Genomic DNA, 107,517 nt, shown 5'->3' on the forward strand with positions numbered 1-107,517 from the left:
AATAGCCAAGAGTAAAAGCAATCCAAAGTCCATTGATGGATTCATGGATAGACAAAATGTAGTATATACATACAATGGAATATTACTCAGCCTTAAAAAGAAGGAAATTCTGACACATGCTACAACATGGATAAACCTTGAGAACCTTATGCTACGTCAAATAAACCAACTACAAAATGACAAATACTGTGTGATTCCACTGATATGAGGCCCCTAGAGTAGTTAGATTCATAGAGACAGAAAATAGAATGGTGGTTGTCAGGAGCTGGGGGAGGAGAAAATGGGAAGTTGTTGTTTAATGGGCATAGAGTTTCAGTTTTGCAAGATGAAGACAGCCCTGAAGATTGACTGCCCAACAATGTGAATGTAACTAACATTACTGCATTGTACACTTAAAAATTGTTAAGATGGTAAATTTTATATTATGGATTTTACCACAACTTTTAAAAATTATTTTAAAACTGGCTGTCAATAAAGGAAAAGAATATTAGGTGAGATTGGTCTAGATTAAAGAGACTAGGGAGATATTACAACTAAAAGCAATGCATGATCTACAATTGGTTCCTGACTTTAAAAAATATTTTGTGTATATATATATTTTTTTATATATGTGTGTATATATATATGAGTCCAATTGTCCAACCAAGTACCAAATGTCATTCTTCATTTCTTGCAGGCACTCACATTCTCCACAGAGGCCTACTGGGTTCTCTCTCATCACATGGCTCCCTAGATGAAAGGAAAGGTCTCACACTGTGACAACCTTCCCCCAACCCACTATCAAAGATTCTGACAACTCTCCCTTTCCCTAGTACCTTCTTTATACAAACTGGGGGTTGGGGGAAGGTAAGGGGGTGATATTGTGATTGGTTATCAGAAAGCTAGCTTGGCCACTAACTCTTGGCAGTCAGGTGGAAGCTACTTTTAGAATTACTGCTGTTTTCAGCATAGCTCAAATTCCTGGGTAAAAGAAAAACTCAACCAGACGGGGCAGTTCATGCCTGCAATTCCAACATCATGGAAGGCCAAGTTGAGAGGATTGCTTGAGCTCAGGAGTTTGAGACTAACCTGGGCAACATAGTGATATCCCCTCTGTACAAAAACTTTTTAAAAATTAGCCAGGTATGGTGGCATGTGCCTGTAGTCCCAGCTACTCAGGAGGCTGAGGTGGGAGGATGGCTTGGGCCTGGGAAGTTGAGGCTGCAGTGAGCTGCGACTGTGCCATTGCACTCTGATCTGGGCTACAGAGTAAGACGCTGTCTCAGAAAAAGAGGGGAAATCCCTTGCGTATCACCCTTTTACTTATACGGCAGTTATTATACTCTTTTGTTTTGCTTTTTCAGGCTGGTCAACTATGTGTTCATTTGCTCTCTTCTGTATATGGGTGTAGGGGCATGGCTCTGCCATGTTGACCTGTCAACATTATATGTATTCACATAGGCCACACAGGCAAGACCTAACCATAATTAATCAAAGTCTTGGCAGGACATTCTATGATCCTTGGGGAACAGGCTTATGAGGAACTACCACAAGGCCATTTTCAACTCACCTCTTTATCTTCTTGGGAGGCTGTCATGAGGCAGTTCTTATCACTTCCCAGGTTCTGATAAGGTATGAGGTGTTCTGCCTCATCTTTCTTAGGGCAGAACTGCAAACCATAAACTTCTTAGTTGCAGATGGACTCAGCTCCTCAGCAACAGGGTGTCTCATTACTCAGGTTGCCATGCCCTTTAGTATTGGTGCTGTCCTGTGGGAGAGATGGAAATTCTGCTCATTTCCTTTTGTGTCTATGTAAGGAACAAACTGTCTGAATCAAACAAGGACTGCTATTTCTTTACTAATCAAAGCTGCCACGATTTGCCTGAGAATGGGTTCTTATTTTTCCTTGAAGTTCTGTTTCAAAATAGTTTCTTTTTCAAACCTTGTCAACTTGTTTTGGCAACTAGGGATTTGGTTCATACCTGGGAGAGATGACAGTAGTGAGAAGCTGCTGAGAGGAACTGTGGGGATCTGGAAACCTGGTAAAGAGCAGATTTACTCATGGAGTAGGTCTCAAAAGACTCTCACCAAGGCTAGCCTCCAGAGTTTCTGTCCCAACCTTAAACCTCTTCAGCTTCTGACCCAGCCTAGTTTTCTCAGGAATCCATGCCTTTTTAGACCCCTCCTTGAAAAAGGGCTCTCCTGCATCTCCAAGGAAATGATAAGGTTGGTGGGGACATACAAAGAGGACTAAAGAGGGACCATCGACATCAAACCTGACCCCAAAACACAGAGAGGAAGAAGCATGCAAATATATCACTGAGATAATGCAGAAAGTAGTTTGAATTTGGAGTTCCTTGACAGATAAGTGTGATGAGTTGGTATTCTCTGGGCAGTGTGGTCAGCCTAGGCGTGAATGGTTCAGGAATGATGCTGAGTTTGAAGTTTCCTTCTACCCACCACAACCAGGACACACAAACCTGGGAAGCCTCCATTTGAGGATGCACACCACTGAGAGAAACCCATGTCTTTCCTTCCCTAAAGAACTGTTCCCCAGTTGTGTCTAGGCTCACTCTCCCTCCTCCCACTCAGTGGCTACCTGCCACAAGTCTTGGCCCAGCCTCAGTGCTTCCCAGATGACCAAACTGGGGTCATTTTAGCTCAAATCAACTTTCACAGCCAGTACATGAATCAGACCCATGAAATCCTCACAAACTGCCAAATGCCAGCCTTGGGTCTTTATTGTTACCTGGTTCATTGTTACCTGGTTCCTACATAATAACCCACAACCATTACCCCTCTCTGGATCTAGGTCTAACCACTCTGGTATCTTATAGCTCTTTTGTATTAATACTTTCTCTGATTACCTGAAATGATATACCACATAGAAAACTGTACTAAGAATTATTAAAGAATGTGCAAAGACTTAACAAGAGGTCCAAAGAAAACTACGCACATGAAGAAAAGTCAATCATTAACTTCAGGAAAAGTAGAAAGAAGAAAAGGAGACAATCATGGTATACTACCATGTTCTGCTGGGAATTATGTTTGCAAACACATAACAATGTTAACATGAATAGTCATCTAACAAAGAATTGTTAGGGCCAGGCACAGTGGCTCACGCCTGTAATCCCAACACTTTAGGAGGCCAAGGTAGGAGGATGGCTTGAGCTCAAGAGCTCGAGATCATCCCATGCAACACAGTGAGACCTCATCTCGACTAAAAATAAAAAAGTAGCCGGGCTTGTGGTATGTGCCTGTGGTCCCAGATACTCGAGAGGTTGAGGCAGGAGGATCGCTTGAGCCCAGGAAGTTGAAGTTGCAGTGAGCCATGATCACACCACTGCATTCCAGCCTGGGTGACCGGGCAAGATCTTGTCGCAAAAAAAGAAAAAGAAAGAAAGAAAAGAAAAAGTAAATCATTTCAATCATATACAAACTATCCTAATTAATAAGAAGGAACACTTCCTAAATGATCTTCTAATGCTAAAATAACCTTGATAGTGAATCCTATTTTTAAAAAATATACACAAAAAGGAAAAGCCCAGTCTAATGTCCATTAATGTAAATAAATGCAAAAAAAACCCCATACTAATTATTAGCAAATGAAATCCAGTAGTACATAAAAAAGAATAGTACAGGCCGGGCGCGGTGGCTCAAGCCTGTAATCCCAGCACTTTGGGAGGCTGAGACGGGCGGATCACGAGGTCAGGAGATCGAGACCATCCTGGCTAACCCGGTGAAACCTCGTCTCCACTAAAAAAATACAAAAAACTAGCTGGGCGAGATGGCGGGCGCCTGTAGTCCCAGCTACTGGGGAGGCTGAGGCAGGAGAATGGCGTAAACCCGGGAGGCGGAGCTTGCAGTGAGCTGAGATCCGGCCACTGCACTCCAGCCTGGGCCACAGAGCCAGACTCCATCTCAAAAAAAAAAAAAAAAAAAAAGAATAGTACAGCATAAGTAGTATTTCCCCAAGATATGAGATTGACTTAACATTATAAAAGTATTTTCTATATATGCAACATTAATGAAGTAAAGGGAAAATCATGATTACCTATGTACATGCAGAAAACTTATTTAATAAAATTCAACATCCTTTCATGATTTTAAAATAATCTTCATTAATCTTAAGATTTTTCGTAGATCTTAGTTGTATCCCTAGGCATACAAGAGAACATTTTTAACTTGGTAAGGGTATCCAGGAAAAAAAAAAGAAAGCTAAAGCAAACATCATACTTAATGGTGGTAAAATGATGAAAGTTTTCCCTGTGAAATCCAGAACAAGACAGGGATGTCTGCTATCATCACTTTTAATCATCACTGTCATCATTGTTCCAAAGGGCCTAACCAGTGTATACAACAAGAGAAAAATATAAAGGTCTGAGGTGTTCACATGGCATTCTCCATGGTTAGAAAAAGAAGGGGAAAAGGTATAAGGAGGTTATTCCATAGGATTTTGGGGAACAGGTGGTATTTGGTTACATAAGTTCTTTAGTGGTGATTTGTGAGATATTGGTGCACTCATCACCCGAGCAGTATACACTGAACTCAATTTGTAGTCTTTTATCCCTCACCCACTTCCCACCCTACACCCCTGAGTCCCCAAAGTCCATTGTATCATTCTTATGCCTTTGCATTCTCATAGCTTAGCTCCCACTTATGAGTGAGAACATACACCTTCTTATATAAAACTTTCTTTAGAGTTAAAACTCTTTCTTTACAGTTAATAGGATTATAAAACTCTCTTTATTTAGAGTTAATATGATTATAAATGTTATAATGTCCAGAAAATTTACAGAAAAACTAGTAGGTAATAAGAATAGCAAATTTTCTGAACACAGAAGTAAATATTCATGAAAGATCATTTATAAGAAAAGCAAACCTGAAGCTTCATTATAAAAACAAATATTAATTACATCTCATGGGTCAGAAGTAAAATTTTTAAAAATAAAATATATTTTAAAATTTAAAAATATTAAATTGGCAGTGAGAGAGCAATTCACAAATTGTTTCATAATGACAAACATGATCATAAAGGCCCATAACTTTCTGACAATCAGGCTGAAAGTTGCTTGCTCTGGGCCAGGGGTGGTGGCTCATGCCTGTAATCCTAGCACTTTGGGAGGCCTAGGTGGGTGGATCATTTGAGGTCAGGAGTTCCAGACCAGCCTGGCCAACAGTGGTGAAACCCATTTCTACTAAAAATATAAAAATCAGCCAGGCATGGTGGCCCACACCTGTAATCCCAGTTACTAGGGAGGCTGAGGCAGGAGAATCGCTTGAAACCTCCAGGCAGAGGTTTCAGTGAACCAAGATCGCACCACTGTACTCCAGCCTGGGAAACAGAGCAAGACTTTGTCTCAAAAAAGAAAAAAAAAAAGTCGATTATTCTGCAGAACTTGGAGGTGATCCCAATGGTATCTCTGAGAAGCCACCCTGTCAGTCTGAAAAGGATGAATACAATTAAGAAACATGTTCACCAGCCTGGACAACATGGTGAAACCTTGTCTCTACTGCTACAAAAATTAGCTGGGAGTGGTGGTGCGCACCTGTAATCCCAAGAAACTGAGGCATGAGAATCGCTTCAACCTGGGAGACAGAGGTTGCAACAAGCCGAGATCGTGCCACTGCATTCCAGCCTGGGTAACAGAGTAACACTCTGTCTTTAAAAAAAAAAGAAGGAAAGAAAGAAAGAAAGAAATATATTCAGAGAAATCCTATGAAGAAATAGAAAGTAAAACATCTAGTATTTCATCATTAGTAGGTAATCATAGAGAAGAATAAAAAGAAGAATGAGGAAGGATATGAGAATTGTTACTAAAGGAAATCTATGTTGTATTTTACTTACTGTTCATTTTGGGGTTTTTTTATTTTTATTTTTTTGTAGAGACAAGGTCTCACTATGTTGCCAAAGATGGTCTCAAACTTCTGGCCTCAAGTGATCCTCCTACCTCGGCCTCCCAAAGTGCTGGGATTATAGGTATGAGCCACTACACCTGGCCTCCTGTTCATTTGGATTTTCACTTCTCTGTTTTATTCTTTGTGCCTTCATCTTACTTTAATATTCTCTAAAATTCTATTTTGAGTTAATACTATGTTTTTGAGTGCATCTCTTTGTATAACATGTTAGTGGTTGCTCTGTACATAAGTTATCAAAGTCTGTTCATTTTTTTCGGTCTAATTTCTCTCTGTTGTTTAGGTTGGATAATTTTTATTATTCTCTTCTAGTTCACTTATTTTTTCTGTCCCCTCCATTATGCTGCTGAACCCATCCACTGAGGTTTTTATTTCAGTTATTATATTTTTCCATTCTAAAATTTCCATTTAGTTCTTCTTTTATCATCTATTTCTTTGCTTATGCTTTCCACTTTTCATGCATTCCAAAAATGCTTATAATTGCTTGTTGAAGCATTTTTACAGTAACTAACTTAAAATCTCTGTCAGAGAATTCTAATATCTCTGTCATCACCATGTTGGCATCTGTTGATTGTCATTTTTTCATTCTGTTTGAGATCTTCTGGTATGAGGAGTAACTTTTCATTAAAACCTGGATATGTTCATATTATATTCTGCTACTCTGGATCCTATTTAAACCTTCTGTTCTAGTTGGATTTCTCTGATACCATTCAGGCAGAAGTGGGAACAAAGAAAGAAGGAATTACTGCCAGGTGCAGGCAGAAGTCCAGGTTCCCTGCAGAGCCTCCATTGCCACCTGAAGAAGGGAGCTCATTGTTACTGCCGGGTAAGCAGGGAAGTTCTGGCTCCCCTGACACCACAGTGAGGATGGCCACATTACCACTGGGTAGAGGTCTAAGTCCAGTCTTCTCATATAATCTCCCCTGCTGGGAAGGGAAGTATTAACAAAAGATCATGAGATTTGAGGAAGAAGAAAAAAGAGTTTTATTTCCTATAAAAGGTTACAGTCTGCAGGTTGGGAAATGAAACATCCAGCCAAAATGAAAAGCAACTCCTTCAGAGACAAAGGGGAGAAGCTGGGATTTATGCCCAACAAGATGAGCTATATGTACATATTCAGTAGCTTACAGGAGAATCTATGAATATTTGAGAGAACCCTAATGCATGCAAAGAGAATAAACATATATGTTACATATGTTCCATGTTCATTTTGGGATGGAGATTTAATATTAAAGTGAAGTGGAACTTGGCTCTTTATATATAACAAGGTGAAACAGAACACAACGGCATCTTGTGCACAGCCTGTGTGGACTAGGTGCAATCAGTCTGTGGTCGGAGGTCAGTATCACGATGGAATGTTTAGTAAGGCTGGTCAGTAGTCATGGTGAAACCACGATAAAAGGGGAGGTCAGCCACAACATCAAGAGGTCTCTTGAGGTTGAGGGAGAAATCTTCCAGTTTTTCAGGAATTTGTTTCTGTTTAATTGTAGGAAAGAAAGTTTTGAGGCATTTAACAGGGTAGGGGAGTGTTGAAGTGTGACTGACTTCTTGCCTTGCCAAAGCCATAGAATCCAGTTTTCAAAGTTTTCTGGGGTCTCTTTTGCAACAAGAAGTCCATTCCGTTTCACCTGGGGGCTTAGGAACTTTATTTTTATTTCACACTTTCCAACTTTAGGCTGAAATCTGCCATAGGCAGCATTGATGGCTAAATGTTTTGCCTTGTTTCATGTCGTTCCCAGGATGGTGTGGATACCTGCCCCAGGTCTATCTAGTCTCTCAGTGGGACTCATATGGCTAGGAGACTTACAACCAGTTGAATATTTTAGGCCAGGCAAAGAAGGAGGCAGACAGCTATTAAGACCCTTTGAACCTTTGAGACTAGAAAAACAATAATAACAGAAAAGTTGGGAAGGTCAGTTTATGTTTATGTTGTCTGTCATTTCTATGCATTGTGCTACCATAACTTTGGTTTTAGCTACAGACTTGAAGTAGCTGGTTATGAATCTTATGAGTACTTTGATTATCAAAAATAGGAACAAGATAGTGATATGATAATGACAAGGATTTGTAAGATGGATTGGAAGTAATTTCTAATCCTGCAATGAGTCAACTGAAAATGTCATTAAGGGGATCTGTGGTTTGTACCTCCTGTAACCAGGCAGCCTGTTGGGTGATCTTACCTACACGGGTTGTTATATCTCCTGTAGTATTGATATAAGTGCAACAACTGGTGTGAGCTATCATGCAAATTCCCTCTTGTTTAGCAATGAGAAAACCTAGTGCAATTTGATTGTCTAAAACCACTTGAGAGAGAGAATTTAAGGACTTTTGTTGTGTCACAATACTTATTGCAGTATTTTCAGCAATTTGTCCTATGATGGCGGTCATATTTTTTTTATCATATCTCTGTTAGCATATACTCCATAGCTGAGAAAAATTATACCCCAAAGACTATGCTACCACATATCTTGATATCCTCTTGGTAACTCTCTTTTAGCTTATTGGAAAGCAAGATTTTCTTTATGATTGAGATGAATGGAAAAGAGGGCTACATAACAACCTAGAAGGCAAAGCCCTTCAACTTGTCAGCTGTTTATGCATCTGTGTGCCTGTTCTTGAACTGGGGGATCTGACTCGATTCTATATAGGAAAGCGTATCCTCAAGGGGCACAAGTTATACCTCCAAGGGTATGCCCATTTGTATGTTCATTTATGAACAAGATATTTATTATGTGAGTGAACCACGAACCGGTTTTGTTGCAAGCCTTCTAGAAGCCTGCAGAGGCATTATACCTAACAAACAGGAGCTGCTGTCAGTGTTTGATATTTTTTTCTTTGGGCATTCAGCGGTTATGTACAGTAGCAAGGGTGAGAGTCCCAGAATCTAGGGAGAAAGCTACATAGACATAAAAATCTTAATCTTTTTAAAACTCAGTTTTCTGAGTTGGTGCAGTGGCTCACGCCTGCAATTCCAGCACTTTGGGAGACCAAGATGGGAGAATTGCTTGAGCCCAAGAGTTTGAGACCAGCCTGGGCAATATACTGAGACCTCATCTCTACAAAAACCTTTAAAAAAATTAGCCTAACATGGTGGCACATGCATGTAGTCCCAGGTGCTTAATTGTAGGAAAGAAAGTCTTGAGGCAGTTAATGAGGTAGGGGAGTTTTGAGGTGTGACCGACCTCTTACCTTGCCAAAGCCACAGAATCTAGCTTTTAAAGTTTTCTGGGGTCTCTTTTGCAACAAGGAGTCCATTTCATCTTGCCTGGGGACCTATGGGCTTTATTTTTATTTCACAGGGGGAAAAGGGGAACCTCATTACTGGTCAGCATGGATAAAAATCTTGTCCCCTATTTGGCCTTCTTTAACACCACCTTGGTGGGGTCGTGAGGCAACTTCTTATAGCTGCTCAGTGGTGGAAGTCTAGGCTCCTACTCAGCCTTTGCTGAAGTGGGTGGGGCCATAGTTGTTGGAGTGTGTGTGTGTGTGTGTGTGTATGTGTTTGTGTGTGTGTGTGTGTTTGGTGTTTGACTGGGGTAGAACAGTTACTGTCTAAGAATTTTATGTCCTGCTAAGCTGTCCCTTTCCTGATCCTGGTCCTATGAATAGAGAAAGCAGACTTTTGCTGGGGTTTTTAAAATCTGCATCCATTGGCATTTCCAGATTGCCCGCTTCTTCAGTTCCAAGTCTGGGATACAAAAGGAAAAAAAAAAAAAATCTTACAACTGTGTTGTACCTTGAGTCTTGAGATCCCTAGCTGGTCTGCCTTTGGTCTGCCTTTCATAGTATTACATTTGTTTTATATATAATGCTTTGGGGTTTTAGTTGTACTTTAGCAGGATGAATAGGGAATATTACATTTACTCCATCTTCCTGGAAGCAGAAGTGTGTGTAATATTTTGAATAAATACCATAAACTACTCCATGCATTAATAAAATATGCAATTTCTCATTCACCAATGTAAATGGCTTGATTCACCATTATAGAACCATACATAAGTACAACAAGGAAGTTTTATTTAGGGAAACTCAAGCAAAAATAAAAAGGCAATTTGTCAAATGTAAAAAGATATTTGCCTGCAAATGTAAGAAGTATAGGCCAAGTGCAGTGGCTCACGCCTGTAATCCCTGCATTTTGGGAGGCCGAGAGAGATGGATCATCTGAGGTCAGGGCTTGAGACCAGCCTGGCTAACATGATGAAACCCCATCTCTACTAAAAATACAAAAAATTAGCTAAGCATGGTGGCACGCACCTATAATCCCAGCTACAGTGGCATGCACCTGTAATCCCAGCTACTCAGGAGGCTGAGGCAGAAGAATCACTTGAACCCAGGAGGCAGAGGTTGCAGTGAGCCGAGATCCTGCCACTGCACTCCAGCCTGAGCAACAACAGCAAAACTCTGTCTCAAAAAAAAGAAGTACAGTAAACACTTTCTATGTTCCAAACCTCTTGCTAAGCACTGTAGTAGCTCTCGTAACCTATACTATTTTGAGGAGCCCAAATTGCTTTCCAAAGTATTTCTACTTTCAAAAGTATTAAGTCTTTTGACTTAATTTCCATACAGCAATGCAAATAAGCAACTGCTACACACAACAAAATAGACGAATCTAGAAACATGATGAGGGTCTATGACCATACCACCTTGAACGTGCCCGGTCTCGTCTGATCTCGGAAGCTAAGTAGGGTCGGGCCTGGTTAGTACCTGATGGGAACACAAGGAGGAATGAGAAAATCAGTCACTTATTATTCCATTAATATAAAGTTGAAAAAACAAAACAATCATAATGTTAGAAGTCACCTTAAGGCTTTCCTCTGAGGCAAGTGTGAGAGAAGTGACTACAGGAGGCTCTAGAAGGGCTTTATGGAAAAGTCCTATTTATAGACGTGTGGTGATTTCATGGTTTTGTTTACTTTGCATTAATTCATAGAGCTGTAAATTTATGATTTGGGTACTTTTTTGAAAATACACTGTTTTATCTAAAGATGTATTTTTTTAAAAAGATGCACACTATTCAGCATTCAAGGTTAAATAAGAAAATACCTTATGTGAATTTATTCTATACACTTAAAATGAATATTTTGTCTTTTTTCATGAAAACACAATGAGGTACCAAATTACAGCCATAAAATTGGCAAAAATTTTTAAAGTTGTACAATGCCAAATATTGGGGACATGATACACTGCTGGTAGATGTGTAAGTTGGTACAAATACTTTGGAAAACCACTGCACAAAACTAGTAAAACTGGAGACATGAATCCACTAAATACTTAGCAGTTTGACTCCTAGGTATGTCCCCTGAAGAAATACATGCTGAAGTGCCACAGTATATATATATAAGGCGTGAATATCTGTTTTTTCTGGGTTTCAGTTAGTATGAACAATGAACCAAAACTAGAAACACTACAAATATCCATCAATATTAAAATGAATAAATAAATCATCCTATATTCATTAAATGGAATAGTAAGCCACAACAAAAACAAAATGGATAAATCTTACAAATGTATTATTGAACAAAAGAAGCAAAACAAAACAAACACTTCAATATAACTATATTTATGAAACTAATCAAAATAGGAAAACTAAATTATAGCACCCAGGCATTCATATATAAGTGATAAAGATATAAAGAAGAGTGAGAAAATTATTATTATAAAAATCAGGTAAATGGAGGGGGTGTGCACAGTGGCTCACGCCTGTAATTCCGGCACTTTGGGAAGCTGAGGTGGGTGGATTACTTGAGGTCAGGAGTTCAAGACGAGCCTGGCCAAAATAGTGAAACCCCGTCTCTACTAAAAACACAAAAATTAGGCCGGGCGCGGTGGCTCAAGCCTGTAATCCCAGCACTTTGGGAGGCCGAGACGGGTGGATCACGAGGTCAGGAGATCGAAACCATCCTTGCTAACCCGGTGAAACCCCGTCGCTACTAAAAAATACAAAAAAACTAGCCGGGCGAGGTGGCGGGCGCCTGTAGTCCCAGCTGCTCAGGAGGCTGAGGCAGGAGAATGGCGTGAACCCGGGAGGCGGAGCTTGCAGTGAGCTGAGATCCGGCCACTGCACTCCAGCCTGGGTGACAGAGCGAGACTCCGACTCAAAAAAAAAAAAAACAAAAAAAAAAAACCACAAAAATTAGCTGGGCGTGGTGGCACATGCCTGTAATCCCAGCTACTCGGGAGGCTGAGAGAGAAGAATCACTTGAACCTGGGAGGCAGAGCTGGCAGTGAGCTGAGATACCCCCACTGCACTCCTGCCTGGGTGAAAGAGCAAGACTGTGTCTCAAAAATAATAATAGTAATAGAAATATTAATAAATAAATAAAAATCAGGTAAATAGAGCTGGGCACAATGGTGCATGTCTACGGTCTCAGCACTTGAGAGGTTGAGGCAGAAGGATCACCTGAGCCCAGGAATTCAAGGCTGTTGCCGCTATGATTATACCTGTGAATGGCTACTGTACTGCAGCCTGGGCAATATAGCAAGACCCTCTTCTCTAAATAAAATAAAAATAAATAAAATAAAAAATCAGGTGAATGGTTAATTCCCAAAGAAAGTGATGGGGTTGTAAAAATCAAAAGAGAGAGAGGGTTTCTGGGATGTTGGCAATGTTTTCTTAACCTTAGTAGTGATTATATGGATTCATTTTATAAGTATTTATTTAAATCTATGTATATACCTCATAAATTTTCTGCATGTATGTTATATCTCAGTTTAAAAATGTTTAATTAGTGAACAGTAGAAAATTGATATAATCATCATAAGCATACATGCATCCACAATACAATCTTGAACTACATCAAACAAATAGGAAAAAATACATAAATCAACAATTGTAGTTGGAAATGTTTTAGCATACATCTCTAAGATCACATAGACCTGAAAAATTGCATGGATATGAATGAGCTAAAAAAATTTTTTTAATTTAAAAAATATAGCCGGGTGTGGTGGCTCACGCCTGTAAACCCAGCACTTTGGGAGGCCGAAGCGGGAGAATCACGAGGTCAGAAGATCGACACCATCCTGGCTAACACAGTGAAACCTAGTCTCTACTAAAACTACAAAAATTTAGCAGAACGTGGTGACACTAGGCTGAAGTCCCAGCTACTTGGGAGGCTCAGGCAGGAGAATCGCTTGAACCCAGGAGGTGGAGGGTGCAGTAAGCCAAGATTGTGCCACCGCACTCCAGCTTGGGCGACTGAGCCAGACTCCGTCTCAAAAAAAAAAAAAAAAAAAAGAACTTTGTACTAAGTGAAATAAACAAGCCACAAAAAGGCAGCTACTGTATGATTCCACTTCTATGAGATACCTAGAGTAGTCAAATTTATAGAGATGGAAAGCAGAATGGCGGTTGCCAGGGATTAGGGATAGAGGGAGGTGAAGAGTTATTAGTTAATGGGTATACAGTTTCAGTTTTGAAAGATGAAGAGTTCTGGAGATGGACAGTGGTGATGACTGCATAACAGTGTGAATGTACCTACCACCACTGAACTGAACACTTTAAAAAGGTTCATATGCCAAATTTTATATTCTGTATATTTTACCACAATTAAAGTTTTGTATAGAAAACAAAAACAAATGTTCTGGCTTCCAGATTCCTATAGATTCATGCCAGTTACCTAGTTTTGAACCTCTCCACACATCCTATAAACAAAACTAAGGAGAACAAATAAAACCATCTATGACTACAGTATAATTTATAGGCAGAGAAAATTATAAGCTCCATTTTATACAAAAGCAAGTATATGCATCCAAAACCAGCAGATCCAGTTACAGAGCCATGCTCTAGAAGAGAAGCCAAGATGGCACAGAAAGTCTAAACCACCACCAGAAAAAGAGAGTCCCATCTTGAGTGGAGAAATACTGACAATATGTCTGAGGTCTGGTAGATGAAAGAACTGAGACGTATTTTTAAAGGGGGTGAAATTGTTTGAGACTGGAAATGGCAATGTTGCAAAGGCAAGAGGAAAGGGAGGAGGAAAGAGGCGACTTGAAGGGGAGGTACCCCTTCAGGGCTTCATGGTGAAGAAAAAGGAAGCAAGCAGTGCATAAGAGTCCCAGGCTGTGCACAGTCGCTGATTCCTGTAAACCCAACACTATGGGATGCCGAGATGGGCGGATCTCTTGAGTTCAGGAACTCAAGACCAGCCTGGGCAACATGGCAAGACCCCCATCTCTACAAAAACAAAATAAAATACAAAATTTAGCCAGGCGAGGTAGTGCGCACCTGTGGTCCCAGCTACTCAGGAGGAGGCTGAGGCAGGAGGATCGCTTGAGCCCAGGAGACAGAGGTTGCAGTGTGCCGAGATGGCACCACTGCACTCCAGCCTGGGAGACAGAGTCAGACCATGTCTCAAAAAGAAAAAGAAAAAGGAAATTAAGAGTTCCACAGAAATGAAAGAGAATCAGATATCACAAGACATCAGCCGGTGCTCCACTCTAAAAAAAGGGCTATTTCGGGGGGAAAATGCATTTTGTTCTACCAACAAAAGAGGGCACTCTTTAACTAAGAAAGCTGGTAAGGCACCCAACCTCCTGCCTCATTTGCAGTTGCTGAAACTGGAAAATAAAATATTACAAAATGCACAGAAAATTGCAGACGTATTATATAGAAAAAGTTTAAGTGAAAATCTATATTTTCTAAAAAACAAAAAACATGAAACCGGAAACCTGAAACACAATATTCCAGCCAAAATTAAATAACCTTAAACAATCATTTGGTAACATGAAAAAAACGCGATGAATCAGAGAAATAACTCAGAACAGAAGTGGACAAAGAAAAAAATAACTAAGAAAACAGTTTGTAAAAAAAAAAAAAAAAAAAAAAAAGGAGAAATAGTAGAATAAAAAAAAAAATTATAAGATGTCCAAAGAGGAAGAGCTTTTACTTAAAATATAATAACTAGTATTGAGGAAAGGTATTAACACAGCCAAAAAATAAATAAATAAAATCAAGAAAGCAATTCAGCCGAGTGCGGTGGCTCACGTCTGTAATCCCAGCACTTTGGGAGGCCAAGGCGGGTGGATCACAAGGTCAGGAGTTCAAGACCAGCCTGGCCATTATTATGAAACCTCATCTCTACTAAAAATACAAAAATTAGCCAGGCGTGGTGGCATGCTCCTGTAGTCCCAGCTACTTGGGAGGCTGAGGCAGGAGAATCGCCTGAACAAAGGAGGCTGAAATTGCAGTGAGCTGAGATCGCACCACTGCACTCCATCCTGGGCAACAGAACGAGACTCCACCAGAAAAAAAAAAGAAAAAAAAAAAAAGAAAGAAAGCCATTCAAAGAATCAGACAGAAAGTGGTGTGGAGGCAAAGATCCAACATACATTGCAGTCCCTGAAGAAGAATAAAATAATGGAACCGATGTAATCTTCAAAACTATAATAAAGGAAAACTTGGGTCTACATATCGAAAGGAAACCTAGGAAAATTTATATGAACGATCAAGTCTGAGGTATATCTTAGCGCATCCGTTCGATTTGAAAGAAAAACTCCTCTGGGCCTCAGGCAAAAAGGACAAGAAGATACAAATATACAGGTAACTGTTAGAACAAACACGTGAACATTACTGAACACTGAAAAAACTTTAAAAGTTAAGAGTTAGATTGATTTTGGATTTTAAGCACTTCCTTGCTTTCTAGCACTACGAGGTGCTCCGCGTCCATTTCTATATTTCCTGCCCACTACTAAAATCAGCCATTTCTCCAAGAAACCCTGGATCCTTTTATTATGGAAAGGGAGCTGAACTTCAGCAGTAAAAGGGCTGGAGAGTGCCCGCGGGTCTCGAACAACCCAGAGAGGTGGTTTGATGATCTGCGAAGTAACCGCTGAGCTAAAGCCAGCCCGGAGGTTGCTTCCAGATTATATTTTCTTGACTGGTGAGAAAGACCTACGTCACAAAGAGTGAGTCAAAACAACGGTGCTTTAGCATGACTCAGCGACCCAGACTGTCCAACCTGCCACCACCTCCAGACAATTGCAGAGTGTCCATCTGGGGACATACAAGAGTGACAAGTACTCAGCCTTCCTCTGACCCCTGGAGAGCTCTTCCGTGGTTGTGTTCCTGGCTTATTCTCTCCTTCTCAGCAGTCACCTGGTCCACAACTCTCGACAAGCCCCCACCTCCTTTGCCTCCAGTCTCTGAGCTCCCAAAACACCACACAGGGTCACTTTGTGATCAAATCAACTTTTACAACTAGTGGTTGGGCCAGGGGAGTGGAGTCTTTACAAGGTGTAAATTGTATTTCAGACCTTATCTTAGAACTTCGCTGCTAAACTAGATAAACTTTACAACTCCTGTCCAGGTGAAACTTCCTGTTACGTTTTTTAATTTTTTTTTGTTAGAGACAGACTCTCCCTCTGTCACCCAGGCTGCAGTGCAATGGGCCCATGTAGGCTCAACCCATTTGCCCCTCTTAACCTCATGAGTAGCTAGGACTACAGGCACAGGCCACTATGCCCAACTTTTTTTTTTCTTTTTTTTTTTTCTTTTTTGAGATGGAGTACCTACTCTGTCACCCAAGCTGGATTGCAGTGGCACCACCTCAGCTCACTGCAGCCTCCCTCCCGGGTTCAAGTGATTCTCGTGCCTCTCCCTCCCAAGTAGCTGAGACTACAGGCATGCGCCACCACACCCGGCCAATTTCTGTATTTTTTTAATAGAGACGAGGTTTCACCATGTTGGCCAGGCTGGTCTTGAACTCCTGGCCTCAAGTGATCTGCTCCCCTCGGCCTTCCAAATGGCTGGGATAACAGGCTTCAGCTACTGTGCCCGGCCTTTTTTGTTGTTGTTGTCAGAGACAGAGTCTTGCTATGTTGCCAAGGTTGACCTGGAACTGGCCTCAAGAGATCCTTCTACCGTGGCCACCCAAAGTGCTAGGACTACCCGTGTGAGCCTCCATGCCTGGCCTAAAAATTATTTCCATTTTTAATACCACAGGAACATCCATTCCTTTTATGTACACTGTAAACAGCTAACCTTTCTTCCCCAAATTTCTACTTTTTTCCAATTAACCACTGTTTATATTTCAATGTGTATCCTTCCAGTCCTTTTCCTCAATCTGTATATTTAACTCTACACAGAACAAAATGTTTTTCTTGGTTTGCTGGGAATCCGGTTGTTGGATATCGTTTACTTAACAGCATGTCTTGGAGATCCTTCCGGTCACTGCATATAAACCTAATTCCCTTGTATTGTAACACCTGTATTATATTCAAGTATAAATGTACTAGTTTTAAGTTTCATTATCATAAAGCTGCAGTAATACACATCTTGGTACATATATGTGCGCATACACAAGTATGTTGTTAGAATATATGCTGGATTAAAGAATCTGCACACATATTTGGAGAAAGTTATGGGAGAAATACAAGAGGCTTTGAGGGGTGCCTGAAGCCACAGGATCATCTTTAGTAATAAGGATCATCTTTTGTTCCCCAGGTACTCTGAAGGGCGATTCCACCAGAATGTAAATTCCATGACATCTGGGACTTTGATGCACTGCCCCAGAAGATAATACCAGTACCTACAGCATGTTCACCTAAGCACTGGTCACGTGGATTTTCCTCAACTAGAATGCAAACATTTCCATTGGTTTTAGAAAGACCTAAAAGAAGCTTCTCTTTGAGATTTCTGAGTTATCTGGGATTACTGTGGGCTCTTGAATTTCCATTCCATTTCCTTTCCCAAGACGCCAACTTGAGTACCTCCAAACACCCCATAACTTAGGTCCCTTTGAGACTCAAACCACTTATCAGTCCCAAGGGAGTTTAAAGATTCTGAAATTCAGAATTACCTTTTTGAAGTGACCAGAGGTAAGATCCCACTGTACCAAAAAGGGAAATACATCCTTTGAAGCTAAATTGAACTAGATGGTTTCCTGAAGAATGAGGCTGGGAGTCTCACTCTGTCGCCCAGGCTGGAGTGCAATGGCATGATCTTGGCTCACTGCAACTTCTGCCTCCCGGGTTCAAGCGATTCTCCTGCCTCAGCCTCCCAAGTAGCTGGGATTACAGGCATGTGCCACCACCCCAGCTAATTTTGTATTTTTAGTAGAGACAGGGTTTCTCCATGTTGGTCAGGCTGGTCTTGAACTCCCGACCTCAGGTGATCTGCCCGCTTCAGCCTCCCAAAGTGCTGGGATTACAGGTGTGAGCCACAGCACCCAGTCAGCAACATTTTCTTTAGTGGTGATTATATGGATTATATAGTAGTGAATATATGGATTCATTTTATAAGCATTTATTTAAATCCACATATATATCTTATAAACTTTCTGCATGTATGTTATGCCTCACAGTTTTAAAATGTTTCATTAGAAAACAGTAGAAAATTGATATAATCATCATAAGCATACATGCATCCACATTACAATCACCAACTATATCAAATAAATAGGAAAAAATACATAAATCAACAAAATTTTTTTGTATTTTTAGTAGAGATGGGGTTTCACCGTGTTAGCCAGGATGATCTCGATCTCCTGACCTCGTGATCTGCTCTCCTCGGCCTCAAAAAGTGCTGGGATTACAGGCGTGAGCCACTGTGTCCGGCCTGTTTTTGGTTTTCAAGCACTTCCTTACTATCTAGCACTATAAGATGCACCGTGTATCTTGTAGTTGGAACTGTTTTAACATGTAGTTAAATCAACAATTGTAGTTGGAAATGTTTTAACATGCATCTCTAAGAACTGTAGATCACATAGACCTGAAAATAGTATGGATATGAATAAGCTAGAAAACAAATTTTAAAATATGTAGATCCAAAATAATCAGGCATCCTTTTTGAATATACATGTAACACTTACAACAATAGACCATGCCATAAAGGAATAGGCCGTAAATAGGAATAGGCCATAAAGGAAGCGTCAATAAATTCCAAAGATCCAATCCCATTCAGACAATGTCCTCCTACTACGGTGCATCCTGGAATTAACATTTGTAAAAGTGATAGCTAAAATAAAATCCCACTTTGTTTGGAAACTAAATCACGTATTACTAGATCAGACTCTGCTTAAAAAATACTTAGAAGTGAATGAAACACTACATGACAGAATGTGTGTACTACAATTAAGCAATATGTAGAGGCAAACTTACAGTTTTAAATACACTAATGATTAAGAAAGATTAAAATCAAATAAGCTGCCACAGGAGATACAACCTCACACCCTTCAGGATAGCTACTATCAATCACACACACACACACACACACACACACACACACAGAGAATAAATGTTAGTGAAGATGTGGAGAAATTGAAGCCCTTCTGAACTATTGGTGGGAATGTAAAATGATATAGCTGCTATGGAAGACCGTATGGCAGTTACTTAAATAGCTAAAAATAGAACTACCATAAAATCCAGCAATTCCCCTTCTGGTATATATCCAAAAGAATTGAAAGCAGATACTAGACCAGGCGCGGTGGACCATGCCTGTAATCCCAGCACTTTGGGAGGCTGAGGTGGGCAGATCATGAGGTCGAAGTTCAATACCAGCCTGGCTGACATGGTGAAACCCCATCTCTACTAAAAATACAAAAATTATCTGGGTTTGGTGGCACGTGCCTGTAATCCCAGTTACTCAGGAGGCTGAGGCAGGAGAATCGCCTGAACCCGGAAGGTGGAGGGTGCAATGAGCCAAGATCACGCCAATGTACTCCAGCCTGGACAAGAGAGCAAGATGCCATCTCAAAAAGAAAGCAGAAATTCAAACAGATGTTTGTACACTTATGTTCTTAGCAGCATTGTTCATAATAGCCAAAAAGTCAAAAGAACCCAAATGTCCATTGATGGACTATGGCTAAACAAAATATTGCATTTTCATAATATTCCATTGTAGTATTCACATACAATAGAATATTATTTATCCTTTCTAAAAAGGAATAAAATTGTGGTACATGATACAATATGGATGAACCTTAATAACATTGTGCTGGCCGGGCGTGGTGGCTCATGCCTGTAATTCCAACAATTTGGGAGGCCGAGGTGAGAGGATCACCTGAGGTCAGGAGTTTGAGACCAGCCTGATCAGCATGGTGAACCCCATCTCTACTAAACATACAAAAATTAGCCAGATGTGGTGGTGGATGCCTGTAATCCCAGCTACTTGGGAGGCTGAGGCAGGAGAATTGCTTGAACCTGGGAGGCGGAGGTTGCAGTGAGCCGAGATCATGCCACTGCACTCCAGCCTGGGCAAGAGAGTGAGACTCCCTCTCAGAAAAAAAAAAAAAAAAAAAAGACTGTGCTAAGTGAAATAAACAAGTCACAAAAAGACAAATACTGCATGATTCCACTTCTATGAGATATGTAGTCAAATTTATAGACTGAGGGCAGAATGGCAGTTGCCAGGGATTAGGGATGGAGAGAGATGGAGAGTTATTAGTTAGTGGGTATAGAGTTTCAATTTTGAAATATGAAGAGTTCTGGAGATGGGCAGTGGTGACAGGTGCATAACAGTGTGAATGTACGTACCACCACTGAACTGAACACTTCCAAATGGTTCATATGGCCTGGGGACAGTGGCTCACACCTGTAATCCCAGCTCTTAGGGAGGCAGAGGTGGGAGGATAGCTTGAGCCCAGGAGTTCGAGATCTGCCTGGGCAATATAGACCCCATTCTCCACAAAAAGGAAAAAAAAAAGACCAAAAAAAAAAAAGGTGTAAAATGGTTAATACGCCAAATTTTATGTACTATGTATTTTACCACAATTAAATTTTTTTATGGAAAACAAAAACAAATGTTCTGGCTTCCAGATTCCTATAGAATAAAGCCAGTTACCTAAAGTTGAATCTCTTCACACATCCTATAAACAAACAAAACTAAGGAGAACAAATAAAACCATCTATGGCTACAACATAATTTACAGGCAGAGAAAATTATAAACCCCATTTTATATAAAAGCAGATATATACATCCAAAACCAGCAGATCCAGTTACAGAGCCATGCTCTAGAAGAGAAGCCAAGATGGCACAGAAAGTCTAAATCACCACCAGAAAAAGAGAGTCCCGTCTTGAGTGGAGAAATACTGACAATATATCTGAGATCTGGTAGATGAAAGAACTGAGATATATTTTAAAAGGTGGTGAAATTGTTGGAGACTGGAAATGGCAATGTTGCAAAGGCAGGAGGAAAGAGGCGACTTGAAGGGGAGGTACCCCTTCAGGGCTTCATGGTGAAGAGAAAGGAAGCAAGCAGTGAATAAGAGTACCAGGCTGGCCGCGGTGGCTCACTCCTGTAAACCCAACATTATGGGAGGCCGAGGTGGGCGGATCCTGAGCTCAGGAATTTGAGACCAGCCTGGGCAACATGGCGAGACCCCATCTCTACTAAAATAAAATAAAATAATAAAATAAAATACAAAGCTGGGTGAGGTAGTGCACACCTGTGGTCCCAGCTACTCTGGAGGAGTCTGAGGCAGGAGGTATTGCTTGAGCCCAGGAGGCAGAGATTGCAAAGAAAAAAAAAATTAAGAGTCTCACAGATATGAAAGAAAATCACAAAATCACAAGATATCAGCCTGTGCTCCACTTTCCAAAAAAGGGCTATTTGGGGAAGAAATGCATTTCGTTCTACCAACAAAAGAGGGCACCACAGTCAGGCGCAGCGGCTCATGTCTGTAATCCCAGTACTTTGGGAGGCCGAGGTGGGTAGATCACCTGAGGTCAAGAGTTCGAAACCAGCCAGGCCAACATGGTGAAACCCTGCCTCTACTAAAAATAGAAAATTAGCCAGGCATGGTGGTGCATGCCTGTAGTCCCAGCTACTTGGGAGGCTTAGGCAGGAGAATCGCTTGAACCGGAGATGCGGAGGTTGCATTGAACCGAGATCACACCATTGCACTCCAACCTGGGCAACAAGAGCGAAACTGTCTCAAAAACAAACAAACAAACAAACAAACAAAAACAGGGCACTCTTAAACTAAGAAAGCTGGTAAGGCACCCAAACTACTACTTCATTTGTAATTGCTGAAAATAAAACATTTCAAAATGCACAGAAAATTGCAGACACAGTATATAGCAAAATGTTAAGTGAAAATCAATACTTTTTAAAACACTAACCATGAAACTGGAAAACTGAAACACAGTACTTCAATCTAAATTAGATAACCTTAAGCAATCATTTGGTAACATGAAAAAAATGCCATGAATCAGAAAAATAACTCAGAACAGAAATGCACAAGGAACGAAATAACTAAGAAAAGTTTGTAAAAAAAAAGCAGGAGATATGGAAGAAAAAAAAATCTCTGAAAAGAACACTGAATCATAAGATGTCCAAAGAAGAAAAGCTTTTACTTAAAATATAATAACTGGTATTGAGGAAATGTATTAAAACAGCCAATAAAATAAAAATAAAATCAAGAAAGCAATTCAAAGATCAGAGAGAAAGTGATATAGAGGCAAAGATCCAACATACATTGCAGTCCCTGAAGAAGAATAAAATAATGGAACCGATGTAATCTTCAAAACTATAATAAAAGAAAACTTGGGTCTACATATCGAAAGGAAACCTGTGAAAATTTATATGGAATGATCAAGTTTGAGGTATATCTTAGAACATCCATTAGATTTGGAAGAAAAATTCCTGTGGGCCTCAGTAGAAAAAGGCGAGAAGATACAAACATACGGGTAACTGTTAGAACAAACACATGAACATATTGAACACGGAAAAAACTTTAAAAGTTGAGTTGGTTGGTTTTGGTTTTTAAGCACTTCCTTACTTTCTAGCACTACGAGATCTAGCACTGCTCCACGTCCATTTCTATATTTCCTGCCCAGTACTAAATCAGCCATTTCTCCAAGGAACTCTGGTTTCTTTTTCCATGGAAAGGGACCTGAACTTCAGCAGTGAAAAGGAGTGCAGAGCGCCTACGGATATCGAACCACCCAGAGAGGTAAAAGGACTGCAGAGCGCCCGAGGATCTCGAACCACCCAGAGAGGTAAAAAGGACTGGAGAGCGCCCGCGGGTCTCGAACAACCCAGGATCTCGAACCACCCAGAGAGGTAAAAAGGACTGGAGAGCGCCCGCGGGTCTCGAACAACCCAGAGAGGTTGGTGTAATCCTAGTAGATGTCGCCGAAGTAACCGCTGAGCTAAAGCCAGCCCGGAGGTTGTTTCCGGATTATATTTTCTTGACTGGTGAGAAAGACCTACGTCACAAAGAGTGAGTCAAAACAAGGGTGCTTTAGCGTGACTCAGCGTCCAGGACTGTCCAACACGCCCCCCACCTCCAGACAATTGAGGAGTTGTCCGTCTGGGGACACACAGCAGTGACAAGGACGCAGCCTTTCCTTAAGCCCTGGAGAGCTCTTCCGCAGTTGTGTCCTTGGCTTATTGCCTCCTTCTCAGCAGTCACCTGGTCCACAACTCTCAAAATGCCCCCACGTCCTTCGCTTCCAGCCTTTGCGCTCCCAAAACAACCACGCAGTATCACTTTGTGATCAAATCAACTTTTACAACTAGTGCTTGGGCCAGGGCGGTGGAGTCTTCACAAGGTGTAAATTGTATTTCAGACCTTATCTTAGAACTTCGCTGCTAAACTAGTTAAACCTTACAACCCCTGCCCAGGTGAAACTTCCTGTTACGCTTTTTTTTAAAAGACACATAATCATCCTCTGTCACCCAGGCTGCAGTGCACTGGCTCCATCTAGGCTCAACCCCTACGCCCCTCTTAGCCTCGCGAGTAGTTAGGACTACAGGCACAGTTCACTATGCCCAACTAATTTTTTTTTTTTTTTTGAGGCGGAGTCTCAATCTGTTTCCCAGGCTGGAGTGCAGTGGCACGATCTCGGCTCACTGCAACCTCCGCCTCCCGGGTTCCAGCGATTTCCGGCTAATTTTTGTGTTTTTAATAGAGACGGTTTCACCATGTTGGCCAGGCTGGTTTCAAACTCCTGACCTCAAGTGACTCGCCCGCCTCGTCCTCCCAAAGTGCTAGGATTACAGGCGTGAGCCACGGCGTCCTGCTTTTTTTTTTTTTTTTTTTTTTTTTTTTTTTTTTTTTTTTTCCTTCTTCTTTTGAGACGGAGTCTTGCTCTGTCGCCAGGCTGGAGAGCAGCGGCACGATCTCCGATTACTGCAACCTCCACCTCCCCGGATTCAAGCGATTCTCCTGCCTCAGCCTCCCGAGTAGCTGGGACTATAGGCGCGCACCACCACGCCCAGCTAATTTTTGTATGTTTAGTAGAAACGGGATTTCACCATGTTGGCCAGGATACTCTCGGTCTCTTGACCTCATGATCCACCCGTCTCGGTCTCCCAAAGTGCTGGGATAACAGACGTGAGCCACTGCACCTGGCCAATTTTTTTTTTCCTTTTTCTGTTTTGAGATGGAGTCTCCACTCTGTTGCTCAGGCTGGATTGCAGTGGCACTACCTCGGCTCGCTGCAGCCTCCACCTCCCGGGTTCAGGCGATTCTCGTGTCTCAGCCTCCCAAGTAGCAGGGACTACAGGCATGCACACCACACCCTGCTAATTTTTGTACTTTTTAATAGAGATGAGATTTCACCAAGTTGGCCAGACTGGTCTTGAACTCCTGACCTCAAGTGATCCGCTCCCCTCGGCCTCCCAAGGGGCTGGGATTACAGGTGTGAACCACCGTGCCTGCCTTTTTTATTTTCTGTAGAGCCAGGATCTTGCTATGCTGCTCAAGTTGACCTGGAACTGGCCTCAAGAGATCCTTCTACCCCCAGCCACCCAAAGAGCTAGGATTACCCGTGTGAGCCTCCATGCCTGGCCTAAAAATTATTTCCATTTTTAATACCACAGGAACATCTATTCCTTTTATGTACACTGTAAACAGCTAACCTTTCTTCCCCAAATTTCTACTTTTCTCCAATTAACCACTGTTTATATTTCAATGTGTATCCTTCCAGTCCTTTTCCTCAATCTGTATATTTAACTGTACACAAAACAGTTTTTCTTGGCTTGCTGGGAATCCAGTTGTTGGATATTTGTTTACTTAACAGCATGTCTTGGAGATCCTTCCGGTCACTGCATATAAACCTAATTCCCTTGTATTGTAAACAGCTGCATTATATTCAAGTATAAATGTACTAGTTTTAAGTTTCATTATCATAAAGCTGCAGTAATACACATCTTGGTACATATATGTGCGCATACACAAGTATGTTGTTAGCATATATGCTGGATTAAAGAATCTGCACACATATTTGGAGAAAGTTATGGGGGAAATACCAGAAGCCTTGAGGGTGCCTGAAGCCACAGGATCATCTTTAATAATAAGGATCATCTTTTGTTCCCCAGGTACTCTGAAGGGCGATTCCACCAGAATGTAAATTCCATGACATCTGGGACTTTGATGCACTGCCCCAGAAGATAATACCAGTACCTACAGCATGTTCACCTAAGCACTGGTCACGTGGATTTTCCTCAACTAGAATGCAAACATTTCCATTGGTTTTAGAAAGACATGAAAGAGGCCGGGCATGGTAGCTCATACCTGTAATCCCAGCACTTTGGGAGGCCGAGGCGGGCAGATCACGAGGTCAGGAGATCAAGACCATCCTGGCTAACATGGTGAAAACCCGTCTCTACTAAAAATACAAAAAAATTAGCCGGGGATACTGGCAGGCACCTGTAATCCCAGCTATTCAGGATGCTGACTCAGGAGAATCACCTGAACCCGGAAGGTGGAGGTTACAGCGAGCTGAGATCATGCCACTGCACTCTAGCCTGAGTGACAGTGACACTCAAAAAAAAAACAAAAAAAACACAAAAACGGAACCATGGAAGGAACTCACTGAAACCTCCAGCCTGCCTTGAAAGGGGTAACAAAAGACCTAGTCAACAAGACTGTCACTCTGAAGTGCACATAATCCTGCCAAGAAAAGCACCCATCAATCTGCCTCCATTGCCCAATACTTACTGTATCTAAAACTTTGAGCCAGGCCTTGAGCCCACCGGTGAAGATACATTCATGGTGTTCCCAGTGGCAAGACTCAGCATCACATGTTTACAGTAAGGGAATTTTGTACAAAAGTCCAAAGGGAGGTGTATGGTGCCTTGTGGTTCAGATACTACAGAAAGGTGAAGAGCTTGATGGGGCAGAGAATGAATACCAGCTATATGGTGGCAGCCTTGTTAACCCAACGGATCCATTTTTTCAGGGTATAGAACCAGCAAGAGTTACAGGTTTCATCTGCTTGAAGTTAATGTGTTAAAGTTAATAATTCTCCCTGTATGTATGACTATTTTTTTTCCTCTGCATCCCCTGGACTTGGTACAGTACTTGATCCAGTGGATATCAAAGTTTTGTGAGTTTCTGTACTGAGTTTACCAGTCTGTGCCATCTAATTCTCAAATTAGACCAAGGTAGGGAAAACAGCTAGCTGCTTCTCAGTGGATTTCAATGTGGGTAGGGAGGGATTTTGCCTTTCTCAGGGGCACAGACATTTTTAGTTGTCACAATTGTGGAAGAGGGTAAAGGTAAAGGCAGGCATCTAGCAGGTAAAGGCCAGGGATGAAGTTAATCCTAAATCAAAATCAAAATCATAAACACCCTACACTGCACAGCATTGGTTTCTACAACAAATGATAATCTGGCCCAAAATATCAACAGTGCCAAGATTAAGTAATCCTGTGTCTAGCAGACAGTAAGAAACACACTAAGGGCAGCGTGCAATGGCTCATGCCTATAATCCCAGCACTTTGGGAGGCTGAGGCAGGTGGATCACCTGAGGTCAGGAGTTCTAGACCAGCCTGGCCAACATGGTGAAACCCCATCTCAACTAAAAACACAAAATTAGCCGCTTGAAGCCAAGAGGCGGAGGTTGCAGTGAGCCAAGACTGTGCCACTGCACTCCACACTGGGCAATAGAGCAAGACTCTCTCAAAAAAAAAAAAAAAAAAAAAAAGAAAAAGAAAAACACTAAGTTCAATCCTGAGCTCTACTGTTCCAAAAACAAAAGATCAAAGGAGTCTGAAATGATAGGAATAGTTTTGGTTCAGGCTCCTCTGGACACAGATCCCTTACCAGAGGAAAACATAACTCATGCTAAAAAAAAAAAAAAAAACCTAGGCAAAAATAAGATTTAAAATGGAAGAATAAAACACTCTATGGAAATCCTCAGCATGAGAAGGAAAAACAAATATTCACAGGCAAAATTATGGAATGTTCCCACCAAATGTAAAACAGGCCCAGTCAATGCCATTTATTATATATGTTGAACAGCTTCTAAGACCCAAGGGCTCCCATAATAAGGTTTTGGGGATTTTTTGTTTTGTTTTGTTTTTCATTTTCTTCTTTGCATCAAACAGGTTCTTACAAAAGCCTGCTCACAAGGAAGACAAAAACAGAAATCCTCAGGAAAATGAAACAAGAGAACCTGAAACAATCTACACCTGAATGTTAAAAAACTCATCAGACACAAACCACACCAAACACTCATCCCATTTAATTTCCTGTTACATGCTCTGAGGAAGCCAAGAACATCAGGCCCCAGGGCAGCAATGCTCTAGGATTCCAGCTCAGGCCCCCTCTATGTGACAGATTCATGCACACACATCCACACACCATAGAACCAGGCAGAAATACACATGCATGCACAGGTAGCTAGAGAACCATAGGGCAGGATGGGAAAAAGGGCTGGTCAAGGATATGCAATCAACTGGAAACTGGGACCTAGAGAATGCTTCTGTTGCAGGCTGAACATGAGTTAAAATTAAAACAAAGGCATAACACAGGATAAAGGTGGGATGCTCAGACAAGAGGCTGGATAGATGGAGAGATAAAGATGCAGGGGGAGTTTTGGGAAAGCAGCCTCAGAAGGGGAGGTTTTTCTTTATTGGAAACTCAGGTGGGCAGGGGTCCTATGACTCCAGCAATATACTGAGGCTGAAGCAATATGCCACAGCATTACCTCTGCAATCTGTGCCCTCTCCCAAAGTAGAGGGAAACCATGAGCCCCACCTTCTTTCCCTCCCCATTGACACTCTTAAGAACTTTCCCATCACCCAAAAAGAAATGACCTCCGACTACACACACACACACACACAAAGTTAGGTCCAGCATAGGCCCAAGTTAGGCCAAGCATAGAAAGCCTCAGTAACTCTTCTTGGTGGAACCAAAGCCAGAGAAGCCCATCACAGCTGCCATCTCATCATCCTCCTCAAATGTCAAGTCCTCCTCAGCCCTCCTTTTCTTTTCCTTCTGTTTCTCCTTCTTGTATGCTTTGGCCTTTTCTTCCTGGAGGGAAAAATCACTCAGAATCAGTTTAGACTCCTCAGCCAAATGTTACTGAAAAAGACATGAGTTTCAAGACTCCTTTCTATCTTTAGGAGAAAGTACTTAAGACAAGTAAAATCTCAAGGACAGAGTAAAAGCCAGAGTAAAAATTATAAAGGATAACAAAAAGAAGTTTTAGCCTCTAGAGAGAAGTTCTCAAGCCTGCACTCTAGTTCTTTTTTTTTTTTTTTTTTGAGAGAGTCTTGTTCTGTCGCCTAGGCTGGAGTGCAGTGGCACAATCTCGGCTCATCACAACCTCCACCTCCTGGGTTCAAGCAATCCTCCCACCTCAGCCTCCCAAGTAGCTGGGACTATAGGCGTGTGCCATTGCACCCAGCTAATTTTTGTATTTGTAGAGACAGGGTCCCACCATGTTGCTGGGGCTGGTCTTGAACTCCTGGTCTCAAGTGATCCATCCACCTTGGCCTCCCAAAGTGTTGGGATTACACGCGTGAGCCACGGCGTCTGGCCCCATGTCATTTCTAGTTCCTGACAGGGTTATGACAGCAAAACCATATAATAGCAACTAACATTCTGGGGCATGCAGTACATGCCAGAAATTGCTCTGAGTACTTCATACATATTATACTAAGATCTCTAATATGGGGATACTGAGGCACAAAGAGGTTATATAACTTGCCCAAGATTCACAGGCAGTAAGTGGAAGAAACAGAATTCTGACCCAGTCAGCCTGATTTCATGGGCCTCTTTAGGACTAGGTACATTTAGTTAATTCCTCTTGTAGTTAAAAAAAAAAAGTATGGAGGAGGCTATGCATGTTGTGGGGGACAGTGGGTATGTGGGAAATCTTTATACCTCCTTCTCGATTTTGTTGCAAACCCAAACTGCTCTAAAAAAAGTTAAATCTTTTAAAAAAATTAAATCAAAGAATACAGATGAGACAGTCCTCAACTTACGATGCTCTGACAAGATTTTTCAGTTTTACAATGGTGCAAAACTGACATGCACTTGAAACTGTACTTCAAGTATCCATATAACCATTGTTTTTCACATTCAGTACAGTATGCAATCAATTAATGAGATGAATACTTTATTATAGAATAGGTTTTGTGTTAGATAATTTGGGTCAATTGTAGGCTAATGTGTTCTGAGCACATTAAGGTAGGCTAGACTAAACTATGGTAGGTTAGGTGTATTATGCATTTTTGACTTAAGATATTTTTAACTTGATGATGAGTTTATCGGTAGGTAACTCTGTCAGAAGTTGAGAAATATCTGTATCGCCAAAATAAACAAATAATAAGGCCCACAGAGTCCAGGAGAAAAAAGTCGTTTCAGAGCCATTTCCTTCAGATCATGAGAATCCTAAACAAAGGCAACAAATGTTTCTGCTAATATACAGAACTCAGGAGATACAACTCTGGGGCTGGGAGTAGGAGTGGGATGAGGACAGGGTCTCCCATGATTCATAACATAAAACTCAAATCTGGGGCAGAGGGGAAGACTAGGAGAGGCTTACCTCTTCTCTGAGCTCCTTCATCCTTTCCTCAAAATCATAATCCTTCTGCTTCTCTTCCATCTTCTTCTTGTTGACCTCAAAACGTTTCTTCACCTGATCCAGGGTGGAACGTTCCACACGCATAGACATGCCCAGGTTTCTCTGATCTGGATGGGGTCAACAGTGAAGAAGGCAAGCTCATTAAAATATCCTCAGCCCCTCAAAAAGTATTTTCCTGACTTCTCTGACATCTTCTCATATGACCTCTCATAAAACACATAGCACAAATAGTTACGGCTAAAAGAAACTCCCTTGGTCAGCTGGGCCCAGGAGCAGCACATGGTTTGGGTGCTGTTAAAAGTCTAATGGCCTCCAGAATGAGGCCTCTTACGCATTGCCTCCAGAAATATTAATGAAGTAAAAGATGGCCTGTGCTGAAACAACTGGAGAGTTCTAATAGGGGCATCAAAAAAGAGCCCAATAGAAACTACCTTTCTTACTCCAGCCATCTTTTGATCAGTAAAAAGAAGAGGAAGAAAAAAAAAAAACCTACCCTTCCATTCCACCCCACCTCCAAAACCCAATTCCAGCCCTAGTCACAAGCTACCTCCAAGCCTTACGTTTCTTTCCATTAATGTGATCCAGAAAGTTGATGGAGTCCTTCACCACACAGTCACAGACATTGCAGTAATATCTAACAGGAAGAAACAGCACCTGAGTCAAATATGGTTTTAAGGATCTTATCATTTTCAACCAAGAAACACAAATTTTTAGGTAAACTTCTTTTTAGAAGTGTTAAGCCTTCATTTCTATAAAGCCTTGGCTCTCGAGAGAGTATAGCAGTCATCCTCAAAGACAGCCTCAGGATGAGCCCCACCCTCTTGGTATTCCTACTTTGTGTAGTCTCTTCCCAATTTGTACTAGAGTTGGTCTGTGTGGCCAACAGAATATGTCAAAAGTAGTATCTTCCAAAATTAGGTTATTTTAAAAACCATGCCTTCTGTCTTTGTTTGGGTTACTTGCTCCGGGGAAGCCAGTTGCTCTATTGTGAGCAGTCTTATAGAAAGGTCTATGGGGCAAAGAACTTAGGCTTCCAAACAACAGGCATGTGAGAGAGCTTCGAAGCAGATCCTCCAGCCCCACTTAAGATTCAAATGAATGCAGACCTACCTTGCCAACTCCTTGATTGCAGCTTCATGAAGAGACCCTGAGCCAGAACCACCTAGGTAAGCCACTCCCACATTCCTTACCCAAAGAAACTGTGAGTGGTGTAGTTTATGCTGCTAAGCTTTGGGTTAATTTGTTAATTTACATAACAATAGATAACTAATACAGACAGGAATGGACAACAGTGGGTTTACTAAGCAGCTCAGAGAAGTGTCACTCATTGCTATCTGTGTTGCTCTCCTGCTAGAAAACCTAACTGGAGAGAGAAGCAGTGGGGGGCAAAAGGGTGACAAGCTGTTGTGGGACCCTTCTTCCTACAGGTTACAGTCTTGGAAGAAGGTGTACAATCAGGCATCCATAACAACTACAGCCTTTGCAGCTAGTCTGGAACCTCATACCCTGCTTCTTCACCATTAACAACTCCTAGGCTCTACCTAATTTCTCCCCTAGAAATCTCCTCAGTAGCACCTTCCTTCATTTCTTCCTCTGACAGATCAAATAATCCCTTTTAAAATATTAATAGTAAATCAGAATTGATAACAAGTATAAAGCAATAAAAAAATATATTTTTTTTTTTTGAGAGAGTTTCGCTCTGTGGCTCAGGCGCGATCTCGGCTCACTGTAAGCTCCGCCTCCCGGGTTCACACCATTCTCCTGCCTCAGCCTCCAGAGTAGCTGGGACTACAGGCGCCCGCCACCAAACCAAACTAATTTTTTGTATTTTTAGTAGAGACGGGGTTTCACTTGTTAGCCAGGATGGTCTCAATCTCCTGACCTCGTGATCCGCCCGCCTCAACCTCTCAAAGTGCTGGGATTACAGGCGTGGTGAGCCACCGCACTCAGCCAGCAAAAAAAAAAAATTAAAATATGTATTAAGTAGTAGTTGCAGTGCTATTACTAGTAGTTGCAGGGCTAGTATGATTTTTGTCTGTTTGCTTTGTTTTTTTAATTGAGACAGGGTCTCACTGTGTTGCCCAGGCTGGTCTTGAATTCCTAGGCTTAAGCAATCCTCCTGCTTTGGACTCCCAAAGTGCTGGAATTACAAGCATGAGCCACCGTGCCCAGCCAATGCTAATAATATGAAGAAGCCCACTGAGTGACCACTCCTAGAGACACTATCATGTCAAATTGAGACCTTGGGAGACACAGAAAAACAAATATAAAGATGGAATTACAGGCAAGAAGAACATAATCCTGGGGCCAAGGACCTTCCTCAATAGTTCCTAAAACCAAAATCGGTGGCTTAATAGATGCATTCTTGGCTGCAGAGAAAAATGATAAGCAACTTACCCTCCCATCTCAGATTGAGGGGTTGTCTTGGTAATGACAATTGTCTTCCCAAGCTTGGATTCCAAGTCCACCTTGTAGTCCCTATGCCTTAAAAGCTCTCGCTTGACAGGCTGCACTGGTTTTCCTGAAACATAATGGGGAAGGAAGTCCCTTCAATATCATAGCTCCTCAACCAGAAAGGAAAAAAAATGCATGAAACCCAAAATTCAGGTCTACTCTCATTTCAAAATGATTCCTGAAAGAAAGGACGCAACAGACACTTAAAGTAGCAGCTGGGGATAATCTCAACACAGGAAAAAATCATAAGCAATCCCCAATTCTCTACAGCTTTTCTCCACTTCAAAGCCAGCCAATCCAAAAGCAGTATGTTTTATATTCATTGATTAACTGAATTGTGGGGGAGAATTTCTGAAGTGTTACTAGAAGCAACTTTTTTTTTTTTTTTTTTTTTGAGGCGGAGTTTCGCTCTGTCGCCCAGGCTGGAGTGCAGTGGCCGGATCTCAGCTCACTGCAAGCTCCGCCTCCCGGGTTCACGCCATTCTCCTGCCTCGAGACTCCCGAGTAGCTGGGACTACAGGCGCCCGCCACCTCGCCCGGCTAGATTTTTGTATTTTTTAGTAGAGACGGGGTTTCACCGGGTTAGCCAGGATGGTCTTGATCTCCTGACCTCGTGATCCGCCCGTCTCGGCCTCCCAAAGTGCTGGGATTACAGGCTTGAGCCACCGCGCCCGGCCAGAAGCAACTTTTTCAAAACAGAAGCAAGGATATTCAAGAATGCTTTCAGGCAGATACCCTAGGCATAACAGAAAGGAACCTTCTGAGAGCTGGGCAAATTTATAAAAGGTGACCAACATTTAGGAAATGCCTGTTACATGTCAAGCACTATTTATTTTACATGTTACATAAAAACTGAAAGAGTTAGTGAATGCAAGGTGGCCTGGAGGTAAAGGGAAAGAAGAATGTACACGTTTGAAACAGATGACAAAACAAGACATTTCTTTATGCAATCTCTTAACCAGGAGAGAAGCACCAAGTCCCTGACGTCCAAGGCACAGAGAAAGAGCACTGCTAAGCACTAGCTGAAACAATCACAGATCCTGGAAAGTACCCCGGCTTTTCCCAGACTATATGGGAGGGTCTTGATTGGGCCAGGAATGTTCTCTCCCTTAAGAAATTTCAAGGGAAAGAGGGGAGTCACTGATAGCGGTAATGCACAGTAGCAAAATACTCCACACTTCTCTGTCACTACAAAGGATTCCGTTATCTTCTCTGTACTTCAGGAAAGCATTAAACGAGCCAAGCAAAGGGTGGGCAAGGAAGCGGAGTAAAATAGAGCTGAAGAGCATCTCAAAACTACTTACTTCAGCCCACCTCCTCGCTCTCATTTTGTAAATGTAGAAACCTAGGCCGAGAGAAGCAACACTCTGCCAGAGCTTAACCGCGTGGGAAGGCAGCGCACTTCAACTCCCACCCGCTCTCCATCATCGCATCGCCTCTGTGATACCCTTAGCCCTTGATGTAGTTAGCACCCACCATCTTTCTTTTCTCTCTCTTCCGTGAGCCTCTTCTCGGCGAGTTTCTCATATTCATCTTTGTCCCACTTTCGGCGAAAGTCCAAGTTTTTTGTCTGTGGAGGGGAAAAAGCGTCAAGATCCGTCGCCGTGTCCGGACCCCTAAAGAAGCAGGGAACCGCGCCCTCGCGGTCCAGGCAGCTACAGGACCTTTTGAAAGCGAAGCCTCTTTGGACTGCATGAGAAGGCTGGGGTAGCCTCAGGACCCCCAACCCGAGAAACCTCCATGATTCCACTGACCCTTTGCCAAGGCCTATACTGGGGAGTTCTTGAACCTGGACCCTGGGATCTCGAGGAGATATCGACAAGCCGGTCGGGTGCAGGAGTTTGTCTCTATTCAGGTCTGAAAAACCATTCCCCACCCCGCAAAACCTCCTCTTCAGACACAACACCTACCCCGCTGCCCGACGCCATCTTCACAGCGAAGTGAATGGCGAGCTGAAAAATGCCGTAAAAGGCGGCTTGGAGCCGTAAGGCAAGATGGCCCTCCAATAAGCTTGGAGTCTTGTGTTCCAAACGAGCTAAGGACTGGAGGGCTTCTAAAACAGGCTTGTTGGCCCCGCCTCTGCTCCAAGGAGACAGCGCAGGCGCAAGAGGAGTATGAAGCAACACGGAAGTAAGGGCGCCTGCAAGTGTTTTTTGCCTTGGGTTTCCAAACAAGCATTGAAGGGTCAAGATTTAGTTCAACTATTTTACAAACAAGGAAACTGAGGTTCGAAAAACTGTGGTCTCTGATCTAGTCTAGCAACTTTGCGTCCACTGCCAAGAATTCGTAAACCTTTTTTAAGGCCGAAGCGCCATTAGGGGGTCTAGATGCCTCTCATTCACCTGCATGCACTAGCGATATGACCCTAAACTACACTGAAGCGTTTGCAACAGAGGTACCCTTCCCGACGCACATATAAAAAGCATGTTTTGCACTTGTGCTCTTTTCCTTGAAGCAATGCTATCACACTTTACTTCACTCATTTTTCCATCACCTGGGGAACTTTATAGTAGAACATAATTTAATCAGCATTAATTGGATTTGGAAAGGCCAGTCATCAACCCTCTAGAGTGAAGCACTGTGGCATACCGGCTCACTATATGTTGATTTTTAGCAATAAAACTACCTCTTGGCCAGGCGCGGTGGCTCATGCCTGTAATCCCAGCACTTTGGGAGGCTGAGGTGTGGATTATGAGGTCAGGAGTTCAAGACCAGCCTGCCAATATGGTGAAACCCTGTCTCTGCTAAAAATACAAAAATTAGCTGGCTACTCGGGAGGCTGAGGAAGGAGAATCTCTTGAACTTGGGTGGCGCAGGTTGCAGTGAGCCGAGATCACGCCACTGCACTCTAGCCTGGGTGACAGAGCAAGACTCCATCTAAAAAAAAAAAAAAAAACTACCTCTTGAGCAGACGGGGAAAGAGGGAGAAACTGGCTGCTCATCACTGAATACAGAAGCATCATCCCAGGGAGGTTACTCCTACCTCACAGAATTCTCCAGTATACACTCAAGCATTTTCTACAGTCTATGCAAACCAAGCCCTTGATAACAATAACAAATTACCCAAACTACTACACTTAATATTTTATTTAACATGTTATCCAACCACTTCTAGAACAGCCTCCACGGCATGGCATGGAATAGTTAGAGCAGTGATTCTGGCACAGGAAATGGTCTCCAAAATCTCAAAATATCAGATCTCCACCTTGTCAAGTCATCTATTAAGTTCAATGTTCAAGATTATTAAGCATACAGCCCCACTCTTCTATTGTTAGCAATGCATGGGCTAGAGAGATGTCAAATCAACATGGGTACTGCCATGCCCTTAGGATAGCATCTGTCCTCAAACAAAGCTGAAAGCAGCCATTGCCCCTCTTTGCTGTCTTCCAAAAACTCCCCAGACAGGCCAATGGCTGGTTGTGGACAAATTCACCAGAATCTGGTTCCGTAGCTACAGTAGAAGGCTAAGTATCTGGCTTCTGATCTCAATGGTTCAGAATCCTCAGCCTGAGGTGACTCTCCCAGAGCCTTGCTCACAGCAACAATCTCAGTACCTCTTGACAATATTTGGTGGCACTTCAAATTTGCCTCTGCAGCTACAGCATGTCTCTTTCACATACCAGCCATCTGCACCCATGCAGAATAGCTGCTCACACTACCCAAGGAGTCCTCAGGGTCTTCTACAGTTCTGTACCCAGGAAGGATGGAGGAGGCAGAAGGTACTTGTCACCCATCCTGGCCAGTTGCTGTGAAGTCCATCACTCAATTCCAGAGGAACTCAGTTCTAGAGGAAACCTTTTCTACAAAGAGCAGCAGATGGGAATCAGGCAAGGATCAAGACTCAGACAGTCGCTTCTGAATTTCAGCCACAAGATCTTCCCGTTTAATGGCCACCTGAAACATAAGAGAATCCTCATGTGATAAACTAGAAAGTGATACTAGCTCCTTAGCCACTGTTTTTCCAGATTTGTTTTACTCTGCATTTGCTCCCGTTACTTACACAACCAGAAGGGAGTAGTGTGGGTTGACCTGAAGAATGTATACCCTCAAGACGAAAGGGATTCAAACACCTGATTTATGTCTATTATGTTGATTAGTTTCAAAATACACATTTGGATTTCATTTGTCTTTCTTCTGGCCACACAGCCAATACTCACAGGCTGCAGTGGTCATCTGGAGTGGGTGTTTGTTCATCTCTACCACTATTAACCATGAAGATAATTTCTCAGCCAGAAGATGCATATTTCTTACAAAATCTGGGAAAGGCAGAAACAATTCGTCCCTTCTATTTCTGCTGCTGCCACTCACCTCCTCTCTGCTGGCCACCGAACGGATCTTGATGATCCCTTCTTTCAGTTCTTGCTCACCAGTAATGACCACCAGTGGAATGCCTGTGCTCTCACAATAGTGCAGCTGGGTTAATAGTTTGGGGTTGTTCTTGTATAGCATCTCTGCCTGAAAAGGATCAAGACAGAGTAAGGGACTTAGAAGCGAACACAGCAACAAACCTCAGGAACATGGATATCCAAGGAAGTCAGAGATAAATGGCTAGTCCTCCCACGCTAAAAAGCCACTCTAGTAGCTAGTAGACTAAAAAGGTCTTGAGTTCCACCCTAGACATAAGGAAGATATAGCCCTGGGTCCTAAATTCCACACATACCCAGATGGCTCAGATATCAGCTCCACCATACCTTGATTCCAGCATCCCAAAGCTCTGTAATAAGTTTCAACCGTTCTTGGAGAAAGTTCTTCTGTGGTGTGGCCACAAACACTTGAGTCTCTGTAGTCCGCACCTTCTCACCTTTGGTCTAATAAGAGTGAAGAAAGTGAAACCAATAAAAACCTCCTTTCCACCAGCAATTCCAAAATTCAAGACAAAAAGAACAATCAGAAAACCACTCCAACCACACCTCCAGAAACAGGAGGGATTTTAGGCCTCCAGCCCCATCTCACACCTACTTAGGACCTACCTTCATCCTCTGCTCCACAATGTAGAAGATGCGTTCAACCCCAATGCTGAGTCCCACACATGGCACCTTGTGGCCCTTGGGGTCAAACATGCCCACCAGCCCGTCATAGCGCCCACCAGCAGCCACACTGCCCACATTCAGGGGCTCCTCCCCAGCCTGAGTTGGGGTCTGCAGCAGCACTGCTTCATAGATCACTCCTGTATAGTAGTCTAGGCCCCGAGCCAGGCTGAGGTCAAATGAGATCTGTGGGGACAAGGCTACAGTCAGTCCCAAACTAGACTCAGGACCCAGAGAGTCCTAGAGCTCAGCAGGAGGTCCATCTGCAATTCAGCTTACCTTCTCAGCAATTCCAAATAAAGTCAGGTATTCAAATAGCAGCTTCAGGTCTCCCAGGCCCTCCAGGGCCTGCTTGTTCTGGGATAGTCTGGGATCCTGAAACATTTGCTCTACCAGGGATACCCCACCTGGAGAGAAATAAAGCATCTGCTGTTCATTCAGATGTTTCATTTAAAATTATCCCTGATGTGCTCTAGCTAGTCTTCCTCATTTTCTTAAAAAAAAAAAAAAAAAAAAAGATGATCCCAGTCTCACATGACAAGACCCTCCTCCTTTAGCTCTAGCTTTGCCATTTGAAGACATAAAGTCCTTACAATAAGTAAAAGAGAAATTAAATTCAGGACAGGCCCTGGAGCTTAGCATATCTACAGAAAAGGGTTGTTTCAGAGGTAGAATTTGAGCACATGTCACCTTCAGCCTGGTTCTATCACAGCTCTGAAAACCCTGGTTCTTACCATGACATTGGACATAATCCCCAATTCGATCAGCCACCTCAGGAGCCAGGCCTTTCTTCGCCACCATCTCATGTCTCACATCTTTCCAAGCCATCTGCATAAACACCCAAACATTAGCCCAGCCCCAAGATCTTTCTTTCTCAAACTGGAAAAGAACAACTCACTTCCATTCAGTATATACATCACAAGTAGCTAACTGTATTCTCCGCAAAGTCAGAGACAGCTTAAGAAATCCAGTCACGGCCGGGCGTGGTGGCTCAAGCCTGTAATCCTAGCACTTTGGGAGGCCAAGACGGGAGAATCAGGAGGTCAGGAGATTGAGACCATCCTGGCTAACACGGTGAAACCCCGTCTCTACTAAAAAAATACAAAAAAACTAGCCGGGCGAGGTGGCAGGCGCCTGTAGTCCCAGCTACTCGGCTGAAGCAGGAGAAAGGCGTAAACTCAGGAGGTGGAACTTGCAGTGAGCCGAGATCCGGCCACTGCACTCCAGCCTGGGCGACAGAGCGAGACTCCGTCTCAAAAAAAAAAAAAAAAGAAATCCAGTCACAATCCCACTGTATAGCACGACTCAGATCTTCCTTCTTATGCCTCCTTACCTTCCTCCCCAAAATAGCCCACTTCCAGCCACAATATCCTTATTTTTCACTAGTGGTATGGATTTGAGGGCAGGGCAGAAACTAGATAGGGTCTACAGAAGCATGTCTTCTTTGTTACCTTGTCTAGTTTATCTATGGAGGAGCAGATGGCACGGAACTTGCTTTCAGGAACACCACAGGCAGCAAACATCCCATCCACAATCCGCCGGTCATTTACCTGAGAACTCAATGTCAGTGACCCAAGTGCTTGTCAATGCCCTTCCACGCAAAACAATGACAGTACCTACTTTCCTGACATATAAAAAGGATGGAAATTTCACAGGAAGAGTACAGACATACAGGAAATACAACAGCTTTACTAGGAAAGTCCTAGAGTTGCAGGCTTAAGGGTTGGAGTCACCCAAGTTTGGGACTTGCATAAACAGTATTAGGCCAAATCCAGACTTCTCCCACAGTTCTCAGCCCTGGCCTCACCTTAATGAGAAAGTCTCCCAACTGCAATCCACTTAGGATTTCACACATGATCTTCAAACACTCTGCATCAGGGATCATAGGGTCAAACTGACCAGCAATATCAAAATCCTATAGCAAAGAGAAAGATGGGAAAAAACTTCCATTATCCAGCCAATTTCAAGGTTGTGGCCCCTAGAACTATCAAACTGTGCTGCTCCCATCAGGTCACTTACACACTGGCAGAACTCCCTGTAGCGGCCTTGGACTATGCTTGGGCTCTCTCGCCGCCACACCTTTCCAACATGATAACGTTTCATCTTCTTCACCTTATTCATGGCCAAATAACGAGCAAAGGGAACCTCACATAAATGGGTTAAGGAAGAGGGATACTGCATCCAAAGCTTAGGCCCAGTATACAGACATTAGGGAGGACTGGGCCTTTATCAACTGGATCTCATCCACTAGGGTGAGAACAAGGACCTTCCCTTTTTTCCACTATCCCCAAGGTCTAGCAGTGCTTGGAATTCAATATATATTGAAATCCCAAATGAAGGAATCTCACCTAGCATAAATGTAAGTTCAGCAGAAAGCAAGGGAAGTAAAGACAGAAGTGACCTAAGAACTAACTTCAGGTCTGGGCCATTTCTGCCCATTCAGATCAATTCCGAACCATCTAAAATAGTCAAGCTTCAGAACTTGGATTTGCCTAACAACTTCTAAGCTACTGTTTCTGAAAGTGCAGGGAAAGGACTACATGCATCTTAATTACCCTCGATGCTGGTTTAAAATGCAGATTGTAGGCCAGATGCGGTGGCTCACACCTGTAACCCCAGCACTTTAGGAGGCCAAGGTGGATCACTTGAAATGAGGAGTTTACAACCAGCCTGGGCAACAAAGACACCCATCTCCACAAAATCTTTTTTTTTTTTTGAGACAGAGTTTTGCTTTTGTTACTCAGGCTGGAGTGCAATGGCACAATCTCAGTTCACTGCAACCTCTGCCTCCTGGGTTCAAGTGATTCTCCTGCCTCAGCCTCCCTAGTAGCTGGGATTACAGGCGCCCACCACCACGCCTGGCTAACTTTTTAGGTCAAAAGAGATCTGTGGGGACAAGGCTATAGTCAGTCTCAAACTAGACTCAGAACCTGAGAGCCCAGAGCTCAGCAGGACCTCAGTAGAGATGGGGTTTCACTATGTTGGCCAGGCTGGTCTTGAACTCCTGACCTCTGGTGATCCGCCTGCCTCGGCCTCCCCAACTGCTGGGATTACAGGTGTTCGCCACCATGCCTGGTCAAAAAAACAATTTTTAAATACAAATTATTGAGCCCCATTCCAGCTACAGAATTAGCTAAAAATCTCTGAGACTGGAGCCAAATGTCTGTGCTTCTGCAAGCTCCCCCAAAGGATTATGATACACATTAGAGTTAAATGATAGGGCTCCAGGCTAGGCTCCTGTAGCAGAACTGCCTTCTGGGAGAAACTAGAAGTATAGGCTGCTGCCAATGGACCTCTAAGATCCCAAAGTCACTCTCTCTACTTTCGTCAGAGAAAGCCCTCTGGATTTGGAAAGAGACAGGTGAGTCTCCAGTATTCAAAAGGATACAGTAAGGTCATAGCGGAGGGACAACAGCTCTCCACCTTGATCCTTCAGATCATACATGAGCCCAGAGTCCTCTCCATACTTCTCAGTCAGTGTTTCCTATAGGGGTCAAACAGAATGAGCCACAGTTCAAAGGATGACTCCAAAACACAGATGAGAAGCCCTTTGGGACACTTAAGGCCAGTGAAGAAGTGAATGAGGTTGCATGTACTCTTTCTTCTCCCCTTACCTTCAGCTCAAATGCTGGGGTATCCATCCCCTTTGCTCCATGACGTTTAAAGCAGCTGATAACCAAATCAAGAATTTTCTCCCTCACAACCATATGCTGAGGACTAAGATCCCTGGTACCCTGGAAACCGAAAGCAGCCACAGTGAAAACAAAAACAAAAAATAAGTCCATTTCAGACAAGGAGTTAAAGGACACTTATTATGTAATCTCAGGTCTGGAGCTGAAATCTACTGAGTTCAAATGACTGTGAGCCCCACCTAGTATCTCAAGAATAGTACATATTTTTAAAATGTAAAGGACATTAAAAGGGGTCAGAGAGACATGCAAGGCAGAGGTCAGTCCTCCAAGGCACTCTAATGGGATACGGTAGGCAAAAAGTATTACCTTTGGGGTCTTGACAATAAAATTTGGTTTCTCTCGATGTGCTTTCAGTTGGGATGTTAACACTGCCTCTGCAACCTGACAGAAGAATGAATGTGAAAAGTGGCTCCTCTGGACACTGGCCAGACCTGTGGCATTTCTGACCCCATTGACCATCAACCTGCAAAGACTCTTCACCCTGAGCAACAGGAAGACAAAGCACCATTTCATCTCTCCCAATCTCAGTCCCACCCCAAAGAACCCATGTTGTATCTACAACTACACGTGTAATATATATGAGGTCCGGTCTTCACCACACAAGATTCCTCATTGTATATGGATTTTTTTTTTTTTCTTTTTTGAGACACAGTCTCAGTCTGTTGCCCAGGCTGGAATGCAGTGGCACGATCTCGGCTCACTGCAACCTCCACATCCCAGTTCAAGCAATTCTCCTGCCTTAGCCTCCCAAGTAGCTGGGACTACAGGCGTGCCACCGCCACGCCCAGCTAATTTCTGTATTTTTAGTAGAGATGGGGTTTCACCATGTTGGCCAGGCTGATCTTGAACTCCTGACCTCGTGATCCACCCACCTTGGCCTCCCAAAGTGCTGGGATTACAGACATGAGCCACTGCGCTCAGCCGGACTTTTAATATTCTCAAATACTTTAAGAATCTGAGAATAATGAAGGCACTGAACAACCCACTACTACTACCGCCAACCATTCAGGGGTAGGGATTGTGATGATCTTCTCCAGGTCACGGTTCCTACTGAAACAGCAAAAATAATTTTTTTTTTCCAGATGGAGTCTTGCTCTGTCGCTCAGGCTGGAGTGCAGTGGCATGATCTCAACTCCTGCAACCTCTGCCTCCCGCGTTCAAGCGATTCTGTCTCAGCCTCCCGAGTACCTCGGATTACAGGTATATGCCACCATGCCCGGAGAATTTTTGTATTTTTAGTAGAGATGGGGTTTCGCCCCTGGCCATGCTGATCTTGAACTCCTGACCTCGTGATCCACCCACCTCGGCCTCCCGAAGTGATGGGATTACATGCATGAGCCACTGCACCCGGCCAAAAAAATAAGAATTTTTAATAAGGTAGCACTAGTTATCAGGTTTAGAAATAGGAAAACTAACTTGAAGACAGGGGAACCAGCTCAAGGACACAGAACAAGCCTGTGGAATGAAAAGATACGGATTTCTTGAATGAACTAAAAAACTCAGACTGGTAAGATGCTGTGATTGAATATTAATAAAAGACCTGAGCCGTATTGTTCACGATAGCGCAAAGCATCTGCTAAGAGGGCATCAGAATCTTTCCGAAGTAAGGCAAAACTCAATCAGTGGCATTACCAGCAAGCTGCATGCCCTTCCAAAAATAGAGGATGTGGTGGTTCCATACTATGGCGATTATCTGTCCCAAGAGAAGTCCAAGTTCAAGTCCACAATCCCTTATCTGCAATTCCAAAATCCCAAACTCTCTGACATCTGAAAATGTTTTTCTGAGATTCATTTTGAGGTAAATTCTAAGGCAAACTCAGTCTACTTCTGATCTTTAGTCATCTCATTTATTAGGAATATTCATACATTTTGCTTAAAAATATTACTGTTTGAGTCCAAAAGTTTCAGGAAAAAGTGTGGATATGAATTAAAATACTCCCTTACTACATATCCATGTATAACTCATTCATTTAATCTTGCAGCCTCCGTTTCCTCAACTGCAGAATGGAAATAAAAACTCCAACCTTTCAAGATTGCTCCAAGGATTAAATGACCAGGCATCCAAATCGCTTAGTTCAGTGTCAGTACATAGTGGGCACTCGATAAAAACCGATTGTAACACTACTGGAATACACGCTGCGAGTCTATGCTTTCAGATCTGGAGGCCCTACTGGGACAGACCAGAGATAATTACGTCTCGCTCACCTGGCTTTGGCAACGGACCGCCCCGGTGCAAGAAGCGCAGGGCGGTCGCAGGAGCTGGCTGAGCAGCGCAGCCCAGGCCCTCCTGGGAAGAAGTCCGAGCAGAGGCATCGCGCGGCAGGACGCCAGCTTTCCGGGACAGGAACAAAAGGCCTGGGAAGGAGGCGGGTCGGACTCCAGGAAGGGTGGAGGGCACGCGAAGGCTGAACCCGGGTACCAGGCAAAACTCGGGCGTTTGCGCACCTCACCAGTCACGGAGGCTGAAGTGGGATCCTCCCAAGCTCCCTTAGTAGCCAGCTTCGGCACTTCCGGCAGGAGCCGGAAATAATTTTTGTGCTCGGCGGAGGCTCTCTAGGCGTGCGACCCGGCGACTCGATAGCCGGAAGTCATCCTTGCTGACGCTGGGGCCGCCGTCGCTGGTCTAGGCAGCAGTGGGTTCAAGTGGACAGCCGGGATGGCAGAGCGTGCGGCGCTGGAGGAGCTGGTGAAACTTCAGGGAGAGCGCGTGCGAGGCCTCAAGCAGCAGAACGCCAGCGCCGAGCTGGTAAGACTTAGGCAGCAGGGGAGGGCCAAGGCAAAGCCTGGGAGGACGTAAAGCCAGGGTGTTCGGGACATAGGATAGGGATTTGAGGGAAACGACCAGGCTTGTAGGGAGGAGAGTGGGCTGCGTGGGGAGGTATCCGGGGTGGGTCCCGAGAGAAACAAAGCTAGGCCTGAGCAGAGAGATCCTGATGAGGGAGGAATATTGAATGAATGGCGGGGGAGGCAGGAGACTGACAGATGGTTAGCTCAGCGCCTTCTTTCCCTCCACAGATCGAGGAGGAGGTGGGAAAACTCCTGAAACTGAAGGCACAGCTGGGTCCTGATGAAAGCAAACAGAAGTTTGTGCTCAAAACCCCCAAGGTAATATCATTCCTGTAGGGAGCGACTGTGAAAGTCTCTAACTCTACTCACGGGGCGCTTATGTCTGCCTCCTTAAACCAGGTCATTGAGGAGGATCTGAAATACTGCAGAGGAGAGGACAGTCGCTCTGGGCGCTGGGCTGGACTGGACTCTACCTGAGTCATTCTGGGATGGCAAAGTGATGGCAGAAGCTAGGCCAGCTGGGTGATCGGGGAGTCAGCCTGCTGCTGCTACTCCTTCGTTCATTCAGTAAATGTGTATTTAGCGCTGTGTCTCTAGCACTATACAAAGCACTGAATATATACCATGGTGGACAATATAGCCTCCCCTCATGGAGCTTACATTCTACTGAAGGAGAGAGACTTAGAACAAATAATCCCACACAGATTTTTTTTTTTTTTTTTTTTTTTTTAAACGGAGTATCCTGTATTGCACAGGCTGGAGTGCAGTGGCACATATTGGCTCACTGCAGCCGCTGTCTCCTGGGTTCAAGTGATTCTCCTGCTTCAGCCTCCTGAGTAGCTGCGACTACAGGTGCCCACCACCATGTCCAGCTAATTTTTATATTTTTAGTAGAGACAGGATTTCCCCATATTGGCCAGGATGGTCTTGAACTCCTGACCTCAAGTGATCCGCCCGTCTCAGTCTCCCAAAGTGCTGGGATTACAGACGTGTGCCACCGCACCTGGCCACCACACATGGTTATGTAATTACATATTGTGAAAAATGATATAAAGACATTAAGGTTGCTCTGAGAAAAATAAGGGAGAACTGGGGAGTCTGAGAAAGGCTAACTGAGGAAGTGATATACTAACTGATCTAGTGAATGAGTAGGAGATAGCCAGAGGACAAGGGTGACAAAGATAAGTCCAGGTAGAGTATGGAAACCCTAAAGTGGGAAAGAACTTTGGTAGTTTTGAGGAACTAGAGGATGATCTACATGGCTAGAACTAAGTAAAGGAGAGTAGAGTGGAATGAGGTTGGAGATTCTGAGCTCATCCTCCAGTTCAGTTCCACTTTCTGTAAGTTCTATAAACAGAACTGTTTACCCTTTCATCTAGGTTCTCTTGGCACTTCATACATATTTCTGTTATTGCACCAACTTTAAGTAGTTATTTTTGTGGTTTATATACCCTGAGACAGACTAGGTGCCTAAATAGATATAGTCAGCCCTCCATATCCCAAGGTCCCACATTCACAGATTCAACCACCTGTGGAGATCAAAACCATTCAGGGGAAAAGAAACAATTAAGAAAAAAAATCTGGCTGAATGTGGTGGCTTACACCTGTAATCCCAGCACTTTGAGAGGCCGCAAGGGGAGGATCATTTGAGCCCAGGAGTTTGAGACCAGCCTGAGCAACATAGTGAGTCCCTATCTCTACAAAAAAAAAAAAAAAAAAACAAAAACAAAAAAAAAACAAAAAAAAAACCTTTTAAAATCTAACAATAAAAATTTCAAATAAAAAATATAGTATAACAACTATTGACACAGCCTTTACATTATCTAAGGTATTATAAATACTCTAGAGACTATTTAAAGTGTATAGGAGGATGTGCATATATTTTTATATCAAGGGCTTGAGCATCCATGGATTTTTGGTATCCACACGGGGCCTAGAACAAATCTCCTGCGGATACTGAGGGATGACTCTATTTAATAAATGTATTTGAAATTGAATTCCAAAGGAGAGGGGAGATGTCTGTTTTCCTTGTGTTAAGGTTAATTCTTTGGGCTCCTAAATTCATTGAGCTGTTTCTTTCTACATATAACTCATATTCGGAGGTTAAAGAGACAGTGTAAAATCCCAAAGTGGTGATGATCAGTGATTATTCAAACTATTAGATGAAAAGCTTACTGTGGAATTTATGATGGATCAGTCTGTCCTCACCAGTGATGAGTTTTAACATCACTAAAGTAGGACAACTAGACATGTTCCTGCTGATGTGATGCAACAAGAAGTACACAGCACCACCTGTGAAGTACTCTTGCCAAGTAAATTGAATTTGAATCTAATCAGATCTTTGGACTAACTATCAGTTTACAGGAAATACCAGAGATGGAGGAACATGTTAAATGACACATCAAGCATATAGTTTACCAAATCTAGAATGTGAAAAATTTTTTTAGGACAAATGAACCAATTTTCCTAGTTAATAAATGACCTTTTTAAAATATAAAAAAAAAGTGGGGGAGGGAAGGAAACTATTGTAGATTAAATAGACATACCAGCTGATTACAACGCATAGACTTCATTTTGAAGTTGATTCCAATAAATCAACCATAAAAAGATATTATCGAGGCAACAGGGAAAAACTGACCATGGCTTAGCATTAGATAATATTAAGGAGTTGCTGTTAGTTTTGTTAGTTATAATAAAGATAGAGTCTTTGGGGTTTTTTAAATGTCCTTATGTGTTAGAGATCCATATTGAAGTATTTATGGATGAAATGATATGATGTCTGGGATTTATTTCAAAATATTTAAGAAAAACATGTAAGGGCTTAAATAAGAATAGCAGATGTTAATGGTTGTTGGAGCTGGGTAATGGATAAATGGTGACCTGTAATACTATTCTCTATATTGTGTCTTTGAAAATTTCCATATTATAGCATTAAAATAAGATTATGCTAGAGAGTTAATATCCATTTTAGTATTAACAATAGAAAACTCAGTATTGTGAAGCAAGACTCTTTCAAGGGATCTTCATGGTCAAAACTATTTCTATAGTAATTCATTTGTTTTGTTTGAGATGGAGTCTTGCTGTGTTGCCCAGGCTGGAGTGCAGTGGCGTGATCTTAGCTCACTGCAACCTCCGCCTCCTGGGTTCAAGTGATTGTCCTGCCTCAGCCTTCCGAGTAGCTGGGACTACAGGCATGTGCCACTGCACCCAGCTAATTTTTTGTATTTTTAGTAGAGATGGGGTTTCACCGTGTTGGCCGTGCTGGTCTTGAACTCCTGGCCTCAAGTGATCTGCCCACCTTGGCCTCCTAAAGTGCTGGGATTACAGGCGTGAGCCACTGTGCCTAGCCCTTCTATAATAATTCTAAGATGTTATCTGCCTTTTTTATTGTGTTAACATTTGCACCAAAGGCATAAAAGCACTGATGAGTAGAACTGCTGGTGCCTTAGCATAAATTAAGACAGCGACACTAAACTGTACTAATAGCCAGTATGTTCTTCACTGCCATGCACTCACAGTAAGTAAATAAATAAATAAAATTTAGTTTTACTTAACAGTGTCATTGATAAAATGGTAAAACTTTGTTCGTTTGTTTGTTTGGGGGTTTTTTGTAGACACAGTCTCACTCTGTTGCCCAGGCTGGAGTTCAGTGTCACGATCTTGGCTCACTGCAGCCTCCACTTCCCGGGTTCAAGCAATTCTTGTGCCTCAGCCTCCTGAGTATCTGGGATTACAGGCGGGTACCACCATACCCAGCTAATTTCTTGTATTTTACAAAAAACACAAGAAACCTACAGCATGTTTCACCATGTTGCCCAGGCTGGTTTTGAACTCTTGAACTCAGGCAATCTGCCCACCTTGGCCTCCCAAAGTGCTAGGCGTGAGCCACCATGCCTGGCCAAAAAACTTACTAATTTTATTGAATCTTGACCCTTGAGGACCCTATTTTTAAATATTTGCTATGACAAAATGGGAAGCACATATAAAGCACTTCTGCACCCCAAGGTAGGGAAAATGCTTATGCCATTGTTCAAGTTGCAAGCTGATCTAGCTACTTTTTTCATAGAACATCTTGTTTTATTTGAATTAACAACTGAAAGATAAATTATGGTTTTTCAAACTTAAATATTTGGCAGACATTTTTACAACAATGAACAAAGTGAGCCTTGTCACCTCAAGGAAGACATCTGACAGTGCCTGTAGGCAGTGATAAAATTCAAGTATTCAGGTGAAAGAATTTTTTTTTTTTTTTTTGAGAGGGAGTCTCGCGCTGTGGCCCAGGCTGGAGTGCAGTGGCCGGATCGCAGCTCACTGCAAGCTCCGCCTCCCGGGTTCACGCCATTCTCCTGCCTCAGCCTCCCTATAGCTGGGACTACAGGCGCCCGCCACCTCACCCGGCTATTTTTTTGTATTTTTTAGTAGAGACGGGGTTTCACTGTGTTAGCCAGGATGGTCTTGATCTCCTGACCTCGTGATCCGCCCGTCTCGGCCTCCCAAAGTGCTGGGATTACAGGCTTGAGCCACCGCGCCCGGCCGAAAGTTAGAATTTTAGAAAACTTGGGCTGGTGGTGACTCATGCCTATAATCCCAGTGCTCTGGGAGGCCAAGGTGGGCGGATCACCTGAGGTTGGGAGTTTGAGACCAGCCTGACCAACACAGAGAAACACCATCTCTACTAAAAATTAGCTGGGCGTGGTGGCACGTGCCTGTAATGCCAGCTACTAGGGAGGCTGAGGCACAAGAATCGCTTGAACCTGAGAAGTGGAGGTTGCCATGAGCCGAGATTGCGCCATTGCACTCCAGCCTAGGCAACAAGAAACTCCATCTCAAAAAAAAAGAATTTTAGAAAACTTGTATCTTCCATCATAAGCTTGACAGCTTCCCAATAATTAAAGAGTTTTCTGCTGGGTGTGGTGGCTTACGCCTGTAATCCCAGCACTTTGGGAGACCAAGGTGGGCAGATCACTGAGGTCGGGAGTTTCAGACCAGCCTAGCTAACATGGTGAAACCCCGTCTCTACTAAAAATACAGAAATTAGCCAGGTATGGTAGCGCATGTCTGTAATCCCAGCTCCCTGGGAGGCTGAGGCAGGAGAATTGTTTGAACCTGGGAGGTGGAGGTTGCAGTGAGCCGAGAACATGCCACTGTACTCCAGTCTGGGTGACAGAGCGAGACTCCGTGTCAAAAACAAACAAAAAACCAGGCTGGGCAAGGTGGCTTACGCCTATAATCCCAGCACTTTGGGAAGCTGAGGCAAGCAGATCATGAGGTCACGAGATCGAGACCATCCTGGCTAACATGGTGAAACCCCATCTGTACTAAATATACAAAAAATTAACCGGGCGTGGTGGCACACACCTGTATGTAGTCCCAGCTACTCAGGAGGCTGAGGCTGAGGCTGAGGCAGGAGAATCATTTGAACCTGGGAGGCAGAGGTTGCAGTGAGCCAAGATCGCGCCACTGCACTCTAGCCTGGGTGATAGAGTGAGACTCCATCTCAAACAAACAAAAAAAAAAGACTTTCTTGATGAGATCTGAGGTAATGTAAATAAATAAGGCTTCCTGATATTGTATAATGAAATGTATCAACATTTGAAAGACCTGTTATAAAGTTTCACAGGGTTCGCCAGGATGGTCTTGATCTCCTGACCTTGTGATCTGCCCACCTCGGCCTCCCAAAGTGCTGGGATTACAGGCGTGAGCCACCATGCCCGACTGGTTGGGGTTTTTTTTGTTTTTTGTTTTTTTGTTTTGAGATGGAGTCTTGCTCTATCGCTCAGTCTGGAGTGCAGTGGCGCAATCTCAGCTCACTGCAACCTCCGCCTCCCAGGTTCGAGTAATTCTCCCTGCCTTCAGCCTCCCGAGTAGCTGGGATTACAGGCACCCACCACCTCTATTTGTTTTTTTTGAGACAGAGTCTCACTCTGTTGCCCAGGCTGGAGTGCAATGGCACGATCTCGGCTCACTGCAACCACCTCCACCTCCCAGGTTCGAGGATTCTCGTGCATCAGCCTCCCAAGTAGCTGGGACTACAAGGGGCGAGGCGTCACACCCGGCTAATTTCTGTATTGTTTAGTAGAGATGGGGTTTCACCATGTTGGCCAGGCTGGTCTCGAACCCCTGACGTCAGGCAATCCATCCGCCTCAGCCTCTCAAAGTGCTGGAATTACAGGCATGAGCCACTGTGCCCGGCCTCAGGTTGGTGTTTGTTATTAGGCCAGGAAATGTTCTGTTATCCCAGAAAGAGTTTTAGGAAAATGACTTAAAGAAAAGAGTTCTAAGAATTTTAGAAAATAGACCCCAAGCTTAAAAGGGAATGGAGTTTGTAAGGCAGATAGCAAATGGTGTGGGAATTAATAGGGAATTATTTGTACTTGTTTTAAAACTCAGTGGCCTGTAGGAAAATCTGTTTAGAGCAGGATTTGCTTTTTCATTATTGAAGTCATCCTTTTATATTTCCAAAATGTATTGTTCTTGGTTTTCAAACCTCATTTCTGGTTCTCTGGCTGATTTCAACTCCAAGGGCACAAGAGACTATAGTCCCCGGCAGATGGCAGTTCGTGAGAAGGTGTTTGACGTAATCATCCGTTGCTTCAAGCGCCATGGTGCAGAAGTCATTGATACACCTGTATTTGAACTAAAGGTGAGGAAAGGGCAAGAAGAAACTACAATTGTAGATGAGTGGGCATTTGAATAACAAAGAAGATGACAACAAGAGAGTGAGGGTCCAAAGGGCCCACTCCTGTTGTGGACACAGACCAGTCTTCTCCAATAACAAGCGGGACAAGAATGGCTTGGAGGGAGAGGCCCTGTCTTTTATTATGTTGGTTGTGGCCAGCAGCTTCCAAAAGAGAGCCATTCTTTGGAGTGGTAGTTGTTCTGGGTCCTGTCTACATTGTATTGCAGGGCGTTTGTACTTGGGATATTTTCTAGATTCATCCAAACCATACATACATAAATATGCAACCGCTCTCCTATTGATGGACTCTGAGGTTGTTACTAGTTCTTTGCTATTAAAAACCAGATTGCAACTGGGCACACCTGTAGTTCCAGCTTTTCAGGAGGCTGAAGCAGAAAGATCACTGGATCCCAGGAGTTCAAGGCTATAGTGTGCTATGGTGGTGCCTGTGAATAGCCACCATACTCCAGTCTGGGCAATGTAGCAAGACCCTGTCTCTAAAACCAACCAACCAACCAAGATTGCATTACTACCTGCTTCAAACCCAGTGATTCCCACTGCACTTATAGTACAACCCAAACTCTTTACTCAGGTTTACAGAGCCCTAGGTGATCTGGCCACTGCCTCTCCTACCTCATCTCATGCTAATGCTATTTTTCCTCTTGCCCACTATGCTACTCTGGTCTTCTTCCAACTCTTGGAACATACTCAGTGTGTTTGTACCTCTGGACCTTTGTTCTTGCTCTTCCCTTTTCCTGAACTCCCTTTCCTTAGCTCTTTGCATGATTTATTTCAGATTATACTAGAGACTGCAGATTTTAATTCCTTTTTTCAAAAAACATAAATACAAATAGAGACAGAGGTCTTGCTATGTTGCCCGGGCTGCTTGCAAACCCCTGGCCTCAAGTGGTCCTCCTTCCTCAGCCTCCCAAAGTGCTGACATTACAGGCATGAGCTACCATGTCCAGCCAGCCAGATTTTAATTTCAGAGCTCAGCTAAAATGCCACTCCTCAAGTAATCTTCTCCAACCACCTTCTTTAGAGTAGCTGTTCTCCCTCTATCACAATGAGCTGGTTTATTGCCTTTAGTCTATAAACCTGTCTGAAATTATCTGTTGTTTCCTTCATCAATGTAGTACCTGTCTCTTTTTATTGATATATAATTGTACATATTTATGAGACTGTTTTTACCTATTGTATTAGTTTGCTAGGGCTACCATAACAAAGTACCATAGACTGGGTAGCCTAAACAAGAGAAATGTATTTTCTCACAGTTCCAGAGGTTGGACGTTGACATAACATGCTGGCAGGCCTAGTTCTTTCAGAGGCCCATAAAGGAAGGATCTGTTCCAGGCCTCTCTTCATGGCTTGTAGATGGCCATCGTCTCCCTTTTGTCTTTTTTTTTTTTTTTTTAATTGAGACAGAGTCTCGCTCTGTTGCCTGGGCTGGAGTGCAGTGGCACGACCTTATCTCACTGCAACCTCCACCTCCCAGGTTCAAGCGATTCTCCTGCCTCAGTCTCCTAAGTAGCTGGGATTACACGCGTGCGCCACCACGCCTGGCTAATTTTTCTATTTTTAGTAGAGACGGGGTTTCACCATGTTGGCCAGGCTGGTCTTGAACTCCTGGCCTCAAGTGATTCGCCCACCCCAGCCTCCCAAAGTGTTGGAATTACAGGCATAAGCCACCGCGCCCAGCCTCCCTTTGTCTTTACATCGTCTTTCCTCTGTCCCTGTCTAAATTTTATCTTCTTACAACAACATATTAGATTAGAGCCCAACTTGGAGACCTCGTGTTAGCTTAATCATCTCTTTAAAGATCCTATCACCAAATGTAGTCATGTTCAGAGGTTACTGGGATTTAGGACTTAAACAAATGAATTGGGGAGGGTCGGGCAGGGGGATACAGTTCAGCCCATAACACTAATGTGTGACTGTTTCTGATACTACGTACTGGGAAGTTTCAGGCTTTTTAATCTTTGCCAACCTGGTGAGCAAAATATGCTATTACCAATTATAGACATCACAGGGCAAGGACTGCTGTAATGCCCTTAAGACATTCCTCAGTTTTTACTTTTGACATTATTCGAATCTCAGGCATCATAAAAACATTTATGTTTGTTGGTCTGATAACCCATTCCTAGTAGTTTATCATCAAGAAAAACACTTTTTTTAAAAAAAAGAGCTATATACCTAAATATTAGATATTGAAATGTTATGGGGCAATTTTTTTTTTTTTTTTTTGAGACGGAGTTTCATTCTTGTCACCCAGGCTGGAGTGCAATGGTGCAATCTCTGCTCACTGCATCCTCTGCCTCCCAGGTTCAAGCGATTCTCCTGCCTAAGCCTCTGAATAGCTGGGATTACAGATGCCCATCACCTCCCCCAGCTAATTGTTGTGTTTTTAGTAGAGACAGGGTTTCACCATGTTGGCCAGGCTGGTCACAAACTCCTGACCTCAGGTGATCCATCCGCCTCAGCCTCCCAAAGTGCTGGGATTACAGATGTGAGCCACCATGCCTGGCCTAAAAAATTTTTTTCTAAAATTAGAATAACCTAAACATCTAACAGTATAACATTAGGGAAGAAGTAAGTACAGAGCTTCTTCTCACTGGAATTTATGCATCTTTTAAAAATACTTCAGGCCGGGCGCTGTGGTTCACGCCTGTAATCCCAGCACTTTGGGATGCCGAGGTGGGCAGATCACAAGGTCAAGAGATCGAGACCATCCTGGACAACATAGTGAAACCTTGTCTCTACTAAAAATACAAAACTTAGCTGGGCATAGTGGCACCTGCCCGTAGTCTCAGCCACTCAGGAGGCTGAGGCAGGAGAATCGCTTGAACCCGGGATGCAGAGGTTGCAGTGAGCCGAGATCACGCCACTGCACTCCAGCCTGGCAACAGAGCGAGACACCATCTCAAAAAAAAAAAAAAAAAAATTCATGCTGAGAAGTTGAGTCTGAAGAAAAAAAGATTTTTAAGAGAAAAATATGTAAAAAAAATACTTCAGCTCTGTTACAAAATCAAAATACAAAAAACACAAAATTGATGTTTCCTTTCAATGTTAACTGCATCAGACACCTAAGAATTGGGATAAAGAGCAGAGGGAAATGTAGACAAGTTGGAATCAGTCATGTTTGTTTTTAAAATTTCCTTTTAAATTGTTATATTTATTACTATGACCACATTTATTTATGTTTTCTCTAGGAAACACTGACGGGAAAGTATGGGGAAGATTCCAAGCTTATCTATGACCTGAAGGACCAGGGCGGGGAGCTCCTGTCCCTTCGCTATGACCTCACTGTATCTTTCTAAACTTGGGCACTTGAGACTTTGGATGGATTGGCACTCACTTGGCTCAGGTTTAAGAATGGTAGGGTAGTTAGGATCAAATATGAGGCCTTTGGCGATTAGGGGAATTATTTCTGTAAACCAGGAGTGGGACTTTGGCTAAACAGAGCATACACACCCTTAGAAATCTTCTGAATCCTGAGTGAGACCTCAGCTTGATGTCAGGGCCCAGTTCCAACTTTACAGTCATACCCTGGCTCCAGAATACCTCTCCCCTGCCCTGTCCAGTGGACAAAATTCGCTTTAATGGACCAGCAACACATTTCCCTTGTCTCCAAGCTACACAGAGAATCATCTGCTTAGAAATCCCATATGGGGACCTTTTTCTGGTCTGTGGCCAACCTGCCCAGCCCCTTGCCATGCTCAGAAAAGTCCAGTCAACACTACAAAAGAGAAAGGTGCCTTAATCTTTTTTGAGCCTTCAGCTGCCTCATGCGGTAGCACAGCTGGTGCTTTCTGATGTTCGTAAGTGCTATTAATCTTATGGGTGGCAGTTTTACCCTCATAGGGAGGGGTTAGACCCCAGCTTCTGTTGGTGGTGATAATCAACTTGCAGACAGTGATAGGAGGGGCTTTCTCCTTAACTCTTTGTCATCAGGTTCCTTTTGCTCGGTATTTGGCAATGAATAAACTGACCAACATTAAACGCTACCACATAGCAAAGGTATATCGGCGGGATAACCCAGCCATGACCCGCGGCCGATACCGGGAATTCTACCAGTGTGTGAGTGTCGGGAAACCGTGGGGCAGGATGGGTGGGTTGGGGCTTTCTCAAGCCAGCAGAATCTATTGAGTACTCAACAGTGTCCTGAGCAAATTGGATGACCCAGATAATGCTCTTAGGTTTCTATGGTGGTTTTTTTGTTTGTTTTTTTGTTTTTTTGAGGAGTCTCGCTCTTTTGCCCAAGCTGGAGTGCAGTGGTGCAGTCTCGGCTCACTGCAACCTATGCCTCCTGGGTTCAAATGATTCTGCCTCAGCCTCCTGAGTAGCTGGGATTACAGCCACCTGCCTCCACGCCCAGTTAATTTTTCGTATTTTGAGTAGAGACAGGGTTTCACCATGTTGGCCAGGCTGGTCTCAAACTCCTGATCTCGTGATCCGCCTGCCTCGGCCTCCCAAAGTGTAGGAATTACAGGCGTTAGCCACCGCGCCTAGCCTCTTCTATGGTGTTTTCATGCAGATTTCACAATGTCCCTGTGGTGGAGGAGGAGAATAAAGTCTCTCCATTTTACATATGAGTCAACTTGATACCTGCAGATGAAGAGATCATAGGGGTAAGAAAGGCAAAGTCAGGACTAGAACTCTTGGTCCAGTGCTCTTTATTTTAAACCACAGTGATAGGATCACAGCAGAGAATAAGGAAATTAGCTTTGATACATCAAATCATCCAGACTGATGCCAGGGCTTCTGGATGAATAGGGAAAATGGCTAAGCACTAAAGCCATATAATCACCCCACCCAGTAGGAGGAGTTAAGATGATGAAGTAGAAAATGAAGGAATAGCCCAGTAGATAGAAAGGAAACCAAAACTGGTGAGAAGCCCAAGGATGCTGGGGTTTACCTCTGGGCTGATGATAAGAAAATGAAAGAGAAAGTCTATGCTTGAGTGCAACCAGGCCTTCCTAGAGGACAGAGCTCCCAGAGTCCCCCCTTCAGAAAGGTGAATCCCTGAAGACCTCTGGCTAACCCTCTCCCTGCAGGATTTTGACATTGCTGGGAACTTTGATCCCATGATCCCTGATGCAGAGTGCCTGAAGATCATGTGCGAGATCCTGAGTTCACTTCAGATAGGCGACTTCCTGGTCAAGGTCAGTGCTGACAAGGCTGGGAGGGCAAAGTTGGGCCTGGCCTCTCACAAGATCCTTGTGCAGAGGGACCAGTAGCCCAAGTGACCATGACTATTGCAGGTCATGTAAGAAAAGAGATTCCCTCCGCACTATGCATTGATTCCTTGCAGGTAAATGATCGACGTATTCTAGATGGGATGTTTGCCATCTGTGGTGTTTCTGACAGCAAGTTCCGTACCATCTGCTCCTCAGTAGACAAGCTGGACAAGGTAACAACCCAAGTACTTGACTTCTTTTCCCAGATCCCACCCTGCCTTGGGAAATGGAAAACAAGATTGAGAGAGAGAGGTGCATGCCTCTATACCCACCAGAGGAAGGTTAGCCCCAGGATGTAGGCTCATGGGCAGCTACTGCTCCAAGACTGTTCCCTGAGGACAGTACATACCTGCTCTGTGGTGCAGAAGCTGCCCAGAGGTCCCTGACTGGTGTCTGTCTGCCTAGGTGTCCTGGGAAGAGGTGAAGAATGAGATGGTGGGAGAGAAGGGCCTTGCACCCGAGGTGGCTGACCGCATTGGGGACTATGTCCAGCAGCATGGTGAGGAACAGAACCAAGCCTCCCCAGCAGCCATCCAACTGCCCTCAGTCCTAAAGTTGAAACTCTTCTGTGTATGTATGTAGGAGAGTGAGTGTGTGTATGTATATGTACACACACATGTATGGGCAACTAGAGTCCAGGCAAGAAGATCAACCCCCCTTACCTTTTTTGTTTGCTTGTCAGCCTCACTCACAAATCTGTCTCCCCAGGTGGGGTATCCCTAGTGGAACAGCTGATCCAGGATCCTAAACTATCCCAAAACAAGCAGGCCTTGGAGGGCCTGGGAGACCTGAAACTGCTCTTTGAGTATCTGACTCTATTTGGCATTGATGACAAAGTGAGTCAAGTTGGGGATGGGATCCCTTCTGAGCTCTGGGGCTTCAGATCCTTAATCTTAATCTGGCACTGACCATGTTCTTATCTCCACAGATCTCCTTTGACCTTAGCCTTGCTCGAGGGCTGGATTACTACACTGGGGTGATCTATGAGGCAGTGCTGCTACAGACCCCAGCCCAGGCAGGGGAAGAGCCCCTGGGTGTGGGCAGTGTGGCTGCTGGAGGGCGCTATGATGGGCTAGTGGGCATGTTCGACCCCAAAGGGCGCAAGGTGCCATGTGTGGGGCTCAGCATTGGGGTGGAGCGGATTTTCTCCATCGTGGAACAGAGACTAGAGGTAGGTCCTACGGGGTGGGTAGAAGATAGTCAGAGCAGGTGGTGGCACCTAAGCTATCTGATCTCCAAGGGAGTGAGTGGTGCTGCTTTGGGTAGGGAACATCTCACAGAAATGGAGAAAAGATTATTGCTCTTTTTCACAGATTTCTACCCCATTATAGGTCAGTTTTATGGATCTTTAATCCATCTTTCTCCACTAAATCCTCTGCTCTGGGTCTCTGCTTCCTTCAGGGCTGTCACAAACGTGGGCTGCTGTATCCAAGACTTAGATCTTCCTCATGATACAGAATACTTAACATTTTAGTGCCTTGTGCCAGGCATTGTGCTTGGTGCTTTTCATGCATTATCAAAATATAATTCTTACCACAGCCCTGTGAGAGTAGCTAATTTTATTAATTGCATTTTCTAAATGAGAAAACTGAAGCATTATAGATCAAATAATTTGCTTAAGGCCATGAAACTTGTAAGTGGTAGAGTCAGAATTTGAATCCACGCAGTCTGACTCCAAAGTCTTGCCACTAACCACATTGCAATATTGTCTCTAAATGGGAAGCATGTGTCTGAGGCCCTGGGATCCCTCACATGGCTACCGTGACTCTCTAGCACCTAGAGTAACACCAAGGAAGCCTCTCGTGGCCTCAAGCCTTCCTTTGTTGCTGCTGGTCTTAAGTGGCTGGTTGCATTTCATCCTCTGGGAAATGCTCTGGCAACCTCCCCACGGTCTATGCCTTTTCTCTAGGGTGGAAACCACCCGTTTCCCAGTTGAGATCATTCTTCCAGTAGGCATCTTACATTGTAAGAACTATGAAAATAGTTTTCCTGAAAAAGACAAGGGAAGCAGCAGCAGCATTCTCCTTTCCCCATACCCATATACACGCCTGTGCCCTGTAACTGAAGTGCGAGAGGCACAGTGTCATAAATGGGTAGATAGTAAGTGGGGACTAAAACTGCCAAGGGTGATCATAGTAGTACTTCTGTGTGAATGCTTTGATGGACCCTTAAGGTACTACATGGACCAGTCTGGGCAACATGGTGAGACCCTGTCTCCACAGATTAAAAAAAAAAAAAAAAGGCCGGGCGCGGTGGCTCAAGCCTGTAATCCCAGCACTTTGGGAGGCCGAGACGGGCGGATCATGAGGTCAGGAGATTGAGACCATCCTGGCTAACACGGTGAAACCCCGTCTCTACTAAAAAATACAAAAAACTAGCCGGGCGAGGTGGTGGGCGCCTGTAGTCCCAGCTACTTGGGAGGCTGAGGCAGGAGAATGGCGTGAACCCGGGAGGCGGAGCTTGCAGTGAGCCGGGATCGCGCCACTGCACTCCAGCCTGGGCGACAGAGCGAGACTCGGTCTCAAAAAAAAAAAAAAAAAAAGCTGCAGTGATCACGCCACTGCCCTTCAGCCTGGGTGACAGAGACCCTGTCTCAAAAAAAAAAAAAAAAAAAAAAAAAGTACTATATGGAGATAAGCTTGAAGTTACTGTAAAAAAGCTACCTTTACTCTTACCCTAAGTTAGTTATTCTGACACATCCTATGTACAAGTTAGTTCAGTCCTCATATCTACTAAAAGCTACCTTATGCCCAAGGTGCTAGATGAGAAGACAGGGCCCCTGCCCTGGTAGAGCTGAGTTGGGCCTGGTCTCAAAATCCTGACTAGAGCCTGCTTTGTTTGCTCCTTGAAGGTGTTAGCCCAGCTCTCTGACTCTTATCTGCCCCTTCCCCAGGCTTTGGAGGAGAAAGTACGGACCACGGAGACACAGGTACTTGTGGCATCTGCACAGAAGAAGCTGCTAGAAGAAAGACTAAAGCTTGTCTCAGAACTGTGGGATGCTGGGATCAAGGTATGGGAGGCAAGCCCCAGGGTGGCAGCAAACTTGGGTGTGCTGGGCACAAACTGAATAAAAGCTCACCCGTAATGGATCCTGCCATTACTTCTCAAAAGTGGAGCTAAGAACAAGGTGCCAGCTTGGACACCCTCTGTCCCTGAGGACAGCAGAAGCCAGCCTTCCTCTTCTGCTCTTGTCCCCTGCAGGCTGAGCTGCTGTACAAGAAGAACCCAAAGCTGTTGAACCAGTTGCAGTACTGTGAGGAGGCAGGCATCCCACTGGTGGCTATCGTCGGCGAGCAGGAACTCAAGGATGGGGTCATCAAGCTCCGTTCAGTGACTAGCAGAGAAGAGGTAAGGGAAGTGGGCAGGAAGGCTAAGGGACATAGAATGTATGCCATTTTGGCAGGCCCATGCCCATTCAAGACCTGAGAAAAAGCCTGGCATTGATATTAGTACAACCATAAAAGACTTGAGAGCTTAACTTGTTACTGTAGTCTTAGTAGGGTGAGATCTCCATCCCTGCATATACCCTATGTTTTGTTGGCTCCCCCAAGAGGCACACTCTAGCCTGAGGTGTTTAATTAGGTTCCTGCTCCCAGCTGAGACTGATGCCTAGCAGGCTAGAGGAAACTAGGCACTCGGGCAGCAGTGGAATAGAAGATGCTTATACCGCCTCCTTCTCCCATCCTGGCCAGGTGAATGTCCGAAGAGAAGACCTTGTGGAGGAAATCAAAAGGAGAACAGGCCAGCCCCTCTGCATCTGCTGAACTGAGCAATCTATCAGAGGAAAGGAAGTGGGACTGGTACTATTTGAGGTTAAGACAAACTGCATATGTACTTCAACTGCTTTGCACTTTTCCGTTTCAGCAGGAAGACCTGAAGACTGGTCAGAACAGAGACTTTAATTTTTATTATGGTTATTTTATTGATTATTACTGGCAAAAATGGCCAGATACTACACCTTTTTCATACAAGGCCCTGGGGGCTTAGTCCAGTCTGTGCTCCTGGGCTACAATGGACCCAGCCTGAGATGGTCTCATCTACAGGGCCTCACACCAGTTGGAGCAGATGCCTCCCTACCAATTGCCAAAGGTCCAATAAAATGCCTCAACCACAGAGCCTGCGTGTCACTGATGCCTAGCCCCACCTTCCCCGGCAGACCAATGTAGGGATGGAAAAGGGAGAAAGACAGTAAACTTGTGACCCTGAGGTTCTTGTCTCCAGCGTCCACTCTGCGGCTTGGGAGCTCCTCCTCCTCGGGAGGCAGTCCCCATAGGTACTCACCCACTAATTTGCAGCTTTCACCTGAGGGTCTGAGCGAAGCCCGGGCGGCGCACGTGCAGTGGATACCTCCACCCCCTTGGGAGGCGGGGTCGCGCTCAGAGCCAATGAGAGCTTGCGGGGTGGAGGGGTAGGGAAGCTTCCAGAGGCTGGTGGGGAGGAAGTTATAAAGAGGGTAGGAGGGGGCCAGCGGGAGGGCCATGCAGTCCAAGCGGGATTGTGAGGTAAGCGGCTGGCGACTTGGGGGCCGGCGCCGGAGCGGGGGTCGGCTTTAGGGACCCCAGTACCCACAGAAGAGGTGGGGGGCGGACTTGGCGATCCGCCATTCCAACCTTCCTTTCCCTCTCAGCTGTGGTGTGAGAGGGTGAATCCAGAGAACAAGGCGGCGCTGGAGGCGTGGGTCAGGGAGACAGGCATCCGCCTGGTGCAGGTGAACGGGCAGAGGAAGTATGGCGGGCCACCTCCAGGTACGGTAGTCCCAGCCCCTCTGCCTGTCCGGCTACACCAACCCCCTTTGGGGGAGGGGCTGCCCCAGCCTTCACTGTCAGGAACTGCAAACTACCCGGATTTATATCCCCCAGCAAAGGAGGAACTGTGGCTCCACGTCCACCCGCCCCGTCGAGGGAGGGGGCCAATCTCAAGGTGTACCTACTCTGTGCCAGCCCCTTCGTTAGCGCAGTCACCTAATTATGCCAACCACCCAGGGTACGGGTGTAAGCCCATTTCACAAACCTTGGTTCCCATCGCTTCCCACCCCCGCGCGCTGGGTCCGTGGGCTCAGAATTCGAAAGCGTCGCCTGACGGTGGCCTTGCATACCCCCTTCCCACAGGCTGGGTGGGCAGCCCGCCGCCAGCTGGGTCAGAGGTATTCATCGGGCGGCTGCCTCAGGACGTGTACGAGCACCAGCTTATCCCGCTGTTCCAGCGCGTGGGCCGCCTCTACGAGTTCCGCCTGATGATGACCTTCAGCGGCCTGAACCGCGGCTTCGCCTATGCCCGCTATAGCTCGCGGCGCGGCGCGCAGGCCGCCATCGCCACGCTGCACAACCATCCGCTGCGGCCGTCCTGCCCGCTGCTCGTGTGCCGCAGCACCGAGAAGTGTGAGCTGAGCGTTGACGGCCTGCCGCTGAATCTGACCCGCAGCGCGCTGCTGCTCGCGCTGCAGCCGCTGAGTCCCGGCCTGCAGGAGGCGCGGCTGCTGCCCAGCCCCGGACCGGCGCCTGGGCAGATCGCTCTGCTCAAATTCAGCTCTCACCGGGCCGCTGCCATGGCCAAAAAGGCCCTGGTGGAAGGTAGGCTGTGGCCGGGGGCTGGTTGGGGCCAAACGCGTTCTGCCAGGCACTTTACACTGAGCATAGCTGTTAAAGTTACAAGATCTGAGTCAAACATGCCAGAATTTGCAACCCTTTACTATTTGATCTCAGAGTTTTAAAACTTCCAATGGTGCTGCCACCACCACTTACCTAAATTGGTAAGAGTTCCCGAGCATTATCTCCTGACTTAATCCTCAACATTCCCCCACACCCACACCGCATAATAAGCACAGGACCCTCAAGCTGTGAGGAAACTGTTAGAGAAATTGATTTGCTCAAGGGAACCCAACTGAGCCTTTTACTATAGTATTTGTTTCCTCAGACGGTTGTGAGAATTAAGTAACATAATGGGTGTATGGTATTTAGCATACTAACTGACTTACAGCAACTTTTGGCAGTAAAGATTAGCCATTATGATGGTTATGAGGCAGACAAAGCCTGCATTAACCAGTACTACTCCAAGGAAACTTGTAAGGTAGCAGTTGTGTTATACTCCCTTTGCAAATAATGGAGCCTGAAGGCTTGTCTTTTCTTACCTGTGGTCACACTACCAGGAAATGCGAAGGCTACACATTACAGGACTGTGTAGCTCCAAAGGGCTCACAACCTGGAGGCTTGGGCCCAGGGTTTGGACCTGCCCTTATCTTTACCTTTTTCCTGCAGGGCAGTCACACCTCTGTGGAGAGCAGGTGGCTGTGGAGTGGCTCAAGCCAGACCTGAAGCAGCGACTCCGCCAGCAGCTTGTGGGTCCCTCCTTGCGGCCCCCACAACCAGAGGGCAGCCAGTTGGCCTTGGCAAGGGACAAGTTAGGGTCCCTAGGGGCTCGGGCTACCCTGCAGTTGCTGTGCCAACGAATGAAGCTGGGCAGCCCTGTGTTCCTCACTAAGTGTTTGGGCATAGGACCTGCTGGCTGGCACCGCTTCTGGTATCAGGTGGTGATTCCTGGGCATCCGGTGCCTTTTAGTGGCCTCATCTGGGTTGTGCTGACCCTAGATGGCCAGGATGGGCATGAGGTGGCCAAGGATGCTGTGTCTGTTCGGCTGCTGCAGGCACTCAGTGAGTCTGGGGCCAGTCTCCTGTGGTCTGCTGGGGCTGAGGCAGGTACCATGGTTAAACAGTGACTCCATTCTCTCTCCACAGGCAGCCTGAATGGGCAGGCAGAGCCTGTGTCAGGCCCCAGCCCAGCAGGCCTGGGTGGCCACTATCTGACTCCCAAAGGTGGGGAGGGGCATGGGCCCAGGCCATCAGCCTCCCTGCTGGGACAGGGACCTACGGCACCTGGGGCAGCTTAAGTTTGGCTTAAGTTGTGGTGAGGGGCCTTGCTCTCCCCCTCCCAGCCCAGGGTCCAAGCTGACCCTGTGGTCTTCCATGGCCATTCCTTGTCCCACACCCACCCGATCATACCTTCCCCCCTCTGCCACAGCTTAGCATGAATCTTCTTCATTGTCCTGATTTGTCTTCTTTGTTGGTTTTTATTTGCGGGGAGGGGCAGCTGAGTCAAAGGGGTCAGAAATTCGCCCTTTGGCTCCACCACATGGCATTCTGGTTTTGGTTTCTGTGTAGTTTTGGGTCTTTCTATGCTGGTTGTATTTATATTAAACCCCTGGTTAGTATATACTTGTGTCTGTGCTATCTTGCCCTAGCTTAGAGTTTGTTTTATACTGATAAGAGTGAATAGCTGCTACGGGGCAAGTACTTCCTCATATCAGCGCTTTGAATGCATCTTCTTGTGCTGCACTGTAGGGTATTATAAATATATATCCAGTCCAGGCGTGTTGGCTTTTGCCTGTAGTCCCAGCACTTTGGGAGGCTGAGATGGGTGGATCACCTGAGGTCAGGAGTTCGAGACCAGCCTGGCCAGCATGGAGAAACCCTGTCTCTACTAAAAATACAAAAATTAGTCTGGCGTGGTGACGGACACCTGTAATCCCAGCTACTTGGGAGGCTGAGGCAGGAGAATCACTTGAAACCCAGGAGGCGGAGGTTGCAGTGAGCCGAGATCATGCCATTGCACTCGAGCCTGGGTAACAGGAGCGAAACCCTGTCTCAAAAAAAAAAAAAAAAAATTCATATCCAGCCAGGCACGGTGGCTCATGCCTGTAATCCCAGAATTTTGGGAGGCCAAGGCAGGAAGATCACTTGAGTCCAGGAGTTCAAGACCAGCTTGGTCAACATAGTGAAACTCCTAGTCTCTACCAAAAAAAAAATCACAAAAATTAGTCGAGCATGGTGGCACATGCCAAGTCTCAGCTACCAGGCAGGCTGAGGTGGATCACTTGAGCTGGGGAGGTCAAGGATGCAGTGAGCCATGATCAACCCACTGCACTCCAGCCTGGGTGACAGAGTGAGATCCTATCTCAAAAAAATTTTTTGGCCAGGTGTGGTAGCTCATGCCTGTAATCCCAGCACTTTGGGAAGCAGAGGCAGGTGGATCATTTGAGTCCAGGAGTTGTAGACCAGCCTGGACAACACAGACCCCTGTTTCTACCAAAAAAATTTAAAAATTAGCCTGGTGTGGTAGTGCACACCTGTAGTCCCAGCTATTCCAGAGGCTGAGGTGGAAGGACACCCCGAGCCTGGGCACATTGAGGCTGCAGTGAGCCATGATCAAGCCAGTGCACTCCAGCCTGGATGACAGCAAAACCCTGTCTTTTAAAAAAATAATATCTTCTCTGGGGATGCAGCTCAATAAGCAAGACTCTTGCCTGGTGAGGACCTGTCTTGAGATTCAATTCATTCCCTCAGTCACTGTCATCCCCAGTCTCCTCCTCTTCTTCCTGAGCCATGGAGTCTTCTCCCTCTTCCCTCAGTCCTGCGAAGAAGTCATCAGTGCTCCAAGTCTTGCTGCTCAGAGCCCGCAGTGGTCCTCCCTTTTTTTTGCGCCGACGGTAGTCATCCACCACCACAGCTCGCAGCTGGGCCATGTCCCAAAACTTGAGGCGCTGGTCATGGCCGCTACTGGCCAGGAAGCGGCCACAGTGGGAAAGGGCCAGCTTCTCCACAGGCTCCCCAGGGTGCTGGCCCACACTGCCCACCACTCGGTTCGGTAGGATGTTCACAGCCCTGGGCAGGGAAACAACAGTGTTGAGTACTGGCTAACTGGGTCTGCCCTTCCTGTGACCTAAGGGCTGTCCAGGCTTCCCTCACCTGATGACTCCATCGGTGGAGCCAGTACACAGCAGACTCTCAGTGACTGGAACCATGCAGTCGATAGATTCAGCTCTCACGGCAAAGCGGTCACTTGTGGCCCCAAAGCCATTCCAGTTGAAGAGGTAGATGGTACCTTCACTGGAGCCACAGGCCACCTTCTTCCCACACTGCAGGGAAATAGGGAAAACGATGTGGAAGCTGCCTTAGACTAAGCCCCCAGCATACACCCCTCCATCCCACCATACCCAGCTATACTTTCATAAGGGTGACAGAGGTCAGATCCCCAGACTGAGGCTCTGAGAGCAGCTCAAACCGACGCCTCTTAACATTGAAGATGCCAAGGCAGCCATCCCCACTGTAGAGAGTAGAGCAATAGGCTTAGACACAAGGTCCATGTGAGGAAGACATTACACAGGGAGAGGAGGGGAGGCAAGGCAGATTTGAGGTTGTACCTGGCTGTCAGCAGCAGCTTCTTGGCTGGATCGAGAGCCATGTCTGCGATGTACTCTTCATGTTGCCTCATATCCATTAAGGGGCCTTCCTTCCGCTGGTCCCAGAGACGGATACCACCCGTGTCATCCCCAGTGGCCAGAACATTCTCATCCACCAGCAGAAGACTGTTGATGGGGGCACTAGAGACACAGATGTAGAACTTCTTGGAGCATCTCTGTCCCAGTGGGGACCTCCTGGTCCTTACCCTTCACCTCCATGCACATACACAGAATTGGCTGCTCTCCTTACCCATGAGCCTTGGAAACACGTCTTTCTAGTCGGCCCTGCTCCACATCTAGAACATGGATGGCTTTGTCCTTGGAGACAGTAACAAGCTCTGGGGAAAAGGTGCCCAGGTCATGGTGCTGCTCACTGCTCCCTTCCACTACATTGCTGGTTGTCTTCCCCAGTACTCACTCTGCCCATCTTCAGAGAAGGCCACAGCTCGGCAGGCCTTGAGATGGTGACCCGATGACCATAGCTCCTTGGTTTCTCCCTCTTGGCAAGAGTAGGAAAAGCTGGGGAGAGGGGAAGGAGAGTAAATGACTCCAGAACCATCCTGGGTTGCACTGAGTGCAGAGACCAACTAGACAGAGCAGCCTTCCCACCTACCTAGGAGTTCCTGCTTCTACACCTCCAAGCCCAAAGTTTACCATCTCATTTTTCCACTTTCAGTGAGTTTGAAATGTTAGGTCTTGCTTTTTTCAATATATATTAATTCAAGGTATATTTGCTCAACATTTCTTTGTGATCCCACCCAACCCCCTTTATCATCTTTGAAAGCCCCAGCCTGGACAACGATTGGGTCTGGACCACTGTGAAGGAAATATTTCTTACATCAATGACAAAAAACCAGCCCCAGAAGTTAGAAATGTAAAAATCAGTACGGTAGAGCAGGCTCTTGCACTTCAGGTCTGCAGGAGCTACAGAAAGCCACAATTACAGTACATTGAGAGTACGTGCTAAAAAAGAGGCAGGATCAAAATGGAGGTGGGGAAGAGGTACCAGCCTGTAAACAACTTTGAGGTGAGTACTGTTTACGGAATACCCCCAGTGCCTGCCTCAGAGCAGATCCTCAAAAAGGGCAGAATGAATACATGCTTAATTGCCAGTAAGTTCCAGGTGGGCAGAACTGAGCCTGCTCATTTTCTCTGTCCCAGTGCCGAACATGAAAAAGTAGCTTAATAAACATTCACAGATTGAATGAATACTTGGGAAGGGAGAAGAGAGCCCTGGAAAGCTAAGGTGGTGACATGTGGGTTGGATCATACAAGAGTAGAGTTTACCTGGCCAAGAGCAAGGGCCAGATACTGGAGGCAGCAGAGATAAGGAATGAGGAGGGTTCCTTGTAGCAGGAGAGTAGCATGACTGAATCTGGAAAGATGGGCTGGGGTGGGCATGAGACCACGTGAGCCAAGTAGAAGTTTGAATTTAATCCTCCGAAAGGGAACCTCTTCACAATAGTCATGGCTGAGGGTGGGGAAGGGAAGAACCAAGAATTTTCCTCCAGAACCTTTTTTAAGACAAGGGAAGCAACAAAGTTGTGTGGAATGTGAAGAAAGGTAGATGTATAGGGCAACTCCCAAGTGCCTGGCACCATAAATATGGATAGTAGTAGAAGGGAACTGTAAAATTGCACTGTACTGCAAATTTGTCCCCTCTGCAAGGGTAGGTATAATTCCCCTTCAAAGATGAAAATACAGAAGTTAACACGCTCAAGGCCATTACAGCTAACGGGGGGGGGGGGGGGGGGGGGGGTTGAGGTTTAAGTTCATTAAGTAAATCTGATAAGCACAGCATCTTCAAGTTTTCCACTGCCTCTAACTTGTATCTTTTGTTCAAAGTCAAACACGTATTGAGCACCTACCCTAAACTAGAGGCTGGAGATAAAATAGAGAACAAAACTGACGACAGATTACACTCCAGAACAGTGTTTCTTCACATTCTAGTCATATAACAGACTGGTAAGCTACAATCAGCATTTTGTGTACATGCACACAATAATAGAATAAAATCAGAAATTGTATAAGCATATATAATGTAAAAGGTATTTCTCTGAGAGGCAAGGTCAAAGACATTTGAAAAACATTAGTGAAGGAGACAGCATTCAAATAATTACACAAACGGATGTATGGTTACCAATCATTCATTACTAAGGGAAAGGTACCATGTCACCTGGTGTCATGGCAGCATCTAATAAGTAACCAATTTTAGTCTGGGGATAGAGGAAGAGGGAAGAGATCCTGGGAACTCAAAGATAGTAGGTAAAAGTGAGGAGAAAGGAGTTTTCCGGACAGAATAGCATGTGCAAAGGGGCTGACGTTTCGAGATTTTTTTATTTTTATTTTTCTGAGACGGAGTTCTGCTCTTGTTGCCCGCTGGAGTGCAATGGCACCATCTCGGCTCACTGCCTCCCAGGTTCAAGCTGGGAGATTCTCCTGCCTCAGCCTCCCGAGAAACTGGGATTACATGCGCCCGCCACCACACCCAGCTAATTTTTCTATTTTTAGTAGAGACGAGATTTCACCATGTTGGCCAGGCTGTTCTCCAACTCCTGACCTCAGGTGATACCCCACCTGGTCTCCCAAAGTGCTGGGATTACAGGTGTGAGCCACCACGCCTGCCCCAAGATATATTTTTAAAAGGTATGGATGAATGAGCACAGATGGTCAGGGCGTTGAAAGCGAGATTGAGAAGTTTGTACTAAATCCTAAAAGCAGACCATTGAAGGGTTTTAATCAAGGGAGTGTCTGCTCAGATTTATGTTGTTTTCTTTTTGGTTTTTTTGTTTTTTTGTTTTTAAATGGAGTCTCTGGCACCAGCCTGGACTGCAGTGGCGCCATCTCAGCTCACTGCAACCTCTGCCTCCTGCGTTCAAGTGATTTTCCTGCCTCAGCCTCCCAAGTAGCTGGGACTACAGGTGTGTGCCACCACACCCAGCTGATTTTTGTATGTTTAGTAGAGACGGGGTTTCACCATGTTGGCCAGGCTGGCCTCGATCTCTTGACCTCATGGTCAGCCCGCCTCAGCCTCCCAAAGTGCTGGGATTACAGGCTTGAGCCACCGCACCTGGCCTATGTTGTTTTCTTTTTGAGTCTCACTCTGTCCTCCAAGCTGGAGTGCAGTGGCGCGATCTTGGCTCACTGCAACCTTCACTGCCCGAGTTCTCCTGCCTCAGCCTCCCGCGTAGCTGGGATTACAGGCCCGCGCCATCACACCCGGCTAATTTTTGTATTTTTAGTAGAGACAGGGTTTCACCATGTTGGACAGGCTGGTCTCGAGCTCCAGCCTCTCAGGTGACCCGCCCACCTCGGCCTCCTAAAGTGCTGGGATTACAGGAGTGAGCCAAGATTTGTGGTTTGAAAAATCAATTAAAGGAGTCTGCTGAGCCTATTTCGGGCACAATATAATAATAATCCGGTAGGAGGCCGGGCGCAGTGGTTTGCGCCTGTAATCCCAGCACTCTCGGTGGCCGAGGCAGGTGGATCACGAGGTCAGAAGTTCAAGACCAGTCTGGCCAAGATGGTTAAACCCCGTCTCTACTACAAATACAAAAAAATTAGCCGGGCATGGTGGCGGGCGCCTGTAATCCCAGCTACTCAGGAGGCTGAGGCAGAGAACTGCTTCAATCCGGAAGGGAGAGGTTGCAGTGAGCCCAGATCGCGCCACTGCACTTCAGCCTGGGCGACAGGGCGAGACTCCGTCTCGAAAATGAATAGGTAAGTAAATAAATAATAATCCGCTGGGAAATAACAAGGCCTTAAAGGGCTTTTTGTCCTACTACGGTCTCTGGGCTCTGTCACGACATTCCAGTTCTTTCAACAGATTGGTGTGATATAAGAGCTGAATGTTACTGAATGAATCGCACCCAATCAATCACGCAAAATTTGTCTCCCTCCCTTTCTCTCCTCTCTCCTGTTCCCAGCTCCATCCCCGGGGAGCTTCCAGACCCAGCGCCCCCGGCCCTGCCTCGCACTCACACGAACACGTCCCCGTCCACGTCCCCTGCAGCCAGTAGGTCACGGGCCGGATGGAACGCCAGCCCACTGGCCGGAGCTTCCAGCACGATGTCTTCCGGAGTGTCCCGGATCCGGGTAGGGGCTTCTGTGGAGTCTGGGTCGTCCTCGTCGCTCCCATCCTCAGCGGGCCTCTCCTCACAAGTTCGGTCCATGCTGACGACTGCGAGCCAAGCCGCCGCAGGGCAGTCAGCCTCGGAACCACCCTCACCACCGGAGGAGCAGCCTGGGACTCTGCTTCCGCCTCAGGGGGCGGGGCCGGAAGTGTCGCCGGGACGTTCTCCCTCTTACAGGAGAGGTCGGTTGGCCGCTGCTGGTGTGGGTGGAGCGCAGCGAAGGAACCGCGCTTGAGAGATCTGCTACTTCCTTGTCCGGCTGTGGCCCAGTTTGGCCTAGGTAAACTGTGTGACCGTCAATTCCCTCCCTAGTCACGACACGTAAAGTTGAGAACTGCGTGTAAGTTTTTACTCTCCTACTTCAGACAGGCTTAATGCCCTTGGGATAGGAGAGAGGGACGCTAGTCCTTCGTGGCTTGGTGAAACTCAAGATCAAGTCAAGCGACAGCCAGGGCTGTCAGAAAGCCGCAAAATCCCAAGCTGCGCGATGACATACAGGAGTCTCGGACAGCAGGCAGCTCAAGCAGCTGCTATCCACGCCCCTAACATCTTTGTGGCCAGTTTGCTGTGCCAGTTCCTACAATTTGTCTACAGAAACTCAATGAGCTGGACAACCAGTGCCCAGTTCCCAAGAATTAATTTTTTTCTTTTTTCTTTTGCTTTGAGACAGGGTCTTGCTCTGTCGCGCAGGCTGGAGTGCAGTGGCACGATCACCTCTGGGCTCAAGCGATCCTCCGGAGTAGCTGAAACTACAGGCATGCAGTACCACGCCTTTTTTTTTTTTTTTTTTTTTTTTTTGAGACAGAGTCTCGCCCTGGCTGGAGTGCAAATGACTCGATCTCCGCTCAGTGCAACCTCCTTCTCCCAGGTTCAAGCGATTTTCCTGCCTCAGCCTACCGAGTAGATGGGACTACAGGTGAATGCCACCACGCCCAGCTAATTTTTTGTATCTTTAGTAGAGATAGGGTTTCACCATGTTGGCCAGGGTGGTCTCAAACTCCTAACCTTGTGATCCGCCTGCCTCGGCCTCCCAAAGTGCTGGGACTACAGGTGTGAGCCACCGCGCCTGGCCAATTTTTGTATGTTTTATAGAAACTTAACTCTCACTGTGTTGCCCAGCCTGGTCTTGAAGTCTTGACCTGTCTTCCCACCTCAGCCTCCCAAAGTGCTAGGATTATAGGCGTGAGCCACTGCGCCCAGCCTCTTCTTTTTTTAAATCAAGGTTTTGCTCTGTCACCCAGGCTGGGAATGCAGTGGTGTGATCATAGCTCACCACAGCCTTGAACTCTTCGGTTCGATCCTCCTGCATAGCTATAGGCTCACGAACTCCTGGCCTCAAGCGGCTCTCCTGCTTTGGCCTCCCAAAGCACTGAGACTGTGGACATGAGTCATCGAGCCTGGCGTCAGAAACTGAATTTTAAACCAACAGTCAACCCCCAGGTCTTGCTTTTAGTGACTCTCCAGATGTCGTCTTCTGTGCCATGTCTCTGTGACCATTTTTAATAATTGGGACTGCTGCCTACATCCATGGAACCATGGTGTCATTTGTCTGAAATTAGCCATTCTAGGTGCTAGTGCAGCAAGGCCCAATTTCAGCCTCTTATGTGCAATGCACAATGCTGGCTTCCTCACAAATACCTGTCCTATCAAGGTAAATACAGTCAAAGACAAGGCAATGGCTAAGGTGACTTTCTAGCTTTCTTGGATGTGGTGAGGCCACAAATCTTGGGCTCAGGGTAGACAGTGGCAGCCTGGCATCCAGCCAGGAAGCAGTAGTGACACCTAATGATGGGCACCAGACCAAAGTGCTGGTAAGGAGCAGAAAGGAAGAACAGGGAAGGGAATGGTGTGATTCAAAGGCCAACAGACCTATTCTGGGCCTTGGCAAATGTTTCAGGGTGATGAAGGGCACCAAACCCTTCTGGCCTAGGATAGGAATTCCTGTACCTGCAGGGCCACACTATATCAGCTCTAAACCCGAAGCACTTCCCTAAGGTTACACCTTTAGCCAAGGAGGCAGTGATTTGTACTCAACATTAATAAAGCTCATAGGAAGACATAAACTCAGAAAAGGTTTTGGTTCTCACCCATAAGTGATTTTCATTAGATGCCTTCATCCAGAGCCCAGTTCTTCACAGCCTGGGGATCAGATTAGCAGCCCATTAGGCTGACTGCAGGATCCAGGAAATCTTTGTCCAGGGACTAGGCCTGAAGATGGGCCTGAATGAGTCTTACATTTGAAACCAATCATCCTTACATTCCTCTATCCACCTCTTGCCCATCAGTGAGGATCATTCCTTTCTCTACTGGGCACACTGGCTAGAAAGCATCCTTCATGTCTAGCAATCTAGAACCACAGCTCAGGAAAGGACTGATGGCTTTCTGCATGTGATTCTATGTAACCAGTGGAATTAGTGTTCTTGGTGCTTCAAGGGCACTGGAGGGGGCATGCTCAACAGAGAAGCTAGCAAGTTAACCAATTTTAATGGAACCATGTAATTACACAATAAAATTTTATATTCATCCATCAAAAAACATCTTGCAACCTTTGAAAATTGTAGAAAGAAAACAGTGGGAAGCATATCCTTGTGGAGGGTCTCCGGTTGTAACTGGTGATTAGTATTTTGGTCTTTTGACTTCAACCCTGCAATGGAAGGAGAAATGGGTCAGCATAAGATCAATGCACTAAGCAATTCCCACCAGTCCCCCAGAGGAAGAATAATGCCGCTCACCCATCAGCTTCCATCTTCTTCCTCTTCTCAATGATCTGCAAAAGGAACAGGATAGTCTATCACCAAGCTGCCCATCTAAGCTCACCTGAGGCCCAAGGCTGACCTCTCATTTCCATGGCTCTCCAGCCCCTTGCCTGTTCCTGAATCTGTAGGCTAATGTCTTCTCCCAGCTGAAACCCTCCCACCCAAGGGGCCATCCTACTTACTGCACTAATCTTCTTCCACTGGCGATCAAGCTCTGCTTTGTCATTGGTTTCCTTGAAGCGCCTGGTTTTCCGCCCTTCAGACATTTTGATACCATACTGGAATGCAGCCCTGAAAAAAAGCACAGTTGGCAAAGAATGCATCAGAGACTGCATAGCAGTGGCGAGGTTTTCCCAGGGTCCTGTGGGCAAAGAACTTAATTGGGAATATCTCAGCCAGACCATACCCTCTAACCTTATGTGCACTATTCCACCAAATCCCCACACCCCTCCTCACACCTTGCCCATATTCAGTACCGACTCACTTGGGCAAAGCCTCTTTGTTGTTCATATACTCGCTGTATTCTTCCTGGGTATCAAAGTCCCAACGGCCTAAGGGCCCCTTCTTGTTACCCTGTTGCAGGACAGAATGGGGGGATGGGGAAGGAAAAGATGTCAGTGGAAATGGAATTTCAGCCCTTGATTGAAGCCAGACTCTCCCATAATCCCAGGTTCCACAATTCATAAATCATACCCTGATCTGTAATAATAAATGCCTATTACATACTATGTGACAGGCATTATTCTGTACACTAAATGCATTATCTCATTTAATTCTCATTAAAAAATCTATGAAGAGGGAACTACACTTCTCTCCATTTCCTGATGAGGAAATTGAGGCATAAACAGTAAAAGAACTTAGCAAACTCACAAAACTAATAAATGGTAGAGGCAGGATTAAACAAGGCTCCAAGATTAAACTATGCTATTTCAATACAAAGAACTCAGGGGAAGAATAGAGATTTCTTCGCTATTAGTGGCATTAGTGGTTTTTTCTTTTTAATTTTGCTTAAGACTTAGAGGAAAACTTCAATCCTGGCTAGAATAAAATTTAGTTATTTTCCAAATACTGCAATTTTTTCTGCCCTTTCTACTTATGCACTGATGCTTGCTTACTGCCTACCATGGGAATCAAAGCGTGGCACTTTGCTATAGGAAATAAAAAATAGATTTTTGACCCTATGTCATTTGATCTTGTGCAAAGACTCTGAAATAGTTAAGCTGCTCATGACCCTCAATGCTGCTGTTTCTACTGCTGCCACTAGAGGAGGGTGGAGCCCAGTAAATGAGACAGATTTTTTAGGAGTGGGGAAGGAGATATATGTAAAAAAATATAGTAATAACTACCCAAAGGCACCCACCATCCTTCTAACTACATACCTGGTCCATTTTGCTATAATCCACCTCCTCATCACTATCCACAGCCATGTCATCCATCCTAAGGAGAAGCAAGAGTTAAACAGTTAAACACCCTGACCCTATGCTTCATCTGGAAACCTACCTAAGAGGCTATCTGCATAGGAATGACCACCCCCTTGACCTCCCACTCAAAGCCTAATAGTTCATCCAAGTAAGAAGTAGCCTTGGGCCAGGTGCAGTGGCTCACTCCTGTAATCCCCACACTTTCGGAGGCTGAGGCGGGCAGATTACTTGAGGTCAGGAGTTCAAGACCAGCCTGGCCAACATGGTGAAACTGCATCTCTACTAAAAATACAAAAACTAGCCAGGTGTGGTGATGCATGCCTATAATCCCAGCTACTTGGGAGGATGCAGCAGGAGAATTGCTTGAACCCGGGAGGTGGTGGTTGCAGTGAGCCGAGATTACGCCATTGCATTCCAGCCTGGGCAACAGAGTGAGACTCTGTCTCAAAAAAAAAAAAAAAAAAAAAAACGGTAGCCCTGGAACTTAGCAAATCAAATTTCCATTTCACCCCCAACTTGTTCCCCAATCATCCAGCCTCCTTCCTTAACCAGGTTTCACATACGTGGCTGGGTAGCACTCTGCGTAACTGTTGGACATGCCAAAGAAATCTCCCAGCTGCTTTTTGTCTTCTGGTTTCTTCAGCGTTATGCTATGTTAAAGAAAACACTAGACAGGATTCCACCTATTGCTGTAAAGCTTCAGCCAGGAGGGACCAAGGGCTAGAAGCCCCAACATGAAAATTCTGAGAGGGCTGTGAGCTGTTATGGGTGCTCTGGGAAGGAACAAGGGATGGTTTCATTCTGTCAAAATTCAGCATAAAAGGGAAGGAGTGGGGCGGGGTAGGAGGGAGCAGGCAGGCAGAGGGGGTTGGAGTAAACAGATCAGTTCTCTGGAACCCAGGAACACATTAAAATAAAGGATATGATTCTGTGCCTTCCCAGCCAGTAGACCCAGCAAACTTTTCATTGATGGACTTGATCAACTCCTTGGCAGACCCAGGTCCTAGGAGAAAAGAGAACTCTGCCTAGACCTTGAACTGAGGCTCTCACAACCTCCTCCCCACAACACACTTAAGAAACATTTTTTTTTTTTTTTTTTTTTTGAGACAGAGTCTTGCTCTGTCGCCCAGGCTGGAGTGCAGTAGTAGATCTTCACTGACTGCAAGCTCCGCCTCCCGGGTTTACGCCATTTTCCTGCCTCAACCTTCCGTGTAGCTGGGACTACAGGCGCCCGCCACCACGCCCGGCTAATTTTTGTATTTTTAGTAGAGACGGGGTTTCACCGTGTTAGCCAAGATGGTCTTGATCTCCTGACCTCGTGATCCGCCCGTCTCGGCCCCCCAGCGCTGGGATTACAGGCGTGAGCCACCGCGCCCGGCCTAAGAAACATTTTTTAAGGCATAGAACCCATTTGTCTGACAAAGTCTTAAACAAACTCCAATAAATAATGAGTTACTCTGGTTGAGATTAGGGTAGGGTATCCAGAACATTCCATACTTGACCTCTACCTCACCTCCTCAGAACCCCAGGGCCACAGGAATTATATCTAAGACCAAATATGCCCTGCCATGGCCCAGGAAGGTGGAGGGAACTCCACCTATTCCATAAAGCAAGACACGGTTCTTACGAGAACCCAGAACCAGGAAGTCCCCAAATCCTACCGTTGCCAGCTCTGAGCCCTAGGTCAGACTCTCAGCCCAGGGGAAAGCAGGACTGCTAGAGCAACTGTGAGATGCTGTGGATACAACTCACCTTTGTCAACATCCATGGGCTGAAAAGAACACAAAATGTAAGGTTAGTGTTACCATGAGAGATTCGTACTCATCCCTCCCTCAAGTTTGAATCAATTCCTTACCCAACCTTGCTCACATTTCCAGAGAGGGGCAACTCCATCATCTGGTACTAAGGGCCCACATCTCACCTCATCATCTACTTTTGGCTTCTCAAAGTAGCTGTGTCTCTTCTTTTCCTCTTCTCTCTCTCGGTCCCGCTCTCGCTCTCGTTCTCGATCTCGTTCTCGCTCTCGCTCTCGCTCTCGGTCACGGTCTCTGTCTCTCTCCCGATCACGCTCCCGTTCCCGATATCTCTCCCGCTCCTTGTCCCGAGGTGTCTTGGTTGTGGAGGGTACGTAATCCCCAATGTCTTCAAAAATACTGGGAAAATGGAGATCACTAGCTGGCCAAATTCACACACACACCTTCGCTTCCCCTGACCATTTCTCCAGATTCTTATGTCAATGCCTCCCTAAAATGCCAGATGCAAGAAATGCAGAGACCCCCTCCCTCCGATCAGATGCCAGGGGCTAGGATACATACTTCATGTCAGCCTCAGGAGGTTTCTTCTCTTCTAGCTTCCCTGAAATTTAAAGAGGGGAGTCAGGAACATACTCCTCAGTTAATTTCCACTGAACTTCACCATCCTCTCCAGCTCTTAATGCCCTTTTAAACATATTCTGTTTAAAATGTGGGTCAAGGCTGAGTGCGCTGGCTCACGCCTGTAATCCCAGCACTTCGGGAGGCTGAGGCGAATCTTGAACTTAGGGTCAGAAGTTCAAGACCAGCCTGGCTAATATGGTGAAACCCCATCTCTAATAAAAGTACAAAAAAATTAGCCAGGTGTGATGGCAGGCACCTGTAATCCCAGCTACTCAAGAGGTTGAGGCAAGAGAATTGCTTAAACCCAGGAGGCAGAGGTTGCAGCGAGTCAAGATGGCATCACTGCACTCCAGCCTGGGCAACAGAACGAGACTCATCTCAAAATAAATAAATAAATATAATAAAAATAAGGCCAGGAGCAGTGGCTCATGCCTGTAATCCCAGGACTCTGGGAGGCCGATGTGGGCAGATCACAAGGTCAGGAGTTCGAGGCCAGCTGGGCCAATATGGTGAAACCAAATCTCTACTAAAAATAAAAAAATTAGCCAGGCATGGTGATGCGTGCTTATAGTCCCAGCTACTTGGGAGGCTGAGGCAGAAGAATCACTTGAACCCAGGAGGCAGAGGTTGCAGTGAGCCAAGATTGCACCACTGTACTCCAGCCTGGGTGACAGAGCGAGACTCTGTCTCAAAAATAAATAAATAAAATAAAATAAAATGTGGGTCAAGTGTTAGAGCCTTTTTAGAATTTGTCTAGGTTTTCTGGTTTTCACCAAAATATATCTTTAAAAAAATAAATAAATAAATGGGACATAAGCTACCCACTCTCCATCCCTCATGCTTCAGACCTGACCATTGCTTCTTAGGTAGATTAAGGAGACAGAATCTGGCTGTAACTGTCTCCTTGCCAATGCTCCAGTACTCCCATTTTTCTCTGCTTCCCAGGAGCCTCTCAATATTCTGGAGACAGAAAGCTCCAGGAGACCTTGGTTTTACCACCAAATGCCCTCTGTAGGTAAGGTTTCTCTCTCTAACCCTCCAGGTACCTTTATCCTTCTTCTTAAGCTTCTTGTTACGGGTTCCCTGCCTCAGGTATGAAAGGATCTGGGTAAGCTTGCTAATGACAATGTCATTTGTGGTCAGTGTGGTCTGGGCCTGAAAATAGCAAGAAACAAGAATGTTAAACCACTGAGCAGGAATCTCTTCATTTATTCATTCATTCACTTAACAAACTAAAGACTGAATTACAATACAGTAGGTGAAGGGACGGAAAGGAGGTGCTGTGAAAGGATATTTCAGAGAGAAAAAACAGCCCTGCACAAAAGTCCTGCATCAAAAGTGAATCAAGAACATTCAAGAAAGGAGTCTAGAACATTCTAGAAAGGCCAGATGTTGCAGAGGCTCACAGGTACGGTAAAGATTTTGCTCTTTATCCTAAGAATGAGATACCACTAAAAGCTGCTAAACTGTAGTGAGACAAAAATTTACATTTTATTTATTTATTTGGAGACAGTCTTACTCTGTCACCCAGGCTAGAATGCAGTGGCACAATCTTGGCTCACTGCAACCTCTACCTTCTGGGTTCAAGCAATTCTCATGCCTCAGCCTACCGAGTAACTGGGATGACAGGCACATGCCGCCAGGCCTGGCTAATTTGTAGTAGAGATGGGGTTTTACAATGTTGGCCCGGCTGGTCTTGAACTCCTAACCTCAAGTGATCCTCACACCTCAGCCTCCCAAAGTGCTGGGATTACAGGCGTGAGCCACTGCACCCAGCCAAACTGTATATTTTAGAAGGGTAGGGGAGGTAGTGGTAGTTAATAGGTAACAAAAAAGAAAGAATGAATAAGGCCTACTATATGATAGCACAACAGGGTGACTATATAGGCAGGAATAATTACACATTATAAAACAACTGAAAGAGTATAAATGGACTGTTTGTAACATAAAAGATCAAATGTTTAAGGGGATGGATACCCCATTTTCCATGATGTGATTATGATGCATTATATGCCTGTATCAAAACATCTCATGTACCTCATAAATATACCTACAATATACCCACAAAAATGTTTTTAAAAAATTATTTTTAAAGGATGAATTATATGGCATGTGAAGAACACCTCAATAAAAAGATAAAATAAGAAATCAGAGTGGAAGTGCGGAAACCAATTAGAGTGGAAGTGAAGTGCGGAAACCAATTAGAAGCCTTCTTAATAGTTCCAGAGGCCTGGCACAGTGGCTCATGCCTGTAATCCCAGCACTTTGGGAGGCCAAGACGGATGGATCACTTAAGGTGAGGAACCGCCTACTCAACATGGTAAAACCCAGTCTCTACTAAAAATAAAATTAGCCAGGTGTGGTGATGAATGCCTGCAGTCTCAGCTACTTGGAAGGCTGCAGCAGGAGAATTGCTTGAACCTGGGAAGCAGAGGTTGCAGTGAGCCGAGATAGCACCACTGCACTCCATCCTGGGTGACAGAGTGAGAATTGGTCTCAAAAAAAATAGTAATAGTTCTAGCAAATGATTATAGCTTAGACTGGAATGTTATTGGTGAAGAAGTAGAAAAGTGAATGGATTCAGCTGAGATTTAAGAGGTAAAAGTGAACAGGACTTGGTGACACGGTGGATGAGGGACACGGGGCAGAGGCCAGGCTGATTCCCAGGCTTGAGGCTCACACGATAGGCTCTTAGGATTCCATTCACTCACCTCCATGGTGGGGCAATCAGCCTTGCTGCGGATAAGAGTGGTGGGGATATCTGTGTCAGCATATTCATCATCCAGGTCTACCACATAGGCCATGCGGCCTGGCAGGAACAACTCATTCCGCTCATATGCTTTGCTCTTAAAAAGCATTCGGTAAACATTGCGGCCTACAATAAGAAGAGCAGCAAGTAGCCAAGATCTACAAGAACAGCTGTCACTTATGTGCTTACTCTGTGCTAGCCACCATGCCAAGTGCTATGCAAGCTTTGTTTCACTTAATCTTTACAACAGCCCTGTGAAGTGGACATCATTATCCTTTTTACCGATAAGAATACTATGGCTGAGATTTAAGTAATTTACCTAAAGTCATGTATCTACTAAGTAATGGAGCAAAGAATGGAACCAGGCAGTGTAACTCCAACGCCTGGGCTCTTGTCCACTCTTCTACATTGTCTCTTCAAGGACACTATGCACCTATATTGTATTAAGTCTTGAGAAAGAAGGATGAAGTTTAAGGTAATATTGATGATGATGGAAAAAACAGCTATACTACCTGCTCAATATGATAGGCATGTTATAGATTTCATTTTTCTTCATCCCTACAATAGTCATGTGGTAAATAATAACCCGAGTTTTACAGATGAACAAACAGAAAGCAAAGTCAGTTGCCTAACATCATACACTTAATGCGGTTTCATCATCAAGGTTTAAACTCAGGTCTCTCCGATTCCAAATTCTGAACTTTTAATCACTAACCATGTTACTTCTTTTAATTCATAAGCCCCAAACTGAAAAATCTTTCAATGTACCTGAGGAGACATAAATGACATATGAAATAATTAAGTCTATGTCTGAGTATTTTATGGGAGTTAGTTGTTTTGGGGCCAAGAAAGACTCTTACAGCTCTTTGGAAGGTCAAGGCAGGAGGATCACTTTAGCCCAGGAGTTTGAGACTGGCCTGGGCAATATACAGAGAGCCCCATCTCTGCAAAAAATAAAAATTAGCTAGGTATGGTGGCACATGCCTGTGGTGCCAGCTACACAAGAGGCTGAGCCCAGGAGGTCAAGGCTGCAGACAGCCATGATCACACCACTGCACTCCAGCCTGGGCAATTAAGTGAAACCCTGTCTCAAAAAGAAAGAGAAAAGGAGGTTGGGGGAAAGGTGAAGCATATCCTTCCCAGAGCATTAAATTCCCTACAATTCACCTACAATGCAGAGTCACTAGTATAGAAACTGTACTCACCCAGACGTGTTTTAAATTCAATTTTATTTTCAGGATCCTCATCTTTCCTGAAAAGACAAAAAAGTTTTATTTTTGCCAAATGTGCTCCAACTTTAAGTCCCACCTTTCTAAACTCTCAACCCTTCTGTAATATTTACTTACTTGGTTTCTTTCTGGGGCTTTTCCATCAGTTCCTCTTCCTCTTTCTCTTTGCTGGCAATCTCAGCTCGTACCTAACAGGAAAGCAAGCAGCGTTAGGACATTCAATCACTTTATATATTTATTGAACATCCACTACACCACACTGTATCAGGAACTAAGAATATAATATTAAACATGACAGATATTGTTCTTACCCTAATGGAGCTTACAGCGGATGAGACAGACAAATTAAACAATTTCAACAAAGTGCAATAATTCCTGTGGTAAGTGAAACAGAAAAGCTATGCAAAGGTACAGGAAGTGGGAGGTGAAGGGAGGCACTTAACCACACCTGGGTGATCAGGGAAGGCTTCTCCAAGGAAATAAAATTTGGCCTGATACTTGAAGGTAAGTAGCAATCAGCTTTTCAGAGGGCCCACCTTTAGCCCTTCTTCTGCTCAGTCTGAACTCTCAGCAATCTCCCTCCTCATCTTGCCAGACCCATACAAGAGCATTCAGCACAATAGTATGACTCCCCACCTGACCACCAGAACTCACCTTTTGAAGCAGAGCAAAATCCAAGCCTTTTACCAAATGGGTGTGTTCCATGTCACCACCCAAGAATTTGGACTCCTGGATCAACTGTCTTCTCTTCTCTGCAGCTGATTTGTCCCTGTATAATGAAAGACGCCACATAAGAACAGTACTGGCCAGGCGTGATGGCTCACGCCTGTAATTCCAGCACTTTGGGAGGTCAAGGCGGGCAGATCACAAGGTCAGGAGTTTGAGACCAGCCTGGCCGAAATGGTGAAACCCTGTCTCTACTAAAAATACAAAACTTAGCCGGGCATGGTGGTGGGCGTCTGTAGTCCAGCCGGCTACTTGGGTGGCTGAGGCAAGAGAATCGCCTGAACGTGGGAGGTAGAAGCTGCAGTGAGTTGAGATCGCGCCACTGCACTCCAGCCTGGGCAACAAGAGCAAGACTACATCTCCCAAAAATAAAAATAAAAAAGTGAGGGGGGGCAGGTGCAGAGGCTCACACCTGGAATCCCAGCACTTTGGGAGGCCGAAGCGGGGGGATCACGAGGTCAGGAGATCGAGACCAGCCTGGCTAATACAGTGAAACCTTGTCTCTACTAAAAATACAAAAAATTAGCCAGGCGTGGTGGCAGGCGCCTGTAGTCCCACCTACTCGGGAGACTGAGGCAGGAGAATGGCATGAACCTGGGAGGCGGAGCTTGCAGTGAGCCGAGATCGCATCACTGCACTCCAGCCTGGGTGACAAAGCAAGACTCCACCTCAAAAAAAAAAAAAAAAAAAAAAAAAAAGAACAGTCATTTGTGGGTGGCAAGTGCTTCCGAAATCGCTTATTGTAGGCTTCAGGGCAGGAAAGTAAGAGGAAGAGTTCACATTGTATTTGCATACTCTGGCGTGCTGAGGGAACCATGCCCTGGTCCCTCAGTACTCACGCCTCAGCAGTGGGGCCAACAGCCCTGTAGTTAGCTGTGGTGCTGATAAGCTCAGTTTCTTCATAATCTTTGTTCACTCCATCTCTACGTTCCTTGGCACGATCCCGGTACTTCTCTGCTAGCTCTCTCTCTCTCTCAATTTCTTGTTGGCGTAGCTTGGCATAATAACTGTGACCAGAGAAAGGCAAATGTGTAAGGTTCATCAGCTGCTACCTCAAGGTCAACAGAACTGTTCCTGCTTGCTTCCCTACATCTCCATCCTACTCTCTATGGAGAAAAGCTCATGTCTGTCCTGATAGAACTGCTGGCCACCTCTTCATAGTTACTCAAAAATCAGAACTATGCCTTCTTCCAGTTTATATACTTTTCCAGTGCCAACTTGGGACACCCCATCTGTCACTTCAGAACTTTTTAATACCACCCAACTCTACTAATTCTCTACAGATATAAGACTTTTCCACACAAAAATCAGAAAATCTTCTGAATTTTTACCACCTTCTAATTTCAGCTGAAAAGAACGTATTATTTGCTGGTCCACCCTCAGAATAAAGGAAAAGCCAAGTACCAGGTCCAGAAACTTTTGTATCACGTAAATAACGATGATGATATAATAATGATGATGGCAGTCAAGATTTATTGGGTGGTTACCATATGCCAGGCATCGGTGCTAAATGCCTACATGTACTTTCACAGCTGATCCTCATGACATCCTGATAAAAGTTATTATTGCTACTATATCTCCATTCTATCCATGGATTAGAGAGGCTAAGCAAATGCCTAGGTTATCCACCAAGAAACTAGTGAAGATGAGATTAAAATATAGATAGGCCTATTCCAAAGCCCTCTCTATTGCCCTCTAAGTATCACTATGCTTCATTAAGAAAATAGAGAGCCTCAAGACAAAATCTTAGTTTCTGGCCTCACAATTAGCCCCTACTTCTTTCCCCTAAACACTGTCTATCCTAAAATCTAAAACCCTTCACCCTTCCTTCACCTTTTCTTTTTCCTCCTTCGCGCAGCTGGGTCTTCATCCTCATTGTACTCCCTTGGCATCCTAGAACAGACGAGAAATTCACTGATAGCAAAATATTGCCACAGCCCCAGAAACCCCAAGAAGTCTCCTTGAGGATTTTTAGAAAGACTTAGAATACTGACCAAAGTAACAGTTTCAATCAAGCAGAAATCCATATCAGTATTTGTAGGTGGGCAGTTCTCAAACTTTAGAGAGCAGCATAAATACCTGAGGGACTATTAAAAGTCATTCTACTTCAGTAGAAAGAAATAGGAAGGAGCAAGAAAAAAGCTGGGAGACAGGCTGGATCACGGAAAGACTTACTCATGGTGACGTGATTTAGAAGGTGGTGCAGAGGTAGGTGCAGCCCTGGGGGTCATGAGAAGTTTCCTGAAGTCTTCATTAGTGAGTTTTGATCTAGAAGGAAAGGCAAAGATTTTAAATATTAGGACTCAGTAAGAAATGAAAAAGGAACACGTAAAAATCATGATTAAATTAACAGAAATCAGGGAAATACAAATCAAAACAAAGATATGACACTTTTTTTTTTTGAGATGGAGTCTCGCTCTGTCACCCATATTGGCCAGGCTGGTCTTGAACTCCTGACCTTATGATCCACCCACCTTGGCCTCCCAAAGTGCTGGGATTATAGGGATGAGCCACAGCACGCAGCATTTTTTTTTTTTTTTTTTAAGACAGAGTCTCCCTCTGCTGACCTGGCTGGAGTGCAGTGGCATGATCTCAGCCCACTACAACCTCTGCCTCCTGGTTCAAGTGATTCTCCTGCCTCAGCCTCACAAGTAGCTGGGATTACAGGTGCCTGCCAACACACCCAGCTAATTTTTGTATTTTTATTAGAGGTGGGGTTTCACCATGTTGGCCAGGCTGGTCTCAAACTCCTGACCTCAGGTGATCTGCCCACCTCGGCCTCCCAAAGTGCTGGGATTATAGGTGTGAGCCATTGCGCCCGACCAGATATGCCACTTTTAATGCATCAGAGTGTTAACTACTAAAAAGTTTGATAAATCAAGTGTGAGAGAGAATTTGGGAGGGGGATACTCTCATATAATGCTGATGAGAATGTAAACCAGTATAACCAATTTGGAGGGCAATTTTGCAGTATTTGTTAAAATTTAAGAATATATCTCCTACAAGTCAGCAACTCCATTTATTTATATTTAGCCAGGCCAATTACTGACATATGTATATAACAAGGCCTGTAAAGGAAATTCAACTATAGCCTTGAAAATAATCAGTCTGGCCGGGTGCAGTGGCTCACGCCTATAATCCCCGCACTTTGGGAGGCTGAGGCGGGAGGATCACCTGAGGTCAGGAGTTCGAGACCAGCATGGCCAATACGGTGAAATCCCGTCTCTACTAAAAATACAAAAAAATTAGCTGGGCATGGTGGTGGGCGCCTGTAATCCTAGCTACTCGGGAGACTGAGGCAGGAGAATCGCTTGAACCTGGGAGGCGGAGGTTGCAGTGAGCCAAGATCAAGGTATTACACTCCAGCCTGGGCAAAAACAGCAAGACTCTGTCTCAAAAAAATAAAAAAAAGAAAAGAATCAGTCTGAAACAGACTAAGTGTTTATTAGCTGGAGACAGACTAAACCATGATGGTGTTTCCCAAAGAGGGAAAGACAGCACTAATGGTACAAGAGATTATTTTAATTGGTACACTGACAAAGACTGACTCCTCTCTTGATCAAATTAAAGTCAGACTCCTTTGAAGCTCTCTTCTGACTAGGGCTCTTCCTTGGCCTGCTGACCTCGGTTTTAAAAAGGAATTCTAAGTCAGTTCACAGAAAGTTTTCCCACTTTTGATATCCAACTCAGCTCCTCTTCTCCCACCCTTGATATCTAAGCAAGTTCCTCTTCCCCTCAAGGAAGACTTTATTGAAGACTATTGTAACAGGAGTCAAGATCATTGTAATAGAGACTGAACTTAATTCCAAATACAACAGGGACAAGTGAGAATTTATAGAAAATTACTAAAAGCAACTTGGTTAGGTATGGGGGTGGAGCAGGGGTTTATTTCCTTGCTAAAACTGTGCTCAGCAGGCCAAGGATGAATCCCGCTGAAAAATAGGACTCTTTGGGGAACCTGACTAAAGTTTAGCCAAGACGGAATGCTTGTCACTGCTATGAAAGATAATCTCAGAAACACTGAGCAGGGTTTAAAAAGAAGCAAGTTGCAAAAATGATATATACAGCCTAGTATCATTTAACTCAAATATTTTAAATCACAAAGCAATGTTGTGTTTTCCTCAGATATGCATGTATGCGTATAAATGCATTTAAAAAAAGAGTAGGAGGGTCAGGTGTGGTGGCTCACGCCTGTAATCCCAGCACTTTGGGCGGCTGAGGCAGGCAGATCATTTGAGGTCAGGAGTTCGAGACCAGCCTGGCCAACATGGCGAAACCCTGTCTCTACTAATAAGACAAAAATTAGCCAAGCATGGTGGTGCACACCTGTAATCCCAGCTTCTGGGGAAACTGAGGCAGAACTGCTTGAGCCCGGGAGGCAAAGGTTGCAGTGAACAGAAATAGTGCCATTGAACTCCAGTCTGGGCAACAGGAGGAAAAGATACACAAAAAAAGGTAACTGTGGTTACTTCTAAGAAAAGGACTGAGGCTGGGCATGGTGGCTCATGCCTGCAATCCCAGCACTTTGGGAGGCCGAGGCGGGTGGATCACTTCAGGCCAGGAGTTCAAGACCAGCCTGACGAACATAGTGAAACCCTGTCTCTACTAAAAATACAAAAAAAAAAAAAGAAGAATCAGTGTGTGGTGGCATATGCCTGTAGTCCCAGCTACTTGGGAGGCTGAGGCAGGAGAATCACTTGAACTCAGAAGGTGGAGGTTGCAGTGAGCCGAGACTGCATCACTCCACTCCAGCCTGGGCAAGAGTGAGACTCCGTCTCAAAAAAAAAAAAAAAAAAGAAAAAGAAAAAAAAAAAAGAAATGGACTGGAATTGGGGACGTTATCAAAGATGATTTTACCAAACATGAATTGGGGATGTTATCAAAGATGGGCCGGGCACGGTGACTCATGCCTGTAATCCCACCACTTTGGGAGGCAGAGGCAGATGGATCACCTGAGGTCAGGATTTCAAGACCAGCCTGATCAACATGGAGAAACCTCATCTCTACTAAAAATACAAAATTAGCCGGGTGTGGTGGAACATGCCTGTAATCCCAGCTACTTGGGAGGCTAAGGCAGGAGAATTGCTTGAACCCAGGAGGCGGAGGTTGTGGTGAGCTGAGATGGCGCCATTGCATTCCAGCCTGAGCAACAAGGGCGAAACTCAGTCTCAAAAAAAACAAAAAAAGATTTTACCCTTATTTCCTATGTTTTAATTTTCTATCAGAAGAAGTAATTCCTATATAATGTGTAATTACACAACACGCATTTTAAAAAAAACACACAAAAAACTTAACACCTTTCCTGCAGGAATTTCCCTTCTAATACCCTTATGCACTTGGCCTGATCCAATTAAGGCTCACAGAGATAAAGGGCCAGCGGGTATAATTTTTGACCATCCTTGATGACAAGACATTCAGAATTCTTTGACCATCACCACCACCTCTCTATTCATCGCCCAACTCATTTCCATGGTCCTAGCACAAAATACTCACTGGTGGAAGGAGTGAGGATCATCCACATCGTGGCCATCGGGCGCCAAAGGGTTGGAGAACGGCTCACCTGACAAAAAGAATTGACGTTAATTTAATCAGGCTCTTATGTGTCAGTTCCTATGCAAAAATTTGAGATATAGTAGTGAACAATACAGAACAAAAGGAAGAACAGCGGCAGTGTCAACACAATGTAATAAGTGCTGAAATGGGAAACTACAAGAAGCTGTGGGAGCACAAAGCAAACGACCCTAATCCTGCGCTGGAAGATCAGAGAAGACTTCCGGAAAATCACGTCTAAAATACTACGTAAAAGATGAATACCCGCAACCCAGATTAAGTATGGGGACAGTACTGGGGGAAAGCGATCCACAGACAAAAGCTGCCCATCATCACTTGGAGTAGGAACGAGGACTGGGGCCGGAGTTTGGAGCTGTCGGCTTCATCTACGACCCTACGGCTTCGCCGGGCTCAAGCGTCACACATACACACACACACACCCGGCTTAAGCTCAGAAGCTACAATAATGCGCCAAATGCCCCAAGTGCCATGGGAAAGAAATAAAGGATGGCCTGAGCCTTACTATCTCGCTCTGGCATTTTGTTATCGTTGTTTCGCTGTCACCAACAATCAAGTCTCCAACAGCAACACCGCAGCGACAAGCCCTTTCCCACAGTGCACCTCAGAATCAACCCACACTGCTTTGCGTTCGTAGCCTTTCCGCTTCCTGTTTTTCCCTCTGACCAACCCCGAGCGCAAAGACATTGACCTCGCAGCGGTCCTACAATACTTTTATATCATTGGCCAAGCTTTACCCCGCCCCTGCGTCATCTGGCCTAAGGCCTAGGCTGAAGGGTCCGCGATTGGTCAGACCGAAGAACTTGGCCCGAAGACCTGGAACTGGGGACTTCGGTATTAGCCAAGATGGCGGCGGCCGCAGCGAGTCGAGGAATCGGGGCAAAGCTGGGCCTGCGTGAGATTCGCATCCACTTATGTCAGCGCTCGCCCGGCAGCCAGGGCGTCAGGTGAGGCGCGGCGTGGTGAGGCGGGCGGGCTTCGGGACGCCGGGGTCACGACCTCGACCTCCCTGAAGTTGAGGGAAGCCGGCGCCCACAGTACGCGCGGCGCTCTCTCCGGCCCCGCAGGGACTTCATTGAGAAACGCTATGTGGAGCTAAAGAAGGCGAATCCCGACCTACCCATCCTAATCCGCGAATGCTCCGATGTGCAGCCCAAGCTCTGGGCCCGCTACGGTAAGTGCGGGACGCCAGGAGCCTGGGGCACCGGTAGGGGAACAAGGGTTTGAGAAGGGACTGCCCAAGGTCATGCAGAAACCCGTGGAGAAACTGGAACTCGGACTTTAGCCTTGCTGTTGATCTTGTTTCCATGAATAAATTTATATTCGCAGGGTTATATGATGCGTTGTAATTCGGGCAACGTAAGTATGGAGGCTGACCGAATTCTGCGTAGGGATCAGGAACTGACGTTTTTGTAGTTAAGAATGGGCTTCAGATAGGAGAGAAGCTAGTCAGTATAGTTTCTCCAAATAACGTGTAGCCAGTGTCAGTCCAGGTAGTATGTGAGAATCTCAGTAATTTGGAGCACGCAGAGCCTAACTCATTTAACCTTCATTAGTTAGGAGGAAGCGTGTTCTTCTTTTCTCATTGTAGAGATTAGAAAATGGAATCAAAACTTTGTGGAACATACCTAAAGTGTTGCAGCTAGGCTATAACAGGCTTGAGCCTTTACATTTGTTCCCTTTTCCTAGAATGCACTTACCCCTCTAAGACTGGCATGGCAGTGTATTGCAAAATGAAATTTTCCTATCATGTTGCCTAACACATTGTAGGTATACAATAAATATTTATACATACTGCATAACAGGATTTTAATCACAGCTTTTAACTATTTGGTGCCCTGGGAATGTCAGGAGGAGGTGGAGGAGAGTGACCACCTTAAGCAGATTGGTTCTCACAGTAGACATCTGTGAGACACAGTAGACATTAGACATGCACTAATCATTGGAGGAGGAAAAAAGCTTCCCCTTCCAAAAGCCAGTAGACTACAGGAGGAGAGAGACACGAGTAACTTTGGTGTATTGTGCTGGGTATTATGTTAGATAGCCTATGGGAGCCTAGAGAATGGGTACCCAGCCGGGCGCGGTGGCTCATGCCTGTAATCCCAGCACTCTGGGAGGCTGAAGCAGGTGAATCACCTGAGGTCAGGAGTTCGAGACCAGCCTGGCCAATATGGTAAAACCCCGTCTCTATTAAAAATACAAAAATTAGCCAGGCATGGTGGCGGGTGCCTGTAATCCCAGCTACTCAGGAGGCTGAGGCAGGAGAATTGCTTGAACCCAGGAGGTGGAGGTTGCAGTGAGTGGAGATCGCACCCCTACACTCCCGCCTGAGTGACAGAGCGAGACTCCATCTCAAAAAAATAAAAAAAAAAAAAAAAAAAAAAGGGCACCCAGCCAAGGTATTGCATCAACACATTGCTCACAGTAGTTAGTAATAAATGCCTACAGTACCCCTGAAAGCTTCCCTGAAATAACCCATTGTGGCCATCCAGAATCAGCGAAAATTCTGTTTGGACTTGGGCTTACTAGATGTGTTTGAGACCTATTGTATTAATTCTAGGCATACCAAATATATTTTGATCATATCTCTTTAATACTCTTCCCATCTTAACAAAACTGTAAGATAAAGACAAGATCTTTTATTTTACTTCAGTGGCCTCCACAGTGTAGAATAAATAAAGACACCTCCCTCTTTCTCCTCAGCATTTGGCCAAGAGAAGAATGTCCCTTTGAACAACTTCAGTGCTGATCAGGTAACCAGAGCCCTGGAGAACGTGCTAAGTGGTAAAGCCTGAAGCCTCCACTGAGGATTAAGAGCAACAGCCCCAGAGCCTGGGCTCTGCTGGACTTAGTATAATGTGAAAAAAATGTGTTCCCCTATTCCTCATAAAGCTTGTGCTGTAAAATACTTTCTCAGGGTGTTCTTGTCCTCATCTACCCTCTACCCCTTACTGTGTAACCACTGAGGCAAAGTAGCTTAATATAAAAATAAAACTTTATTCTGTCTCATCAAAAGCTACCAGCTGCTGAAGCAAAAATGAAGGGTGGGGGGCAGGGATTCTAGGGCCCCAGAATAAGTAGACCAAACTGAGTCCCTTTTGGTCCTCCTGCCTAGATAGTGCTGAGTGAAAGAGGAGGAGCTGGGACCCAAAGGTCTTGGCTTAGGTATGGGAGCAGAGAACATGAGACATCATTATGGTCCTAAATCTCCAAAGGCTCTACTGGACAAAGAAGCTTGATGTTAAGAGAGAGGGGAATGAGTGACATTGAGAAACGAGATCACCCTTGAAGAGCTGTCTGCTGGAGAGCATACACACGATCCTGGAGCTGGGCCTCTTCCTGATGCCTTTCCAGGGCCTGCAGCCCTGACTGCTGCAGGAAGACCTGAACAGCCTAGGGGCAGGGAAGAAAATTCAGCATACCTCATCTGTGTCCTAAGACTTGATTCCCACAGCCTCATGGGTCAGCCCACTTTAGAGGGTGCATTCCCCCACAAAAGGACGAAGGTTCTGACATGGAACCTATATAGGTTAGCCAGGCTCAGCGAACTATAGTTAGGACTGGACTGGAAGGGAGCTATTGTGTGGCTTCAGAACAGGGGTGACTGAGGATGTGGGCCAGAAACCTATACCTCTGGCTGATACAGGAACAGCAGATGCAGCAGCTCCAAACTCTGGCCCACTACTTCAGTGTCAGAAAAGGCTAGTGTGTGCAGCAAGGCGGGAAGCAGGGGCCCTGGCCACAGCCGCTGGCAGTAAGCAGGACCCTTCTCTGCAACATTGCACAAAACTGTGAGCACCTGCAGATAGATACATATATAGTCTACAAAGAATGAAACAAAGATCATAACAATAGCTAAAATATATGACATGGTGGCCACATGCCCAGGCACCATGCCAAGCTCTTCTACATGCATGTTCTCATACTCCTACAACTACCCTATGATGCAAGATTATCCCCAATTATAAGTGAGGAGGCTGAAGCTTAAGGTGGTTAGGTGATTTGTCCAAGGATAAATAATCCAGTTTAAGGGACACATACCTAGACTGGTTGGGCCCTGAGGCCACACACCACCACCTGCTGGCTCTCAACTAAGGGTACATCTGAGGGCTCAGAACTGCTGTCCCATACAATCCGACTACCAGATCTTGGATTCAAGTGACCCCAATACATACCATTACGCTCACCACATTAGATACTGGCAACAGCTGCAAGAGGGGCTCAATCAGATCCAGGGAGAGCAAGGAGGTACAGAAACTAGGACTGTTTGCTGGAAGAGAAGTACCAGGGTGAAAAACTGCTTTCCCCCACCACCCCTGCCAATACTATCCACCTCAGTCTAGGCCATGAGGAAATATCCCCATTATCCAAATGTCCAGGCCTGGGCAGATTATGGTGCATACCAGTGAGGTTGTTGAGGAGCCAGAGGCCCTCAGGGAGTAGACTGGGCTGTTTCTGGAAAAAGAACTGCAGAAGGATAAATAAGGCTGCCACAACACGCTCATCTCTGAGCTGCATTTGCCCTCCCACAGTCTCCACTGCTGCCTCAGTTAGCAGGTTGCTTAGACATCGAAGCACGGGGCATGCCAGCTGCAAAGACAAATTGGGGTGTCAGGTGTAAGAAGGAAGAGGTTACCTGCATTCCGGAGTATCAGGAAACATCTCCCAGAATTTCACCTGACCTCTTCACCTACCAGCTCCAGTCCTGCATCCTCAGTTCTCTGGACAGCCCCAGCCAAGTCCAACAGCAGCAACCCCAGAGTAGACAGAGCCCCATGGCCAATGAGCAGAGGATTGCTGACCTGGCTGGGAAACAGGAAGCAAGCAGTCACTATGTATATAGTCAATTCCACCTTTAAGAAGTGAAGCAGTTGGGTGTGGTGGCTCATGCCTATAATCCCAGCACTTTGGGAGGCCGAGGCGGGTGGATCATCTGAAGTCAGGAGTTCGAGACCAGCCTGGCCAACATGGCGAAACCCTGTCTCTATTAGAAATACAAAAATTAGCCAGGCATGGTGGCATGCACCTATAGTCCCAGCTACTCAGGAGGCTGAGGCAGGAGAATCGCTTGAACCCGGGAGGCAGAGGTTCCAGCGAGCTGAGATTGCACCACTGCACTCCATCCAGCCTGGGTGACAGAGCAAGACTCTGTCTCAAAAAAAAAAAAAAAAAAGAAACAGCTAAGGTCTGTGGGTCTCCTGGGCTGCAAAAAGAGAGGAGAGTGGAGGGAGGAAAACTCACTATAGCAATTCCAGACCCAAGTTCAAAGAGTTGAATATCATGAAAGGGCCAGGGAAGATCTGTGGTACTTTCCCAATTGCACCATGTTACCTGCAGATGATGTAATGAAGGCACCAGGCAAACTCCACAGCGACCCCAGGGTTCAGCTTTGGGCCAGGCTGCAACATTTGTAGCATGTGCTGAGGGAGAGTGGAGGCCAAGATGGAGCTGCTGGCAGAAGCAGGGCTGTGAGTAGGAACCACGAAGATGCCAGTGGCTCTTACCAAACCCTGATAGCAGGTAGGAAAGTGTCCAGACCCAAAGCCCTGCCCAGATGGGAAAGTGTCCAAACCCAAAGCCCTTCCTAGCCAGACATATGAAGTTAAAATGTGCAACAGCTTTGGAAATCATTCAGGCATCCGGGAGCTATACTACTACTGAGTGGGTCACCTCTGGCTGCACATCTAAAGACAATTTTACTCACGGAATGATCTTCTCTGGAGCTTCCTTAGCCTGTAGAAGCTGGGACAAGGCATATCCAAGAGCTTCCAGCACAGCCACATGGGGGGACTGAAAGTAGACAGGGTAAGGATCTGACTGGAAGCTGGGTCATAAGGTCTTCAGAGACTTTCAGCCCCTTGGCACAGAGCAGAGGCTGCAGCTACCTAACCAAAGTAGATGGAGCATGTGGGAAGGAGCAAAGGAAGGGTTGCCCAGGGAGGAAGAAAGGAGTCACCTGAATGCAGGCAGCCAAGGCTGGAACAATGCCCTGTGGCAGGAGCTGCCTTCTCACAGCCTCACTCTCCACGATCAGGTTACCCAGTGTATACAGACACAGCTCCTGAGAACAGGCAACAAAAGCACTGGGCTTGGCCTGTTTCATGCCAGGCTGGGTGTGGGGAGATGGGGAGGGGAGGTGATGGGGACACTGGAGCAGCTATCCTTGAGGCTCACAAGAGGGTGGGGAGATGATGGGTGTAGGCATGGCTGTAGGCATAAGGGCAAATATGTTTTCTTCCTCCTACTTGCCAGCTCAAACTGGTCCCAAAAGCACAATTTTAAAATCTAAACCAAGAACAAGATAGGAAGGGACAAGGCTTACTATGAAGTCTGAGCTGTGACCGGAGAGGTAGGTGAGGAGGTAGGAAGTAGCTGGCAGGCAGGCCTCAGCAATGGTGGACTGCTCAGAGTGAGAAAGCTCATGCAGGCACCGAGCCGCCTCAAGCTGCAGCAGAGCCTGGTTGCTGGTCAGGAGCCCGACCAGGGTCCGCATGCTGCCCTCCAGCCTACGTGAATGAGTACCAGAGCCCTGCTTAGCTTGTGGCCCATCCCTCAGAGCCCCAGCTCCCCCCTCCCCCACACTACCCACACTGACTGGATGAAGGTTTGCTGAGTTTCAGGGTGCTGCAAGCCTCGACGAAGGCTAACCAGAGCCCCCTCTCTCTCCTTTTCTTCTGTACCCCGCTGGGCTTGCCGCAGGAACTGCTGCACCTGGAGTTCAGGGCAGGGAAAGGAGAACACATAGTTCCCAGAAAGCAAGTTCTAAGTTTCTCTCTGCCCACTTCACCTGTGAGTCTTCCAATATCACACCGCCTCCAGAACTTGTCATTCACACCTAATGCAACTAATAAGCATCTACCTTGGAGTGGAGTGGACAGAGAATCAGAACTGAGTTCTAATACCATACCTGCCACTCACTCCACATGGGACCTGAACCTAAGTTTCCTCACCTGAAAATGAGAATAACAATATCTACCCTGCCTTCATACAAGGTTCTTTCAAGGATATTTAAACCCCTCAGCCTGGCAAAACCTACCCCTCCAGCCATTCTCCCCATGCAACCTACACTCTAACAACAACTAGCACAACATTAGCCTTTTTTTTTTTTTTTTCCTAACACTTCCGAGCTTTTGCACATGCTATTCCTTCTGCCTGGATACCCTCTCCAGCTTCCCACTCTTTTCAGATTTCTGCTCCTCATTCCCTCTGGGAAGTTAGCTCTTTTTGAGAGACTTAGGAGTTTCTTTTGTTCCTCATGTTTCCTTTCCTTATGACATATCTTCTTCACTGGGCTGTGAGCACCTCAAAGAAAGGGACTTCATCTTTATGTACCTCAGTGACCAGCACAGTGTCCTGGCATAAAGTAAGCACACAATGGAATAGTACAACCTAGAAATAAGTTGACAATATATATGTCAACATAGTATGTACGATAAACTATGTATGTAAACATAATACAAATATAGGGGATACTCAATGCTTGCTGAATAAATCCTTTCATTCACTCATTCAATAAATACTAAGCACTTAACTATATGCCAGATAATATGCAGGCAACCGGGTTTTCAATGATAACAAATAACACAGGATCTAGGTTTTCCTGCAATTAAAGTCTAGTTGGAGAAATAACAATAAACAAGCCATTAGATAATGATTAATATTTTACAAGTAGGTGGCCGGGCACAGTGGCTCACGCCTGTAATCCCAGCACTTCGGGAGGCCGAGGCGGGTGGATCACGAGGTCAGGAGTTCGAGACCAGCCTGACAAACATGGTGAAACCCCGCCTCTACTAAAAATACAAAAATTAGCCGGGCATAGTGGCGCGCGCCTGTAATCCCAGCTACTCAGGAGGCTGAGGCAGGAGAATCGCTTGAACCCGGGAGGCGGATGTTGCAGTGAGCCGAGATCATGCCACTGCACTCCAGCCTGGCGACACAGCAAGACTCTGTCTCAAAAAAACAAAACAAAACAAAAAAAAGGTTCTCAAGACAGAATACCAAAAGAAACCCACATTAGACGTAGCGAATGCCAAGTGCTTGAGACACAAGGGTCCGATATATCCTTGCAGGAACTGAAAAGGGGACAGTGGCTAGGATGAGAAAACTGATAAAATTAGAGTTAGGAAGAGGCTAGACCATGCTGTGATTTGCAGGGCACAGGAAAGATTTTGGTCTCCATGTGTTTTTAAAGGACGTATTGACGGCGACAAGCATAGATGCAGGGTGACCTTTTAGGAGACTGCAGTAGTATCCAGAGAGGTAGTGGTGGCAGCTTCGATGGTGAAGCATGTAAAGACTCCAAAGCTCTTCAGGAGGTAAACAACTAGGATTTGATGATGGACTGATATGGGGTTGAGGGTCAGAGTTGTGCAGGATGATTCCCCTGTTTCTGGCTTGACCCACTGGATGCATGGAAGTGTAGAGTGGATTGCGTTCAGGTTTGGGGCAGACCTCGAGTACTCCCGGGAGTCTGGCGCCAGTGGCGTGGACTCCAGCGCACCCTGCCTTGCCCCCTCACCTCGGCTTCCCCGAGGATCGCAGCCATACATCCCTCTCCAGCTTCCTCTGGGGCGTCTTCTCTCAGCAGCCTCTTGCTGACCAGCTGCTGCTCCCTCCGCGCCTTCCGCAGTGCTGGGGGCAGAAGAGCAGGCTGAGCGCGGGAAGGACCACCGGAACCCAGATCCCGCGGCTCCAAACCTGAAGTCTCAACCTATCTCCGACCGCTCTATGCCCCCGCGCTCCCTCGGCCGCCCACACCTGCCTCCTGCTCCCGCCGGCGGCGCCGTAGCTCCTCCACCCCGCAGACTGTGGGCCTAAGGGAGCCCTGCCGTCGGCTCCACATGGTGGAGCAAGAGGAGGAACGCCGCAGGAAACAGCCGCCACAACGCTCCCAGGGGCGTAGACGATGGCACCGACTGCGCAGACTCAGCACAGGGAAGGACCAGGCGGGGAAGGCGCCAGGAGTGGGGTGGGTGCTGGGTGAGGGCGGGGCTCGGCGAGTGGACGCTGCGCGGGGACGGTGGGCGGGGTACGGGCTAGAGACGCTGCACCACCAGACCAGAGCCAGAGGCGGCGCTCCGCCTCTGATTGATTTGTCTTATCAATTTTAGGAAAAGAAGTCACTCAATCCCTCACCTCAAGTGCCCCAAGCCAGCGGTGTCACAATTTACTCAGCAAACACAGCTTCCCCACCCACAATGCGCTCTAGATGAACGTTCAAAACAACCCTGAACTCCGGGAAGCGCCACGATGCCATTTCACCATTAAGGCGGATCCCACTGATAAGAGCTGCCAGAAACGCTTGAAGCGTCATTGAATTGTCAACGAAGAGTCAAACTCTGTAAAATATTTGAAGAGACTTATTCTGAGCCAAATATGAGTGACCATGGCCCGTGACACAGCCCTCGGGAGGTCCTGAGAACATGTGCCCAAGGTGGTCCAGTACAGCTTGGTTTTACATATTTTAGGGAGATATGAGACTTAAATCCAATTCATTCAAGAAATACACTGGTTGGGCCGGGCGTTGTGGCTCACGCCTGTAATCCTAGCACTTTGGGAGGCCGAGGCGGATGGATCAATTTAGGTCAGGAGTTTGAGACCGGCCTGGCCAACATGGTGAAACCCCATCTCTACTAAAAATACAAAAATTAGCCGTAGTGGTGGGTACCTGTAATCCCAGCTACGCCGGAGCCTGAGACAGGAGAATCGTTTGAATCCGTGAGGCGGAGGTTGCAGTGGGCCGAGATCGCGCCATTGCACGCCAGCCTGGGCTACAAGAGCAAAACTCCGTCTCAAAAAAAAAAAGAAAAAGAAAGAAAGAAATGTGGGATATGATGAGGTTTCTCTTCAAATAATTAGATCAATCTTATATTCTTTAATTCATAGTACCCCACACACACACCTTTTTTCCCCTTTTTCTTTTCCTTTTTGCCTTCGTTAGATGCCCAGGCACGCCACAGTACCAGGTGTTATCTGTACCAGCTCACATTCCTTTCTTTATTTGGAAAGAGGACTAACTTTGTAGTTCATTACAGGCACCCCTTCCCCTTCCTCTCCACTTTCTTTTAAGTGTCCACCTTATCTAAAAAATTCAAGTGTTTAGCCAACCGGGATTAGTTTAGATTGTATGACCCGCAGGACTTGCGTCAGGAATAAAGGCTCTCGTGCCCCTTTGTTCAGGTGTGCTCTCATGGCGACTGGTCAAACAGACACCCCTCTGCACAGAAGTAAAATTGCTTTGCTAAGAATCCTTTGTTCGAGTGTTCAATTTCCCTTAGGATTTTGGGTGTTGTTCCTAACAGAAAGAAGGAAAGGAGGAAAGAAGGAAGGGAAGGGAGGGGAGGAGAGGGAGAGAAAGAAAGAAAGACATTGGTTTGTGGGACAACACAAAGGCGGGACAACTCAAAGTGAGGCGGTGGGGGGGCTTCCAGCTTATAGGTAGGTTTTAAATTTTTCTGGTTGACAATTGGTTGAGTTTCTCTAAAGACCTGAGATCAATAGAAAGGAATGTCTGGGTTAAGATGAAGGATTGTGGAGACCCAAGTTCCTATGTGCAGAGGAAACCTTCAAATCCTAGGCTTCAGAGAGAATGGGTTGTAAAATGTTTCTTATCAAATTTAAAGTCTGTGTTGATGTTAACGCTGGAGAGGTATAATGAGGCATGTTCAACTCCCACTTCCCATCATGCCTTGAAACAGTCACTCCGTTAAATTTTAAAAGAGCCCTGGCTGAAGAGGAAGTCCATTCAGATGGTGGGGGTTGGGGGGGCTTAGAATTTTATTTTTGCTTTACAGAATGTTCACCACAATGACCGTTATTCTCATTTTATACATGATGAAAATGAGAAAAATATCATTATTTCACTTCTCTGCATAAAACTGAGTTCCCATAATTTTTAGGATAAAATCTTTCACCAAATGTTGAGCGCCACTAGTCTACTAGGCACTAAGGAAACACTAGTGAATAAAAAACCATGTTCCTTGGCCGGGCGCGGTGGCTCAAGCCTGTAATCCCAGCACTTTGGGAGGCCGAGACGGGGGGATCACAAGGTCAGGAGATCGAAACCATCCTGGCGAACACGGTGAAACCCTGTCTCTACTAAAAAGTACAAAAAAAAAAAAACTAGCCGGGCGAGGTGGCGGGCGCCTGTAGTCCCAGCTACTCGGGAGGTTGAGGCAGGAGAATGGCGTGAACCCAGGAGGCGGAGCTTGCAGTGAGCTGAGATCCAGCCACTGCACTCCAGCCTAGGCAACAGAGCTTAAAAAAAAAACCCATGTTCCTCACACTCAAAATTGGAATTGTGGCCGACTTAGCTCTACATGGTCTAACCCCTGCATACCTCTCCAATCTGGACTCACCTCTTCTGGGACCTTCTCTTTGTTAACAAGCCCTGCTCTTTTTCTCCTCCACCCACTCCCACTCTTGGGGGAGGCTCTTGCACAAGTTGTTTTCTCTGCCTTTACCTCTTCTCTCTACCAGCATCCTTCCCTTAACAACATTCTCAACATCTCAAGTCCAGTGTCACATACTCAGAACCATTGTACCAATGACCCAGCTTCTTCATAACCCTTTTCACAGCTATCATTAAGTTATAGTGTAATTATTTGATGTTGTCTCCTCCCAGACCCCCTTGGCAGCTCCAGGAGATTAGGGTCCTGGTGGCACCTAAGAATTTTTACAGGAAACCTCTAATTTTTAAAAAGCTATATAATTTAGGCAAAGGTTCAATTAAGCACAAATCTAGGAAAAAAGTTATTCTTAAAACCAACTTCTTTCCCTTGACCTTAATTCTACCCCTTGGAGTTAATCAATGAAGTCTGCAATCTCTTCCACAAAACAGCACGTTAAAATATCTACAGATCATCATTCTATCCTTAATATCTTTTCTCCCAGTATCCATCCATCCATCCCCTGGACAGCTATTTATTGAGCACCTGCTATGCACCATGCTCTGGCCAGGGACAGGGCCTGGATCTTGATCCCTTCCTCATGCAACTGTCTGGCTTCTTTTTTTAATTTTTCAATTTTTAAAAAAAATTTAATTAAAAAAAATTTTATTTTCTTATTTCTCCAAGAAAAACTTTTTATTTATTTATTTATTTATTTATTTATTCATTTATTTATTTATTATTATTTTGAGCCAGGGTCTTGCTCTGTTGCCCAGGCTGCAGTGCAGTGGTGCAATCATGGCTTATCACAGCCTGGAGCTCAGCCTTAAATGATCCTTTCAGCTTGGCCTCCTAAAGTGCTAGAATTACAGGCATGAGCCACTGCACTTAACCCAGGCTGGCTTCTAAAACCCACACTTGGCCGGGCAAGGTGGCTCATGCCTATAATCCCAGCACTTTGGGAGACGGAGGCGGGTGGATCACCTGAGGTCAGGAGTTCGAGACCAGCCTGACCAACATGGTGAAACCCCGTCTGTACTAAAAATGCAAAATTAACCAGGTGTGGTGGCACATGCTTGTAATCCCAGCTACTCGGGAGACTGAGGCAGGAGAATCGCTTGAACCCAGGAGATGAAGGTTGCGGTGAGCTAAGATTGCGTCATTGCACTCCAGCCTGGGCAACAAGAGTAAAACTCCATCTCAAAAAAAAAAAAAAAAGAAAAAAGAAAACAACAACAACAACTACAACTAAACCCACACTTACTCCAGGTGGGGAAGATGAAACAAGTTCCCAGCCAAAAGCTATATTCTGCCCAGTGTCTGCTCAGACAACTACAGCTGTCCAAACTGCCTTTCTGTATCTACCTGTCTGGCAACACTGTTAACCCTGTAAGAACCAGCCCCAGGTCCTGTCTTGTACAGGACTGGCTGTTCCTTTCTCCAGACCATGTTCCTCCCCACCCCCGCCCTCCTCCCCCAACAACACAAGCCTTTGATTTCTCTTCTGTAAGAGCCCTCTCCACTATGGACTGAAGTTCTGGGTTCATGTTTGCTCTACCCACCTCCTGGAGCACTTCAGGGATTGTCTTGGTTATGTCTGCATCCCAGGGCTTTCTACCAACCCTAGTACTGGGTAGACAAATGGTAGATATTTGTGGAATCAAGCTGTAAGCTGGAGATCTTTGCAGAACCATCACTGCTCCTCTTAACTGGCACCTCCCCACCCCTAAGATGATGAGGTGTCAGACTTCAGGGGCCTGAGTTCTCTGAATGCAGACTCTGAGAAAGAAGACTAGTCACCAAGACTACACTGAAAAGATGTGGTTCTGTGCCAAAGACTTTACTCACAAACAGGTAATACTATCATCTCCATTTCACAAAAGGGAGGCCCAAGTCTCACAACCTCAGTGGTAAAGCTGGGATACCAAGACTGGCTGACTTCGAGTCAGATATACTCACATCTTGGTCCTCAGGGATATCACAGAGGCCTGGCATGGCACCAGGGCATGGCCCAGTGCATTGGGGTATGCCCAATAGGACCCACAGGGGGCAGTGATGAGCCTTCTTGTTTGGACTGGGGACAAATCTGCAGCTACTTCTCAGTTAAAGAGGAAGTGGGAATTTAAAAAAGACTTTCGGTCAGGAACGGTGGCTCATACCTGTAATCCCAGCACTTTGAGAGGCTGAGGCGGGTGGATCACTTGAGGTCGGGAGTTCGAGACCAGCCTGACCAACATGGAGAAACCCCATCTCTATTAAAAATACAAAATTAGCCAGGGGTAGTGGCGCATCCCTGTAATTCCAGCTGCTCGGGAGCTGAGGCAGGAGAATTGCTGGAACCCGGGAGGCGGAGATTGCAGTGAGCCGAGATTGTGCCATTGCACTCCAGCCTGGGCAACAAGAGCGAAACTCCGTCTCAAAAAATAAAAATAAATAAATAATAAGAATACAAATACAAATAAAATAAAAATAAATAAAAATAAATAAATAATAAGAATACAAATACAAATAAAATAAAAAAGACTTTCAGGCCAAATGTGGTGGCTCTCACCTGTAATCCCAGCACTTTGAGAGGCCAAGGCGGGCAAATCACCTGAGGTCAGGAGTGCCTGGCCAACAGAGTGAAACCCTGTCTCTCCTAAAACTACAATAATTAGTTGGGCGTGGTGGTGGGCTCCTGTAATCCCAGCTACTTGGGAATCTGAGGCAAGAGAATCGCTTGAACCTGGGAGGCAGAGGTTGCAGTGAACCAAGATCACACCACTGCACTCCAGCCTGGGCAACACAGCAAAACTCGGTCTTAAAAAAAAAAAAAAAAAAAGACTTTCATATATTTCATATAGTTCTTTCCCCAGAGGTCTAGGGATGTGGACCTGTGAGGGCTGTTGTAAATGCATAGCTCCTTATCATCTGGGACATTTGCTGTTTTTTCGTTTTGTTTTGTTTTCTGTTTTTGTTTGTTTTTTGCAAAACTGGTGAGTTACTAATTAATCCTCATTCAACATAGTCCCATCCCTTCCTTCCTAGGGCACAGAGATTGTACTGAGAGGAGGGCAGGAGAGAGCAAGGTGCAAGTGGGAAAACTGGTTCAAAATACCTTGCTTCACAATTCAGGACAGAAAATGGATACTGTAAGTGACCGAGCAACTTGGCCAATGTGTCTCTGTTAAACATCTCCACTTTTAAGAAAGTTATTACTTAATCAAAGGAGCAAGGGAAAAAAAAGGAAGGGGGAATTTTTCTTCAGAGCAACTTCCTTTTCTTGAACCTAATTCCATCCCTTGGTGCCAACAGATGAGGTTCACAATCTCTTCCACAAAACATCCAGTTAAATATCTGAGGATAATCAGGGACTTGGATTTGGGTGGCGGGAGATCAACATAAACCAAGACAAGGAAGAAGTCAAAGAAACGAATCAAGTAGAGTCTCTGGGATATAACGTGGTGGTTTGGGGGTTTGCATAGTGCAGAGTATGGTACTGGCCTAAGGCACTGAGGATCATCTTTTTCCCATACCCACCAGAGACGCCTTAGGCGCCTAAGTCATCAGGGCATTCACCGCCTGGGGCGCTTGAGTCATCAGGACCCTGCCAGGAGACACAGAACCCTAGATGCCCTGCAGAATCCTTCCTGTTAGGGCTCCCCTCCCTGAAACGTCCTTCACTGCAATATTTCCATGAAAGGAAGGGGGGCTGGCTGGGAGGAAGAGAGGTGGGGAGGTGATCAGGGTTCACAGAGGAGGGAACTGAATGACATCCCAGGATTACGTAAACTCTTAGAGACAGTTCACAAGTATTCACAAGTTCACAAGTGTGAAGCCTGGAAGCTGGCGGGTGCCGCTGTTTAGGAAAAAGAAGCTAGAGCCCTTCCAGAGCCTGTCCGGAGCTCAGAGGCTGGGAAGACTTATCGACCATGGTGAGTGTAGGGTCTTGGGGTCGAACGTGTGCCACTCGGGAGCCACAGGGGTCGGATGGGGCCTCCTAGACCTGTGCTCTCTCCCCAGGAGAGCGCATCCTGCTTGTTGCTGCTGCTGCTGCCGCTGGTGCACGTCTCTGCGACCACGCCAGAACCTTGTGAGCTGGACGATGAAGATTTCCGCTGCGTCTGCAACTTCTCCGAACCTCAGCCCGACTGGTCCGAAGCCTTCCAGTGTGTTTCTGCAGTCGAGGTGGAGATCCGTGTCGGCGGTCTCAGCCTAGAGCCGTTTCTAACGCGCGTCGATGCCGACGCCGACCCGCGGCAGTATGCTGACACGGTCAAGGCTCTCCGCGTGCGGCGGCTCACAGTAGGAGCCGCACAGGTTCCTGCTCAGCTACTGGTAGGCGCCCTGCGTGTACTAGCGTACTCCCGCCTCCAGGAACTGACGCTCGAGGACCTAGAGATAACCGGCACCATGCCTCCCCTGCCTCTGGAAGCCACAGGGCTTGCACTCTCCAGCTTGCGCCTACGCAACGTGTCGTGGGCGACAGGGCGTTCCTGGCTCGCAGAGCTGCAGCAGTGGCTCAAGCCAGGCCTCAAGGTACTGAGCATTGCCCAAGCACACTCGCCTGCCTTTTCCTGCGAACAGGTTCGCGCTTTCCCGGCCCTCACCAGCTTAGACCTGTCTGACAATCCTGGACTGGGCGAACGCGGACTGATCGCGGCTCTCTGTCCCCACAAGTTCCCGGCCCTCCAGAATCTAGCGCTGCGCAACACAGGAATGGAGACGCCCACAGGCGTGTGTGCTGCACTGGCGGCGGCAGGTGTGCAGCCCCACAGCCTAGACCTCAGCCACAACTCGCTGCGCGCCACCGCAAACCCTAGCGCTCCGAGATGTATGTGGTCCAGCGCCCTAAACTCCCTCAATCTGTCGTTCGCTGGGCTGGAACAGGTGCCTAAAGGACTGCCGGCCAAGCTCAGAGTGCTCGATCTCAGCTGCAACAGACTGAACAGGGCGCCGCGGCCTGACGAGCTGCCCCAGGTGGATAACCTGACACTGGACGGAAATCCCTTCCTGGTCCCTGGAACTGCCCTCCCCCAAGAGGGCTCAATGAACTCCGGCGTGGTCCCAGCCTGTGCACGTTCGACCCTGTCGGTGGGGGTGTCGGGAACCCTGGTGCTGCTCCAAGGGGCCCGGGGCTTTGTCTAAGATCCAGGAGAGAATAATGAATGGGCTCAAACTGCCTTGGCTTCAGGGGCGTCCCGTCAGGACGTTGAGGACTTTTCGACCAGCTCAACCCTTTGCCCCATCTTTATTAAAATCTTAAACAATGGGTCCTTGTCATTCATTTAACAGACCTTTATTGGAGGTCTGCTATGTGCTGGGCACAGTGCTGGATGGGGAATTCATCATACTTAGGCTTTCTTCATCCTAACTCCCTAAGAAACCCTACCTGTCCTCCCCAAGAAAAGAACTGCGGGGATAGAAGGAGCCAGGAAAGGACTCCTGGCTAGGGCTACATGGGAGAAACAATGAGTGTGCAGTCAGGGCTTTCTGAGCAGATTATCGGCATCTGGATTAAAAGATATTTGAATGATATTTGGAAGATACAAAATATTTCCTCTCCTATGCACTTCCCAAGAGCCAACTGCTCCCTTTCAAAGGTAATAAAACCCACAACCATTTGCTTATTTCCTTGTTCTCTCTCTCTGTCTCTCTCTCTCTCTCTCACACACACACACACACACCCTCCCTCTCCCTCTCTGTTTGTCTCCCTTACCACTCAAGGAAGAGGGACAGCCTCCTACCCTGCACAAGCTCTGAGTTTCATAATATTAGGGTTCCTCTCTTGTAAACCTCACTACACCCAGAGGCTTTGACTGTGTCACTCCCCGACATAATGGGGAATTTGGGCCTGGGGAACTGACGCAAGATGCAGTCGGTCTCTGAATTAGAGATCCTGTGTTCTGTTAGTACATATGTAGATAACCTTTTCAGGCTGACTCTGATTGGCAAGTAGGATAGCATCTCAGACTCTTCAAAACTTCAGAATAAACAGGATGTGTCCTCTAGTCCACATTAGCTCAGAAACCTAGGGTATCAGCCATCAAGAGGTGCTGTTTCTTCTGAGTCCCTTCTTCGTTTCAATAAGGAGGCAGCCACATCCATTAGAAAGCTAGATGCCTGCCTCTCAGGGAGCATGGCAGAGAGGTGGGAGGAGGTATATAGGCCCAGCACTTGCCTCTGGCCAATGTCCAGAGCTACACAGATCTGAATGGGGAATGAAAATTAACATTGATAAGAGAGTTACAGATATTACCAGAACCAGACTCAAACTGTGTCAGAAAACAGTTCAATTAGCTGGACACTCACTGGAATGTCCCCAAGGGGCCTTCAACCAGCCAGTTGGGAGATTTCAAGTATCAGATAATTAATCATCTCAAGGCAGTTTTTTCCCCCCCTTGAATAGCTCTGATTACACTTCATCAAATGGTTACAGAACCCCATTTCAGCTCAGGCCTTGTGCTAAAGCCTGGAATACAAAGATGAATCAGAAACATCCATGCCCTTAGGGAATTCCAATCCAGTGGCTGGGGGAAGGGGTTGAAAACACTAAAAGATAGTTTTTTATGTGTGAGAAATAACTGTGAGAATATATATAAATTTCTGATAGTTAAGCCACCAGTCTATGATATTTTGTTATGGTAGCCTGAGCTGACTAAGGCAGTAGTGGAGATGTAAAATATCCCACTGCAAAAAAAAAAAAAAAATTATGAGTAATAACCATCATGGCTAACACGGTAAAACCCCGTCTCTACTAAAAAAAAAGATACAAAAAATGAGCCGGGTGTGGTGGCGGACGCCTGTAGTCCCAGCTAATCGGGAGGCTGAGGCAGGAGAATGGCCTGAACCCGGGAGGCGGAGCTTGCAGTGAGCCCAGATCGCGCGACTGCACTCCAGCCTGCCACAGAGCGAGACCCTGCCTCAAAAAAAAAAAGAAAAAAAAAGAGTAATATTATCTGGGCCAGGTGCGGTGGCTCACGCCTGTAATCCCAGCACTTTGGGAGGCTGAGGCAGATGGATCACGAGGTCAAGAGATTGAGACCATCCTGGCCAACATCGTGAAACCCTGTCTCTACTAAAAATACAAAAATTAGCTGGGTGTGGTGGCATGTGCCTGTAATTCCAGCTACTCAGGACATTGAGGCAGGAGAACCGCTCACTCGAACCTGGGAGGCAGAGGTTGCAGTAAGCCAAAATGGCGCCACTGCACTCCAGCCTGGGCTACAGAGCGAGACTCTGTCTCAGAAAAAAAAAAAAAGGGAGCAGATATTGTTGAGGATTGATATGTTATATAGGTTGACTATCTTTTTTTTTTTTTTTTTTCTTAAGACAGAGTTTCACTCTTGTTGCCCAGGCTGGAGTGCAATGGCACAATCTCAGCTCACTGCAACCTCTGCCTCCCAGGTTTAAGGGATTCTCCTGCCTCAGCCTCCTGAGTAGCTGGGATTACAGGTGCCTGCCACAACGCCCAGCTAATTTTGTGTATTTTTACTAGAGACAGGGTTTTGCCATGTTGGCCAGGCTGGTCTCAAACTCCTGACCTCGTGATCCATCTGCCTCAGCCTCCCAAAGTGCTGGTATTGCACACTTGAGCCACCGTGCCCGGCCTTATGTTTTCTTCTAAGAGTTTTATAATTTTTGCTCTTGTAGCAACTTGATCAATTTTTAATTTTTATATGTGGTATAAAGTAAAGATCCAACTTCATTCTTTTGCATGTGAATATCCATTTTCCCCAGTGCCATTGTATGAAAAGACCTCGTTTTATCTATTGAATAGCCTTGGCACTTTTGTCAAAATCATTTGACCATATATGTGAGGGCTTATTTCTGAGCTTTCTATTCTATTCCTTGGTCTATGTGTCTGTCTTTATGCTAGTACCACACTGTTTTGATTACTGCAACTTAGTAATAAGTTTTGAAATCAGGATGCATGAGATCTCCAACTTTGTTCTTTTTTACCCCAAGATTATTTTGGTCATTCAGGATCCCTTGAGGGTCCATATTTTGAAGTGAATTTTTTCATTTCTGAAAAAAAAAAAAAAGCCATTGCATTTTGCTAAGAAATGCATTATATCTGTAGATCACTTTAGAAAGTGTTGCTATCATAAAAATATTAAGACTACCAATGAACATGGATTAATTTTCTATTTATTTGTATCTTTAATTTCTCTGAGAATTTTGTAGTTTTCATTGTACAAGTCTTTTGCCTCCTTGGTGAAGTTTATTCCCAAGTATTTTATTATTCTTTTTCATGCTATTGTAAGTGAAACTGTTTTCTTAATATCCTTTTCAGATTGTTCATGGTTAGTATATAGGAACAGTGATTTTTCTGTGTTGATTTTGTATCCTGCTACTTTACTAAATTTGTTTATTAGTTATAACAGGCTTTTTGGAATTTTTAGGGGTTTCTACATATAAGATCATGTCATTTACGAATGGAGATAATTTTACTTCTTCCTTTTCAATTTGGATGCCTTTTATTTCTTTTTCCTGCCCAATTGCTCTGGCTAGGACTTACAGTGCTATGCTAAATAGAAGTATTGAAAGTACTTCCCAGTGGGCGAGGTGGCTCACGCCTGTAATCCCAGCACTTTGGGAGGCTGAGGTGGGCAGGAGTTCAAGACCATCCTGGCTAACACAGTGAAACCCTGTCTCTCCAAAAATACAAAACATTAGCCGGGAGTGGTGGCAGGTACCTGTAATCCCAGCTACTCGGGAGGCTGAGGCAGGAGAATGGAGTGAACCTAGGAGACGGAGCTGCAGTGAGCCAAGATCGTGCAACTGCACTCTAACCTGGGCGACAGAGCGAGACTCTGTTGAAAGAAAGAAAGAGAGAGAGAGAGAGAAAGGAAAGAAGGAAGGAAGGAAGGAAGGAAGGAAGGAAGGAAGGAAGGAAGGAAGGAAGGAAGGAAGGAAGGAAGGAAAGAAGGCTGACGGAAAGAAGGAAGGAAGGAAGACTGATGGAAAAAAGGAAGGAAGGAAGGAGGAAGGAAGGAAGGAAGGAAGGAAGGAAGGAAGGAAGGAAGGAAGGAAGGAAGGAACTTCCCTTGCTCATGATCTTAGCGGGAAAGCTTTTCAGTTTCTCACCAGTGAGTATGCTGTTACGTTTGTTGTTGTTGTTGTTGTTTTTTAAGACAGAGTTTTGCTCTTGTTGCCCACCCAGGCTGGAGTACAATGGTTTGATCTCGGCTCACTGCAACTTCTGCCTCCTGGGTTCAAGCAATTCTCCTGCCTCAGCCTCCCAAGTAGCTGGGATTACAGGCACCTACCACCACGCCCAGCTAATTTTGTATTTTTAGTAGAGATGGAGTTTCTCCATGTTGGTCAGGCTGGTCTCGAACTCCTGACCTCAGGTGATCTGCCCGCCTCAACCTCCCGAGGTGCTAGGATTACAGGCATGGGCTACCATGCCTGACCGCATTTGTTGTTTTTTAAGATGAGAGATGGCCGGACGTGGTGGCTCACGCCTGTAATCCCAGCACTTTGGGAGGCCAAGGTGGGCGGATCACAAGGTCAGGAGATCTAGACCATCCTGGCTAACATGGTGAAACCCTGTCTCTACTAAAAATACAAAAAATTAGCTGGGCGTGGTGGTGGGCGCCTGTAGTCCCAGATACTCAGGAGGCTGAGGCCGGAGAATGGCGTGAACCCAGGAGGCGGAGGTTGCAGTGAGCCAAGACCACGCGATTGCACTCCAGCCTGGTCAACAGAGCAAGATTCCATCTCAAAAAAAAAAAAAAAAAGAGATGAGCCTGGTGTGGTGGCTCATGCCTGTAATCCCTGTGCTTTGGGAGGCTGAGATGGGAGGATTGCTTAAGGCCAGGAATTTGACGTTACAATGATCAACGAACTATGATTGCACCACTGTGCTCCAGTTGGGCACATTTGTATTTAAAAATAATAATAATAAGAGAAATAGCATGATTGTGTGAAGATAGAAACAGTAGAGGGAAAATTTGATGAGACAGGAGAAAAGGGAGTCCTGCTGGAGCAATGTTCTTGAGTAGATAAAAGGCACTGGTACCTACTTCACCAGTGGAGGGATTGGCTTTAGCGTAAAAACCGAAACAGTCAATTTGTAGTCTCACTCTGCTGGAAGACAAAGTTTCTGGGCAAAGATGCTGATGGGTAGGTGTGGCTCACTGTTTAGAATTCAACTCAGATGTCACCCCATCTGAAAGGAACTCCTCCTGCCATCATTTTTTTCTTTTCTTTTCTTTTTTTTTTTAGATGGAGTCTCACTCTGTCGCCAGGCTGGAGTACAGTGGCATGATCTCGGCTCACTGCAATCTCTGTCTTTCAGGTTCAAGCGATTTTCCTGCTTCAGCCTCCCAAGTAGCTGGGACTACAGGTGCATGCCACCACACCCAGCTAATTTTTGTATTTTTAGTAGAGACAGGGTTTCACCCTGTTGGCCAGGATGGTCT

The 107,517-nt window shown here is 45.5% G+C and overlaps 9 protein-coding genes across 16 annotated transcripts; 4 read left to right on the forward strand and 5 right to left on the reverse strand.

Moving 5' to 3' along the window:
* Positions 1-27,040: 27,040 nt before the first annotated feature.
* Positions 27,041-34,136, reverse strand: ZMAT2 (zinc finger matrin-type 2). Its single transcript, XM_008014704.3, has 6 exons — positions 34,021-34,136; positions 33,587-33,680; positions 32,054-32,177; positions 30,217-30,290; positions 29,618-29,763; positions 27,041-28,098 (listed from the first exon to the last, which is right to left on the reverse strand). The coding sequence occupies exons 1-6, from the start codon at positions 34,036-34,038 to the stop codon at positions 27,955-27,957; spliced, it is 600 nt and encodes a 199-aa protein (XP_008012895.1). The 5' UTR covers positions 34,039-34,136; the 3' UTR covers positions 27,041-27,954.
* A 1,046-nt stretch (positions 34,137-35,182) lies between these two features.
* HARS2 (histidyl-tRNA synthetase 2, mitochondrial) lies at positions 35,183-43,338 on the reverse strand. Its single transcript, XM_008014705.3, has 13 exons — positions 43,035-43,338; positions 41,136-41,210; positions 40,752-40,871; positions 40,526-40,621; positions 39,157-39,282; positions 38,945-39,052; positions 38,589-38,687; positions 37,872-37,965; positions 37,417-37,544; positions 37,081-37,323; positions 36,802-36,918; positions 36,419-36,565; positions 35,183-36,004 (listed from the first exon to the last, which is right to left on the reverse strand). The coding sequence occupies exons 1-13, from the start codon at positions 43,140-43,142 to the stop codon at positions 35,945-35,947; spliced, it is 1,521 nt and encodes a 506-aa protein (XP_008012896.1). The 5' UTR covers positions 43,143-43,338; the 3' UTR covers positions 35,183-35,944.
* Positions 43,339-43,413: 75 nt separating this feature from the next.
* On the forward strand, positions 43,414-59,645 carry HARS1 (histidyl-tRNA synthetase 1). The gene is made up of 13 exons (XM_008014707.3): positions 43,414-43,575; positions 43,845-43,934; positions 50,140-50,259; positions 53,505-53,600; positions 54,247-54,372; positions 55,350-55,457; positions 55,607-55,705; positions 55,938-56,031; positions 56,241-56,368; positions 56,461-56,703; positions 58,426-58,542; positions 58,734-58,880; positions 59,225-59,645. Exons 1-13 carry the CDS (start codon positions 43,486-43,488, stop codon positions 59,294-59,296), a joined length of 1,530 nt encoding a protein of 509 aa, XP_008012898.1. The 5' UTR covers positions 43,414-43,485; the 3' UTR covers positions 59,297-59,645.
* Positions 59,646-59,938: 293 nt separating this feature from the next.
* On the forward strand, positions 59,939-62,738 carry DND1 (DND microRNA-mediated repression inhibitor 1). Its single transcript, XM_008014702.3, has 4 exons — positions 59,939-60,034; positions 60,160-60,277; positions 60,641-61,102; positions 61,787-62,738. The coding sequence occupies exons 1-4, from the start codon at positions 60,011-60,013 to the stop codon at positions 62,242-62,244; spliced, it is 1,062 nt and encodes a 353-aa protein (XP_008012893.3). The 5' UTR covers positions 59,939-60,010; the 3' UTR covers positions 62,245-62,738.
* WDR55 (WD repeat domain 55) lies at positions 61,790-69,036 on the reverse strand. Its single transcript, XM_008014703.3, has 7 exons — positions 68,746-69,036; positions 65,183-65,283; positions 65,015-65,102; positions 64,726-64,905; positions 64,529-64,628; positions 64,271-64,440; positions 61,790-64,186 (listed from the first exon to the last, which is right to left on the reverse strand). Exons 1-7 carry the CDS (start codon positions 68,934-68,936, stop codon positions 63,865-63,867), a joined length of 1,152 nt encoding a protein of 383 aa, XP_008012894.1. The 5' UTR covers positions 68,937-69,036; the 3' UTR covers positions 61,790-63,864.
* A 2,328-nt stretch (positions 69,037-71,364) lies between these two features.
* Positions 71,365-86,349, reverse strand: IK (IK cytokine). The gene is made up of 20 exons (XM_008014693.3): positions 86,227-86,349; positions 85,647-85,713; positions 82,329-82,421; positions 81,987-82,046; positions 80,993-81,160; positions 80,082-80,196; positions 79,545-79,615; positions 79,404-79,450; positions 78,161-78,324; positions 76,496-76,604; positions 75,390-75,429; positions 74,996-75,227; positions 74,827-74,845; positions 73,999-74,077; positions 73,638-73,718; positions 73,033-73,090; positions 72,138-72,226; positions 71,836-71,944; positions 71,630-71,664; positions 71,365-71,541 (listed from the first exon to the last, which is right to left on the reverse strand). Exons 1-20 carry the CDS (start codon positions 86,240-86,242, stop codon positions 71,514-71,516), a joined length of 1,680 nt encoding a protein of 559 aa, XP_008012884.3. The 5' UTR covers positions 86,243-86,349; the 3' UTR covers positions 71,365-71,513.
* Position 86,350: 1 nt separating this feature from the next.
* NDUFA2 (NADH:ubiquinone oxidoreductase subunit A2) lies at positions 86,351-88,629 on the forward strand. Its single transcript, XM_008014694.2, has 3 exons — positions 86,351-86,668; positions 86,789-86,895; positions 88,425-88,629. The coding sequence occupies exons 1-3, from the start codon at positions 86,568-86,570 to the stop codon at positions 88,514-88,516; spliced, it is 300 nt and encodes a 99-aa protein (XP_008012885.1). The 5' UTR covers positions 86,351-86,567; the 3' UTR covers positions 88,517-88,629.
* A 69-nt stretch (positions 88,630-88,698) lies between these two features.
* Positions 88,699-94,649, reverse strand: TMCO6 (transmembrane and coiled-coil domains 6). Of its 8 annotated transcripts, none has more exons than XM_008014697.3 (12): positions 94,479-94,647; positions 94,240-94,352; positions 92,317-92,432; positions 92,044-92,227; positions 91,678-91,782; positions 91,426-91,511; positions 91,053-91,172; positions 90,416-90,527; positions 90,125-90,311; positions 89,897-89,991; positions 89,353-89,520; positions 88,699-89,114 (listed from the first exon to the last, which is right to left on the reverse strand). In XM_008014697.3, exons 1-12 carry the CDS (start codon positions 94,561-94,563, stop codon positions 89,001-89,003), a joined length of 1,485 nt encoding a protein of 494 aa, XP_008012888.3. In that variant the 5' UTR covers positions 94,564-94,647; the 3' UTR covers positions 88,699-89,000. The 8 variants fall into 8 exon arrangements, 7 of the variants coding, with proteins under 7 accessions (XP_008012888.3, XP_008012886.3, XP_008012889.3 ...); XM_008014695.3 differs by having other exon boundaries at positions 92,311-92,432; XM_008014698.3 differs by having other exon boundaries at positions 91,053-91,169; positions 94,479-94,646.
* A 6,202-nt stretch (positions 94,650-100,851) lies between these two features.
* Positions 100,852-102,359, forward strand: CD14 (CD14 molecule). The gene is made up of 2 exons (XM_008014692.3): positions 100,852-101,022; positions 101,111-102,359. Exons 1-2 carry the CDS (start codon positions 101,020-101,022, stop codon positions 102,233-102,235), a joined length of 1,128 nt encoding a protein of 375 aa, XP_008012883.1. The 5' UTR covers positions 100,852-101,019; the 3' UTR covers positions 102,236-102,359.
* Positions 102,360-107,517: the final 5,158 nt, after the last annotated feature.

This window comes from Chlorocebus sabaeus, chromosome 23, assembly GCF_047675955.1.
Source record: "Chlorocebus sabaeus isolate Y175 chromosome 23, mChlSab1.0.hap1, whole genome shotgun sequence".
NCBI classification, from domain to species: Eukaryota; Metazoa; Chordata; class Mammalia; order Primates; family Cercopithecidae; genus Chlorocebus; species Chlorocebus sabaeus.

Excerpts from the sequence above, each read along its gene's own strand:
- ZMAT2 (XM_008014704.3), bottom strand. Across the intron at positions 30,291-32,053 it reads CCTCAATCTGAGATGGGAGG|ATATTACTGCAATGTCTGTG; the intron begins GTAAGTTGCTTA and ends TCTTCCTGTTAG. Across the intron at positions 29,764-30,216 it reads TCACATTAATGGAAAGAAAC|ATCAGAGAAACCTGGGCATG; the intron begins GTAAGGCTTGGA and ends GACCCCATCCAG.
- HARS2 (XM_008014705.3), bottom strand. The coding sequence starts at position 43,142 with ATGCCTCTGCTCGGACTTCTTCCCAGGAGGGCCTGGGCTGCGCTGCTC. Across the intron at positions 39,283-40,525 it reads CCCTCCGCTATGACCTTACT|GTTCCCTTTGCTCGTTATTT; the intron begins GTATCCTTTTGA and ends CATTTATGTGAG. Across the intron at positions 37,324-37,416 it reads TATTTGGAATTGCTGAGAAG|ATCTCATTTGACCTCAGCCT; the intron begins GTAAGCTGAATT and ends TTGTCCCCACAG.
- HARS1 (XM_008014707.3), top strand. The coding sequence starts at position 43,486 with ATGGCAGAGCGTGCGGCGCTGGAGGAGCTGGTGAAACTTCAGGGAGAG. Across the intron at positions 43,935-50,139 it reads TTGTGCTCAAAACCCCCAAG|GGCACAAGAGACTATAGTCC; the intron begins GTAATATCATTC and ends TTCAACTCCAAG. Across the intron at positions 55,706-55,937 it reads CAGTAGACAAGCTGGACAAG|GTGTCCTGGGAAGAGGTGAA; the intron begins GTAACAACCCAA and ends CTGTCTGCCTAG.
- DND1 (XM_008014702.3), top strand. The coding sequence starts at position 60,011 with ATGCAGTCCAAGCGGGATTGTGAG. Across the intron at positions 60,278-60,640 it reads GTATGGCGGGCCACCTCCAG|GCTGGGTGGGCAGCCCGCCG; the intron begins GTACGGTAGTCC and ends CCCTTCCCACAG. Across the intron at positions 61,103-61,786 it reads CAAAAAGGCCCTGGTGGAAG|GGCAGTCACACCTCTGTGGA; the intron begins GTAGGCTGTGGC and ends TTTTTCCTGCAG.
- WDR55 (XM_008014703.3), bottom strand. The coding sequence starts at position 68,936 with ATGGACCGAACTTGTGAGGAGAGGCCCGCTGAGGATGGGAGCGACGAG. Across the intron at positions 65,103-65,182 it reads CTTCTCTGAAGATGGGCAGA|AGCTTGTTACTGTCTCCAAG; the intron begins GTGAGTACTGGG and ends CCTTTTCCCCAG. Across the intron at positions 64,906-65,014 it reads CGTGTTTCCAAGGCTCATGG|TGCCCCCATCAACAGTCTTC; the intron begins GTAAGGAGAGCA and ends CTGTGTCTCTAG.
- IK (XM_008014693.3), bottom strand. Across the intron at positions 82,047-82,328 it reads TCTAAATCACGTCACCATGA|GATGCCAAGGGAGTACAATG; the intron begins GTAAGTCTTTCC and ends CGTCTGTTCTAG. Across the intron at positions 71,542-71,629 it reads AAGAAGATGGAAGCTGATGG|GGTTGAAGTCAAAAGACCAA; the intron begins GTGAGCGGCATT and ends CTTCCATTGCAG.
- NDUFA2 (XM_008014694.2), top strand. The coding sequence starts at position 86,568 with ATGGCGGCGGCCGCAGCGAGTCGAGGAATCGGGGCAAAGCTGGGCCTG. Across the intron at positions 86,669-86,788 it reads CCCGGCAGCCAGGGCGTCAG|GGACTTCATTGAGAAACGCT; the intron begins GTGAGGCGCGGC and ends CCGGCCCCGCAG. Across the intron at positions 86,896-88,424 it reads CAAGCTCTGGGCCCGCTACG|CATTTGGCCAAGAGAAGAAT; the intron begins GTAAGTGCGGGA and ends CTTTCTCCTCAG.
- TMCO6 (XM_008014695.3), bottom strand. The coding sequence starts at position 94,563 with ATGTGGAGCCGACGGCAGGGCTCCCTTAGGCCCACAGTCTGCGGGGTG. Across the intron at positions 92,433-94,239 it reads CGATCCTCGGGGAAGCCGAG|GTGCAGCAGTTCCTGCGGCA; the intron begins GTGAGGGGGCAA and ends CCTGAACTCCAG. Across the intron at positions 89,992-90,124 it reads GCTCCTCAACAACCTCACTG|CAAACAGTCCTAGTTTCTGT; the intron begins GTATGCACCATA and ends CTTCTCTTCCAG.